The sequence below is a fragment of the Pongo pygmaeus genome, chromosome 15 (assembly GCF_028885625.2).
Source record: "Pongo pygmaeus isolate AG05252 chromosome 15, NHGRI_mPonPyg2-v2.0_pri, whole genome shotgun sequence".
NCBI lineage: Eukaryota > Metazoa > Chordata > Mammalia > Primates > Hominidae > Pongo > Pongo pygmaeus.
In genome coordinates this window covers 54,032,576-54,176,754 of record NC_072388.2, presented here as the reverse complement: position 1 = coordinate 54,176,754, position 144,179 = coordinate 54,032,576, and the positions used below count along the sequence as shown (strand labels likewise).

At 41.8% G+C, this 144,179-nt stretch overlaps 2 protein-coding genes across 2 annotated transcripts; both read left to right on the top strand.

The window, feature by feature from the left end:
* The first annotated feature begins 60,687 nt into the window (after window positions 1–60,687).
* Window positions 60,688–86,715, top strand: TBPL2 (TATA-box binding protein like 2). Its single transcript, XM_054447681.2, has 7 exons — window positions 60,688–60,908; window positions 63,958–64,415; window positions 65,048–65,135; window positions 66,952–67,043; window positions 71,699–71,866; window positions 76,639–76,733; window positions 86,417–86,715. Exons 1-7 carry the CDS (start codon window positions 60,759–60,761, stop codon window positions 86,491–86,493), a joined length of 1,128 nt encoding a protein of 375 aa, XP_054303656.1. The 5' UTR covers window positions 60,688–60,758; the 3' UTR covers window positions 86,494–86,715.
* Window positions 86,716–89,021: 2,306 nt separating this feature from the next.
* On the top strand, window positions 89,022–135,184 carry ATG14 (autophagy related 14). The gene is made up of 10 exons (XM_054447680.2): window positions 89,022–89,276; window positions 103,392–103,454; window positions 104,840–104,882; window positions 110,257–110,338; window positions 115,251–115,488; window positions 119,149–119,378; window positions 120,631–120,748; window positions 123,269–123,359; window positions 123,439–123,524; window positions 131,649–135,184. Exons 1-10 carry the CDS (start codon window positions 89,056–89,058, stop codon window positions 131,953–131,955), a joined length of 1,479 nt encoding a protein of 492 aa, XP_054303655.1. The 5' UTR covers window positions 89,022–89,055; the 3' UTR covers window positions 131,956–135,184.
* Window positions 135,185–144,179: the final 8,995 nt, after the last annotated feature.

Sequence of the window (144,179 nt, the reverse complement as noted above, 5' to 3'; positions counted from 1 at the left end):
ACCAAAGAGTATCTGAGACAAGTCTTAATCAATTTAGGAAGTTTATTTTGCCAAGGTTAAGGACATGCCCATGACACAGCTTCAGGAGGCCCTGATGACATGTGCCCAAGGTGGTCGGGGCACAACTTGGTTTTATACATTTTAGGGAGACATGAGACATCAATCAATATATGTAAGATGTACATTGGTTCAAACTGGAAAGGCAGAACAACTTGAAGTGGGGATGGGGCTTCCAGGTCATAGGTAGGTAAGAGACAAATGGTTGCATTATTTTGAGTTTCTGAATAGCCTTTCCAAAGGAGACAGTCAGATAGGCATTTATGTCAGTAAAGGAATGACTTTGAGTTCTGTCTGTCCTTTGCCCACAAGGAAATTCTTTATGAGGGAGGTATGTAGCTTTTAAATCTTAGTAGCTATCTTTTTTAAAAATAGAATGGAAGGCAGGTTTGCCCTAAGCAGTTCCCAAGTTGGCTTTTCCCTTTGGCTTAGTGATTTTGGGGTCCCAAGATTTATTTTCTTTTCACAGATGTCTCAGCCATGAACCTAGCAATGGAAAAGAGAGAGATTACTTTTCTCCCCTACATCCTCTAATGGGCAATTTTTATTTTGGAACTTTTGATGGACTGACAGACACTCGTCAGGAACATGATGGTTCCTCTAGCCAAGCCTTGCTTCCTTCCTGTGCCCTTTCACAGCTATTTTGCATTCCTAACTCCATCTCAGCATCTATAATACCTCCCAGGTAACCCAATTTGCAACAGATAACCACTTATTTAGTTCACAACTCTGTGGGTCATTGGTTTGGGCTGGGCTCAGCTGGGATGGCTGATCTCTGCCCCACATGGTGCCTCATCCTCCAGCAGGCCAGTTGGACTTGTTTTCTTGTTCACATGACCCCTAAAGAGAATTCCAAAAGAGAAAGTGGAATGGCTCTTAAAGTCCAGGCTCTGAACTGCCACATCACTTCTGCCACACTCTACTTACAAAAAAGAAATCTATGCCAGATTCTAAAGGAGAAGAAATAGACTCTACCTCCTTAGTAGGAGAAGCTGCAAAATCACATTGAAAAGGGCTTGGATACAGGGTCAAGTGAAGGATTGTGGCCAGTTTGCAAACTACCACTTTATGGGCAGTCATGTGATTAAGTTGTCAACAGTGAAACTGAAGCGGTGTCATTCTTCTGGGGTAATACCCAAGGTTTGTTGCCTCACGCCAAGGAAATCAAGGACACAAGACACACAAGGAATGAGTTTAAGAGCAGAGGTTTAATACGTGAGAGAAAGAGAAGGGCTGTGTCTCCTGTGGCGAGAGAGGGGCTCCCGAGTAGGTCTTCCGGTTTCATGGTGAAATGCATGGGGTTTTAATAAATGAGCTTGAGGAGGTGGTGTCTGATTTACATATGGCCCAAAGATTGGTTGGACCAGGTGTGTTATTTACATAGCACGGGAAGAAGCTGGCCACACCACCCTAATCTTTTATGATGCAGATGGATTCTCTATCTGGCTGGGCTTTGTTGCCTGTTCCTTTACCGTACACATGGTTGACTGAAGGGAAAATGGAGCCTCCATATTGACCATGCCTGGCCCCCAGGTAGCCTTTTCCTATTAGGGCAGCTGCTGGCATTCACCCATGCGAGCTTCCAGCTTCCTTATCTAGGTCTGCAGCTTGATTTTACAGGCTACTCTTTGCTAGAAAAGCAATGATTTGGAGGCTGCTTTTTGTTTAAAGGGAAGCCTTACTGAGGACTCTCTTATCCTCACTAACTGCCTAAATAATTTCTTTTTAGTTCCTATATCAAAATGTCAGCATGTTATAGATGTTTAAACTAGAGCAACTCCATCTTGAATAGGGGCTGGGTAAAATAAGGCTGATACCTACAGGGCTGCATTCCCAGACAGTTAGGCATTCTAAGTCACAGGAGGAAATAGGAGGTTGGCACGAGATACGCATAATAAAGACCTTGCTGATAATACAGGTGCAGTAAAGAAGCTGGCCAAAACTCACCAAAACCAAGGTGGTGAAGAGAGTGACCTTTGGTTGTTTTCACTGCTACACTCCGACCAGCACCATGACAGTTTACAAATGCCACAGCAATGTCAGGAAGCTACCCTATACAGTCTAACAAGGGGAGGAATGAATAATCGACCCCTTGTTTAGCATATCATCAAGAAATAACCATAAAATGGGCAACCAGCAGCCCTCAGGGCTGCTCTGCCTATGGAGTAGCCATTCTTTTTATTCTTTTACTTTCTTAATAAACTTGCTTTCACTTTACAGATGTGCCCTGAATTCTTTCTTGGGCGAGATCCACGAACCGTCTCTTGGGGTCTGGATTGGGACCCCTTTCCGGTAACAAGCAGAAGTGAAATGTGCACTTATGAGCCTGGATCTTCAGACAGAGAGCTGTGCCTCCTTCACACTCTCTTTTCCCTTCGCTCCGTCTAGAATCCATATACTTTTATCATATTATGCAGATAATGACAATGCAGAGCTACGGTTTAGAAATAACCTGGGTTGTTGAATAACAAGAGAATAGAGCTGCCCTGCTGGCCAGGATTATTTATATCTTAGCTGTTGTGAAAGGGGTGGGGAGAGAGAGAGAGAGAGAGACAGAGACAGAGAGCATCTTTTTCTTTTAAACCACTGCATTTTGGATTTTGGGACTCTGTTATACTAGCTAGGCATTACCCTAACTAATGCATATGGAAATGGATGTAGGTACTGAAATGGTGACGGAGGGGTGCGGTGGGTGGAAGTAAAAATGTTTAAAGAGGAGTTTTAGAGAAACTTGCTTATGTGATATATAATGCAATATTCTTATTTTTTCCTGAGTAACCTCCAGTCATAAGTCTTCATTACTTCTCAGTGCAGATTTTGGCTTTTATATTTTTCCCAAAAATGTCAATAGGCTGAGCTCAATCTTACATAAGTATATGGTAATTTAACAAGGTCTACTTGCATGTGGGTTACGGAATTATTACTCCATTTTTAGACAGGAAACTGAAGTTATATAGCAAATAACTGATGGAAACAGTATTTCAATCCTGACTTATCAGACTCCAAAGCCATTTCCCACCTAAATAGTTATTAGGTTTATTTTTCCCTTGAAACGTGAGTATAGTAGAGATTTTATTCTCTGTGTTGTCATCTTTAGAGTAGGGAAACCCCACTCCATCCAATGGCAGGTGATGGTCCACAGGGATGCAGTACAGAATGTGGCCAAGACTCTAAGACTAATGTTCTCTTTGGAGAAAGACAAGTGAGAAACTTCAGCCAAGTCATCGTCTTGCCAAAATTACTCCTTGGATGAAATTATGACTCATTTGGAATCTTTATTAATTAATTTGATGAGGGAACAGCCGGGCTGATACCATCTATGCAGAATGATAAAAGTGGCTCATACTTCATCCAGAAATCAAAGAAGGAATGAAAACAGGTTTAAAATTGGCAAAACACTGCAGCATTCTCGGACTGGCCCCAGGGGCTTCATTTCTGGCCAAAATTGTAACACAATTAACAGTATTTGCTTTTAATACCTTTGAAAAATATATATGCAAGCTCGGTGCAATGGCTCACACCTGTAATCCCAGCAGTTTGGGAGGCTGAGGTGGGCAGATCACCTGAGGTCAGGAGTTTGAGACCAGCCTGGCCAACATGGTGAAATACCATCTCTACTAAAAATACAAAAATTAGCTGGGTGTGGTGGTGCATGCTTCTAATCCCAGCTACACAGGAGGCTGAGACAGGAGAATCACTGACGGAGGTTGCAGTGAGCCGAGATCCTGCCACTGCACTGCAGCCTGGATAACAGAGCGAGACGCAGTCTAAACAAACAAACAAACAAACAAAAATATATATATATACACACACAAACACAAATGATTCTATTAAAAAAATAACATTTTATAACTGTATTACTTGGCTGAGATTTTAGTACTTTATAATTTTCTGCAACTGAGCAGAAAGGAGAAAAAATCTAATGCTTGGCACTACATTTTGCTTTCCAGTTCCAAATAACAGTTTTAAATCTCAGAGCTTAAACAGCAACAGATTAAAAAAGAAATTTATATACATAATCAACTGTATAACTGATTACACTTGCCTGAGTATACACTTAATTAATCTAGTATTCTTCAAGTATAAGTTTCCAAATAATAATACATTTGGCGAATTGAAAAAGAAATAATGATACGAAATTTACTGACAGCTGAATTAAAATAAGATTTTGCAAACAGCTTCATATAATTCAAATATATTCCCAGAAGCAATTTTTTTGTATATTTCATGCAAAATATTTCAAGTAATAATGCTGCCAGAATTATTTCTCATAGGCAAATACTGAAGTTAGTATTGACAAAAACTTGAAGCTGGGTGAAGCCTTGCACAGTATCTAGTCCATCTTTTCATATTAATGACAAAGAAACTGAAACCCAGGAAAAATTATTAATAAGTCTGTTAAAGCAAACTAAATATGGCCTGAGAAGAACTCCGTACTTTTATATTTGAGTCCTTGTAGACAAAGAGTAACCTACCTTAATAGGCAGACAAGATTGAAAACCCAACTTAGCAGTATATGCTTGTAACGATACCTGAGTCTTGGCCAATCCCAGCAGCTGTACTTCAACCACTCATACACTGCTGAGTGTTCAAACTGTGTTCAAATAAGGCAAACGCCAACCTGTAAACAATCCAGCTATTTCTGTACCTCACTTCCGATTTTTGTCAGTTTCCTTTTTTTATCTATAAATTTGTTCTGACCACGAGGCATCCCTGGTGTCTCTCTAAATCTGCTGTGATTCTGGAGGCTGCCTGATTCGCAAATTGTTGCTCAATCAAATTCCTTTAAATTTAATTCAACTGAAGTTTTCTTTTAACAAGTCCAAGATCATCATTATTTTTTGCCAACCCTTATAATTGATCCCTCTATCTTTAGTCCTTTTATTTATTTTCTTACTCAATTACTGAAATAAAGAGGAGAAATGAACTCTAGAGGCAGAAACAATCTCAGCATCATAAATAAAACCATTTCCCTTTTATAGCACTAAATGCCCACAAGAGAAAGCAGGAAAGATCTAAAATCGGCACCCTAACATCATAATTAAAAGAACTAGAGAAGCAAGAGCAAACAAATTCAAAAGCTAGCAAAAGGCAAGAAATAACTAAGATCAGAGCAGAACTGAAGGAGATAGAGACACAAAAAAACTCTTCAAAAAATCAATGAATCCAGGAGCTGGTTTTTTGAAAAGATCAACAAAATAGACCACTAGCAAGACTAATAAAGAAGAAAAGAGAGAAGAATCAAATAGATGCAATAAAAGATGATAAAGGAGATATCACCACTGATCCCACAGAAATACAAACTATCATCAGAGAATACTATAAACACCTCTATGCAAATAAACTAGAAAATCTAGAAGACATAGATAAATTCCTGGACACATACTCCCTCCCAAGACTAATCCAGGAAGAAGTTGAATCTCTGAATAGACCAATAACAGATTCTGAAATTGAGGCAATAATTAATAGCCTACCAACCAAAAACAGTCCAAGACCAGACGGATTCACAGCCAAATTCTACCAGAGGTACAAGGAGGAGCTGGTACCATTCCTTCTGAAACTATTCCAATCAATAGAAAAAGAGGGAATCCTCCCTAACTCATTTTATGAGGCCAGCATCATCCTGATACCAAAGCCTGGCAGAAACACAACAAAAAAAAGAGAATTTTAGGCCAATATCCCTGATGAACATCGATGCAAAAATCCTCAATAAAATGCCGGCAAACCGAATCCAGCAGCAGATCAAAAAGCTTATCCACCACAATCAAGTTGGCTTCATCCCTGGGATGCAAGGCTGGTTCAACATATGCAAATCAATAAACATAATCCACCACATAAACAGAACCAACAACGAAAACCACATGATTATCTCAATACGTGCAGAAAAGGCCTTCAACAAAATTAAACAGCCCTTCATGCTAAAAACTGTCAATAAACTAGGTATTGATGGAACATATCTCAAAATAATAAGAGCTATTTATGACAAACCTACAGCCAATATCATACTGAATGGGCAAAAACTGGAAGCATGCCCTTTGAAAACCAGCACAGCACGAGGATGCCCTCTCTCACCACCCCTATTCAACATAGTGTTGGAAGTTCTGGCTAGGGCAATCAGGCAAGAGAAAGAAAGAAAGGGTATTCAGCTAGGAAAAGAGGAAGTCAAATTGTCTATGTTTGCAGATGACACGATTGCATATTTAGAAAATCCCATCATCTCAGCCCAAAATCTCCTTAAGCTGATAAGCAACTTCAGCAAAGTCTCAGGATACAAAATCAACGTGCAAAAATCACAAGCATTCCTATACACCAATAACAGACAAAGAGAGCCAAATCATGACTGAACTCCCATTTACAATTACTACAAAGAGAATAAAATACCTAGGAATCCAACTTACAAGGGATGTGAAGGACCTCTTCAAGGAGAAATACAAACAACTGCTCAATGAAATAAAAGAGGACACAAACAAATATATCGGGGAACCTGCCCCGATATTCATGTAGGTTCTTTTCTATTTTCCTTAAGCATCGGCCAGCTTGAGAAGTAAAGGGACAGAGTACAAAAGAGAGAAATTTTAAAGCTGGGCGTCCAGGGGAGACATCACATGTCAGTAGGTTCCGTGATGCCCTACAAGCCGCAAAAACCAGCAAGTTTTTATTAGGGAGTTTCAAAAGCTGAGGGAGTGTGCGAATAGGTGTGGGTCACAGACATCAAGTACTTTACAAGGTAATATAATATCACAAGGCAAGTGGAGGCAGGGCGAGATCACAGGACCATAGCACCGAGGCGAAATTAAAATTGCTAATGAAGTTTCAGGCACCATTGTCATTGATAACATCTTATCAGGAGACACGGTTTTGAGATCAACCGGTCTGACCAAAGTTTATTAGGCGGGAATTTCCTCTTCCTAATAAGCCTGAGAGCGCTATGGGAGACTGGAGTCTATTTCACCTCTGCAGTCTCAACCATAAGAGACAACCACATCCAGTGGGGCCAGTTCAGAGACCCACCCCCAGGTGCACATTCTCTTTCTCAGGGATGTTCCATGCTGAGAAAAAGAATTCAGTGATATTTCTCCCATTTGCTTTTGAAAGAAGAGAAATATGGCTCTGTTCCACCCGGCTCACTGGTGGTCAGAGTTTAAGGTTATCTCCCTTATTCCCTGAACAATTGCTGTTATCCTGTTCTTTTTTCAAGGTGCCCACATTTCATATTGCTCAAACACACATGCTGTACAATTTGTGCAGTTAACGCAATTATCACATGGTCCTGAGGCGACATACATCCTCCTCAGCTGACAGGATTAAGAGACTAAAGTAAAGACAGGCATAGAAAATCACAAGGATATTGATTGGGGAAGTGATAAGTGTCCATGAAATCTTTACAATTTATGTTTAGAGATTGCAGTAAAGACAGGCATAAGAAATTACAAAAGTATTAATTTGGGGAACTAATAAATGTCCATGAAATCTTCATAATCCACATTCTTCTGCCATGGCTTCAGCCGGTCCCTCCGTTTGGGGGTCCCTGACTTCCCGCAACACAAATGGAAGAACATTCCAAGCTCATGGATAAGAAGAATCAATATTGTGAAATGGCCATACTGCCCAAGGTAATTTATAGATTCAATGCTATCCCCATCAAGCTACCACTGACTTTCTTCACAGAATTGGAAAAAACTACTTTAAAGTTCACGTGGAACCACAAAAGAGCCCACATAACCAAGACGATCCTAAGCCAAAAGAACAAAGCTGGAGGCATCATGCTACCTGACTTCAAACTAAACTACAAGTCTACAGTAACCAAAACAGCATGGTACTGGTACCAAAACAGATATATAGACCAATGGAACAGAACAGAGGCCTCAAAAATAACACCACACATCTACAACCATCTGATCTTTGACAAACCTGATAAAAACAAGCAAGAGGGAAAGGATTCCCTATTTAATAAATGGTGCTGGGAAAATTGGCTAACCATATGTAGAAAGCTGAAACTGGATCCCCTTCCTTACACCATATACAAAAATTAACTCAAGATGGATTAAAGACTTAAATGTTAGACCTAACACCATGAAAACCCTAGAAGAAAACCTAGGCAATACCATTCAGGACATAAGCATGGGGAAAGACTTCATGACTAAAACACCCAAAGCAATGGCAACAAGAGCCAAAATAGACAAATGAGATCTAATTAAACTAAAGAGCTTCTGCATAGCAAAAGAAACTGTCATCAGAGTGAGCAGGCAACCTACAGAATGGGAGAAAATTTTTGCAATCTACCCATCTGACAAAGGGCTAATATCCAGAATCTACAAAGAAATTAAACAAATTTACAAGAAAAAAAACCCATCAAAAGGTGGGTGAGGGATATGAACAGACACTTCTCAAAAGAAGACATTTATGCAGTCAACAGACATATGAAAAAATGCTCGTCATCACTGGTCATCAGAGAAACGCAAATCAAAACCACAATGAGATACCATCTCACGCCAGTTAGAATGGCAATCATTAAAAAGTCAGGAAACAACAGATGCTGGAGAAGATGTGGAGAAATAGGAACGCTTTTACACTGTTGGGGTGGGAGTGTAAATTAGTTCAACCATTGTGGAAGACAGTGTGGCGATTCCTTAAGGATCTAGAACTAGAAATACCATTTGACCCAGCCATCCCATTACTGGGTATATACCCAAAGGATTATAAATCATGCTACTATAAAAACACATGCACACGTATGTTTATTGTGGCACTATTCACAATAGCAAAGACTTGGAACCAACCCAAATGTCCATCAATGATAGACTGGATTAAGAAAATGTGGCACATATATACCATGGAATACTATGCAGCCATAAAAAGGATGAGTTCACGTCCTTTGTAGGGACATGGATGAAGCTGGAAACCATCATTCTAAGCAAACTGTCACAAGGACGGAAAACCAAACACCACATGTTCTCACTCATAGGTGGGAGTTGAACAATGAGAACACATGGACACAGGGCGGGGAACATCACACACTGGGGCCTGTCGGCAGGTGGGGGACTAGGGGAGGGACAGCATTAGGAGAAATACCTAATGTAAATGACGAGTTGATGGGTGCAGCAAACCAACATGGCACATGTATACCTATGTAACAAACCTGCACGTTGTGCACATGTACCCTAGAACTTAAAGTATAATTAAAAAAAAAAAAAACACTTCCCTATATCATTAAAGAGTATTTAGTACAGGCCTGCTGTGATGATTCATGCCTGTAATCCCAGCACTTTGGGAGGCCACGGCAGTAGGATCCCTTGAGGCTAAGGGTTCAAGATCAGCCTAGGCAACAAAGGAGACTCCATCTCTACAAAAAAAATTAAAATTAGCCAGGCATGGTGGTGTGTGCCTGTAGTCCCAGCTACCTAAGAAGCTGAGGCAGGAGGATCGCTTGAGCCTGGGAGGTCAAGGCTGCCATGAGCCATCATCACACCACTGCACTCCAGCCTGGGTGACACAGTGAGACCCTGTCTCAAAAAAATAAAAAAGTGATTAATACAAAATTATTTCCACATACAAGGTTTTATCTCTGCCTTGCATATAGTAGATTCTCAATATTATTAGAATGAGTAAATTCTTCCAGGCTAAAGAGAAAAGCAAACAGAGCCAAATCCACCCAGCATATGGGTTCATTCTAGAAAGCACTTCTCTTCACCTGCCCCAGTCAACTCTCCTTCTCCTTCAAGTCTCAGTCTAAAAGCCACGTCCAGGCCGGGGGCAGTGGCTCATGCCTGTAATCCTAGTACTGTTAGAGGCCAAGGCAGGTGGATCACCTGGGGTCAGGAGTTCAAGACCAGCCTGGCCAACATGGTGAAATCCTGTCTCTACTAAAAATATAAAAATTAGCTGGGCGTGGTGGCGGGCACCTGTAATCCCAGCTACTCAGGAGGCTGAGGCAAGAGAATCACTTGAACCCAGGAGGCGGAGGTTGCAGTAAGCCAAGATCGCGCCATTACACTTCAGCCTGGACAACAAAAGTGCAACTGTCACACAAAAAAATAAAAACTCAGGAGGTAGAGCTTCCAGTGAGCCTAGATCACGCCACTGCACTCTAACCTGGGTGACAGAGCGAGACTCCATCTCAAAATAAATAAACAAATAAATGAAAGCCATGTCCCGGCCAGGCGCTGTGGCTCACGCCTGAAATCCCAGCACTTCGGGAGGGCAAAGCAGACAGATGGCTTGAGCTCAGGAGTTCAAGTCTAGCCTGGGCAATGTGGCAAAATCCCATCTCTACAAAAGAAAACACAAAAATTTGCCAGGTGTGGTGGTGTGCACCCGTAGTCCCAGCTACTAAGGAAGCTGAGATGGGAGGTTCGCTTGAGCCTGAGAGGTTGAGGTTGCAGTGAGCCATAATCATGCTACTGCACTCCAGCCTGGAGCAAGACCCTGTCTCTAAATAAATAAATAAAATAATAATAAATAAACATCATGTCCTAAGGAAGCCTTTGCCTCTCCCCAATCCCTGATCCCAAAATTAAAGTAACTGTACTTGTACTAATTCCTTACAGCGTGGGTCACAATTTCATTTGTAATTATGTTTCTGCATATGTATTTAAGGTGTCTCTTTCCCATTAAACCAAAAGTTTCTTAAGCTCAAGGATCCTGTCTGTCTTCACTATTGTTTCTTTAATACCTAGCACCGGCATTGCCCCATAATAGGTTATCATTAAGCATTTGTTGAATTTGTGAATGAATGAGTAAGCAATTTGTGAATGAATGAGCAAATAAACAAGCAAATGACCTTGTGTCAAAATCACATTTGGCAGCTAGGCATGGTGGCTCACGCCTGTAATCCCAGTGCCTTGGGAGGCTGAGATGGGAAGATTGGGGCCAGGCGTTCAAGACCAGCCTGGGCAACACAGTGAGACCCCCCCCATCTCTACAAGAAATTAAAAAATTAGCGGGCCATGGTGGCATGCACCTGTAGTCCTTGGATAAAGCTACTTGGGAGGCTGAGGTGGGAGGACTGCTGGAGCCCAGAAGTTTGAGGCTGCAGTGAGCCCTCACCACACCACTGCACTCCAGCCTAGGTGACAGAGTGAGAACCCGTCTATTAACAAAAAAAAAGAATCACATCTGGTTAGGCCCACAGCAAGATAATATATGAGTTGTCTTTCCTTGAGGTGTTTAAAATGAAATAGAAAAAGAAATAAAGAAATTGATCATGACAGACTAAAGCCAGCAAGGAAATGGTTCTAAAGCAACATACTCAGAAAAAAAAAAATCTCTGGCAGGGCATTAAAAATATACCTGAGATTTGCACTTTGGGAGGCTGAGGCGGGCAAATCACAAGGTCAGGAGATCAAGACCATCCTGGTTAACACGGTGAAACCCCATCTGTACCAAAAATACAAAAAAATTAGCCAGGCACGGTGGCAGGCGCCTGTAGTCCCAGCTACTTGGGAGGCTGAGGCAGGAGAATGGCATGAACCCAGGGGGCGGAGCTTGCAGTGAGCAGAGATCGCACCACTGCACTCCAGCCTGGGCGACAAAGCAAGACTCCGTCTCATAAAAAATAAGTAAATAAAAATAAAAAATATATATATATACCTGAGATGGCCAGGCATGGTGGCTCACACCTGTAATCCCAGCACCTTGGGAGGGCAAGGCGGGTGGATCACGTGAAGTAAGGAGTTCAAGACTAGCCTGGGCAACATGGTGAAACACTATCTCTACTAAAAATACAAAAATTAGCTGGGCGTGATGGCGGGCACATGTAATCTCAGCTATTCAGGAGGCTGAGACAGGAGAACTGCTTGAACCCAGGAGGCAGAGGTTGCAGTGAGCCGAGATCACACCACTGCACTCCAGCCTGGGTAACAGAGTGAGACTCCATCTCAAATAAACAAAAAAACCCAAAAAACTATATATATTATATATATATATATTTTATATATATATTATATATATATATTTTATATATATATTATATATATTTTTATATATATATTATATATATATTTTATATATATATTATATATATAAAATATATATATATTATATATATATATTTTATATATATAATATATATATAAAATATATATATATTATATATATATTTTATATATATAATATATATATTTTATATATATATTATATATATATTTTATATATATATTATATATATATATTTTATATATATATTATATATATATATTTTATATATATATTATATATATATATTTTATATATATATTATATATATATTTTATATATATATTATATATATATTTTATATATATATTATATATATTTTATATATATATTATATATATATTTTTTATATATATATTATATATATATATTTTATATATATATTTTATATATATATTTTATATATATATTATATATATATATTTTATATATATATAGCTTTATATTTTTATATATTATATATATAATATATATAGCTTTGTATTTATATATATTATATATAATATATATATAGCTTTATATTTATATATATTTGAGACAGAGGAGTCTCAAAAAATATTTATATATATGTATAATTGCATTTCCATTAATAAACAAGAGCGAGTACCTTTTGAGCAAGCACAACAATGCAGAGGTAGCTGTATCTTGCACGTGAACATCACTGAATGAACAACAAAACAGTCTTAAGTGCACTTTTTGTCATTTTTCTGTGTTGGCAACTGTTATCTAGAGATCAAGGAGGGGTCGAGGACAGTCTTACTACAATTCAAAAATGAGATTTAAGGGCTGGGCACAGTGGCGCACGCCTGTAATCCCAGCAGTTTGGGAGGCTGAGGCAGGCAGATTATTTGAGATCAGGAGTTCGAGACCAGCCTGGCCATTATGGTGAAATCCCATCTCTACTAAAAGTATAAAAATTAGCCGAGCATGGTGGCACATGCCTGTAATCCCACCTATTTGGGAGGCTGAGGCACAAGAATCACTTGAACCCAGGAGGCAGAGGTTGCAGTGATTGCTCCACTGCACTCCAGCCTGGGCAACAGAGCAAGACTCTGTCTCAAAAAAAAAATAAATAAATGAGATTTAAAAGCCTTAAGGCAAACTATTGTTGGAAAGCCCTCACAGCTACTCGATAGTTGGTCATCATTTTTGGATGACCAACAAAAATGAAATCAAGCTCATGGCTGTGTCTATCATAATAAGTGAGGCAAGAATTTAGAACTCACTTTCCAAAATGAAGTCAAAAGCTTCTAAAGTAAAAAGGAAGTGTAAACCAAAAATTAAAGGCTATGACAGTAAACAAAGAATAAAATGGCTATACTTTAATGAGTTACAAAAATAAACCAAAGGAAGTGGCATACAACAGTTTGTATACACTATTTAACACTAACCTTGCAACTGGAAGAATCAAGTTCCAGAGAGGAAACACATACCATGTGAAGCTTTTATCATCAAAGCCCAAAGCAGCCTCTTTATAGCAAGGTTCCTGAATACAAGGATCAAAGAGAGACTCCCAAAATAAAGAAGGTTTTGGGGACTCCTTATATAATCAAAATGAGTACATTAGGGAAGACATTTTTTAAAAGAAGAAGATGACAGTGATGACCTACTGAGGAATATGAAATAATAAGAAAACTTTGACTCTCAATGCTCAAAGTATTTGCTATAGTGGAACTAAGAGAGAAAGAAAGAAAAATAAAAACACATGGCAACTAGGCAACACAAATCAGAATGCAGTAAGTCATCACTGTGGCTATGCTCTGGTTTCTATATTTCTAGAACTTGTGGCTTAAATTTTATTAAAGCCCCTTGGATAAAGATCTTGACTTATAAACAATACATTTTCTGTTTCCTTCATAGCTGGGAGTTTGTGTGCTCTTTCGAATGCTTTGTAAGATGTCAAGGATTTACTGCCACACTATAGGTAGCCAAAAAAGAGACTCTTTTAAAAAGGTAATTTACCTTTTCTTAAAGATTCAAATTTAGAAGCCCTATACCTAATATTTTAACTGAGAAGACAGAATTGTATTCAGAATAAACCAGAATAAATGATTTCGCTGGGAGAAACTGAGAATATGGATTACTAAGGCCGGAACAATAGTGGTTTAAAACAGTGCTTCTCAAACTATCTGTAGGAAGGAATGAGTTTTGTTTTATTTTTTCCTAATCTGTTGCAGACTGACACTTTTAGTAGATACAATGAAAATAGATGACTATACTAGAAAAATCAAATTAAAAAACAAAGCAGGCCGGGTGCAGTGGCTCACGCCTGTAATCCCAGCACTTTGGGAGGCTGAGGTGGGCAGATCACCTGAAGTCAGGAGTTCAAGACAAGCCTGGCCAACGTGGTGAAACCCCATCTCTACTAAAAATACAAAAAATAGCCGGGTGTGGTGGCGAGCACCTGTAATCCCAGCTACTCTGGAGGCTGAGGCAGGAGAAGCACTTGAACCCAGGAGGCGGAGGTTGCAGAGAGCTGAGATCGCACCATTGCACTCCAGCCTGGGAGACAGAGCAAGAATCCGTCTCAAAAAAAAAAAAAAAAAAAAAAAAAAGCATACTAATCATGAGAAAAATACCAGACAAATCTCAATTGAAGGACATTCTACAAAATATTTGACCAGTCCTCCTCAAAACTGTTAGGGCCATCAGAAACAAAGACAGTCTGAAAAACTGTCACAGCCAAGAGTGGCCTAAGGAAACATGACAACTAAATGTAACATAGTGTCCTGGATGGGATTCTGGAACAGAAATATGACATTAGATAAAAACAAAGGAAATCTGAATAAAGTATGGACTTCATTAATAATAACGTTTCAATATTGGTTCATTATGTGTAATAAATGTACCACACTAAAGTCAGATGTTAATAATAAGGGAAACTGGCTGTGGGGTGTTTGGAAACCCTCTGTACTACCTCATTGTTTTTCTGTAAGTCTTAAAGTGTTCTAAAATTAAAAGTTTATTTAAAATTAGGAAAAATAGGCTGGGCACGATGGCTCATGCCTGTAATCCCAACACTTTGGGAGGCCGAGATGGGCAGATCACCTGAGGTCAGCAGTTCAGGACCAGCTTGGTCAACATGGTAAAACCCCATCTCTACTAAAAATACAAAAATTAGATGGGTGCAGTAGTACATGCCTGTATAGCTATTCAGGAGGCTGAGGTAGGAGAATTGATTGAACCTGGAAGGTGGAGGTTTCAGTGAGCTGAGATTGCACCATTGCACTCCAGCCTGGGCGACAGAGCAAGACTCCATCTCAAAATAAATAAATAAAATAAAATTAGGAAAAAAATATATACAAAGCACAAGCCCCCCAATTTTTAATAATTATATTCAATAGATGTAAAATTACTCTGGCACATCTCCAAATGCTGCAAAAAATTTCTAAATTCTTCCTCTCCATTTCTGTGCTTGTCTCATGATAGGCTGGTAAGGAACAGTTGAGACTGAACCTAGCTCACGAACTACACTGTTGAGTATCTCTGGTCTAGACCAGTGCTTCCCAAATGCCATGGTAAACTTTTCCTTGGGTATACAGCCAATGAGAAAAGGTAGGACAATGAATTGAGTTTTTCACAAAGCAAATTAATTTGATGTAAAGGATCATCCTATATTCTGAGATTATCTCCTTTCCACATATTTAGGGTTATTTGTGTGTATGTGTGAATGTGTATGAAACAATGGAGAGAGTGCATGGTGGTAGTTTTTGTTTGGATGTCTTCGCCTACAAGTTATTGGAGAAAGGCTTAAACATTAATATATTTATCATTTCACCAAGAAGTCTGCACTTAGAAGGCTTCCAAGGTTGAGAAATTTAGGCACTCAGTGTTTCTAACAAGTTTCTTTTCCTCTTTGCCCTGTGCAGCCCTCAGCATCTTGGCTTGTCCTCTTAACCTGACTTTCCTCATGGTCCCAAGATGGCTGCCACAGTTCCAGTTGTCACATAAATACAATACCCAAAAACAGAAGGGCTGCCAGAGACTAATTTACCATGAAACTAAAGAAGCTTAAGCTTTAGAACCCTTCACTTACACAAGCTCCTTCCAAGACCCTAGCCTGGGGGAAGAAGGGGGATCCTACCAATACATTCATCTGGTCGTATATTTTTGTAAACTGTGAAAAAGCAGGACAATTTTAAACAATTTTTCTTAAAAAGGGCTCCAAAAGGCTAGGCGCAATGGCTCACGCCTGTAATCCCAGCACTTTGGGAGGCCAAGGTGGGCAGATCACCTGAGGTCAAGAGTTTGGGACTAGCCTGGCCAACATGGTGAAACCCTGTCTCTACTAAAAATACAAAAATTAGCTGGGCATGGTGGCAGGTGCCTGTAATCCCAGCAACTTGGGAGGCTGAGGCAGGAGAATCGCTTGAACCCGGGAGGCGGAGGTTGCAGTGAGCCGAGATCACGCCACTGCACTCCAGCCTGGAAACAGAGCAAGACTCCGTCTGAAAAAAAAAATTAAAAAAAAAATAAATAAATAAAAAGAGGGGAGGGCTCCAAAATTGTACCAGAAGCCCTCACTTAATGTCATTGATAGGTTCTTGGAAACTGACTTGAAGCAAAATGATGTATAACAAATCCAATTTTTCCTAGGCTAACTGATATTTCTGGAACAAAAACATCACCACAGGCTGGGCGTGGTGGCTCATTTCTGTAATCCCAACTTTGGGAGGCCTAAGCAGGCAGATCACCTGAGGTCAGGAGTTCAAGACCAGCCTGGCCAACAAGGTGAAACCCTATCTCTACTAAAAATACAAAAATTAGCTAGGCTTGGTGGCGTGCACCTGTAATCTCAGCTACTTGGGAGGGTGAGGCACAAGAATCGTTTGAACCCAGGAGGCAGAGGTTGCAGTGAGCCGAGATTGCGCCACTGCACTCTAGCCCGGGCAACCGAGCAAGACTCTGTCTCAAAAAAAAAAAAAAATCACCAAACTTCCAAATGAAGACCCAAAACACTTCTAATGTTGGACACTGGAATAAATGTGAGCTATACATACATTTAAGAAAAATTAATAAAAACAAGTAAGATCATTATTTACCCAAGTATTCCAGTTCAGGGTCACAGGTACATCACCAGAGTGGCTTTCTGGTGGTCTATTTCAGAGGAAAAAGTGATGAAACTTTTGTTCACATATATACCTAGAATACTGAACAAGCTGGACTCATGAGCCATAATCATGAAGCAATTTAATTTTGCCTTTCACTACCCCTTCAAATTTGTTAGATGGGGCAAGTTCTTCTTCCTCTGAATGAAACCCAGGCAGTCTTACGAATTTTCTGATTGCTTTTAGGAACTAAAAATCCATACCTTGACTTGAAATACCCAAACAGACTTTAGTCAGAAGTAGCATATGTGGGCTCAGATACTCCCTGTTGTCCTACTTACTAACCATGTCTGACCCCTTAGGCAAGGAGAGGAGTGGGTGGGAGGAAGAGACAAGGAAGACAGGGAATGTCCCCCTAATTGACCTAAGATGGCCTAGAAAACTTTGGTCTTGGCAAATGTTTAAAGCTGACCCTTGTTTGTGGGTAACTTTCATGGTCTCTTTAGAGACTTCCCAATCGGAGAACTTTTGCTTGCAGCTTCCTTGACCTGAGTAATCATACCTCAAATTTGTCTGGTCCCTTATTCCTTCTATGGCCTTCCTGGAAACCTGGTGATAGCTTCAGAGTTGCTCGGTTAGGTCCTAATCACCAGTCCAGGAAGTCCTATCATATAGTATCTGGGATAGGTACTCACACCTCCCTTTCCCTCTCTCTCTCACACACCACACCACACACACACACACACACACACACACACACACACACACCCCTAGGCCTTGGGAGACATTCAGGCTGCCTTGGTCCCAGTAAACTTTGATTTGCATGTCAGCAGATAGCCAGCCCCTCTCTCATCCTTTACATTTCTGAACAGAGCTCATTGCACCAGGCTTCAGTGAGGTGCATCCATGCACCAGCTCTACCCTTTGAAGGAAATCCAAAGAGTTGGGGAATCCATGTTACAGCTCTCTCCAATTCTTCCTTTCATGACCCGTCTACATTCTTGGTGTGGGTGAAGGGCTTCAGACCTATCCGACCCTGTGTGCTGTCCTCCACCATTTAAATTTACATTAATAAACAGTAAATAAAATTAAAACTTCACTCAAACTAGCCATATTTCAAGTGCTCAATAGCCACATGTGTCTAGTGGCTACTGCATAGGACAGTGTAGAAAAAAAGAACATTCACAGCACTGCAGAACAAGAATCTATTGATTCTTGAACACCTACTTTAAACTTTCTACATGAGGGTCTCAGAACCTTTGGCATCTGAAACTTATCATACTTTAAAGCTTCAAGCAAAACCTAATAAACTGTTAAACATTTTAAAATGTGACCGGTATTCATGTAATTAAATATGATGTCCCTATGAATCCCATTCCATGCATAATAATCATTACATCCTTGAAGTTGTAAATATGTTACAAGGACTACTACAATCCGTTTGCTTTAGCTTACATTCGGTTAATGTGATATATCAGAGAGTATGTTTTATCTCAGAGAGTGTGTTTTCATACCATTTAAATGGTATTTGTATGTATTGAGTATGCATATTTTGAAACTACTCTTTGTCTATTTATGTCCAAATCACAAAAGTGAAAGGGTAGCTTAAAAGTTGTTCATTGAAGTGTAAATGTAGTAATGAAAGTAGTAATAGACACACTATAATTGAGAACAACACAAACATAAAAAGTGAACAAGAATCCAAAACAAATATAGAATGTGAGTCTATTCATGTTGGGACAAGTAAATCTGTGGGTATTCTGATTTCCCACAAGCAACCAAAGATGAAAAGAGTGAAGAGGAAATACAATGAATCTTTGAAATTAAATGTTATTCATTTATCAATCTATTCTCTAGTTTCCAGTGTGCTGTCTGCTTCAAATGTTGTCAAATAGTGGTATGGTACCACTGAATCCTTTGTGTAATATTTAAATACTGCATAGCGACCACTGGCATGAAACAATTATCTATCCTATTCCAAAACAAACGAAAACTAATATTCTCCATTGTGAAAGAGATAACATTTGCTAGTCTGAAATAATGACTATTGCTTATTCATATGAGTCTTATTAAAAGTAGGTATATGTCATGGTATTGCTGAACAATAGTTGCAAAGGAAATAATATTCAGAGACAAGACAGGAAAAGCTATTCGTAAAATCTTTTAATTGATGATTTTGTTGTAGAAGATAATAACAGCACACAAGGTGGAAGAGCAGTTATTATCCATTATGCACGCTAGTACTTTACTGCAGGAGGAAATCACCGAGAAGTACAAAGGCATAAATCAGTCCTTAGTGGATTGTGATACAATTTGTGAGTGAGAAGTGCTGGATGACTTTGTTCTCCTTATGCCTGAAAATCCATGCTAATCATTTGCTTGGTTGCCCAAAGTTCCGTAAGTCATAACAGTAATAGGAAAAAATATGCTGAGATCAGCACTGACAAAGCATCAAATAGGTATGTTACAAGAATGGTATTCAAATAAAAGAGGCTCCAACTGAATGTCAGTGCGTGCTCTACTATATTCAAAGAGAACAGCAGGCAGTCCACAGTTCCATGTTAAAGGAAATTGTGGAAATTATGACTATGATCAAGTTTCACTATACATTTTTTATATTAAACTACTTTTAGAACAGATTCAATTTATAGAAAAATTGTAACAAGTACTACAGAGAGTTCTCATATTTCCTGGCAGAGTTCTCATTTCCCCTGTTATTAAGATCTTACATTAGTGTGGTACATCTGTTACAATTAATGAACTAATATTGATACATTATTATTAATAAAGTCCATACTTTATTCAGATTTCCTTAGTTTTTATCTAATGTCCCTTTTCTATTCCAGGATCCCATCCTGGAATGACTATTTAATTAATAACTATTTAATAGTCATGTCTCCTTAGGCGTGTCTTGGCTGTGACAATTTCACAGACCTTCTTTGTTTTTGGTAACCTTGACAGTTTTGAAGTAGACGGGTAGGATATTGCGTAGGTTGCCTCTTAAATGGGATTTGTGTGATGTTTTTCTCATGATTAGACTGGGGTTCTGGTTCTGGAGAGGAAGACCACAGAGGTGAAGTGCCATTTTTGTCATATCCATATCAGGGTACATACTACCATCGCAACTTACCACTGTTGATGAATCAGTGTAGACTCATGATATTTATTTTATCCTTTGAGTTAAAATGCAGTGCTTCTTTATTTTGTTGCTAAAATTGTTCCATCTTTGGCCATTGGGAGCTCTTTCAATTGACTCTTATATGATTTTCACATACCCATATCATCATGTGTGTGTGTGTTTAGCACTGTTGTACTGTACTTTCTTACACTACTAGAATCAGTCATTTCTCCAAAGAGCCCTGATTCCCTTTATTGGAGAATGATATTCGAAACCAAGATCTGGGTGCTAGATGTGCTCATTACTACTGGGATGTCATTGCTTCCAGGCCTACTCGACTGTCAGAGGAAGGAAATATATGTGTGTGTACCAACTTGTGTATTTACATGCATCTATATTTCTATATGTAATCATCTGTATATATATATTAAGCTAAATTATAAATTCACAGGTTTGTCTCCAGCTCTAATCCATTACTCCATAAATTATTCTAGCTTATTTCCTTTGCTTATCTATAAACACCCACTCCAACAGTGAAAAATCTATCTCCCACTGTTGCCATCAATTTAATTACTTGTTTAATAGCCATATATTTTTCAGCATGTTGTATAAAGAAATGTATAGTAACTCTAACTCCACTTTTCCATACTGAAGTACATAAGTTGTTGAAGGGAAAAATGCTCACTTGCGGTTTTATTTTACTATTTCAACTAGGTCATGCATAGTGGCCCACGCCTGTAATCCCAGCACTTTGGGAGGCCAAGGTGAGTGGATCATTTGAGGTCAGGAGTTCAAGACCAGCCTGGCCAACATGGTGAAATCTCACCTCTACTAAAAATACAAAAATTAGCTGGGTGTGGTGGTGCGTGCCTGTAGTCCCAGCTACTCAGGAGGCTGAGGCAGGAGAATTGCTTGAACCCAGGAGGCGGAGGTTGCAGTGAGCCGAGATCGCGGCACTGCACGCCAGCCTGGCAACAGAGTGAGACTCTGTCTCAAAACATATATATAGGCCAGGCGCAGTGGCTCACGCCTGCAATCCCAGCACTTTGGGAGGCCGAGACAGGTGGATCATGAGGTCAGGAGATCGAGATCATCCTGGGTAACACGGTGAAATCCCATCTCTACTAAAAATATTTTTTAAAAAGTTAACCGGGTGTGGTGGTGGGCACCTGTAGTCCCAGCTACTCCGGAGGCTGAGGCAGGAGAATGGCATGAACCTGGGAGGCAGAGCTTGCAGTGAGCCGAGATTGGGCCACTGCACTCCAGCCTGGGCAACAGAGTGAGGTTCTGTCTCAAAAAATATATATATATACACACACACACACATTATATACATTATATATAAATATATTATATATAATAACTACATTATATATTATATATTATATATAATGTATACATCATATATAATGTCTACATTATATATAATATATAATGTCTACATTATATATAATATATAGTATATATTTCAACTATTTCTAGTATACAGAATAACATAAATTTTTAAAATTATACTGGTAATGCCAAGAAAGACCAATTTTAAGATTGGAAGTGTTGGCCCGGAGCTGTAGATCATTCCTCTAATCCCAGCACTTTGGGAGGCCGAGGTGGGCAGATCACTTGAGGTCAGGAGTTCGAGACCAGCCTGGCCAACATGGTGAAACCCCATCTCTACTAAAAATACAAAGTTAGCCAGGCATGGTGTTGGGCGCCTGTAATCCCAGCTACTCGGGAGGCTGAGGCAGGAGAATCCCTTGAACCCAGAGGGCAGAGGTTGCAGTGAACTGAGATCTGGCCACTGCACTTCAGCTTGGGTGACAGAGCAAAACTCTGTCTAAAAAAAAAAAACAACAACAACAACAAAATTGAAAGTGTCTTGCTCAAATAGTGTATCTTGATGGTATTTTTTAAGAATATTGAAAGCCCTTCTCTTAGCCCAGATTCCCTACAAAACAGAGCCAAAGACAAGTATTTTTCTTAAGAAAAAAGCTAATGCTTTTTGAGAACTGAACATCTCTAGGAAAGGAATCAGGGAAGAACAGGGTCAGAGCAAGGAGATGCATGGCTGTGTTGGTGACTGCTTCATAATGAGCCATAAGAAATCCAGCAAGTCACTCCTCAGGTGCTTACACTCAGGTTTTTGGGGTGTCTCCAGACAGACCTCAGGAGATAGTCTATGGGAGGGGAGGGGAGAGGGACCTTCTCTGGTCCCTCTCTCCGGTTTCCTATTTTCCACTGGCCAAAGTGTGTCCTATAAATGGTTATGTCTCCTGCACTTGCAGGCTGCATTATTCAGCCCTGTGATGGTTAATTTTATGTGTCAACTTGGCTGGACCACTGTGCCCAGAATTTGGCCAAACATAATTCTATGAGGATTCTCATTTTTTGGATGAGATTAACACTTAAATTGCTGGACTTTGAGTAAAGCAGATTGCCCTTCATAATGTGAACAGGTCTCATTCAATCAGTTGAAGGCCTGAATAGAACAAATGACTGACCTCCTAAGAAAGAAAGAATTCTGTCCAGGCCTTTAGACTCAAACTGCAACTTTTCCCTGAGTCTTCAGCCTACCGGCTTACCCCACCAGATTTTGGACTCAGCAAGCCTCCATTGCATGAAATTGCATGAGCCAATTTCTTAAAATAAATCTCTCTTAGATAGATAGATGACAGATAGATAGATAAATAGATAGATAAATAGATGATAGATGATAGATAGATAGATAGATAGATAGATAGATAGATAGATAGATATTGATAGATATAGATACAGATATCTCCTGTTGGTTCTGTTTCTCTGGAGAACCCTGACTAATACCAGCACCTTAGTTGACCTCTTGGGAAGGCAGATCCCACACCCTGTGGTATATATGGCACTTGTCTAGGTCAGGAAGTGACAGGAGGAGCCAGAACTCCCAGGCACATGGGTAGTTGGCCTGGATGCAGGATAGCAGCAAGGGGAGTGACCCAGCACTCCCAGTGAGAGGCCAGTTAGACCCAGGTAACAGAACCATGTGGCCACACTGGCATTGGATGACCTTGTTGTGGCTAAGGTAGAATAAGTGGCTGAGGGTTCAGAGTGGCAAGTAAGGAAATCTCAGGAGGAACACAAGTATGTCTGAAGCCTAACTGAAGCTAACTTCAGGTGCCAACTATCTAGATTTTTAATGTTGAGCATAAAATATCAGGATTTCTGGCCGGGCACGGTGGCTCACACCTGTAATCCCAGCACTTTGGGAGGCTGAGGCGGGCGGATCACAAGCTCAGCAGATTGAGACCATCCTGGCCAACATGGTGAAACCCCGTCTCTACTAAATATAAAAAAAATTAGCCGGGCAGGGTAGCGGGCGCCTGTAGTCCCAGCTACTCGGGAGGCTGAGGCACAAGAATCGCTTGAACCCAGGAGGCAGACGTTGCAGTGAGCCAAGATCGTGCCACTGCACTCCAGCCTGGCAACAAAACAAGACTGCGTCTCAAAAAAAAAAAAAAAAGTCAGGATTTCTTCAGAAGACTGAGATGTGTACAATTGGCTCAGTCACTAAGACCTTAAATTTTCACTAACTCTTTGTGATTCTTCAGACACCTAGGATATAAATCAATAATATATTATTCGGTGTATTTTATTTATTTTACTTTTGGAGACAAGGTCTCACTCTGTCACCCAGGCTGGAGTGCAATGACGCAATCATGGCTGTGCAACTTCTGCTTCCTGGGCTCAAGCCATTCTCCAGCCTTACCCTCCCAGGCAGCTGGAACAACAGGCACATGCCACCACACCCGGCTAATTTTTGTATTTTTTGTAGATACGGGGTTTCACCATGTTGCCCAGGCTGGTCTCAAACTCCTGAGTTCAGGCAACCTGCCAGCCTCGGCCTCCCAATGTTACAGGTGTGAGCCACCGTGTCTGGTCTTGGCATACTTTAAATCACATTCAAAAACTCCAACAGTGAATCCACCTGTACAGGGATTACAGGTGTGAGCCACCGTGTCTGGTCTTGGCATACTTTAAATCACATTCAAAAACTCCAACAGTGAATCAGTCATTTCCAGAGTCCACTGTGAAGAAAGAATGAAATAATAATCCATTTACCCACACTCCTAACCAGCACATTCAAACCCCAATGTTTAAGTGTGATCTATTACAGTCTTAGCACCTGATAGAGCCCTAAAACTACTTGTATATTTATAAATTTCTGCATAACAAACAACCTTGAAACTTAGTGGCTTAAAACAACAACAATCATTTGTTTGCTTGCAATCCTGCGATTTGGACAGGGCTCAGCTGAAACAGCTTGTCTCTTCATGTTGATTAGGATGGCTTAACTGGGGCTGGACTATGGGAGAGTGGCCTTATTCACATGACTGGCAGTTGATTCTGGCTGTTGGCTGGGAGCACAGCTGGGGCTGTCCACGGGAACCCTGCGTCTCTTCCACATGACCAGCTTGAACTTTCTCAGAACATAGCATCTGGGTTCTAAGAAGGAGCATTTCAAAAAAGCAAAACAAGAGGCCGCAAGACTTCTTAAGGCCTAGGGCCACTTTCACATGACTTACAAAGCAAGTCAGAGACCAGTCCAGATTTAGCATAGTAGCAGAATTCTCAGATGGCTCCCATGATCTCTGGCACCTGGTATTACTCCTGTGATTATGTAACATGGCAAAAGAGATTTTGTATGTGTAATTAAGACCACTAATCTATGACCTCAAGACACAGTGGGTGGGCCTGACTTAATTCCATGAATCCTTTAAAAGCATAGTTTTCTCTGGCTGGTAGCAGAAGGGCAAGTCAGGGAGATTTGAAGTGTGAGTGGGATTCAGTGAGACAGAGGTTCTCCATCACTGAGATGGGGAGGGGGCATATGGCAAGGATCTGAGACTGGCCTCTGGCAGCTAAGAGTGTTCCATGGCCAACAGTTAGCAAAGCAATGGGGACCTCAGCCCTATAACCAGAAAGAAATGAATTCTACCAATAACCTAAGGGAGCTTGGAAATGGAGCTTTCCCTAGGAGAACCTCTAAATGAGGGTGCTGGATGGCACTTGAATTTCAACCTTGTGAGATCTTGAGCAGAAGACCCATATAAAATGTGCTGGCCTGTTGTCATATGGAAACTGTGAAATAATAAATTTATTTTAAGCTATGGTTTGTGCTAATTTCTGTGGTAATAGAAAACCTATACACAGGGGATAGAAGATGGAATAGACTTTGCCTCTTGAAGAGAGGAGTAGCAAAGCCTCACTGCAAATGACTGTGGGTTGGGGGATATTGTTTGAGAATATGGGGTCCATGTCAATCCAAATAATAACTAGAGTTATATGACAGAAAAACCAACACCTACTGCTATTCTCAGCAACCTATGATTGTGAGTTTGGGTTTTCTAATTAAGGAGTAATAAGAAATAAGAAACTAATGTGACCCACAGCTGAAGTTATCCATTGTCATTGCTGCCTTGACAAAAATTGCATATAATTATCTTCCCTCTTATAAGTGTGAAGTGATTATCATAATTTTTCATTATTATTTTTCATTAGCAAGCAACATTTTAGAAATTGCTGACTAAAATTTTTGGCCTACAAGTGTGCAAAACACTGATAAGAGGTCCAATAAGGGCTAAAGCATGACAAAAACTGTCTTGTGCACATCTGTGAAATAATCACAGAGAAAATGGTCTCATCTGGCATTACAATATTTAAATATAAACTCTTTTCTTTTTCTTTTGAGACAGAGTCTCACTCTGTCACTAGGCTGGAGTGCAGTGTCATGATCTCAGCTCACTGCAACCTCCGCCTCCCGGGTTCAAGCAATTCTCCTACCTCAGCCTCCTGAGTAGCTGAGACTACAGGCATGCACCACCATGCCCAGCTATTTTTTTTGTATTTTTAGTAGAGATAGGGTTTCACCATGTTGGCCAGGATGGCCTCAATCTCTTGATCTTGTGATCTGCCCCCTTCGGCCTCCCAAAGTGCTGGGATTACAGGCGTCAGCCACCACACCCGGCCAATATCAACTCGTTTTTAAGGGTTCTTGAAGCAAGAGGCATTGCTATGCTATAGCTAAGACATTTCACAAGGACTTGATGTCAGCTCAGAAGGAGGTTATGTGTACATTAAAGACAATCAGAGAAACAACCCATCACAGCCACACACGGTGGCTCACGCCTGTAATCCCAGCACTTTGGGAGGCCCAAGGCAGATAGATCACCTGAGGGTAGGAGTTCGAGACGATCCTGACCAACATGGTGAAACCCCATCACTACTGAAAATACAAAAAATTAGCCAGTGTGGTGGCAGGCACCTGTAATCACAGCTATTTGGGAGGCTGAGGCAAGAGAATTGCTTGAACCCGGGAGGCAGAGGTTGCAGTGAGCCAAGATTGCGCCATTGCACTCCAGCCTAGGCAACAAGAGCGAGACTCCATTTCAAAAAAAAAAGGAAGAAAGAAACAAGCCATCATCATTGTGTTCGCAATTTATGTTCCTCGAGGTCTCACAAAGGTATTTATATATCAAAATCTAAAAATGAGGCCAGGTGCAGTGGCCCATACCTGTAATCCCAGCACTTTGGGAGGCCAAGGAAAGTGGATCGCTTGAGCCCAGGAGCTGAAGGACAGCCTGAGCAACATAGTGAGACCCTGCCTCTAAAAAGTACATATTAAAAAAATTGAAAAAAGAAAACAAAAAAAGTGCCCTTCCTTCAAATGGATAAGGTCAATAGATAATTGATATAATAAAAAAATTTAAAGGTTGACTTACCCCTATAATACAAAGAAAACGGGCCTTGGGGATAGGGATTATGATACAAACGGTGGTCAACATGCATTGAGTGCTGTGTTCCAAGCATCATGCTGAGCTCTTAATTTCATTCTAACCTTATTACTGCTCTACAATATAGGAATCCTTGTTCCCAATTAACAGGTGGGAAAAATGAGCAGAAAAAACAGTTGAATAAATTGCCCAGGATACACAAGAGTTCTGTAGGCCCAAAATGAGTACACCTAACCCCAGAGCCATACCTTGAGCATAACATCATGCAGGAAAGACAGAGCAGTTCTGTTGGAAACAAAGGGCCTCCAGAAGAGGCTGGAAGTGATGCTTCCACTGGAAGTAAAAAGATAAATTTGGAGAAGAGAGAAAATAGACAAACCAGCCAGAAGTCTGCAACTGTGATTCATAAACATCTAGGGCAGAAATAATTTCTTTGATCACAAAAGAAAAGGAGAACCCCAGGGATTCCAGCAAGAGCATGAGGGGGCACAGGGAGAACTGATGAGAGGATTTTTCAGGCATCAGCAACTAATGGGAAGATTTTCACAAGACCCAAACTTTGGCAGGATGCAGAGCAGGGAGAGAAAAGGGCTGAATTTACATTTCATGTTAATTAAAGATATTGCTCTTAAACTGCATGGTAAAGACTGCGTTTCCAGATTCAGATTCTCTTTGGAATGCTGGGAGAAAAGGGATTGCACCAACTCAGTTATTTATATAAGATTATTTAAGTGGAAAAATTTGAGCAAATTTGAACGGATGTGGGTAATATGGGAAGAAGCCCTCCCTATCTGTAATTCCTAGGGAAGAGTTTACGGTCTCTGCTAACACTGAACTCTGCTTACGGATGTCTGCAACACCATACTCTCACAGATTGCTAGAAAGTTCAAAACCTAGCACAAGAGCTATGTTGTATTGGTACTCTAGATGAATAAGATAATTTAAAACAGGATTCTGTTGCACTTTTATCACCTGATGTAAGTTCAGTTATGTCAACTAAATCATAGATCATATAATAAAACCCAAATTCCTTTTTTTTTTTTTTTTTTGGAGACACGGTTCTGTTCTGTCACCCATGTTGGACTGCAGTGGCATGATCATAGCTCACTACAGCGTCAGCCACTCAGGATCACGCAATCCTCCTGCCTCAGCCTCCTGAGTACCTGGGATTACAGGTGCACACCACCATGCCCAGCTAATTTTTGTATTTTTTGTAAAGACAGGGTTTTGTCATGCTGCCCAAGCTGGCCTAGAACTCCTAGACGTAAGTGATCTATCTGCCTTGGCTTCCCAAAGTACTGAGATTACAGGCATGAGCCACCAGGCCCAGCCTCCCCAAATTACCTTAAAGTAGCTAAATATTTTATTGTTATTCTTATACTTTAAGTTCTGGGGTACATGTGCAGAACGTGCAGGTTTGTTACATACGTATACACGTGCTATGGTCGTTTGCTGCACCCATCAACCCGTCATCTACATTAGGTAGTGGCTAAATATTTAACCAATGAATTCACCAAATATTTTGCTGATTAATTCTAATAGTTACTACACTCTTCTGACATCATTAATTTAATAAATCCATAGAATAAATAAATGTTCTTATTTATTCAATTCTCTAGAAGAGTTTGCATTCAATGTTTATTAGAATTTGTCTTCACAATTATCTGGAACTGTTATTTTCTTTATGAGAATTCCATTTGAAATTATCAGTTCTGTGCATTTAAGGGAATACTCAGGGGTTTGGGGTTTTTTTAGTTAATTTTGGTAACATTTTTTTCTAGGCATTTGTTCATTTTTATTTGTTTTAAAATTTATCGTCATAAAATTTTCCTCTTAATTTCTTTCCAATCTCTGCTGCTCCTTAGGTTATGTTCCAGTTATCATTCCCAATACAGTATTTTTGTTTTTGTTTTTGTTTGTTTCCTAATACAGTGTTTTTGTGCCCTTTCTCTCTTCTTCTAACCAATCTACCAGACATAAGTTAATTTTATTAGTGATTTCCAAAAACCATTTTTCTGCTCTACTGAACTTTTTTTTACCTTTGTCTTCTATTTCGTTCACTTTTACTCTATTCTTTATTAATTTCATATTTCTCATACTCCTAGGTATATTCTGTTGCTACATTTATAAATTTTTTAACCAGCTGATTATCTCCAGCCTGGGTGACAGTGAGACCTTTGTCTTTAAAAAAAATAAAATTTTCAGCCTTTTGGCTTTTCTTAATGACCCATGCAAGACTATAAGCTTTTTTCTTTTTCTTTTTCTTTTTTTTTGTTTTGTTTTTTGTTTTTGAGACTGAGTCTTGCTCTGTTGCCCAGGCGGGAGTGCAGTGGCACAATCTTGGCTCATTGCAACCATCTCCTGGGTTCAGCCAATTCTCCTGCCTCAGCCTCCTGAGTAGCTGAGATTACAGGCACCCACCAACATGCCAGCTAATTTTTGTATTTTCAGTAGAGATGGGATTTCACCATGTTAGCCAGGTGGGTTTCGAACTCCTGATCTCAAGTGATCCGCTCATCTCAGCCTCCCAAAGCACTGGGATTACAGGCATGAGCCACCACGCAAGGCCATACAAGATTTTTCCTTTTGTATACATGTGGCTATAGTTAATAACAATGTATAATATTCTTTAAAATTGCTCAGAGTAGATTTTGTGTTCTTATCACAAAAAAAATATGTTTATGAGGTAATGCATATGTTAATTACCTTGATTTAGCTATTCCACAATGTATACATATTTCAAAACATAATGTTGTACACAATAAATATATACAATATTTGTTTCTCAATTAAAATAAATTAATTGGCCGGGCGCCGTGGCTCCCACCTGTAGTCCCAGCACTTTGGGAGGCCAAGGCAAGTGGATCACTTGAGTTCAACAGTTTGAGACCAGCGTGAGCAACATGGTGAAACTCTGCTTCTACAAAAAATATAAAAATTAGATGGGCATGTGGGCCTGCACCTGTGGTCCCAGCTACTCAGGAGCCTGAGATGGGGGGACCATCTGAGTCCAGAAGAGCGAGATGGTAGTGAGTTGTGATTGCACCACTGTACTCCAGCCTGGGCAACAGAGTGAGGCCCTGCCTTTAAAACAATAAAAAATAGCTGAGCACGGTGGCTCATGCCTGTAATCCCAGCACTTTGGGAGGCTGAGGTGGGCAGATCACCTGAGGTTGGGAGTTCGAGACCAGCCTGATCAACATGGAGAAACGCCGTCTCTACTAAAAAAAAAAAAAATACAAAATTAGCCGGGCGTGGTGGCACATATTTGTAATCCCAGCTACTTGGGAGGCTGAGGCAGGAGAATTGCTTGAACCTGGGAGGCAGAGGTTGTGGTGAGCCAAGATTACGCCATTGCACTCCAGCCTGGGCAACAAGAGGGAAACTCTGTCTCAAAAATATAAATAAAATAAAAAATAAAAAATTAATTCATTAACCAGAAAAAGATAATATGTTTCCCTTTATGCACTGCTGAAACCAAATCTCAAATTTTTTTTTTTTGAGATGGAATTTTACTCTTGTTGCCCAGGCTAGAGTGCAATGGCGCAATCTCAGCTCACTGCAACCTCTGCCTCCCAGGTTCAAGCAATTATCCTGCCTCAGCCGCCCGAGTAGCTGGGATTACAGGTGCACACCACCACACCCGGCTAATTTTTTGTATTTACTAGAGACGGGGTTTCACCATGTTGGTCAGGCTGGTCTTGAACTCCTGAACTCAGGTGATCCACCCGCCTCGGCCTCCCAAAGTGCTGGGATTACAGGTGTGAGCCACCACACCCGGCCTCAAATATTTTTATATGTAGCACTTTTTTTTATTTTTCAGTTCTACATATGTTTAAATTTCCATTATGATTTCTTCTTGACCTATGAATTATTTAAAAGTATTGCATGAATGTTTTTAAATTTCCTAGTATATTGGATTGTTATGGTCAATTTTCACAAATTAATTTGAACTTTAATTCCATCGTGGTCAGAAATTGTGGTTCCAATTCTTTAAAATATATTGACCCTTGCATTATAGACTATTTAGTTGAATTTCACATGATTCTGTGACAGTGAAAAGAATGTGCATTCTCCAATTGTTTTGCGGGGTCCTATATGTCCCTTAAATTGAGTTTATTACATGACTTAGTCAAAATTTATTTATTTTTATTGATTTTTAAAATATACTTGATTTATTGGGTGAGGTGAGTTAAAATCATTCACTATCATGAGATACTTTTCTATTTCTTTTTGTAATTCTATCAGTTTTCGATTCATATTTTGAAGCTATCTTACTAAGTGTATTCCAATTTAGAATTTTTATAAACATTATAATGTTATAACATTATAAACACAAATGGTGTGTATTGTGTAACATATTACACATATACACATATATATCCACACATATACATACACATGCACATACATACATATAACTCTGTGGTAGCTAGCCTTCAACATGGCCCCCTATGAGCCCTGCCTCCTGGAATTCACACTCCTGAGGAGTCCCCTCTGACATTGTACCAAGATTGGTCTGTGTGTCCAACAGAATACAGCAGAAGTGATAATGTTGTCACGTCTAAATCAGGTTATGAAAGAATGTGGTTTCCATTTTGGGTGCTCTCTTGTTCTCTTTCTCTCTCTCTCCCTCTCTCTGTCATCTTGTGGGGCAAGCTGCCATGTGTGAGCAGCCCTATGGAGAGGCCCAGGTGGTGTGGAACTGAAGTCTCTGGTCAACAGCCAGCAAGGGACTGAGACCTGTTAACAAACATGAGAGTGAGATTGACAGAGGATTCTCTAAGCCCACTCAATCCTTGAAGATGCAACTTCATGAGAGACCCTGATTTAAAACCACCCAGGTAAGTCACTCCTAGATTCTAATCCCATCTTCAGTGAACAAGGAAATGCTACAATTCTAAACATCGACCATGAGAAATGCTTGCCAAATACTTTCAAATTTGAACAGAAATGATGGTGAACACTGACAGCCTTGGCCCTCAAGCAGGGTATATACGTTTCTGAGAACAGGTGACAGTTCCAAAGAGTCTTTGATTAAAGCTCCAAGATCCAAGGACATGGGAGATGATGGGAGAAGCAGTACAGGCACCTAAGGAGACATTGATTCTGCATCGGACAGTGGCAGGGGAAAGGTACTGAAAGAGAGATCGTGATAGCGATAGTCTGTTTATCTATGACCTGGTCTCATAGTTGAGAAAGGTAGTTTAAGGGATTTCACGGGACACCACGCTTATCTCCAGAATGCTAAATATGATTATATGAAGCTTAGGAAAGAGGAAGTCACAGTTCTGGGAAGCTGAGGGACTGCTCAACTTCACTCCTCACCTCCTCCCACTAGGACCTCCCCCCTAGTGCCCCCCTAGTGTAAAGGAATATACTCTAGTGTAAAGGAATATAAGTCAAAATACAGATAAAGAATATATGCAAACAAAGGAATTATCCAAGGAATCAGAAGAAGAATTCCAAACACAATAGGGAATAAAGGAAAACCAGTAGAGCTCAGGGGGGAGATAGAACAGAAATATAAAACATTACCCCAAAACACTACATGATAAATAAAAATGGAAAAATACAATTAAAAGCATCATAAAGGATAGGTTTTTTTAGAGCCGCCAAAAGAGATGGAAAGAGCAATGAGAAAAAAAAATAGTGAAGATGACAGATGTGAAAGTAAAGAGAAATCTAATGTACACATAGCTGCTATTCCTTTATAGAATACCAGAGAAGACTAGAACAAAACAAGTGAATTTTTAAGAAATGCTTTCCAAAATATGATAGAAGAAAACTATTCCAAAACAAATACTTCAATTTTCTGGACAAAAGACCACAATGTCCCAGGAAAAAGTGAGGTAGAAAAAACAAAACCAAGATGTATCCTAAGGAAGGAAAAAGAACCAACCCAGACAGAGAAAAGCAAAAGTTACACACAAAGCAAAAAAGAAAAATTTACATACAAGAGAGAAGAATCAAGTGGCCCTCAGACTTCACCATGAAAATCATCTATTCTGGAAGACAATAGAGCACAGCACAGAAAGTTCTGTGGGAAAGTATAATCTAAGGATTTGTAAACAACAGATTTGTTTTTCATGTATAAAGGCAAAAGAAAGACTCTCTAGCATGGGGAAACTCAAACTAAACAGCACCTCTGAGCTCTCCTTGAAAAAATAAAAACAGCACAAATCCTCTTGATGATAAAATCCAGCCATGCAAGGGAGAGTGGGCTCCAGTAAAGGATTCATAAATTAAGGTACACTGGTAAAAATCACCACAGCGAGTATGAAGACTGGAGACAGACTACCTGGGCCTGAGCCATGTCTCTGTGCGACCTTGGGACCTGAGCTCTTTGTAGCTAAGTTTCCTCATTGTAAAATGGGGACCATAGTATAATTTAAATCTTAAGGTTTTCTAAGACTTAATTTGGCTCGTATACATAACATGCTTAGAACAGTGACTGGCACAGAAAAGGAGCTATGAGCTATATGTGTGTAAGCTAATATTTTATTTTATAAATCAGTATAAACATTAATAATATGGTATCATGCACTCCAAAATTTGTTAAGAGTGTAGGTCTCATGTGAAATGTTCCTACCATACACATACAAAAAAGGAGATGCAGGGAAATGTTGGTGGCAGATATATCTATTACCCTCATTGTGGTGATAGTTTTGTGGGTGTTTGTGATGGTGGCAGGAGGCAGACAGGTTCCCAGGTGGGAAGGGTTGAGTCCTTGGTGAAACCCCACCTTCAAGCCAGGGACAACCTGAAGTCTGGGGGCCGGGCTGCCAGTTCCAGGTGAAGTCCCTGACCTGGAGTGAGAACTTCCTTGATGCCTTTCAGCCAATCAAGTGGTGTTTTTCCAGGCCCACCCTAGACCAATCAACACACACTTCCTCCATTCTGAGCCCATGAAAACCCCCAGACTCAGCCAGACTCAGACACTCATGTGGACTACCTGCTGGTGGACAGCAGCTACCCACTTCGGGTATCCTCTCTGCTGAGAGCTGTTCAGTAGCCCAGTAAAGCTCTTCTCTGCCTTGCACACCCTCCAGTTTTCCGTGTATTCTCATTCTTCCTGGACATGGGATAAGAACTCAGCATCCACCAAATGGCGGGAGCGAAAGGAGCTATAACGCTTTCCTGGCTGGCTCACCAAGCTGTGGGTGGGAGGTAAGGAGCTATAACGTGTTCCTAGCTGGCTCGCTGAGCTGAGGGTGGTGACAAGCTCCCAGACTGTGGCAGTGAAGAATGGTGACCCTTCTGGGGACCCAGACCTAGGGATTCCCCAAGCCAGAGCTGTAACACTAGCCCTTGTGCCCTCTGGAGTGCCAGGTGGCCACTCAACATAATGGGAAGCAGCAGCAGGGCTGAGCCAGCCCAGGATCTGCAGGCCAGCAGGACTGACAGAGTTGTAACACAAACGGCTGAAACATACCCCCACAAAACATACCTCCCACTCACCAGGCTGTGGGCAATAAGAGGGAGAAAAAAGCCACCGCCCTTCTGGAAGCCCAGACCTCGGGGCTCCCCAAGCCAGAGCTGTGACATACTGTAACACCCTCTTTGGGTTCCTGGAGTCTCCAAACTTTCAGGTGCCACTGCATTCCCTTTGTCCAGATGCTGGTGCCTGCAGTGGAAGCCACTCATGGTACACCTGGTCAGGCTGCAGCCTTGCATGGAGCTGGTGCCTGTGCTGGCACCTGGAGCTACCAACCCCGCCACAGCAGCCGATGTGCCTGGCTGTGCACAGTGGCCAGACCCCATGCTCGCTCGCTTACATACCCCTCGCTGCGCCACACCTGGCTCACCCTTGGCAGCCATGGAATCTGGGCCAGTTGTGCGAGCTGAGTGCAGTCTGCCAGGCTGAGTGGGCGGAACGAGCCCAGCAGGCACAAGCAAAACTCAAGAAGAGGCACCACCAGCCACAGAGGTTTCCAGTTGGTGAAACGACACCTGAAGGATCCTATGACATTTTCATAAGTGCAAACTCATCATATTGTACACATTGAGTTGTACAGTTATTTGTATATCAATTGTACCTCAATAAAGAGCTGTTAAAAAAAAAAGAAAGAAAGCTAAACAATGATGAGAGCTGTTGCTACAAATCAGAATATTTGGGTACCTCGTAGAATAGCTGGGAAGGATAGGTAAATAACCTTAAAGGCTACAAAGCCAAGAACACCCAAAACAATGCTTCAAGACTGGTCTAGCAAGCTCAGGCCTATTGCCACTGCCAATCGCCAGAAGCTGCAGCTATAACCCCAACACTCCCAGCACTGGATGCTGGAAGCCACCATGGCCACTGCTGCAGCTGGTACTCCTGAAGCTTGATCTTGCTGCAGTGACGGCCAGAGTGTGTGCCTGATTGGTGGGCCTAAATTACAGGCCCACACCCAAGGTGCAAAGGAACCTGGGAAGTCAGTATCTTCACTTTCAGCTTTCATAGTGGCAGGTGGACCTTGTCTCCTACCCAAATCATGTGGAGGAGTTTTCAAACAAGAAGATTTAGATGTTAGGACACCTAAAAGAATAACTTATATCTTCTACAGTAAAAGAAGGCAATATAGCTTAGAGAGATTAAGAGCATGGGCCCTATACACTCATTGCCTCTGGGGAAATGCTCTGTAACTATGGCCATAGAAGCTTTAGTTTCATTGGGAAATGGAGATAATAGTACCACTTTCACAGTGCTCTCTTGAGGTTTAAATGAGTAAATTCACGTAAAGCACAGAGTAAGTGCTCAGTAAATAGTTACTAGGAGATATGAAAGTAATTATTACTATTATTCTTATATTCCACCCCTTCACTGCCCAGTATCAACCTTTCTGCACATAATTATAATCCCTGAAGTGCTCTCATCTAACAAAATTAAAGTGTCCTTATGCAAACAAAAATATACTCGCCCCTTCTTTAAAGTCTCAAAACCCTAAGAGTTTATACATCTGGCTTTAAGTCCAGGCTCTGGGAGATGTCATTTCTCTTTTGCTCTATCTCAGCTCTTATTGGTAGCCTGTAATATGTAGACTAAATTGTAAGGTTAACCACCTTCCACATGACCTGTATATAACTGCAGGAAGAAAAGCAGAGGAAAGAAGAGGGAAGTTAGGGTACATAAGCATATCCATGAAAAGCAGAGTAGAAAACATGTGTTGCTGAAATCATTCTTATATCAGCAATGTTGTACAAATACCATAGCTGGTATTCATGACTTATTCTTCTACCAGCTACTCCGTGTTCCCTTGCCTTCCACCAGCATCTCAGCTTGTTGGGATTCTACCTGATGAAGTGAACCACCTCACTCATGAGGGATCTGAGCCTATCGCGGTCCAGTTTCCACTGAGTTACTGCAGTGTCCTGCCTACTTTGATTGTTGGCAGCGGCAGTGGAGAGGCACCGGTGGCTTCATTGAGTCACGTGCATATCCCTTCTTCCCTCATGTGATCCATGTTGCAGATTGGGTTCTCTGGAAATGGATGCTGCCATGGGGCTTGGGGTGCGAGGTGTTTGTTGGGATCACCAATGGGAAGTTAAGGGAGAGGAATGGGGCTGAGGGAGATGCTAAACTGCCAGGCAAGCCCAACAAAGCCTTGGCCAACCTGGTGGGAGCTCCAGGGCCAGTGTGGCCATCACCATCTCCTGCACCAGGTGGAAATACCCACTCCTCGTGTGACTGTCATACTAGGAAGAGTGTGACCTGGTGAGGTGGCAGGCCCTGAAGGAGAAGAGAGCTGGAAGCTGCCTGCTGACTGCACTGCTCACAGCTGGGTGGCAAATCCTTGCCCGAAAGGTATCTGGGTGTTCATCATATTTCCTACAGGCAGCAATCCCATTTCCCCCTTAGGAGCCAGGCACAATCACCTCATCAACATTGTAAACCCCCTGTTTTTTTGTTTGTTTGTTTGTTCAGCCAATGGCATACGGAAACCTCAGCTTCCAACTTGGTGGAAACATAGTTGTATCCACTAGTGGAAGCAATCATTCTCCCATGGGCATCAAACAAAGCTTCAAAATCTTGAAAATGGGCAAAGAAAATTTTGCAAGTGGGTCATTGGGTATAGCAGTCAGAAGTGCCACTGCTTTGTCTACCCTGTTTATTAAATCTGGAGCAAACAGCTCAAACACTGTACTTTCAGGAAAACAAATACTGACATGTTTATTTCATAGATGTATGCCTAGAAAACAAATCTGTATGTAAGTCAAACCATGGCAAATTGAACTGTATTTTAAATGCATCTGGGGAGCTCATAATATAAAGGAAGTTGTTCCTCAAGAAGAAAATTATTTTTATTAATCAAGCAGTCACTTTTTCACTCTCCCACTTCCTTTTCCCAGCCTACTCTCTACCTCCAGCAAAATTAATATATTTTATCAATTAACCTGTTTGAGCTTTTAAAGTAGAACACATTTGCACTGTTAATCACAATTTAATATCCCATAATACTTCCGGGAAATAGTGGTTTCTTATTCTTAATGATATAACTAGGGTTTATGAAATTATCCCAACAGGAGGTAATAGAAATATGAATATAAAAATCTTTCCATTAAGGAATGAAAAAAGTTAAATAAATGTTCCCATGACAGGGCTCCAAGCACTTATTCTCATTAAGAAACATTCACAGCCTGAAGACTTAAGTGTGATACATGTGTGACTACAGTTCAGTACCATGGAAGATGTAATGTTTCAAGGCTTCTAGGATTAATGTCAGTAAAATGTTCTTAAGTTATTCTGAGTTTATTTTAATTGTAATATACTATGCTTCTTAGGAGACTTTTTATATGCCTCCTAATTTTACCTAGACTTTGCAAGTTTTGCTTGTGCACTGTTCTGTAGTACTGTTCATTAATTCAGCAAATAAAAATTGAGTACTTTCTGTGTCAGACCAAGGGGTTATAAAACATTGTCCTTCTCCAAAGGAGCTTACGATCTGATGGGCATACAGAAAAGTAAATTTAAAAATTATAGTGGTTCCCAGCCAGGCATGGTGGCTCAAGCCTGTGATCCCAGCACTTTGGGAGGCCGAGGTGGGCGGATCACGAGGTCAAGAGATCGAGACCATCCTGGCCAACATGATGAAACCCTGTCTCTACTAAAAATACAAAAATTAGCTGGGCATGGTGGGGCATGCCTGTAGTCCCAGCTACTCAGGAGGCTGAGGCAGGAGAATCGCTTGAACCTGGCGGGTGGAGATTGCAGTGAGCCGAGATCATACCACCGCACTCCAGCCTAGCGACAGAGCAAGACTCTGTCTCAAAAAAAAAAAAAAAAAAAAAAAATTATAGTCGTTCCCTTATAGAGGTATGCACAAGATTGCCAGAAAGAAGGCCACCATGCTCTGTTATGAGCATTCAGGAAAAATGACACAAGGACGTGCCATTCAAGCCAAGATGTAAGACTACGTAGGAAGTAGCTGAGAATGCGCTTCTATTGCTTTGGGGTTTTTTTTGTTTTTTTTGTTTGTTTGTTTGTTTGTTTTACTCTGTCACCCAGAGTGCAGTGCAGTGGTGTGATTTCAGCTCACTGCAACCTCTGCTTCCTGGTTTCAAGCAATCCTCGTGCCTCAGCCTCCAGAGCAGCTGGGATTACAGGTGTCTGCCACCACACCTGGCTAATTTTTGTATTATTAGTAGAGATGAGGTTTCATCATGATAGCCAGGCTAGTCTTGAACTCCTTGCCTCAAGTGATCTACCTGCCTCAACCTCCCAAAGTGCTGGGATTAAGGCGTGAGCCACCGCGCCCGGCCTATTGCTTCTTTTTCATCTTTCAGTTGTAAGTGCTGTCCTTCAGCTTCTCCTGTGGGGAGATAAGGATTTGGCCTCCTCTTGCTTCTTCCACATGCACCAGCCCTCCCGTTCAGCCACTCTTCTGAATCATATCACAATCTTGGTTAAATCAACTTCAATATTTACATTACAGTGACAATATGAGTCACCTAGCATATGATTATTTCTCCTTTCTTACTTTTTAAATTATCTTTTATTTTCATTTGCTTGGTTTTCAGCCACAAATTCTCTAAAGTTTCTGAATTTCCACTCAAAACTCTTGACACATCAAGCCTTGTGTTGATGTCATCCTTGTCCTCCAGGCTGGCGCTGTCAGCTTCAATTGCAGCGGGTCATCAGACCATGATCTCCCTTCACTTTCATGCTGAAGATTACCTCTCCTCCCTCCTGGGTTCACTATGCTGTTTTCTTCTTCTTTAATTTACACTCTCATGTTGGGAGGCATATCCCCTGATACCCTGAGAAAGGGTACAGGAAATCCAAAATTTGAGGGAAGTCTTACGTTTGGAGATGGGATGAGGGAAGGATGGATAGATGACAAAGGAGTATAAAGACACTTCCAGATGAGATGGATATACTCATTATCTTGACTGTAGTGATGGTTTCATGGTTATATACATATAGCAAAACTTACCAAATTGTGACATTATATTGTATGTCAATCATATCTCAATTAAGCTGCAAGAAAAGATAAATAAAGAGGTATGCATATAAAACTCAGAAGTTGGGCTGGGCGTGGGGGCTCATGCCTGTAATCCCAGCACTTTGGGAGGCCGAGGTGAGTGGATCAGGAGGTCAGGAGATCGAGACCATCCTGGCCAACATGATGAAACCCCGTCTCTACTAAAAATACAAAAATTAGCTGGGCATGGTGGCACATGCCTTTAATCCCAGCTACGCAGGAGGCTAAGGCAAGAGAGTCGCTTGAACCAGGGAGTCAGAGGTTGCAGTGAGCCGAGATAGTGCCACTGCACTCCAGCCTGGCAACAGAGCAAGACTCTGTCCCAAAAAAAAAAAAAAAAAAAAAAAACCTCAATAGTTTATCAACTTATGTTATTTGCAAGTCTATGGGGAAACAGGTACTCTCATACAATGCTGGTGGGAATGTAAAATGTTACAGCCTCTAGGGGAGAAATTTGACAATATCTAGCCAAATTACAAATGTGTTTTCTTTGGCCCAGTAATTCTATTTCTAAGAATCTGTACCAAACATACATGGGCAGAAATACAAAATGACATTTGCACAAAACTGTTCATTGAAGCACTAGTTGTAATAACAAAAGACTGGAATCAATCTAAACATACGTCAGCAGAATATTGATAAATGATGGTACAGCTATGTAATGAAGCACTGCACAGTTGAAAAGAAGTGAGAAAAGTCTCTATATACTGCTATGGAATGATCAAGATGTATCGTTAAGTGAAGATAACAAGTTCTGAAACATTGAGAATATTCTACCTTTTGTTCTTGGAAGTTCTCTATATCTTGATCTGGGTGATAGCTACATGAGGTGTATAAATATGTAAAACTTCATTGAGCTGTACATTTAAGATGAGTATACTTTACCATATATAACATCCTAATAAAATATTTTTTTAAACTAGATAGGAGCAAACTGAGGAGCGCATGGAAGAAGAAATGGAGAAAATGAGAATTTTGTCTATGAAAAGGCAGGACTAGCTAGAGAGAACGTAATGTCAGAGGAAGGTTTTTCTTTCCTTCCTTTTCTCCCTTTCTTCTTTCTTCCTTTTTAAAATGGGACTTAAGCATATCCCAAAGCTGATGGCTGACGAGAAAGAGCAGTTGAAAAGTAAGATTGAGTCTATATAAGAAAGAGAAGGTGGGCCAGGCACAGTGGCTCATGCCTATAATCCCAGCACTTTGGGAGTCCGGGGTGGGCAGATCACAAGGTCAAGAGTTCAAGACCAGCCTTGCCAACATAGTGAAACCCCATCTCTACTAGGAATACAAACATTAGCCAGGCGTGGTGGTGCGTGCCTGTAATCCCAGCTACTCGGAAGGCTGAGGCAGGAGAATCACTTGAACCTGCAAGGAGGAGGTTTCAGTGAGCCAAGATCGTGCCACTGCACTCCAGCCTGGGTGACAGAGCAAGATTCCGTCTCAAAAAAAAAAAAAAAAAAAAAAGAAAGAGAGAAGGTATAATCAATACTACAAGGTCTTTGGAAAGTTGGGAGGGTATGAGAGTCAAAATTCCCCAGAAAGGTATTGTTCTTAGATGGGGAGAAACATTTTTACTGTCCCAACAGGGGAGAAGGAGGCTAGAATGGGGATCGCTATAGGGAGTTTTCAGAATTAGAAACACCAGGCCCTAAAGGAGATAGGGCATGCAGAGGGAGTGGAGGGAGGTGGTTGTGAAATCCAGGAAGCAGAAAAGCCTTGGAATAGTTATTACAGTGAGTAGGAGAGTAAAAAGTAAGCTGAACAGGGAAATATAGAAGGATCATCAGCTATTAGTTGGGTTTCACCAAACCCAACTAAGAGATAGGACAGAAAGGGGTACAACTAAGAGATAGGATAGAAAGGGGCTTTAGATCATTGGCCAAGCATGTTACTAAAACGATGTATCATGCAGTCTAAGGTGATAAGCAGGAAATCAAGACAGCAGGAGACAGAATGATTAGAAGTAAACAGAAGTCCACAAGGATTGGAGTTCCAGTGAGGTTGATAAGTGGTTGTACTGGGACTGGTTGAAAGCAGGCTGGCAGGAAAAGATGCTGTGGCCAGAAAGGGAAAGCTTGAACTGGTGATTCCGGGCATGTTGGGTGATGGTAGACCCCAAAATGGCCATGGGTTTGGAAGGCTCATGTGAAATGGAGGCTGGGCATGGAGGTTCATGCCTGTAATCCAAGCACTTTGGGAAGATGAGGCAGGAGGTTCGTTTGAGTCCAAGAAGTTCCAGACCAGCCTTGGCAACATAACGAGGCCCTGTCTGTACTAAAAAATAAAACGTGAGCCAGGTGTAGTGGTACATGCCTGTAGTCCCAGCTGCTTGGGAGACCGAGGTGGGAGGATAGCTTGAGCCCAGGAGGTCGAGGCTGCAGTAAGCTGTGATTGCACCACTGAATCCAAGCCTGGGCAACAAACCCAGATCCCATCTCAAAAAAAAAAAGAAACAAAAAACTAAAATAAAAAAAAAATAAAAATGAAGTGAGGTGGAGATCCCCACCACACACAGATTAAAAGCTGAGCCAGCATTTCCCAAAGTGTTTTCTACAGAACATTGCTTGACAAAGGGCTTATGCACTAATGACACATTATTAAAGTTCTGATATATCTTGAATCAAAGAATCCTATTTACTGTGTTTAACCAAATATTCCCTGAACCTTTGAATTACTAAATTTTTTTTGGTTCAATATTTATCAGCAGTCTTCTAAACTAATGTTCTTCCAAACACACTTTAGCAACTTTCTGCTTTGCATGTAACCTGCTGAAACTCTAACATTAATGGAATGAAGTGAATAATTATCACAGCAAGTGATCATTTTTTAATATCTGGGTTTTTTTTTTTTTGGTTTGTTTTTGTTTTGTTTGAGACAGAGTCTTGCTCTTTCACCCAGGCTGGAGTGCAGTGGTGCAATCTTGGTTCACTGCAACCTCTGCCTCCCGAGTTCAAGCAATTCTCCTGTCTCAGCCCAGTAGCTGGGATTACAGGCATGCATTACCACACCCAGCTAATTTTTTTGTATTTTTAGTAGAGATGGGGTTTCACCATGTTGGTCAGGCTGGTCTCAAACTCCTGACATCAAGTGATCTGCCCTCCTAGGCCTCTCAGAGTGCTGGGATTGCAGGCATAAGCCACTGCACCTACCCTTTAATATCTGCCTTAATGTATTTCGATATGAAAATATTATTTGCCTAGCAAAAGCATGTAAAAAAGTACAACATATGTTTCATAGGATAATAATGTTAGGTTTACCATACTTTGCTATGAAGATAAATAACAACAGTGTTGTATTAGATCATTAGAGTTGGGATTTAACCATGATTATCTTAGTCCTTCATTAATACACCTATTTTGACCATTAAGTAGCCTTCTCTTAAAACTAGTTACGTTCCTGCTACAGAAAAGGCATTAAATAATAAACGTTCTGATGTCAATCCCATCAAATATGTATTTCTATTCTTTAAGCCTCATAAGAATTCTACCACATATAGTAAGAAGAGTAAAGAAGAGCCATTAAAATTAATAAATATAAAAGGTCTCCATTTTCTTTCACTTCATTTCTCGGACATTTAAGATCAATAACAAAAATTAGGTACCTGACGTAAACTGTTTTAATGCTGTTGCTGCCCCTCTCTGAGGAAGAATTAATACTTCCTCTCCTGATTGACATTTGGCTTAGCCAATGAAATGTGAGTGGAATTGACTTGGCTCACTTAAAAGCAGAAGCTTTAAAGAGCCAGCTTATTGTTCGCCCATGTCCTCTCTCCCTCTGCTACGAGAGCAGCAATATTCCAGGTAGAGGCTGCTCCGTCAGCCTGAGTCCCTGAATGAAGGGGATGTGGATCAGAACTTCAGGTGATCCTGAAAGGACACGTGTTATGAGCAAGAAATCAACCTTTATTCATGTTAGCTACCAAGATTTGGGTGTCATTTGTTAACATTGCATGACTCAGCCTATTCTGACTAATACAGAAATCACATTGTCCACCCTATATTCATTTCCAAACACTGGCAACTGTTAATGAACACAAATAGAAGTCATCACCAGAAGCATAAAATTCCCTCCACAGAATGTCTAGAACAGCGGTGGCAAATTGGCTTAATCTCTCGTATCAGCTCTAATGAACTCATAACGATGGCCTGAGTCAGCTCTATAGAGAAGGGTTCTGAAACCATGACCTTGCCTGGCAGGAAAGAGTTACCGTATTTATTAGTATGTTTCCAGTAGAAAGAGGGGTAATAAGCTGTCCATCCCTGGCCCATGAGGCACAACCTGTCCTCACTATCATTTCTGTTTATTTCTGATTTTGTACAGGAGGCATTGTTTTTTAAATGCACCCAGAAATAACAGAAACTAGTGCATCAAACATTTAGGCTAATACATAATTTCATTTAACTGATGAAAGGAAGAGAAAAAAAGTGTTACTATCAGAGCTGACCACAGAATTCCTTCTCAGCGAGAGAACTGTCTTTGTTAGAAACATCTCTAGTGGACTTTTTAGTTATTAAGATGGCTCTCTAGACCAGGCCTGGATGATTGGCCTGGGGAGGAAAATAGTGAAACTGTTTTATATCAGAAATGCACTGTGATTTTTGCAGTTGGAGCTGAATGAGCCATGAGGAAGCAGGGAAAAGCCCAAGAAGAGGGCCAGAAGGTGTCCCGCTGCATGGCAGGAGGCTGTGGGGAAGGCAGGACACAGGACGCGCCCTCAGAGGACAGAAAGGCTGAGGACTTTTGAGAACTGGGATGGTTGAGTATGCAGTTCAAAGTGTTTTACCCTTCTATTCTGTAATCTAACATCCCTAACCATGACCACACATGTGCATGCACACACACGCGCACACACACACACACACACACACACACACACACATACAATTATGGGTTGAATTGTGTCCCCTGAAAATTCATATGCTGAAGTCCTGACCCGCAGTGCCTCAGAATATGACCTTATTTGGAAATAGGGTCATTGCAGATATAGTTAATTAAGATGAGGTCATAGTGAAGTACGGTAGACCCCTAATCCAATGTGACTGTGGTTGTACAAGGAGGAAATCTGAACACAGACACTCACATGGGGACAGCCATATGAAGATGGGAGTGATGCTGCCACAAGCCAAGGAACTACCAGAAGCTGGAGGGGAGACCTGGAACAGATCCTTCCCTAGCACCTGTTAGAGAAAGCACAGCCCTGCAGACACCTTCATCTCAGGTGTCTAGCTTCCAGAACTGTGAGACAATGAGACAAGAAATTTCTATTGTTTAAGCCTCTCAGTTTGTGTTACTTTTTATGGCAGCTCTAGGAAATTAACACATATGCACATGCACATACGTGAATGCACACACACTCATGCACACACATGCATGCACACACATGCACACTCATGCACACACTCATGCGTGCACACACTCATGCACGCACACGCATGTACACACACATGCACACTTATGCACACACACTCATGTACACACATGCATGCACATACACACACCGTTGCCCAAATCTTCATTAAAGGTTGCACCACACGCACAGCCATGACTAGTGGCAGTCTGGAGACTGAGGGGTTTGTATGGGAGTTGAGTAAGCACATAGGCTATGCAAAAGGAACAAGACACGCAGAGGCAGAGCACAGAGTAGATGCCAGAAAGGCAGTGGAAGCAGAGACTCGTGGCAGAGGGAGCACAGGTTCCTTTCACATGCCACCCCCAGCAAGAATTCTCAGAGCTGTTGGGCAAGTATTGAGACGGAGCAGGGACCCCTCTTAAGGGCTTGCAGCACCCTCCTCCACCCCCAACCCCAAGCAGGGAAATAAAATAAAATCTTGAGTTCCTTCAAGGGAATTTACAGGCACCTACCTTGACAAGTAAATGAGCAATTTGATAAGCAAGACAGTAACAGTAGCTTAAAACAATAGCCAAGGAAGTTAGAGTCACACGAATATTTGGTTCCCAATAGAAACTAAAGATAACATCTTAGCATAGATTCTTGAGTTGTTTTTCAGAATTTGGACCTCCACTAAATGGGTACACTGGTACAGAGACCTTAGACAAGGGGGAACTGAGGACTGAACTCCGACCGCTGTTTCTACTTCTAAATTTCTTTCTGGGGGCCTGGAGGAGATCACACCCATGAGCCAAAACTAACATTATTTTCTGCCGATCCCAAATGTTTAGACAAAGCTCCACCTCCTTAACCAATCACAAATCAGCAAATCTTTGACTCCACCTACGACCTGTGGGTGCCTGCTTCAAGATGTCTCACCTTTTATACAGGTCAAACCAATGTATAGCCTGCATGTTTTTTGTTTTTGTTTTTGTTTTTGAGATGGAGTCTCACTCTTGCCCAAGCCGGAGTACAGTGTTGCGATCTTGGCTCACTGCAACCTCCGCCTCCCAGGTTCAAGCAATTCTCCCGCCTCAGCTTCCCAAATAGCTGGGATTACAGATGCATGCCACCATGCCCAGCTAATTTTGTATTTTTAGTAGAGATGGGGTTTCACCACATTGGCCAGGCTGGTCTCGAACTCCTGGCCTCAAGTGATCCACCTGTCTCGGCCTCTCAAAGTACTGGGATTACAGGCATGAGCCACTGTGCCCGGCCAGCCTTCATGTATTATGATTTTGCCTGTAACCTCTGCCTTCCTGCCTTTAAAAATCCTTACCTGTAAGCTCTTGGGGAGTTTGGGTCTTCAGCCTGACCTGCCTGATTCTCCTGGCTTGGTGCCCGCAATAAATGCCTCACTTTCTCTCGCTGCAATCCCGATGTCAGTGTTTGGCTTTTTTTGTGCCAGGCAAGTAGACCTAGTTGTTTGATAACAGTATCCGGGGTACCTAGTACATAATGTCAAGTGGGTGTCTCTGGTTCAGGCAGTGAGTAGTGTAAGTAAGGAGCGACTGAAGGCAAAATGGCTCTCTGCCTCTTTCCTTACAAAAGCAGCCTTACAACAATCCAGACTGATCTGTCCTTGGCCTATTCATTATTCTCTGCGCAGTGATAATGAGTTTACTGCATTGTGGGCTTTTAGGTAAGGGGAAGAGATGAGCTTGGCTTAATGCCTGCTGACTCATAAGACGCAGGGGCCCTGGCCTGCCTCTGATGTGATGCATGCACTTAAATCAGGAACAAGCTCCATTTCCTCTCCAGCAAATACGCTGCGAGGGGAGGCTAGTCAAGCACGCAGAGCTGGAGACCTAGGAACCCTATCTCTGCTGCTGGGGATTGGGGGTAGAAAGAAGGAAAGAGCAGGCACAGCCCTTCCTCAAACCTCCCCTTTAGCTGCTCTACAAACATGCTGCCGCTAAAAAGCATTAGAGCTGCTGCTGATTCCTATCAGGAAGGAATTATACTAAGCACGCCCAGCATTTATGAAAGGCTGCCTATCTTTTGTTAGGCATTATCTGGATGCAAAAGTGAATCAACAACCTTCCACTCCTCAAGGAGTGTGCAATCCAGAAGGGAGTGTAAACAATGAAATGTAGGACAAGGTTAAATGAAACACAGGCCAAATTGGTATGGGCATTCAGAAGAAACACTGTGTCTCAGCTTTGTCTTGGGAGATCAAGGAGGGCTCCACACAGAAGGTGGCATCTGAAGGCTAGGAAGGATTTCCGAAGACAGAGAATCGAAAAATAACATTCTCAGCTGAGGGAACTATAGGAACAATGATACTCAGAGCTTTTTCAGAGCCTGGAAGTGTCGTTTGGGAACTGAAGATGGGAAGGTTTATGTTTGTTGGCCCAGGCTCAGGAATTTGTATTTTATTCTAAACTCAGTGTGGAAAACAATGCAGATTTGCGGAAGCATGGAGTGAGGTAAACTTTACATTTTAGCAAGGTGATCTGGGTTCTAGAAATGTACCTGAGATTTACTGAGCCCTTGAGCATGGCTAGGCACTATACTAAAACTTTTAGACATTGTCTCTTTAGGCAATTGCTTTTAATGTCCTCATTTTGTGGATGGGAAGACTGAGGCTGAGTGAGATTAAACATCTTGGCTAAAGTTAACTTCTGTTAGCAGGCCCTAACATCACAGGTTTTGCAGCCAGTACCACTTACAGTTACTGTATCGAAGTCATTTTTTTTCCCAAGACCAATGTAAAGATCAAGGCTATATAAGAGGACGCTTTTTTTTTTTCTTGAGACAGAGTCCCCCTCCATCACCCAGGCTGGAATGCAGTGGCACAATCTCAGCCCCCTGCAACCTCCACCTCCTGGGTTCAAGTGATTCTCCTGCCTCGGCCTCCTGAGTAGCTGGGATTATGGGTGCCCACCACCACACCCAGTTAATTTTGCATTTTTAGTAGAGACAGAGTTTCACCATCTTGGCCAGGCTAGTCTGGAATTCCTGACCTCAGGTGATCCTCCCACCTCAGCCTCCCAAAGTGCTGGGATTATAGGCATGAGCCACCGCACCTGGCCCCATTTTATTCACTCCTTCCAATACAAGCAAACCTAGGGACACAACCAGAAAACTGCCACGTGAGGCTAAAACATGCTCTTGCTCCTTCAGAAAACAGCACAAGTTCATCAGCCCAGAAAGTTCTCAAACATTCTCAGGACAAGGGACACTGAGTCCAAAGCCTTTGCTTTTAGTCACAGCGCTATTCTGCCTCCCAGTACACAGTCCTAGTATGGTACTTTTCAGCAGAAATCCCATATATCTTCCAATATTCTTTAAGACAGTACTTTTGAGGCTAAAAAATTCTAAACAAAGAGCTGAGTTTCCAACAAAAAGTGCTTTAGAAAACTGAGTTGCACAGAGAATGGGGTGCATAGAAATCTGAGGCATGCACAGCCAAATAACTTGGGTCTATAAACATTTACCAGATTATTTTAAAGTGATTTTGCAACATTGCCTCATCAAATGCCTTACAGTTCTGGAAAAGGGCAGATATGAGAATTCCTTTACCACTTGGTCGGGTTTACAGATGGAGACACCAAAGCAATGAGAGTTTTAAGAGGTGCTCAGCAAGTCAGTAATCTCAGCACTTTGGGAGGCTAAGGTGGGAGATCATTGAGCCCAGAGTTTGAAACCAGCCTGGGCAGCAAAATGAGACCCTATCTCTACAAAAAATTAAAAAATTAAAAATTAAAAAGTCAATAGCAGGGCTAATGAGAAATCTAGATTCCTGATCTTGAAGCACAGGTTAAATCAAAAAATCATATCTCTATGGGCATCAAGGAGATAGAAATGGGGATGGAAAAAAGGCACTGTCCTTTCTCTTAAAAGTAATATGCACTTTTATAAAATACTCTTTTTGTAGGAAGTAAAATATAAATGTTCATTGTAGAAAATTTGGACAATACCAAAAGTTCAAAGAAGAAATGAAACCCACCAATAATCTCGGTACCCAGAAATATCCCCTGTGAATGTTGGTATATTTCCATCCAGGAGTTTATGTGCTGTTATCATTTACAGACAGACAGCCCTTCCATTCTACTCCCTTTTCTGAGAGCAGGAATCTGAAAGGTAGACCTCAATCAATAATTGATGCCCCCATTGCATGCCCAGCACTATGCCAGGCACCATGGGGTCAGAAGGAAGACTGCACTCCTCACTCTAAGAGGCTACAGTCAGTTAAAGAGATAATACACAGACCCAGAATCAGGGAGCTGGCAAGAGCATCATATGAGCAAACTGGCTGCAGGAATTCAGAAAAGGAAAGCTGGTTGGGAGGCTTAATGGAGGAAATGAGCTGGAGCGGAGGCATGAACAACGTTTAGACTCAGGATTGCAGAAAGAAGGGAGAAATGCACTCTGGGGTTGAGCAGGTGGAAGATGGGACAAAAACAGCATGGACCAAGGACAGTTGGCTTGGTTCCTAAGGATATTGGCCTGGGTTTAGAGATTAGAGGGTGTGAACAGAGGCCCTAACATCGCAGGTTTTGCAGGCAGTGCTACCCACAGTTACTGTACCAAAGTCATTTCTTTTCCAAGACCAATGTAGAGATCAAGGCTGTATACGAGGATCCATTTTATTCACTCTTTCCAATTCAACCCAACCTAGGCATGCAACCAGAAAACTTCCACGTAAGGCTAAAACATGCTCTTGTTCCTTCAGAAAACAGCACAAATTCATCAGCCTGGAAAGTTCTCAAACATTCTCGAAGATGATGTCCAGGAAGTGCTAGGTCAGGGCATGTGCTATAGGAGGGACCACAGGGGAAGTGATTGTACAAAATCATGGCACAAAGTCAAAATCCAGCATGCACCAGCCAAATCCTGCACATATGCCAAAAACTGAATTCTGCCACCCTAGTAACACTGAAAAAAAAAATATCCTGGGTAAGAAGTGGTGTGATATCTGAGAAAATCCCAAGGTTGTATCTTGGCAGCTCTACTCCCAGTGTGACCTTGTGCAGTGACTTAATTGCTTTGCCCTTCAATTTCCTCATCTGTAAAATGAGGATAATAGCACCTGCCTCATGCTTCTGATGTAAAGATTAAATGAAGTCATATATACAAAGCACCTCACACAGTATCTGGCCATTGAGTAAGCCCTGGGTAAACACTGGTTCCTCTTCTTTTCTTCCCACTAGTCTAATATTAAAGAGCCAGATCAAAAGGGTCAGTGTGATTTGGGGAAACTAAAAAACAGAATATGAGGCTAATAAGGCTTGAAGCCTCGGATCACGTTCAAGGTCTCCGGGGCATTGGTAATGTCCAACTTCTTTACATGGCTCGAAGGTTCACATCTGTCTGAGATGTCACAGCTTGATCAAGGCCTCCTCTATACCATACTCAGCATAAAGTGTTTTGAGACAGGATCTATAATAGGATGCTGGAGTGAGGCCAGCATAGCTGCCCTGAAACCCTGCCTCCTGCCCCCAGCTCAGGTACCAAGGGAAGGAGACATGGGGTATTGAAACATTTTCCAAAGGTTTAGCTCACATAAGAGGAATAGAGACAGAGAAGGGAAAGTCCTCAACCTAGAACACAGATTAATTACCAGGGAGCCAGAAAAAGCTAATAATCCTAGTTGACAGGCAGCCAAATGACTTGGGGTAGCTCATTTAGAGTGTGGGTGTTATGCAGCCCGGAAGACAAACACATGTAAACAACAGCAGGTAAAACATGAACCAAGCTACTTAGCAAGTTAGATCAAGAATCTATTGATTGCCAAGTCTCTTTGATTCCTGCAAGACACTTCCTCTCTGTCCCTTCTGTTAAAGCAAACTAAATATGGCCCAAGAAGGACCCCATGCTTCTATATTTGAGTCCCTGTGGACGAACTGTAACCTAGCTTAATAGGCAGACAAGATTGAGAACCTAATTTAGGAGTGTGTGCCTGTAACAATAGCTGAGTCTTGGCCAATCCCAGCGGCCATGCTTCAGCCACTCATAGACTGCTGAGTGTTCAAACTGTGTTCAAAGAAGGCAAATGCCAACCTGTAACTAATCCAACTGTTTCTGTACCTCACTTCAGATTTCTGCATGTCACTTCCCTTTTTTGTGTCTTATAAATTTGTTCTGACCACCAGACATCCCTGGAGTCTCTCTGAATCTGCTGATTCTGGAGGCTGCCCAATTCACGAATGGTTCATTGCTCAATTAAACTCCTTTAAATTCAATTCAGCTGAAGTTTTTCTTTTAGCACTTCTCTTCATTCCACTGTCCCTGCCCTAATTCAGGCCCATATTACCTCCTGTTAGCTCAGGGACATCTTCATTTTCTGAATACACAACTCAACAAGTTCATCACTGATCATCAAATAAAATCTACATTTCCTAACCTGACATTCAAAGCCCTCCATAATATGATCCACATCTTAAACAACACATTCCATTTCAGGATCCTTATGCTTCAGACAAACCAAAGCCAACAAACCTAAGCCTTTGTATTTTTCCACCTCAGTGTCTTAGCTCGAGCTGTTGTTTCACAGCCATTCTCACGTATTCTTTGTGTTAGTTACCTAGGGCTGCTGTAATAAATTAGCACACCCCGGGTGGCTTAAAACAACAGAAATGCATTCTTACAAGTCCAAGATCAAGATGTCAGCAGGGCTAGTTCCATCTGGCAGCTCTGAGGGGCAATCCACTCCATACCTCTCTCTTACTGCTGCTGGCTGCTGGCAGCCCTTGTCATTCCTTGGCTTGGGGCTGCCAATCTCTGCCTGTCTTCACATGTGTGGCCTTCTTGTCTCTGTGCCTCAGTGTCTCAAATCTCCCTCTGCCTTTGTCATATAAGGACACCTGTCATTGGATTTAGGGCCCATCCTAAATCCTGGGTGGTCTCATCTTGAGAGCCTTAATTACATCTACAAAGTCCCTTTCTTAAGGTCACATCCATAGGTTCTGAGTGGATATGTCTTTTGGGAGGCCACAGTTTAACCCGTATACCCTTTAAGACCTTGGTGTCTTGCTGCATCCTTTATGAAATATGCCTTGATGTGTAGCCCCAGGAAGGAATCTCTCCCTCCTATGAACTGCCAAGAAACTCAACTGAATTTGATTTTGTGATATTGTGTTTGTCTGAATAGCTTATCTTTGAGTGAGTTGCCTAACTTCTGTAGGCCTCAATTCCTCATCTTTGAAACAGAGATGATTATTACATTTATTTTTAGCATTATTTTAGGTTTTGGTTTTTTTTGTTTTTGTTTTTCGAGATGGGGTCTCTCTCTCTGTTGCCCAGGCTAGGAGTGCAGTGGCGTGATCTCAGCTCACTGCAACCTCCACCTCCTGAGTTCAAGTAATTCTCCTGCCTCAGCCTCCCAAGTAGCTGGGATTATGGGCATGTACGACCATGCCTGGTTAATGTTTGTATTTTTAGTAGACACAGGGTTTCACGATGTTGGCCAAGCTGGTCTTGAACTCCTGACCTCAGGTCATCGGCCCACCTCGGCCTCTCAATGTTCTGGGATTACAGGCGTGAGCCACTACCCAGCCTATAGCATTATTTTGATAAAAAGAAGTTTTAAGGGACTTAGAACACTGGCCAGACATAGCAAATCATCCATATGTGCTATTATTATCCTTATCTTTATTATCATATATCATCCCTATTATATTGTAAGTTCCTTAAAGATAGTCATCTTTGCAGCCTCCATGGATTCTAAAAAGTATCTTGCACAGAATCATGGATGAGTGAACATATCAAGGAGAAGGAGGGAATGACAGCTAAGTCATCTTGAGATAGTCAATACAGGGACATGTTTGGAAATGTCGTGAAGAGTGACTCCTCTATCCAACACTCAACCAGCAGGAAAGTACTCAGGTCTTCCCCGAAGTGGAAAGTCTTGGTCAAAACTCCCTGCCAACAGTTTTCCCTTTGATTTACAAGCAGCACAACTTGGAGAGTTGCCAGTCTGGTGTTTCCAAGTACAGCATATCCAAAGGAGAATTCCTTTCATAAACAGCATCATTTGCTGATTTGTCATCATGGTAATTATATTTTATTATTCCCATTGTACACTGTACCTCTTAGTACTGATGTGGTTCTGAAATAGAAGTGAAAAAAAGGGGATGGGGAGGGGCTGACTCCCAGGCTTAAGGGAAGAGTGACTCAGTGGCCCTAGGGAGCCTCTTCTCAGGAACTGGGTAGGTGTGCTGACTCACTTCTGCCTCCGGCCTCCTCCCAAAGGTTGCTGCTTCTCCAGGACCTCACAGGAGTTGTGGAAGACTTTAGTGGTGGCACTGCTAATTCTCTACACACACCATAATCTTCCCCTACATAATCCCATGAGCTATTTTGTAAAGCTGCCTTCTAGAGGGCCAGTGCTCTAGAGACATGGTTCAGACTGAAGTCTTCTAGAAGATTTTTAATTTTTATGGGTACCTAGTAGATGTATATAGAAGATTTTCATTGTTAGTACAAGTACAAACACATACAAAAATCCATTCCTAGTCAGGTGCATACAAAGTGGAGTTCAGGCCGGGCATGGCACTTTGGGAGGCCGAGGCAGGCAGATCACCTGAGTTCAGGCATTCGAGACCAGCCTGACGAAAGCGGTGAAACCCTGTCTCTACTAAAAATACAAACAAATTAGCTCGGTGTGGTGGTGTGCGCCTATAATCCCAGCTACTCAGGAGGCTGAGGCAGGAGAATTGCTTGAACCCAGGAGGCAAAGGTTGCAGTGAGCCAAGATCGCGCCACTCCACTCCAGCCTGAGCAACAGAGTGAGACCCTGTATCAAAAAAAAAAAAAAAAAAAAAAAAATGTGGAGTTCAGAGCAGACAGAAGCTGAAATCTCCATCCATACTTTCCCAAGCAAATACTGTAAAACCTAATCTCCCTGTTTTGCTGTGAGTGGCAGGAGGCAGGTAGCTACTGTTTGGGATCAGACATCCCTGATGTGCTCAGCATGGAAAATGGTAAAGCAACTCTCTCTCGCCCAGAATCAGTGCTGATTGATTGGTTCTGTTTCCATGAAACAACTGCCAAAACGATGCTTATAAATAACACTTCCCAGTTATAATATGCTTTCAAAAAAATGCATTATTTATTGCAGAAACGCTCTGATGGAATATGTTCACACAGAAAGAAAATAATAGGGATCAGTCAAGGGAGAAAAAGGAACTTGTGAAATTTTAATTCTTGTCTTTAATATTACGTGAAATTAAGCCATTTTCCTGAGAAACTTTAAACACAGCAAGTCTTCTTTATGGCCAGTGTACAGCACTGCCTGAGAAGGAAAGCTGCACCACTATGATTCAAGATTTTCAGTGGACTGGGGTTGGTGAGCCAAGACTATAGAGATCAAGGTTATCTGTGCTGTGCTTCAGCACCTCCCGACTAAGCCATTACACAGGCTCCTTCCCAGATGCTGACGTTCATGCTCCACCTCCACCAAAAAGGGGGAGGAAGAATTACTGTGGGTTTTTATTTCAAACGATTACTGAAAGGACAAGAATTCATTGAATTTTGATCTAGAAAAGGCCTCTGTGCAGTGCTCAAACCCACCTCCCTATTCTTGTGTATAAAATCACTGTCTGGAAACTGACAGCTCCATGTAGGGATTAATCACACCCAATGTCCGTGGCTTCTAAAAGAAAGAGAAGGCTACATTTAGCAAATATTGCCACCATTAAAAAAATGTTCTCTCTCAACATGGCTTCTAGAAACCTAATCTCATGTATGCAAATTCTTTTCTGTTTTTTCCTGGGCAGCGAAATTGCCCCTCACATTTAACAGCCATCAAGATAGTGCGAATGTGGATTACTCTACAAGCACTTTTCGTTTAGCTCCTATAAATAGGACCTCCTTGTATAAAATGTACACATATATTCACATTGACTGATACAGTAACTAATCTTATTTATTTTTGGAAGTACCCTCTGGTCTTCTGCCATGGAGAAGTAGCTACCGTTTTTTTCTTCAACATTTACGGAGTGCATGCTCCCCCTTTTTTTTTTCCTCTCTCACCTCAAAGCTGTTTGTTTGCTCCCCAGACCAGAAGGTATTCCCCTCATGGAGGTGAAAGTGCGCCCCCTAGTGAACAATGTTTCTCAACATCCCTCCAACACTGAATTTCCACCTTCATTATTCTTGCCAGACAATCTCAGGCCCCAGTGGTGAGGCGACTGCATTTGAGAGGTTGAGGTTCAGTGCCCAGGGCTTAGAAGCTTTTCAAGGGACAATAAAATTGTTCGAGAGCTAAGAAAATCTATTGACTCCAAACATTTTTTTAATTCCAAAACTGAAATTAGTGAATTTGATTAAATGTCTATAAAATATCAACTAATCATAAGCAATTCAACTCTTAAATTGTTACATATAAATTATATTTAATGTAGAATGTAGGTTCATTTTAATATTGTCTATGAGGAGGCCAGGCATTGTGGCTCACGCCTATAATCCCAGCACTTTGGGAGGCCAAGGTTGCGGGAGGATTGCTTGAGCCCAGAAGTTCAAGACTAGCCAGGGCAACACAGCAAGACCCTCAGCTCTACAAAAATTTTTGTTTTAATTTCCAGCTAATTTTTTAAAATTTTGTGTAGATATGGGAGTTTTCACCTTTAGACAGGTGTGTGGTACACACCTGCAGTCATAACTAATACTTAGGAGGCTGAGGTGGGAGGATTACTTGAGGCTGGGAGGTTGAGGCTGCAGTGAGCCATGATCACACCACTGCACTCCAGCCTGGAGTGTCTCAAATATATATTATATGTATATATGTATGTGTGTGTGTATATATATATATGTATGTGTGTATATATATGTATGTGTGTATATATATGTATGTGTGTATATATATATATACGTGTGTGTGTGTGTATATATATATATATTTATAGTTTTTTTTCTGTGAGGAGGGACAGGTCCTCTTAAAATAAGAGTAAAAGGCATATTTTCCATAGAGTTGACCTCTGTTCAAGACTCTTCATGACCATGAATATGCACTCCTGTCTTAACATTATTCTTTTAAAGATTCTAATAACAATACTTCATACTTGCAAAGTGCTTAGTAAAAGTTTACATATGGCCAGGCACAGTGACTCACGTCTATAATCCCAGCACTTTAGGAGGCCAAGGCAGGTGGATTGCTTGAGCCCTGAAATTCAAGACCAGTCTGAGCAACAAGGCAAAACCCCATCTCTACAAAAAATACAAAAAAGTTGCTGGGTGTGGTGGCACAAGCCTAGAAGCCCAGCTACTTGGGAGGCTGAGGGGGGAGGATCACCTGAGCCTTGGATGTCGAAGCTGCAGTGAACTGTGATTGTGCCACTGCACTCCAGCATGAGCAACAGAGTGAGACCTTATATCAAAAAAAAAAAAGTTAACATATACTCCTATTTAAATCATTTAATCTTTACAACAGTAAATTGAGAAAGGAAAGAATGAATTGGATAAAGTAGTTTTTTGGTTTTCTTCTTTTTTTTTGCCAAAGTATAAAATATTATAAATTCTAAAGCAAAAAAAAAAAAAAAAAAAAGTCAGAATCAAAACAGATAACCACCACAGTTCAAAAGAAAACAAACTACTAATTTGAAATGGTCTATGTAAGCCTTTGGTAAGCGACAGTACATAGCAAATGACTCCATAGTCAGACACCCTGGGATGAGTTACTCAACCTCTCTGTGCCTCAGTATCCTCAATTGTAACATGGGGACAAAAGAGTATTTATCTCACCAGGTTGTTAAGACATTTAAATGAGTTCATATATGTGAAACACTTAGAATAGCGTGTGGTACATAGTAAGAGCTGAATAAATGCTAGCAATTAACTGTTAGTCAATCAAACCACAGCAATCTTTGATTCCCAGAAATAGAATAACTTAAGATTTTGGGCCAGGTGCGGTGGCTCACGCCTGTAATCCCAACACTTTGGGAGGCCGAGGCAGGCAGATCACCTGAGGTCAGGAGTTCGAGACCACCCTGGCCAGCATGGTGAAACCTCATCTATACTTAAAAAAAAAACAAAACGCAAAAGTTAGCTGGGTGAGGTAGTGCATGCCTGTAATCCCAGCTATTCGGGAGGCTAAGGTGGGAAAATTGCTTGAATCCAGGAGGGAGAGAGTGCAGTGAGCTGAGATCGCACCACTGCACTCCCAGCCTGAGTGAAAGAGCAAGACCCTATCTCAAAAAATAATTAAAAAAAAAAAGATCTTGTATAAATCTCAAACAACTAAAACGCTCACAAAACAATCACTAATATTATATTTTGAAACATTTTACCTGGAAACAATCTCAAACTTACAAAAAGTTACAGGAATAAAAATAATGTAAGGAACATTGGTACACCTTTTACCCAAATGAGCTTATTAACATTTTATTCCTCTATCATTTGCATGGCACATCACTGCAAATTTGTGTCTCTACTTATAATTTTGATGTATTTGTTTTCTCTTGTAAAGTAACAAATTACCACAAATTTAGCAATTAAACGCCAACTTATAAGCTTGCAGTTCTAAGACATCTGAGTATAGCATAGCCAGCTTCTTTGCTCAGGGTCTTTACAAAGCTAAAACCAACATATTAGCCACGCTAAGCTCCTTTCTGGAAGCTCTGGGAAGAATCCACTTTCAAGCTAATTCATGACTGATGTCAGTCATAGGACGGAGGTCCCCATTTCCTTGCTGGCTGTCAAATGTGGGCCACTCTAAGCTCCTTGAGGCACCCACATTCCTTCCAATATGATTTTTATTTTTTTAATTATTACTTTAAATATTATTATTATTTTTTTTTGAGACAAAGTCTCACTCTGTTGCGCAGGCTGGAGTGCAGTGGTGCAAACACGGTTCACTGCAGCCTTAACCTCCTGGGTTCGAGTGATCCTCCCACCTCAGCCTCCCAAGTAGCTAGGACTACAGGTGCATGCCACCACACCTGGCTAATTTTTTAAAAATTTTTTGTACAGATGAGGTCTCGCTATGTTGCCTATGCTGCTCTCAAACTCCTGGACTCAAGCAATCCTACTGCCTTGGCCTCCCAAAGTGCTGGGATTACAGGAGTGAGCCACCATGCTCTGCCCACATTCTTTCCAATATGGCCCCATTTATCTCCAAAGCCAGCAATGAAAAATCTCCCTCATGGCAAATCCTTTTCAGATTTTGACCCTCTCTCCCAAACAAGAGCCAGTTCCTTCTAAAGGCTCACCTGATTAGGTCAGGCTTACCCAAGAAAAGCCTAGATACTCTTTCTCAAAGTCAAATGATTTGGGACCTTAATTACATCTGTAAAGTACGTGCATAGCAGCACTTACATTGGTATTTGAATAACTGGGAGAAGGTGTGTATATACTAGGGATAGGAATTTAGGGGGCATCTCAGCATTCTGCCTACCACATATGATGACAGACTTTATAAGTCTATGTGTAAGTCTGGTAGGGCTGCCACAACAAAATACTACAGGCTGTGGTGGCTTAAACAACAGAAATTTATTTTCTCACAGTTCTGGAGGCTGGAAGTCCAAGATCAAGGTGTCAGCAGGGCTGGTTTCTCTTGAGGCCGCTCTCTTTCATTTGCAGATGGCCGCCTTCTCACTGCATCCTCACCTGGCCTTTTTCTCTGTGTGAACATCCCTGGTGTCTCTGTGTGTCCAAATTTCATCTTTTTGTGAGGACAACAGTCAGATCAAATCACGGCTTCAACATATAAATTTTGGGGGGACACAATTCAGTCTATAATGGTCTAATAACAAAATTAAGAGCTAATATTTGAGCTACTAGGCAGGTACTATGCTAAAAAAAATGTGTAGGTTATCTCAACACAAACCTTTAGATTAAATTAAATACCATTGTGAGCAATTATATGAAATTCCAATCTCATCAAAATGTTTCCTTTATTCTTAATTAGAAATTCTGTAAGACTTGTTGTGATTTGATTCTTAGAATGAGCTGTCTCTACTATAATGTGCTTCCTATGCTACGTTCTAAAGTCAATTTCCTTCATCCATCCAGTTTTACTGAGCAGATAAGCTTGGTACAGAGACATTAAAACTAGTTATCAAAATTCTTGCTCTCAGAGAGCAAAGTCTAGCAAAAAAAGATGTTTTTTATGTCTGCCTCTGTACTTTTTTTTTTTTTTTTTTTTGAGACAGAGTCTCATTCTGTTGCCCAGGGTGGAGTGCAGTGACATGATCTGGGCTCACAGCAACCTCAGCCTCCCAGGTTCAAGCAATTCTCCTGCCTCGGCCTCCTGAGTAGGTGGGATTACAGGTGCATGCTACCATGCCCAGCTAATTGTTGTATTTTAGGTATAGATGGGGTTTCACCATGTTGGCCAGGCTGGTCTTGAACTCCTGACCTCAGGTGATCCACCTGCCTCAGCCTCCCAAAGTGCTGGGATTACAGACATGAGCCACCACACCCAGCCATCTGTACGTTTTTACATATCTTACATAAAAAGTGTCAATTATAGGCCAGGCACGGTAGCTCGTGCCTGTCATTCCAGCACTTTGGGAGGCCAAGGCAGGTGGATCACCTGAGGCCAGGAGATCGAGACCAGCCTGGCCAACAAGGTGAAAACCCGTCTCTACTAAAAATACAAAAATTAGCTGGGCATGGTGGCAGGCACCTGTAATCCCACCTACGTGGGAGGCCGAGGCAGGAGAATTGCTGGAACCTGGGAGGCGGAGGTTGCAGTGAGCCAAGATCTCACCACTGCACTCCAGTCTGGGTGACAGAGCAGACTCTGTCTCAAAAAAAAAAAAAGAAAGAAAAGAAAAAAGGTATCAATTATGTTTATAAAATCATTCTACACAGTTAAGCTCTTATGCAGGCACTGAAAATTAAAATAATGATTTCAGGAAAGAGAAACCCTCTCTGAATGTTTTGTGTTATTTTTGTGAGATTTCCTCAACCCTAACTGTGCAGCAACACACTGTTTTTTATGTGGCTTTAGACTGAACGCTCAGTGATTGGAGAAAAACCACGTGGGATTTGATGGTGATAAGTAACCATAATGTAAAAATACTACACCTGACTAGGTAAGGCAACTCATTCCACTCACTCTGCTCAAGAGGAAAAAAAAGATCCCTGGTGGAATGTGATGGCTCATGCCTGTAATCCCAGCATTTTGGGAGTCTGAGGCAAGAGGGTGGCTTGAGACCAAGAGTTCAGGACCAGCCTAGGTAACATACGGAGACCTTGTTGCTACTAAAAATAAAAATTATAAAAATAAAATTAGCCAGGGGTGGTGGCACCTGCCTGTAATTCCAACTGCTAGGGAGGCTGAGGCAGGAGCTTGAGTCCAGAAGGTCGAGGCTGCAGTGAGCTATGGTCGCCTGTCACTGCACTCCAGCCTTGGTGACAGAGTGGAAACCTAGTATTTAAGTTTCTTTAAAAAACGGCTGGGTGCAGTGGCTCACGTCTGTAATCCCAGCACTTTGGGAGGCCGAGGCGGATGGATCACCTGAGGTCAGGAGTTTGAGACCAGCCTGACCAACAAGGTGAAACCCCGTCTCTACTAAAAATACAAAAATTAGCAGGTCATGGTGGTGCACACCTGTAATCATAGCTACTTGGGAGGCTGAGGCAGGAGAACAGCTTGAACCCGGGAGGCGGAGGTTGCAGTGAGCCAAGATGGCACTGGGCAAAAGAGTGGAATTCCATCTCAAAAAAAAAAAAAAAAAAAAAAAAATCCCTTTTTTCCTCACTTTTCATGCACTTGCACCGAGAATTTCTCTCCTGGAAGCAAAGACCACATTGCAAGTATCGAAGAAAATCAAATCTGCAGGCCCAGGCGCTTCCCAGCTGCGGGCAGAGTGGGGTGACTGCCTCCAGGCGAGACGTCCCTCTCCGGCCCACCCCTAGCCCATCTCCGCTTCCCAGCGCGCATGGGCCGGTAGCTGAGTTCCGCATCCCGCTCCAGGCCCATCGCCCAACGCTTCTCTCGCGCCCTCTGCAGGAACCTGAGCCGAGGGCCGCCCCGCCTCGCTGCCCCCAGGCTCATAAATGGCCTCTGCGCCCTGGCCGGAGCGGGTTCCGAGGCTGCTCGCTCGGCGGTTACCCCCTTACCCGCCCCCACCCCCAACAGTGGGATTACCGTCCATGGAGCAGGAGGAGACCTACCTGGAGCTCTACCTGGACCAGTGCGCCGCTCAGGTGAGGCTGCCGCCACTGTCCCAGAGTCAGGACCCAAGTCCCGCCCGGTCCTGTGCCAAGGGCTTTGCCTTCTTTCCTCTTAAATCTCATAGCGACCATAAGAGGCGGGCTTGGTTTCCCACGTCTTTCAGTTGAAGGTTAGAAGCTTCGAAAAGTGAAATAATTTGACCAAGGTTGCCAAACAGAGCTCGAACTTCATCTAGCGCGAATCCAGAACCGTTTACTCAGTCAACAGATTACATGGCCCATCCTGCGTTGTTTTGGTTTTTGATTGATTGATTGATTGATTTTTTTTCTGAGATGGAGTCTCACCCAGGCTGGAGTGCACTGGCGCGATCTCAGCTCACTGCATCCTCCGCCTCCTGGGTTCAAGCGATTCTGGTGCCTCGGCCTCCCGCGTAGCTGGGATTACAGGCACACGCACCACACCTGGCTAATTTTTGTATTTTTTAGTAGAGGCGGGGGTTTTGCTTTTCTCCCCAGGCTGGTCTTGAACTCTAGACCTCAAGTCATCCACCCACCTTGGCCTCCTGAAATTTTGGGATTTCAGGCGTGAGCCACCATTCCTGGCCCCCCGCCCGGTTCTAAAGGACACGCACAGAGAGCGCGTCGTGCTAGCTGTAGCGACTTCAGGTTCCCACGGGTTTCCGCTTTGACAGGGGAAACAGAGATCCCCTGTCCCCTGCAGCATGGATGCCAGTACTAGGCCTCCCTCGAGAAGTCAAGTCTCTGGTGGAGCTGGTGGTTGCAGGGTTTGCCAAATGTTAACTAGAAACACCTGTGGCTTCTTTTAGTTAATTACTCTTAAGACTTTTAAAAATCCTTAGCATTGGGCAGGGTGAGGTGGCTTACGCCTGTAATCCCAGCACTTTGGGAGTCCGAGGCACGTGGATCATTTGAGGTCAGGAGTTCAAGACCAGGCTGACCAACATGGCGAAACTTCGCCTCTGCTAAAAATACAAAAATTAGCTGGGCGTGGTGGCAGGAGCCTGTAGTCCCAGCTACTCGGGAGGCTGAGGCAGGAGAATTGCTTGCATCCAGGAGGCAGAGGTTGCAGTGAGCCGAGATGGCGCCACTGCACTCCAGCCTGGGTGACAGAGTGAGACTCCGTCTCCAAAAAAAAAAAAAAAAAAAAAGGCAAGAGAGTAACTTTTTTTTTTTTTTGGCGGGAGAATTTTTTTATAAAGACAATGATCAGCACTGAGGTAGAAATGGTGACTTTCCCTAGCATTTAACACAGCAAAGAAGAGCCCAGGCAGGAAAGGTTCCGAGAAAGGTAAGTGGATACAGTTTAACAAAAAATGACTAAAGATCCTGAGGCCAAAGATGCAGTGAACGTGCTACACAGACATGTTTTGAGGCGTGTCCCTACAGGCAGACCCTGCAGAGAGCCCGTCAAGTTTCCATTACCATAAAACAACCCCCTCAACTCCTCACCATTGCCTTACATTCTTGTGTACGTTTAGCTTTGTTCCCTGATAAAATGCCATGATGGGGAAGGGGAAGGGAGACACTGACTGTTGCAGCTTTGGTGCTTTAGCGTAAATTGCCCGAGGAGACCCTTTACATCTGGGACAGGTGAGGCCAAGGAAACCCTGCAGTGGAATTGGGGCTCATTGTCCCCACCTCACTTTTCTTAAGGCCACTCTGTGGGTTGAGGGTGGGGAAAGATGGGAGCCTATCATGTATTCAAAATGAAATAGAGGTCAAAAATCTTACTTCAAGAGAATAGCTTGATTTTGTTTTTTAATTCTAAGTGCTTTCTTTAAACAATTAGTCACCCCTGCCACCTGCTGGACTTGTAGTAACAGAACACTCCAATAGGCTCCAGTCAGATGTACATTAGCAGAGGTAGCATTGTCACTGAGAAGATGCAACACGGGGCATTCCTGACCCTTCAGTGGTCAGAAAAGAAATAAGATCTTGTTGAGTTTCTCCTGCAAGCAGTGCTCAAAATCTGGAGTTCAGGCCCGTAACTTGGGTGAAGCAGGTGGTAATGCATTTCTCAAGGTAATCGATTTTTTCCCGTAATAAAGCCCATGAATTTTACATTAGTTGCTTTCCTCAGGTGCACACGTCATTCTCTCCGTTGCTGGATAATGGTAGTTGAGCAGCCTTCCCTGGACTGAAAATACATTGATTTACAGTATTCTTACCATTTAAGTTTCAATAACTTTTTTCCTAGTGTAAATTCTTGTAACTAGAACATTACAAGAATTATTATGCCTTTGCCTAGAAGGAATAACCATGGGTCTTTAGTGAGTCTTGATTAGTGTTCAACTATATCTTAAACTTCCTTCATTTATTCTATTTAAATTTAAAACTCAAAATTATTTCAAAGTTAAGTCAACTAAAGTTTATAATTAACTTAAATAATACAGTATATCTGTTATCTTCAAAGTATACAACAATCTAGAGCATGGTTGCTCAATTGCCTCTGTTGCAAAATTGGACTTAGAGAGTGGCAACTTACTAGAGATCTAACCAAAGTAGCTAAGATAGTTTATGAAGAATGCTTTTTCTGCATTTTAAAATATTCTTTCCTGTTTCCATTAAGTGTGCTGTAACTGTAATAGAATCTTTTTTTAGATGGAGTCTCACTCTGATACCCAGGCTGGAGTGCAGTAGCATGATCTCGACTCACTGCAATCTCTGCCTCCTGGGTTCAAGAGATTCTCATGCCTCATCCTCCCCAGTAGCTGGGATTACAGGCAGGCACTACTATGCTCTGCTAATTTTTGCATTTTTAGTAGAGACGTGGTTTTACCTCATTGGCCAGGCTAGTCTCAAAACTCCTAGCCTCCAGCCATCCGCCTGCCTCAGCCTTCCAAAGTGCTGGGATTACAGGCGTGAGCTACCACACCTGGCCTGTAGTAGAATCTTAATGGCATTTTCTAGAAAAAAGCAGTGCACGAATACAAGCAATCTTGAACTGCCTCTTACACTGGATACATTGCCTGCCTGCCTGCCTGCCATAGTGACATCCCTTTTGTGTAACATGCTGTTCTGTCTGTTGTGTTTTTGTCTGTCTGTTTTGGGAACTGCCTAGGATGGCCTTGCCCCACCCAGGTCTCCCCTGTTCAGCCCAGTTGTACCTTATGATATGTACATACTGAATGCATCCAATCCGGATACTGCATTTAATTCGAACCCTGAAGTCAAAGAAACATCTGGTGATTTCTCATCTGTGGATCTTAGCTTCCTACCAGATGAAGTTACCCAAGAAAATAAAGACCAGCCTGTCATTAACAAACACGAAACTGAAGAAAATTCTGAAAGCCAAAGTCCACAAAGTAGGTTGCCATCACCCAGCGAACAGGACGTTGGGCTGGGCTTAAACAGCAGCAGTTTGTCAAATTCCCATTCACAGCTGCACCCTGGTGATACTGACTCAGTCCAGCCCTCTCCTGAGAAACCAAACTCCGACTCCTTGTCTCTGGCATCCATAACTCCCATGACACCAATGACCCCTATTTCAGAATGTTGTGGAATTGTACCTCAACTACAGTAAGTTTTTATTTTTGTTTTAACTGAGCACATTGGGTACACATTTTATATTCCTGAATGCGATGACAACTAATTTCAGGATAATAGTAGGGAAGACAATTTCAGATTTCATAATTCTTTGTTTTATCAGTTCTAAATGGATTGTGGCTTTAGACAGTTTGATTATCCGTAAGGGGAAGCACTAATTCTTGATCCTCTATGGTGGGTGGAGGGGACTTAAAGATTAATAGATGCATTCTTGAAGGATTGTATTGTTTATACTACAGCACTGAAGTTGCTGACAATTGTGGGTAGGGTTGGATAAACACCAAGGATATAAAGATGTAAAATTGAGTTTGATTTGCAAATTGATTCAGAATTGTAATTTCTATTTGAGGCCTTGTTTTGAAAAAAGATCTAAAATTTAATTTTAGCAGCTAGTCATGAAATTTTAGGAAAGGCTCTTTTAGCACTTCACTTTGGGATTTTACACTTTACTAGGAATAATGTTGTCATGTATTTCACATTTGGAATAATTCTCCCCCTAGGAAATTGCTAAGGTATAACCTAAGAAATGAGAAAATAAGTTGTCGTGTCTTTTTTTTTTACCCTTTATATCTGATATAAGTTTCTAAACTGACTTATTTCTTCAGGAATATAGTTTCCACTGTAAACCTGGCCTGTAAGTTGGATCTGAAGAAAATAGCTTTGCATGCAAAAAATGCAGAATATAACCCAAAGGTAACATTTCTCAGTATTCCTTTCAATAATTAGCTTCTCTTTAGATTTACTTTTCTTAATATGATCATGATATTGACTAATTCCTCTGTTTTTTCTTAAAAAATTGTTACTGAAAAAGCTATTGGCAACTCAAGGTTAATATCTGTTTTGAGTTATAAAAAATAATCTCATTCTTTATGCTGAATAAAGCAGTAATTGAGCAGTTCCTTAAAGATAAGCTCTCTCCCTTGTCATTCAAAAATATTTTTTAGTATGACTATAATTTTTCATCTGACTATTGGGATGCTAACTTTCTTAAAATGCCATCATATTTCTGGAAATAATTTTTGCCAAATGTTGTCTCAGCTACCTGGCACGTATCTTTCCATTACAATTCCTCTTATTTGAGAAGGCTAAATTGCTTAAAGTATAAAGTTCAAGCTCCTATTTACTAATGTAAGATTCAGGGATTTTTTTTTTCCTCCTCCTCAAAGTTTAATAAAATCTATTCTTTCTTGTATCCTGCCAAGGCCAGGCATCCTGTTGTCAATGGCTTGTTTACCTAGGGTAATTGGATTTGTCGATCCTATCAACTTTTAACGATTTGCCAGGCTCTGTACTTAGGAGTACAAAGATGAGTAAGACCTGCTTCCTATGGGAGAAAGTTCACTGGCTTAGGTGGTGGAGGATTTATGGAATTAGATGAAAAAAGGTCACATTCGTAGGAACCCAGAGACCTTGCAGGCATCAACTATTATTTGTTTTTGCTGTTGTGGTAAGTATTGTTGCTGACATCTGAATTTAAATGTTACCTCAATGTTACCCGAATACAATAAAGCTTTCCTTTTGATATTTCACACAGCTGACAATGGTGAGGACAGACACAAAGATGAGCTAAGATCCTCACAGCTGCAGCTGTGATCACATTATTGAACAATCAGCGTTTTAAGCAACTTTTATTGTCCACCATCCTCAGCACACCCCTCATTTTGGACGAGGGGTAGGGGAGAGCGGGGCTGGGGATGAGTGTATAGGATCTCTCTGAACTTGTGCTTGACACCCAGAGAAATTCTGGCTTGGCCTTTAAGCTAGCCCCACCCCAGTTTCCTTCCTAGCTTAACCGGGGAGAGGAGCTGGGGTGAAGAGACTATCTGTGTAGGAGCAGGCCATTTGATGACACATCCATGTGGCAGGCCAGAGGTTCCCTACCCTCACGTGTGTCAGCCTCACCTGCAGGGCTTGCTGATGCTGCTGGTCTTGAATGACACTTTGAGAACTATAAGAGGCAAGAACCTTGACATCAGCTTCCTGTCATTCATCTTTAGCATGCCTATCATACAGACTCTTCTGCATTTTGGTCGCTTTTCAGTACATTCTAAAGTCTTGGTGAGCCTTTAACATACTTGCTTTTTCTTTTGAAGCATCTTTTGGGAAAAAAATAAGAAGTGTGTCAAAGTAAAAAGCAGAGAATCTGATTAGTTTGGGTTTTGAATCTTAACTTTACCATTTCCTGTGTAATGTTGGAGGTTATATTGCTACTTGTTTTCCCTGAGCACTAAATGAGGATGATAACACAAGTTCATCCTATCATGAGAATAAATAGGAACTGAAACATAACAGGCATTCAAGTTTAAGTTACTGATACTATTTTTACCTGTTAATAAGTACATTTTAGAATCATCATTATTTTTGTTAACCTTAACGTAGGGAGAAAAGACCCAGACATTTAGTTTTCCCATCCAATCTGTTTGAGATTTTCATATCCAGCTTGGCTTTTTCAACTGGGATAATGTTAACTCCTAGCAGAGGCTAATTCTCTTTTGGTTTCTGGGTACAGAGGTTTGCTGCTGTCATAATGAGGATCCGAGAGCCCAGGACAACAGCCCTTATATTTAGCTCTGGGAAGATGGTCTGCACGGGAGCCAAAAGGTATGAGGAATCATCCCTCCACCCTTACCAGAGAAACAATTTAGTATGTAAAACAAGGAAGCATAGAATTAATGTGCTAAAGCACATAGTAGAAGCAAAATGCCTTTCTTTGCTGAAGACTTTATTCAATGAAATGCCACATTTTAGGTTAAAAACACTCCTATAATACTGACTTGGGCCAGGCACAGTGGCTCACATCTGTAATCCTAGCACTTTGGGAGGCCTAAGCAGGAGGATCACTTGAGCCCAGGAGTTTGAGACCAGCCTGGGCAACATAGGGGGAGACTCCATCTCTGTTTAAAAAAAAAAAAAAAAAAAAAAAAAAGAAATCTAAAAAGTAGCTGGATGTGGTGGTGCATGCCTGTAGTCCTAGCTACTTGGGAAGCTGAGGTGGGAGGATCACTTGAGCCCAGGAATTTGAGGCTGCAATGAGCTATGATCATACCACTGCACTCCAGTCTGAGTTACAGAGCAAGACCCTGTCTCTATTAAAAAAATAATAAAATACTGACATATCCCCCATTTTACAGTTTCCCCTGTTAAACAGGGGGGACTTAACTGTGCTGTTACAACTTGTTTCTAAGGTGAATTTTTTTTAAAGTTACAGTAATGATGAAGTGTGTTATAAGTCTGGGGAAGTAGTTATTGTGGATTTTCCTCATTGCAGATAAATGGATAGAACTTTCTAAAGGAGCTCAATTAGACATTCCTTGACCATTAGCTTGCGTTAGCTCAGGAGGCATCCCTTAAAAATCTCGTCTCTCCTGGATCTCACGCAGAGGAAGCCCTGTGTTGAAGGGTATTCTTTCACCATAACTCTGTATTTGGCAGAGCCTGTTTTCCCCTGTAGGTGTTAAAAGATGAGAAGCAAATTCTCCTCCTGAAAGGTTGTGCCAATTTCTTGCTCTATAAATTTACTGCGTGTTCATTTTATCCTATGGACACTGGGTGTCGATATTCGTTTTATATTTGCTAGATTGATTGGCAGAAAGTTATATTGTTTTACATTTCTTTGATTTACTAGTGAGATTAAATAACTTTTTAAAAGCACAGAAATCCCTATGTCGTTTTTTTCAATTATCTATGGATTTCTTTTGTTTTTGTTTTGTTAACTATTTTCACCACTTTATACTGTAAATATTTTTTCTTAAATTACTGTTTATGGTATTTTATGGTGCGTGTGTTTTTTTTGTTTGTTTGTTTGTTTTTCCAAGACAAGGTCTCACTGTGTTGTCCAGGATGGAGTGCAGTGGCGCGATCTGGGCTCACTGCAACCTCCACCTCCTGGGCTGAAGCCATCCTTCCAGCTCAGCCTCTCAAGTAGCTGGGACCACAGGCATGTACCACCAGGCCTGGCTAATTTTTTTTTTTTTTTTGGTAGAGACAGATGTTTCCCCATATTGCCCAGGCTGGTCTCGAGCTCCTGGGCTCAAGTAGTCCTCCCACCTTGGTCTCCCAAAGTGCTGGGATTACAGGCGTGAGCTACTACATCTGGCCTATACTGGGTTTTTTTAAAAACACAAATTTTGAAGGATATACTCATTTTATCCCATTTTTTCTTTGTTTTCTACATTTGGCTTTGCCTTTAAGGCGTTTGTGCACGATATTATACAAATATTAACTTTCATATATTTTTCTGGTCTTTTTCAGGTCCTGCTTTGTGATAGTAAAAGGATAGCTGGTATTTTGATTCACCTAGAGCTTTCTCTAGATGGAAATGTTCTATATCTGCACTGTTTAATGCAATGATGTAGCCACTAGTCATATGGGGCTATTGAGCACTTGAAATACAGCTAATACAACTGAGGGACTGAATTTAATTTATATTAATTGGACAGAGCAGATCTAGAATTTTATTTCTATGTAAGACAATTATTTTTCCCAAATGATCAGTCGGTACTCAGATACATTTATTGAAGAATCCATTGTTACCACGTTTCCCCCGACTTGTTTTTACATATTAAGTTCTTCACATGTGTCTGAGTACATTTCCTGACTTTCTCTTATGTTGATCCCAGGAATCTCCATTTTAAAGTGATTATTGGACAGTTGTGCAAGATGTCTGTAACAATGTTCATTTCAGCATTAAAACAGGGAAAACCTAATTAATAATAGGATTTCAATTTGAAGTCATAAAGTAAAATTGTATTAGCCATATACGCACACATACTGAGCTGAAAGGATGGTCACATTGTACTAAGTTGGATTGCGGAGGGAGAAGTAAGCAACTAAATGGTGTTTGTTATCCAACTTTCATTGTAAAATATGCTCATGTTACACATATTACACACATTCATGAGTGTCTTTTCTTATCTGAATTTATTCCTAAAATCTGATAGTGAAAGTTTGGATAATGAGTTCAGATAATAAGAGATACTTGTTATCCAGATATATTTGGTTTTGAAGTTTTGGATAGTGAGTTGTGAGAATTTACTTAATAAGAGGTGCCAGTATTATCTCCACGTTTTATCCAAACCTATTCTCTTTCGTTATAATAGCAAGAGTATGAGGGATACCTGTGTTTGCGTCGGAAAAGTGCAGAAGATCAAATTTAGGTAGTTAACACCAGTATGGGTGAGATTTTAAGATTTTTAAACTACTTTCTAATGTTTGTACAATGAACATGTATGTAGACTTTCAACTATTAGTTGTTTCAATAGAAACTTCTGTGTCCTTAGAATATCACAGCTGATATCCCAAGAAACTACAGGACTATGCAAACTTAAAATTTGAACTTATTTACATTATGGGAAATGTAATAGATTAGTTAGGCAAAATGTAGTTCAAAATGGAAACAGTTTATTTCACTGCTAACCTGGAGACATGGCCTTGCTAAGGACATTTCAAGAGTGAGAAGTGGGTGAAGAGAGCCAAGGGCAGTGCTGTGCAGCTGTAGTCAATCTAGTGAGTAGATACCAGATCAACAGATGGCCATGTGCAGTGGCTCACACCTGTAACCTCAGTACTTTGGGAGGCTGAGGTGGGTGGGGAGGGTCACTTGAGTCCTGGAGTTTGAGCCCAGCCTGGGCAAGACAGCAAGACCCTGTCTCTATAAAAATTTAGGCGGGTGTGGTGGTGCATGCTCCTGCAGGCTACTTAGGAGGCTGAGGCAGGAGGATCACTTGAGCCCAGAAGTTCAAGGCTGCAGTGAGCTATGATCATGCCACTGCACTCCAGCCTGGGTAACAGAGCAAAAACCCAATCTCTTTTAAAAAAAAAAAAAAAAAAAAAAAAAAAGGGGGGGGTGAGGAGAATCAACATTAAATGAGGTGACACATATATGAAGTAATGAATACCCAAGAGGGGGCAGTGTTGGTGAAGGATCTGGATAAGAGAATCAAACACTTGCTTTGGTCCAGGCAAACAAGTTCAAACTGGCTTTTCTTTCAAGTGTTTCTGATTTACAGCTTAAACATAGGGCCAAACCCATGAGGGGGACGGAATTCACCTGATTCACCCTCCAGGTGTTGCTACCTACTGTTTTGTTTTGTCACATGTGAAAAATACCTAAGGAGAAATGAAGCCTCACCTCTCAGGACTCCACAGGCTCTGCTATGAATTTAGGGGTGCAGCAGGACAGACACTTAAAGGACATAGCCACAGAGTAGGACAAATTCCTGTCCTTCTTGTGTTGAGTTTGAATTGAATTGAAGATTGGGTGAGAAAGCCGAGCAAAACAAGGGGGGTTTTGAGGTATCTTCATGTGGTTGTTTTGGACAGTGTGTCCAATAAAGACTCAAGAACTGATACCTTGTCTGTGCCACTCAATCAGCACATATCTTACCTCCTTATATGCGATTTTTTTTGTATGCCATGTGTCCTTATTTTTTCTTGTTTTCTTTTTTTTCTTTTCTTTTTTGAGATGGAGTTTCACTCTTGTTGCCCAGGCTGGAGTGCAATGATGCGATCTCGGCTCACTGCAACCTCTGCCTCCCAGGTTCAAGTGATTCTCCTGCCTCAGCCTCCTGAGTAGCTGGGATTACAGGTGCCCGCCATCACGTCCAGCTATTTTTTTTGTATTTTTAGTAGAGACAGCGTTTCATCATGTTGGCCAGGCTGGTCTCAAGCTACTGTCCTCAGGTGATCTGCCCGCCTCAGCCTCCCAAAGCACTGGGATTACAGGCGTGAGCCACTGTGCCCAGCCATTCTTCTCTTCTAAATGGGACATACTTTGAGACTGGATGAATGGTTCCCAAACTGCAGTGAGCAGCACAGTTACCTAGAGGGCTTGTTAAAAGACAGATTGCTCGGCCCCGCCCCCAGAGTTTCTGCATGTCTGAGGTGGAATCTGGGACTTTGCATTTCTAACAAGTTCCCAGGTGAAGCTGCTGGTCTGGGGACACACTTTGCGAATCCTTGGAATAGTTTTAGCAAATAACACCCAAGTAAAAGTAAAAGTACCTCATATATGAAAGGTGACAAATGAAGACAAAAATTTGTTTATGATTCTGTTCAATAGCTGTACAATTTTACAAGACCTTTTATAAGGTGCTAGGGACCAAAGTATGGGAAGTAAGTCCTCCTCACAAAGCCTACAGCTTCATAGTATACGTTGAAAGATAAACATGGTACAAATGGTAACAATCCAATACAACACCAGTAGTTTAGAGGATGTAGTGATTAAGACATCTTTAAACATATTTGCCCCTCCCCAGTGAAGAGCAGTCTCGACTTGCAGCAAGAAAATATGCTCGTGTGGTGCAGAAGCTTGGGTTCCCTGCCAGATTCCTCGATTTTAAAATTCAGAACATGGTTGGAAGCTGTGATGTGAGATTTTCCATCAGGCTGGAAGGTTTGGTGCTAACCCATCAGCAGTTCAGTAGGTATGACGATTATATAGTTTGAACTTTGAATTTACCAAGATATTTAAGTTACATTATGGGTTGCTTACATAAAGTATCTTTCAGAGAAATTGTGATTTAAAAAAAAAAAAGGTAGGGGACACAATAGTGAAAAGATTAAGATGCTATGCCTGAGTCCTTATAGGTTACCACATGTGCCCAGTCTTTTGAAACCGTGGTTCTTAAACTTATATTGCTTAGCAATCACTTAGCTTTTAAAGCACACATCTCTGGCTGGGCTTCTTCACCAGAGATTTTGCTAGAATCTGTGCTTCTAAAAAGCTCAAAGGTGATGCCAGTGCTGCTGGTCAGAGGCCCACACATTGAGATCCACTGATCTACAGATTTATAAGCATACAAACGTAGCTTGGCAATGACACTGGCAAGATAAGGCATGTGTTGGGAGGCCGAGGCGGGCAGATCATGAGGTCAGCAGATTGAGACCATCCTGGCTAACACGGTGAAACCCCGTCTCTACTAAAAATACAAAAAATTAGCCGGGCGTGGCGGCGGGTGCCTGTAGTCCCAGCTACTCGGGAGGCTGAGGTAGGAGAATGGCCAGAACCCTGGAGGCGGAGCTTGCAGTGAGCCGACATCGCGCCACTGCACTCCAGCCTGGGCGACAGAGCAAGACTCTGCCTCAAAAAAAAAAGATAAGGCATGTGAAATGGACTAGGCCAGTAGGAAGGGGCTTGACAGCTGGTGAGGGGAGAATGGATTGGAGAGAAGATGAAAAAAGAATGGCTGTAACACGTTCTATGAAAGCAATCCTAGGAGGCTGAGGCAGGAGAATGGCGTGAACCCGGGAGGCGGAGCTTGCAGTGAGCCGAGATCGCGCCACTGCACTCCAGCCTGAGCCGCAGCAAGACTCCGTCGCAAAAAAAAAAAAAAAAAAAAAAAAAAAAAAATCCTAACTAGTTTGTCCCCTATTTGAGTGTGTGTGTGTGTAGCTGCAGCCCCCATCACAATGTTGCCTGTAGTATATTCCTTTCCCTAGAGAATATCTCTAGCCTTCCTGACTTCAAACTTCCCGTCTCAACAGCTAGTGCTCCTCCCCCGGCCCCAGCTGTTTTGATGGCTCTCCCATCCAGCCCAGGCCCTCAGAGAGCAAGGATGGAGGGTGACTCATCGACACCAAACCCCTTGACTCACCAAGATATACACCTGGGCTAGGGCACTTGGCCTGGGTTAATCACAGATGCTCTTAAATTCTCTTGGCCAAGCTGAAACTGAAGTTCTTTCATTCTAACGCCTTATCCTCTCGGCCATGGAATCATTATTCCGTCAATAGAGTAAATAGGGATCATATTGCTGTGCTTTCCCTAACATTTGTTAGCTTTCCTTTCAGATATGATCTGAATGGAAGTTAAAAATTCCTTTTTCTTCTAAAATATTTTCATTCATTCTGAGATTCAGCTTTTATGATATGCTTATTTTTCTTTTGACATGTTTATTTTTCTCTTGATTATGTTTTCTTTTTCTTCAGTTTTTTCACTGTATGCTATTGAATGCCTAAAATGTACCCGATTTTTTAAAAAATCTGAGCTCCCTATAAAGTCCTCCCATTCCCCCACGTAAGACATGTTGCCTCTTTAGGTATCTTTCTTCCTTCAATCTTGGCATAATTTGCAGATTTCCTAATAAAGCCTGTTTCTAAGAGTTTCCCAGTGTTTAAGTTGTCTTATCTTCTAGACTCTCAAGTCATGAGCCTCCAACCTATCTTTCTCTGAATCGGCTTAGTGTACATCTGCAAGAGCTCTGCCCGAACTCTAAGGTTGTGCCTACATTAGACTTAGCGTTCCCTTCTGGCCATTCAGGGCTGGAAAATGATGTGTATAGTTCTTCCCAAGTTTCCATTCATTTCTTTTTCACCAACATCTTCCTTGCAGAGCAGATCTAAGTCTAGAATTGGTGCCCCTTGTTATTACTACCAGCTTCTAGAAGGGTTGCCAGTAGGGCGCAGTGAGAATACATCAGATGGAGTGGGCCCATCCCTGTTCTGTCGTCCTCCTGGGACAGTTTTATGATCTCAGTCATCTTTTCTTTTTCTTTTTTTTTTTTTTAATCTGGCCAGGAAGCTTGCTTTGTATTCCCACAGCTTTCTATTTCTAGTCTCATTCTTGCCTTCCCCTCATCCTCTCCATTCGGCTGTCAGCCTCAGGTTATGGATTACAACTCCAGAGTGTGTATTCTTGACACTGGGAACATTAAAAACACCTCTTAGGAAGTTTGAATTTTTAACATGAGGCCTCTCTAATTGTCTGTAGCTCTGTGGGGAACCATGCCACATAATCTGTTATAATTATCAGGCCAAATTTGCCTTGTGTTAAACCCCTAAGGTCATTCAGTTCCCCAGGTTCTGCAAATTTGTATGTCAACATTTAATAATACAAGTATCTCCTTTTGTTACCAGGCACTTTTCTCTGGCAATCTTTCTATGACATAATCATTTCCACAGTTGTAAATGAGAATTTTTCCTTCTTTAATTTTTTTTTTTTTTTTTTTGAGATGGAGTTTCGCTCTTTTGCCCAGGCTGGAGTGAAGTGGCATGATTTCAGCTCACTGCAACCTCCACCCCCTGGGATTCAAGCGATTCTCCTGCCTCAGCCTCCTGAGTAGCTGGTATTATAAGCGCCCACCACCACACTTGGCTAATTTTTGTATTTTTAGTAGAGATGAGGTTTTACCATGTTGGCCAGGCTGGTCTCGAACTCCTGATCTCAGGCGATCCACCCACCTCGACTTCCCAAAGTACTAGGATTACAGGCGTGAGCCACCGTACCCAGCCCCCTCTTTAATTTTTAATTCAAAGGTATCCTGATATAAATACTTGCTATATGAATAAGATCTAGGTGACTACCAATGCTAGGATGATAATGGCAAGCAATATAGCTATAGTCCCTTGTGCACATAGAGATCCCTGTCTAAAAGAAAAGATGGACAAGTCAATGATGAATAAGATGTAGGTGACTACCAGGCAGCAAATGCTAGGGTGATAATGGCAAGCGATATAGCTATAGTCCCTTGCCCACATAGAGATCCCTGCCTAAAAGAAAAGATGGACAAGTCAATGATGAATAAGATGTAGGTGACTACCAGGTAGCAAATGCTAGGGTGATAATGGCAAGCGATATAGCTATAGTCCCTTGCGCACGTAGAGATCCCTGTCTAAAAGAAAAGATGGAGAAGTCAGTGACAGCAATGAAACATGGTGACTGTGAAGGCAAGGCCCTTCAGGGGCTGTGACACCATAAAGCAGGGTCTTTAATGTAAGTGGGGGTGGGTGCAGATCAAGGAAGATTTTCTTGGGGAAGTAACATTTAAAGTGAGACTCGAAGGATGGGTCAAAGTTGGGTTGGCCAAGAAATTGGCAGGTGTTCGATATTCTCAATCTTTGTGAAATGTTCTCCATCCCTAACCAAAACCACTCTCTTTCTCTGTCTCAGCCTTCTTTTGGAATGAGGCAGAGAATAAATAAAATGAAGTATATTCCTAATTGGGAGCTCATTATACTGGTAATCTTAAAACGATGGTTCTAAAAGCTAAATGCAGTTCAATACCATTTACATACCAAAGTTTTTGTTTTCTCTAAGTCTTAAAATTCAGCTGGAAGATCAAATGGAAATCTTCCTTTTGTGTCTCCAGCCTTCATTTTCTTGGCCTGGATCTCATAGTCCTGGAAGGGTTTTCGGGGCTCCCTCTAGTATCATGATCTCCTCAGTGTCGGGAAGTGGTGAGTGGGAGAAAGTCTTGACAGGCTCCCTGCAGTAAGACAGAGTGATGTTCCAGGAAGACAGTTCCACCCACAGTGACCTCCTATACTTGAGATGGGCAAGACTCACTTCAAGATGTGCCTTTCTGGAGCCAGTAAAAGGTTCCACATCTGCTGTCGTTTTGGGTCTTGTTCATTGCTGAACTGAATGGAGCTTTTCCATGCAGTCTGGATTCACCCTTTTAAGTGCAAAGATGCTAGTGTTCCATTGCTTGGATGTCTTTTTTTCTTATATTTCTTGTCCATTAGCCACTGCTTTGAGAATAGTTTTATTCACCTCCTCTCACCTCCTGACTTCTTTTTGGTAGGTTCCTCAAGCCTTTCTAAGAATCTGCCCTCCTCTCCAGGCTGGAGTGTGGAGAAGAAGCTCTTAAGTGCTATCATCTTTTGCTCCATGGAGTGGCCAGCTTACATTTAGTAGTAAATACGAGTTACTATTTATAGCAACAAATCCTGAATTTTAAAAACTTGGGATAATTGGATTTTCTTTATTTATATAGCACCTGTTCAAATACAAATAGCAGTGGCCTAGAAATATTTTTAGGTTCTATCTGCTAAAAATGTTAACTTCAGCAGTTTATAAAAGCATACAAAATATGTTTATCATTGGAGAATTTGGAAATCCAGAAAAACATGATTATGTATTCTTATTAACAGACTTTTTTGAAAAGATACAGGATGTTTAACCAACAAGATCTTAATACACTAAATCAGATGCCCTAAGTTACCTTAATTTCTAATATCCATCCAGGATAGCTTGCACTTGTGTTATGACCAAAAATTAATTATGTTCCTAACTTCCGTAAGATATTACCTAGGACACTCAAGACTCTTTTCATCAAGATAGTTAAAAGGTTTTTGATAAAATAGCTAACTTACTTACAACTGCTTTAATATGCACTTTAATATACTGGGCCTTACATGTTATGGGAAAGGAGCTGAATAGTGCTATTTTTAACATTTTCCTTTTACATCTTAACAGTTACGAGCCTGAACTGTTTCCTGGTCTTATTTATAGAATGGTAAAACCACGAATTGTGTTGCTTATCTTTGTATCTGGAAAAGTTGTGTTGACAGGTAAGTGCTAAGATTATTTTCTGACTCAAAATGTAATTGCTATGCATGTGCTTTGCTTATTCTTTTAAATACCTTTGTTCACTATGGTAAAGTAATTCTTGTTATACAGAATACCTGGAATGAAAAATAAGAAAAGAATAACATCACCCATAGGTCCCAGTACCTAAAACAATATTTTTTTATGTTTTTATGTCATTTTATTAAGTATTTCATCTTTACATCCTGATTTTTTTACAAAATTTTCCATGATAACATATATGGCTTAAACTTACTGTTACAAACTCTTCATAAAGTCTTTTAATGGCCACACAAGCTCCTAACACAGGGGTTAACAAACCCTTTTCTGGAAAGGGCCAAATACTAAGTATTTTAGGCTTTGTGAGCCACAGGGTCTGTCACAATTACTGAGCACTGCCATCGTAGTGTGAAAGCAGCTCTGAATGTTACATTATATAAAGGAATGTGCTCTGAAATGTGAATTTCTTATCATGACATAATTTGTGTCATGTAATATTTTTTCCCCAACTGCTGAAAAAGATAAAAACCATTCTTAGCTCATAGGCTAACAAAATCAGGCAGCAGGATGGCTCTAGCCAGCAGACCTACCTTTCCTGAACCCGTTCTAACATGTTATTGAATCAAACGTATTGTCCCATTGTTAGATAGGTAAATGTTCCTTCTTTGTTTGCTACTTATGAAGGGCAGACATTGGGCTGTTTTTACCTGTAGACAATTATGTTATTAGTGTGGACACTCAGAAATGGGACTTTCGTTTAAGGCTATGTCCATTTTGTTCTTAGAACAAATCACCCAATTGTTTTAAAGGGATATATGACATAGTTCTGTATCACACGGTCTTACATGCAATGTATCTAAATATCTTTTACCAAATGCTTGGCAGCATTCCAAACAAAATGGTACCAAAGAAAACTTTAACTGTATATGTAAAAATTATCTCACTACTTTAACCCCACTGGTAATCAGAGACAGAAATCGACCACTTTTCAACACATCCAATAAATAGCATTTTGTCTCTTTTAAATAATATGTACATAACTTATCCTTTTGTCTACTTAGCTTGTATTTTCTCAGGATTTATGAGTTTACTATAATACTATTAAAGATAAATTACTCTTTGCTATATTTGTTATTTTTTCCTGTTGGCTTTTTTTAAAAATAATTTTTGCATAAGTAGCACTTTTTAAAACTACTTGAGGGAATGGTTCAGACTCTTTTCTATGTCATTCTACAGAAGGTTGCGATATATATTGTTTGTTTGTTTTTGTTTTTGAGACAAAGTCTCACTCTGTTGCCCAGGCTGGACTACAGCGGCGTGATCTCAGCTCACTGCAACCTCCACCTCCCGCGTTCAAGTGATTCTCCTGCCTCGGCCTCCTGAGTAGCTGAGACTACAGGCACATGCCAGCATGCCTAGTTAATGTTTTGTATTTTTAGTAGAGATGGGGTTTTGCCATGTTGGCTAGGCTGGTCTGGAACTCCTGGCCTCAAGTGATCTACCTGCTTTGGCCTCCCAAAGTGCTGGGACTACAGGTGTGAGCCACTGTGCCCAGCCTACAGGATGTTGCTAGTTTATGATCGGGCGTGGTGGCTCACGCCTGTAATCCTAGCACTTTGGGAGGCCGAGGCAGGCGAATCATGAGGTCAGCAGTTCAAGACGAGCCTGGCCAACATGGTGAAACCCCGTCTCTACTAAAAATACAAAAAAAAATTAGCTGGGCATAGTGACAAGCGCCTGTAATCCCAGCTACTCAGGAGGCTGAGGCAGGAGAATCGTTTGAACCTGGGAGGTGGAGGTTGCAGTGAGCTGAGCTCATGTAGTCTAGTTTTGTCTTTTTATACATTTCACTGTCCTCTACCATAATGAATGCCAAGTTTATGTGGCCTGAGCCAAACTGATCTCCATGCGCCAGTCCCAAATAGCTAGCCAACCAACTTAATGCTACGTATCTTCTCATTAATTTTGGATGACTCCTTTTGACCTTTCTTTTACATATGTGGCTGTCCTTCAGTTCTGCCTTTGCTCTAGGTTTATCCTATTATAATCCTATTGCCTTTATCTTATTGTAGCTTTAATACTCATGGTATATCTAATAGGGCCAATTTTCCCTCATTACTTTAATTTTTATATTTCTTAGCTTCTCTTAAATATATATTCCTCCAAATTAGAATTTTATAAAATCTTGCCTCATCTAAAAAAATTGAGACTTTTATATTACCTGAATTCAGAAAAGTTGATTAAGTCATAACTCAGCATCCAGCAGAATGACATGTCTGTTTTAAGTGTTCTTTTATAACTCTGAGTTTCGTAGTTTGCTTTTCTCTAAGAAATAATTAATGCGTCTTCAAAGAGGGGAAAGTTGCTGGGTATGGTGCCTCATGCCTGTAATCCCAGCACTTTGGGAAATTGAGGCAAGCAGATCACATGAGGCCAGGAATTCAAGACCAGCCTGGCCAACATGGTGAAACCCCATATCTACTAAAAATACAAAATTAGCTGGGCATGGTGGCAGGCACCTGTGACCCCAGCTACTTGGCAGGCTGAGGCAGGAGAATCACTTGAACCTGGGAGGCAGAGGCTGCAGTGAGCCAAGTTTGCGCCACTGCACTCCAGCCTGGGTGACAGAGCGAGACTTCATCTTAATTAAAAAATTAAACATGAAGTGGGGAAAGCTTGTTTGGAATCCAAGAACCTTTTGAATGCAGCAAAATTACAATTCCTCAGATGCCACTAATTTAGAGTCTGGCGTAATTAAGATCCCCTAGTGACTGACATAAAGTTTACCTCTGTATGTCCTAGAGGAAGTGAGAAAAGCCTGCCAATAAAATTGAATAGTATAGATATCAGAGGCAAATACATACCCTACTTTAAGGAAACACACTTTCAAGTCCTTTGGAAGGAAATTTTCATAAGTGCCATGTATCATTACAAATAAATCTTATTAAAAGTGCAAATTGCCAAGTACAGGCAAAGTTCCTATTATAGATTTCTTTAAATGCCCTGAATTCAGATCGGCTTTCCCACTTACCCCAAATTTCTTTCTTTCTTTTTTTTTTTTGAGACAGTCTCTCTCTTTTGCCCAGGCTGGAGTGCAGAGGCTCGACCTCAGCTCACTGCAACCTCCGCCTCCCGGGTTCACGCCATTCTCTTGCCTCAGCCTCCAGAGTAGCTGGGACTACAGGCGCCTGCCACTATACCCGGCTAATTTTTTTTTTGTATTTTTAGTAGAGACGGGTTTTCACCATGTTGGCCAGGATGGTCTCCATCTCCTGACCTCGTGATCCACCCGCCTCAGCCTCCCAAAGTGCTGGGATTACAGGCTTGAGCCACTGCACCTGGCCCCCAAATTTCTTTTAAAAAGCTTTCATTTACACATTTGCTAGAAGTTTCAAATCACAGAAGTAAAGGATTGTTACTAAATACTGAAGACTATACAGTACACTTCCCTTAAAATTTCTAAGTATACAGAATAGGCAAATTTAAATTTCTCGCAAGACATGGACTTTTCTGAAGGTGAGGATTAAATATATTAACTGAAATCCAAATTTTGCTTATATTGTGAAGTAAAAGTTAATCCCTGACTTACTACTGAAATGATAAATAATTATCATCTGTTGGCGTTTTACCTGTTTATGCTATACTGTCTTAAACTATTTTGCCTAGAGCTACATGGTTTAGGTTATTTTTGCCTCAGCCTTAGAGACAAATGTTCTTTATTACTTAATCCTGTGTCTCTAGACTCTTTTCACCTGCAAATGGATTAAAAACTTAAGGGCCTGGCTAGGCGCTGTGCTCACGCCTGTAATCCCAGCACTTTGGGAGGCTGAGCTCGAGACCAGCCTGGCCAACATGGCGAGACCCTGTCTCTACTTAAAATAGAAAAATTAGCCGGGCATTGTGGTGCATGCCTGTAATCCCAGCTACTCAGGAGGTTGAGGCAGGAGAATCGCCTGAACCTGGGAGGTGAAGGTTGCAGTGAGCCGACATCGTGCCACTGCACTCTAGCCTGGGTAACAGAGCAAGAGTCTTGTCTCAAAAAAACAAACAAACAAAAAACCTTAAGGGCCTAATTTCAGGTGAACACCTCAGGAAAGGAACCAAGGCGGTCTCCTTAAACTGAAGCTTGGGGAAGCTCATGTGTGGCCTAGTGCAGCATGGCACAACTGGGTACTCTACAGAGATGTTCTGAAAGCAGTATCTCAATAATGGTAAATAACTTGCCTAGAAAATGTAAAGTGTTGCAATTACAAATGAACTTTGAGTCTGACTGTAGAAAATAATGAATTCCAGCTCTTGCCTAGTTAGGAACTGTAGAATGCCAATGCCCATAGTACAGATGTGTGGCAATTTGAAACCATTGTATCATGCCATTTGCAGGTCTTTGAAAATAATTTATCCATATAAAATGGTCTTATTCCCCTGAGTTGCCAAAGCTACAGCCACCATGTCTAAGGTTACTTCTGAATGTCCTAATTATAGTCAAGTAAGCTGAAAACAAAGAGGCCCTGCTGTTCTACTGTCATGGTCCTGAGCAGAAAGCAACAGGACCTGGGCCCAGCTTACACTGTTCTGGATCTGTGCTTGTTTTCTGTGGCTGGTGTGACATTTAGGACCCATGTTTTTTCTCAAACCACAGTAAAATTAATAGCATAGCTAGGTTCTGCTGGAATAATGTACAACAAACAGCAAATATGTCAACTTCCACTTCTAAGATCAGGCATAATCGTCAAAGCTAACATATTGGGCACTCATATGACAGACACTGCTACATAAGGACTTTCACATGGGGTCTGGTTAGCTCTGTGAGTTGTACTTTATACCTAAGTTTCCTCACCTGTAAAATGGAACGGCTCAGTAAACTTAATGATATCAAGCAGCTGTGTGTGCCACAGGGCAACAGGCATGTGAGGAGCCTGGCTCCAGAGCCCACTGGGCTCACCCTGTCCCACAGCAATTTGCAAGTCTACAATAACACCTGTGTGGTCTCCTGGGCAACTTCTTAATTCTCCTTGTCAGCTGAAAGAATGATTAATATTCTCTTAGCAGTGAGGGTCAGCAGGTGTGGTGGCTAAAAGGATGGACTGGAGAGTTGTCCAGTTTTAATCATGATCTGCCATTTATTGACTGTGTGGCCTTGGTGAGTTTAAGTTCTCCGACTTGGTTTCCATATATGCAAAATGCAAGTGACCATAGAATCTACCTCCTAAGCGTTGTAAGGAAGCAGAAAACCAATGCCTGGCACTGCTGAGCTATTATTATCTTAGTGAAAACACACTCTCCTGGTTTTTTCTCTATCATTGACAAAGACTGGAATTTTGCTGTGATGCCTTGCCCTGATGATAGGAATATGAAGACAAAGAGGCTTCAAGAAAACACTTATTTACTTATTTCCCTCTAGCATAAAGAACTAAGAAGTTGTGTCGTTGTTGCTGAGGGTCACCCTTAATCAGCTTAACATCCGTACTTCTCAGAAATGAGTAGGTCAGAGGGCAGCAGAAAAATGCCAAGACTTATTAGTGAGTGGGCCAGAGACACGACAGGATGTCCCTCCCAATTGTTAACAGTAACCCCCAACTAACAGTAAATTGATATATGTCATAAAATGAATAACTTGAGCAGTGCAATGCTATTTTTACAAACTTGTAGGGTTTTGACTTATACACACACGACTGTGGCATCACTCGGTAAAATAAGATGTGCAGTTATGACTTGATGTAAGAACAGAACTGGAAAATCCACGTAGTATTGGAGGTTGATATTTGGAGCTGACTAAGGGGTAGGGATGAACTTACAAACCTTATCGACAAATTACAGATATTTAATAAATTTTGGGTGCGTACCAAGTACTTGTAATGTGCTGGGGGCTGGGGACAAAGGTGAATCTAACATATTCCCCATCTGGCAGGAATCCAGCCCTGCTGAAGGAGACAGACATAAACAAATTACATGTTGCTGGCTTATCAGAATGAAATGATAAGCCATGTGTACTTGGACGAGCCATGCCAATGTCCCTAAGCTGGAAGTATATTCCTCTAGGGCAATAAAATGGCTTAGATTTTATAAAATGTCCCAACTTTCTACAAACGTTAGCTCACATGCTTTATCACAACTCTACAAGAAGGTTTATTGTCCTTATTTTACAAGTAAGAAAACTGAAAGTGGTTAAGTAATTTATTTTCCTGTTATTTTAAAGCTAGTTAGTGGTAGAGCTGGCACTTAAGCCCATATTGTTTGATCTCAAAGCCAGTCCTTTCTCTAGTGCACCAGGCCACACAATTTTCACCTTAGTCACCAAGGTTAGGAATGGTATTTATTCCCCAGTCATTACAGCCTGAAGAAAAGGAATGGTAAGTTTTGCTTAAAAGGCAAGTTTCATATCCCAGCACTTTGGGAGGCCAAGGTGGGCAGATCACTTGAGTCCAAGAGTTTGAGACCAGCCTGGGCAACAGAGCGAGACCCCATCTCTACTAAAAATACAAAAAATGAGCCAGGCATGGTGGTGCTTGCCTGTAATCCCAGCTACTTGGGAGGCTGAGGCATGAGAATCACTTGAACCCAAACCCAGGAGGCAGAGGTTACAGTGAGCTGAGATGGTGCCACAGCACTCCAGCCTGGGTGACCGAGTGAGACTTTTTTTTTTTTTTTTTTTTTTTTAAAGGCAAGAGTCATCTAATTGGAGCCTGGTATTAAAAATTGGGGGTTTTGATTATTGATTGATTATTAATAGGACTATGGAGCCAATTTAGGTTCCCTTAAACTTTTGATGGCGATATTTTAGTGAGGAAATGTTTGACTAAATTGACCAAATCCCCTCATTTTAACACCCGGTTACAAATACTGGCAATGTTGATTTGTTGACTTTTGGTGTAAAGGAAGGAACACCGGATACACGCACTCTTCTCCCACAGCTGCTGCTGTATGGTTCAGGTAACATCTGTTTCTTATGCTTCTATGAAATGAAGAAATTGTACTAATTTCCCTAAAGTCCTCTTATGTCTAAAATCGTTTCTCTATGATATAATGATCCCTCAAATGTCCATTCCCTCTTGGGAAAGGGTGCCCCCCAGGGGCCTCCAGATGGTATACTCCTTGTGCTTGAATGCAGTGCTCTTAGTTATGATTTTTGGTCTGAAGTCCAATGCTCTACTCCTGAGCTATACCACCTCCTACTTAGGATTTTTTAATATAAAAGTGTTATGGAAAATAAGTGAAGTTCATGGCTGTCCAAAATACTGGACCTGGACACTGTTCCTCAATTAAATATGAAAAAAAGAACCTTGGTTTTGGGGATTTTGGGAGAGGGGCATGTGTGTGTTTGCTGTACCTATTATGCTTCATTGTCTGCTAACAAGGTTGTTAAAGATGAATGCAGCTAGAAGCCCAAAAAGTCCATCAAACCAGAGGCAGAGGTTCTTGCTTCTTCACCAACTCACTGTTTAGTTTCTAAAGAGATTGGTTTTGTAGAAACCAAAATTTTAGAGCTGGACCTAAAAATCTGCTGAAACTTGTGGCTTTTTCTACCCCAAAGAACCAGTGTCTCTTATGTGTGTCAGGAACTCACTCTCCTCCCCACCCCAAATCTTTGAAGGTGAAGACCTACAGATAGTAAACTTTTTGGCAATGAATAAATAACTTACCTTTTCTTCTCTTTATTTTTTCTCTTTTTATTTTTTTCCTTTTTTATTTTTATGGAGACAGGGTCTCCCTATGTTACCCGGGCTGGTCTCAAACTCCTGGGCTCAAGGGATCCTCCCACCTTGGCCTCCCAAAGTGCTGGGATTACAGGTGTGAGCCACCATGCCTGCCCTTATTTCTCAAAAAATTAAGCTTATAAGGACTTCATCCCTGATTATTTAATATTTAAGGTGAATGCACATAACAAATTTAACCATTTTAAAGTGAACAGTTCAGTGGCATTTAGAAGCTGGTTGTGTATTGTGAATATACCACCAGCTCTACCTAGTCCTAAAACATTTCCATTGCTCAAAAATAAAACCTGATATCATTAAACCATTCCCCCCATTCCCCTCTCTCCACTTCCCCTGGCAACTACCAATCTGAATTCTGTCTCCATGGATTTAACTCTTCTGGATACTTCTTACACACAGAATCTTATAACATGTGACTTTGTGTGTCTGGCTTTTCACTTAGATGAGCCTAAGAAACATGCTATATGTTGTAGCACGTGTACTTCATTTCTGATTATGGCTGAGTAATATTCTATTGTATATATACACCATACATTTTTTTTCATTTTGAGACAGAGTCTCGCTCTGTTGCCCAGGCTGGAGTGGAATGGTGCGAACTCTGCTCATTGCAACCCCCGCCTCCCAAGTTCAAGCAATTCTCCGGCCTCAGCCTCCCAAATAGCTAGGATTACAGACGCCCGCTGCCACGCCTAATTTTCTTTTGTATTTTTAGTAGAGACGGGGGTTTCGCCATGTTGGCCAGGCTGGTCTTGAACTCCTGACCTCAGGTGCTCCACCTGCTTGAGCCTCCCAAAGTGCTGGGATTACAGGTGTGAGCCACCACGCCCCGCCTACACTATAAATTGTTATCCATCCATTGATGGGCATTTAAGCTGTTTCCACCTTTTGGCAATTGTGAATAGTGCTGCAATGAAAGTGCGTAGTATTTTTTTGAGTACCTGTTTTCAATTTGGGGAGTATTTACCAAGGCGTGAAATTGTTGGGTCATGTAGTAATTCTTTAACTTAAAGAACCACTGAACTACTTTCCACAGTAGCTGAGCCATTTTATGTTCCTATCAGCAATGTACTTTACAGTTCTTAAGAGTCTTTATCAACTAAAGCTATTTTCCATTTCTCTTCATGCTAACAGTTGTTATAGTCTTCATTACCCTCCTCTCTTCCTTCCTTGCCTCCAGCCCACAAAATATCAGATTAACTGATTAGTGTCCTGATTAGCTGAAGCTCCATATAAACATAAGTAGTACCAGTACATGACCCTTAGCACAATGTGCCTGCATAATTTGGAAGGTGGAGGTAGTGGTAGTGTTTGGTTGTTGGTGGTGAGAGATGAGTAGGGACTAATACGTCTCAAGGGTGGAGACTGTGTTTGATTCACGTTTTTATCCCTGTAATTCCTAGAGCAGTTATGATTTACAATTTCTTGAAACCTAAGACTTTACAAGTCACAGTAGTACAATTTTCCCCTCTAATAATCCCTTCCCATGCACTAAAATTTAAAACTCATTTAAATTTTTAAACTAAAATTTAAAACATTTAAAGCTCATTTGTCTCTGTTAGTCAATATTAGGGAATCAAGATGTTAACTAGAGAGGAGGTGGATCAAAGGAAGTCCCTTTTGCTGGTAGCTAAGTGCCTGCAGGTGCTGATGAAATTACTCTGAGGCCATATTCATGGCACATGTAGACATAACATTCCACATTTCATACTGAGCACTGTGTGAGCAAAGATGACACCCACAGAGAAGTTCTAGAAAACTCTGCTCTAAGGTTTCTGTCTTGTGGAAATACGACTGTAGTTGCCAAATTATTTACCTGGAATAAATGCCATTTCTCAGGTACAGCTAAAGAGATGTCATATTAAAAGTAATTGGAGACAATACAATGAAATTTTAGTGTTTAAGTAAATTTTGGTATTTTTATATTAAAAATTATATAAACCTGGATTTCTTTATAGGTGCCAAAGAACGTTCTGAGATCTATGAAGCATTTGAAAACATCTATCCTATTCTAAAAGGTTTTAAAAAAGCCTGAGCATATCATTCAACATCTCACATTATTCTGGTTTGAATATGTACATAAGCCCAGCACAGTAACAGCTGGATTCTTCTACCTTTAATTGTAGATGTTCCAAGTACGTTACTTATTAAAGGGTGACTCTGTGTAAGTAACCTAAGAAACGAAGAAAAATTCTTATTCAAAATGACTCCTTCTGTGTTATTTTAAAAACTGAACAAGTAAACACTTCAAAATTTGAGAGATTTAGGGTCTCACTAGAACGACATCGTAGCATCATTAAGACTCAACGCATTTCCTTTTAGCCGGAAGGGCCATCTTCCAGTAATTTGCCAAAATGATGAACACAAAGGGAAAGAGGGGAGGCACCTGATACATGTTCTCTAGGCCTTTTAGAAAAGACGGAGTTGTTCCTTTGGCCACATACACGCGAATCTACGAAAAAGGTGATATCGTAGACATCAAGGGAATGGGTGCTTTTCAAAAAGGAGTGCTCCGCAAATGTTACCACAGCAAAGCTGGAAGAGTCTACAGTGTTACCCAGCATGCTGTTGGCATTGTTGTAAACAAGGGCAAGATTTTTGCCAAGAGAATGAGTCTACTGAACCAGGCTGGTCTTGAACTCCTGACTTCAGGTGATCAACCTGTCTGGGCCTTGGCACTCTAAGAGCCAAGTAAGTTTCCTGAAACACGTGAAGGTAAATGATCAGAAAAATACGTCAAAGGGAGAGGTGTCTGAGTTCAACTGAAGCGCCAGCCTGCTCCACCCAGAGAAGCACTTAGTGAGAACCAATGGAGGGAGCCTGGGCTGCTGGAACCTATTCCCTATGAGTTCATGGCATAATAGGTGTCAAAAAAAAAATTCTGAACTGTACAAATGTTTCTCTTCATTGAGAAGTGTGGCGCCGCCCCCTCCCCTTAAAGAAATATTTAAACTACATTTTGTATCCAAAAACCTTGGTGCTCTGCTGTTAAGTAATACATTAATATGCGTTCTCTGAAAATATATAGCAATATATAGGAGTTTCAAATAACTGCATAAGCTAGATACTATCTGTGATATCATCTAGCACGATAGGAATTAATGTGTATTTTTTGCCTTTTAAAATATTGAACAGTTGATCCTGATCATTAGGTATTAAGCACTGCGAAGGATCCTGTCTGAATACAAATAAAACATAAGCCCGAGACCTTAAAAAATAATCCTTTTGTTTGAAATGATCAGAGAGAAAGACTTCACTTAAAAATAAATCTTAAACTTTCAGGAACCATTCAAGTTTAGTGTAAACTCTATTCTGAATATACAGAATTTTTGCTTTTGCTTGTTTTTGTAATCCTACGTGATTTGTATTTAAAAAGACTGGGTAAGATTAAGAAGACGGAGGAGCAAAGGGCTCAGATTCAAGACCTAATCAGCTTGTAGAATCACCAGCCTTTGATGGTGATGTGGAGATTAACAGGGAGGGACGGGCTAATATGAATCATGGCTCTTGGCTGTAAATCATCCATGATTACGTCCTTCACCAAAGTAAGAAAACAGGTTTGTAGGGAGGTAGAAGTCAGTTTCCAACAATTTGAGTTTGTGGTGTCCTGGAATGTCACCTGATACCTTGTAAGTAGTTCTGGATCTTTGGGTATGGAACTTGAGAAAGGAATCCTGGCTAGAGAGAGAATTCAGGGCAGTTTATCAGTGGATAGCCTAGTAAAATCATCCTTGAGAATCACTGGTCTATTTAATCTGACCTATAAACTCACTTTTCTCTGTAGTTTAGAGGCATATTCAAACACTAATTACTCTGATATGATCCTCCCAACACATCACCTTATATATCCCCTATCCCCCAAAAGAAACTTGAAGGGAAGTCCTAACCATCTACCTAGTTCAAATTCTCTTAGAGCATGGCCCAGGGTAGGGAAGGTACGTTAGCCACGTGATTAACATTTCAGAAAGATACAATTCTGATTTTGCACGTTCACTTTGGTTGTTTTCACTATTGGTAAAGTACAATACTATTAACCATATTAATCCTCACGGCATTAGATAGGTACTATAATTCTATCCATTTAACACGAGAGAACAGGCGCAGACAGATTAAGGAACTTGCCCCAAGTCACACAGCTATTAACCAGGTGAGTGAGCCAAATTCAACCTAGTTCCAAGACCCAACCCCTTCACCCTACTTTGTTTGCTGTAGTTTTAGCCAGATTTTAAAGCATCCACAGCAAGTTAAATTCCCTTATTCCGCTCCCATTCCGTTTTCCCAGAATCCTTAGGGTATGGTATTACAATTTTCTGTACAAGTTTGAGGCTTTAACTCGTAGTCTTGGCCTGAGCCAGCAGATGATGACATTTTGTTTGGCAGACTAGACCCTCTAATATAACTCTACCCCTGCTTCGGGACCTGTTGCCCCTCAGCAGACCGGAAAAACAACAGTGCCCCGGACAGGAACACACGGCGGCAGAGGGGTCCGGGGGCTCGTGGGGATCCCAGCCCGCCTTCCCCAGGCCCCTCCTCCTGGCCCAGAATGCACCCGGTTGAAAACAAAATCCCACGTGACTGGCTCTCCTCTCAGGCCATCATGGCGTCTCCCAGTGGGAAGGGAGCCCGGGCGCCGGAGGTTCCTGGCTGCGGGCCCCGGCCGCTCGCCCGGGACCTGGTGGACTCCGTGGACGATGCGGAGGGGCTGTACGTGGCTGTGGAGCGCTGCCCGCTGTGCAACACTACCCGCCGGCGGCTGACCTGCGCCAAATGCGTTCAGAGCGGCGATTTCGTCTACTTCGACGGCCGCGACCGGGAGAGGTACGGCGGCCGCCACGGCCCTATTGTTTCTTCTGCTGTGTGTTTTCCAGCCAGGCGGCCGAAGGCTGGAACCTGGGGCTCCCCGTCCGGGCACCAAATACCAGCGAGAGGAGCGAGAGAGAGGGAGTGTAGCTAGCTGCTCTGCACCGGAGCTTTGCTACCAGAGGACAGCGTAGGGGCCAGATGAGGGAAGGTCGCCGTTTCCCCATCACCCACCCAAGAGGAGTTTGACCCCACGGTGCTCTTGGTCACTGGGGAAAAAAAGGAATAAGTGGTGACTCTCTGGAGAAGTTTTCCCGTTGCTGCCATTGAGTTAGAGTCCCAGCTCTTTGCTGTATGTACTCCCATTCAAAAGCTTGGCTTTCTATTTCCGAAAGCATATTTATACTCATTCTCTAGAGGAGAGAGTAGAAGAGAATCAAATATCTGTTTTAGAGGAATTTGGGCCCTGTAGTCTGTCACAGATGGACTTTGTTATCAGACATGCTTACTCTAATGTGTGAATTGGGGCTTGCTATTAACGCCCCTTTCCCCTCCCTGCCTCTAAAGATTATTTTGGATTCTTAGGAATTTGGGAACGTGTTTTGGCCTTGTTTTAAAATTCAGATTGGGAGCTGCATGCTTTTAGTTAAGAGAATTGCCTTTAGGAAAATGTTTTGGTTTCATTTCGAAATCTAAACAGAGTGCTACAAGTTCTTGGTTAAGAAAACTGCAAAATTAGTGTGATTAGCTGCAGGATCTCCCACTCTCAACTTACGTTTCAACAATTTAGTGTCAATGATAGTCAATGATAGTAAGATAGCTAGCATTCTGAGCACAAAAATTCAGGTATTAATTCCTTCGCAACAACCCAATGACTTATCCCCAACTTATTAGGAAGCTGCACAGTAAGTGCTTTGCCCCAGGTCACACAAATAGTTAAGCGTAGGAACAAGAATTAAAGTTCAGACAGCTTGGACCTGTGTACCCGCACTTAACCACTAGACTTTATATCCTCTATATTTGGGAATGTTTTGAGTTCTTAGTATTTCTGTGATCGTGGATGGAGTTCTTTTCTTTCTCTTTTGAGGAGATTTGAATGACAAACTCTTTTTTAGTTTTGTTGCTGTGTCTCATTGGTGCTCTTGATGACTTTAGAAACTGCTTATGTAGTAAGTGATAGCTTTAAAAATTAAACCAGTTACAAGAATACGGGGTATGAGATGGAAATGTCTAACTGATGGAGTTAATCGAGGATTTAGTTCTGGACCTTCTTGTCTATCTACACGTTTTACTATGTCTATTCACATAATTTAAATACCATCTATATGCTTAAGACTGCCAGACTTGTATCTCCAACCTAGACTTCTCTAAAGTCCAGAAAACAGCTGCTTATTCAACATCAATATTTTTAGATTTGTAATAGATGTCTTCATTTTAATATGGCAAACTGAACTCCTTATTTTCCATCATAAATCTGTTTTCCCATGCTCATCCCAACCCAGTAAATGTCAATCTCATTGTTCCTTTGGTTCAGGCTAAAAAACCTTTCAATTCTCCTTGACTCCTCTCTTAACCCGACTCTGTTTAGTCTCATCAACAAATCCCATCTACTCTTCAAAACTTATCTTACAACAAATCCCATGTACTCTTCAAAACTTATCTTAAATCTGACCCTTTCACCATCACCTGGCCCAATCTACCAGAGACATGAAGTTATTTCCTCTTATGTCTCTGCTTCCGTCCTTGCTCCCCTTTTATACAATTTCCATATTGCAGCCAGAGTTATGCTACTTCTCCATTTCTGTTCACATCTTCCAGTGGTTTTTCGCTTTACCCAAAGTAAAAGCTGGAGTCCTTAACCAAAGTTCTATATTATCTGTTCCTCTGATTTAATCTCCTATTATTTTCTCCCTTACCTAATCTGCTGTACCACTGTGGCCTCCTTGTCTGTCCTCAAACATACCAAGAACACTCCTTCCTCAGGACCTTCGCAGTGGCATTTAGACAGCCAGGAACTCTTTTTCTCTCAGAAATCTTCAGGGCTGCCTCCTTTGTTTTTTTTTTTTTAGGTGCCTGCTCATACGTTAGACTCTTTCTGATCCTTCTATTAAAATGCTAACCTCTTGCCTATTTAACCAGCTTTATTATCTTTTCTTTTCCATAACACTTATCACCATGTGATGGTTGTACATATTAATTTGTCTGACTGCCCCCCACCCCAGTGATATAAACTCTATGAGGGCCAGAGTTTTTCTCTTTTATACACTGTTGTATTCTCACATAGTAGAAGCTCAATAAAGATTTATGGAATGATTGAACTGACTCTATCCCTCTTTCCCAAACTCAGTTTCTAGACCATTTCAGTATTATTCATCATGATCCATTTGTTACTAAAGCCAGAAACCTGGGAGTTATCCTAGACTTTTCTTTTTCTCTTACTCTCTGCATCCAAAAATCAGCAAGTGTAATTCACTTTGATGTCAAAATATATCTTGAATCTTTCCGACTTTTAGTTCAGACCACCATCATTTCTCTCCTGACTACTTAGTGATCTGCCTTCTTTTACTCAGACAGCTCTTCCTTACCTTCTTCCTTACCTTGCCTCTGGTCCCCAACAGCACAGCCACAATAGAAATGTAAACAAGATAATGTCACCGTTTTGCTTAAACCTTTCATTGGCTCCCATTGCATTGAAAATAAAATCCAAGCTCCTTACTATGGCATAAGAAGCCTCATGTGATTTGGCTACTGTTTGCCTCTCTAATTTAGACTCTAAGGTTGAGTTTAAAATGTGGGCTTTTGACTCATGCTCCCTTGAATTGAGTCCAAGCTCTACCACTTGCTGTGTGATTTATTTTATTTTATTTTATTTTGAGACAGGATCTTGCTCTGTCACCCAGGCTGGAGTGCACTGGCACAATCATGGCATGCTGCAGCCTCAGACTCCTGGGCTCAAGCAGTCCTCCCATCTTAACCTTTTGAGTAGGTGGGACTACAGGCATGCACCACCACACCGTGCTAATTTTTAAATTTTTTGTAGAGACAGGGTCTCCGGGTGTTGTCCAGGCTGATCTCGAACCTGTGGGCTGAGCAGTCCTCCTGCCTCAGCCTCCCAAAGTGTTAGGATTACAGATATGAGCCACCACGCCTGGCTGCTGTGTGAGTTTGAAGAAGTTTTTTTGAGGGGGGAGGGGACAGGGTCTCACCCTGTCCCCCAGGCAGTGCAGTGGCAAGATCACAGCTCACTGCAGCTTTGACCTCCCTGGGCTCAAGTGATTCTCCTGTCTCAGCCTCCCTGGTGTCTGGGACTACAGGCGCACATCAACACGCCTAACTAGTTTTTTTGTATTTTTTGTAGAGACAGGGTTTTGCCATGTTGCCCAGGCCGGTCTTGGACTCCGGAGCTCAAGCCATCCGCCAGCCTCAGCCTCCCCGAGTGCGGGGATTACAGGTGTGAGCCACCATGCCTTGCCCTGAGCAAGTTTCTTAACTTCATGTTTATTTCATTTTGAAAATGGCAGGGTATCTAACTTCATAGGTTTCTAGTAGTGATTACATAAGAGCATGCATTTAAAGTGGTTAGCAGGATGCCTAGAATGTATTACGCACTGAAATAAGTTCATCCTTGTTCTCCCTCTTTTTCACTGCTCCACAGAAATAGGCCTTCTCTCAAATCCTCAGTCACATGAAACTTCCACCAGTGGGTCGTTTTCCTTGCCGTTTCTTTTGCCTGGAACACTTTTCCTCCTGATTGATACCTTGTCTTTCACCATTCAACTTAAAGGCCACTTCTTCAGTGAGGCCTTTCCTGACCTCCCTCACTAAGATAGGTTCCCACCTCCATCTTTTCCGCCATTCATTATTTGCTATCACAGTACCCTGTTTCTTTCATGGTACCACACACAATGTGTAACATTATTTATTTGAGGAAGATAGCCACATCCAGAATGTAGTTTCATGAAGGCATGAATTCTGGTCTTGTTCTTTCAGATCACCAGCCCAGCAGCAGCAGGTAGCAGAACTTAGGCATGTTGTTGAAGGAATGTCAAAAGCAATACAACTTTTAAAACTCAACATAGGGGTTGGGTGCAGTGGCTCATGCCTGTAATCCCAGCACTTTGGGAGGCTGAGGCAGGCGGATCACTTGAGGCCAGGAGAGCGAGATTAGCCTGGCCAACATGGTGAAACCGTATCTCTACTAAAAATGCAAAAATGAGGCCGGGGGCAGTGGCTCACGCCTGTAATCCCAGCACTTTGGGAGGCCGAGGCGGGCAGATCACGAGGTCAAGAGACCGAGACCGTCCTGGCCAACATGGTGAAACCTCGTCTCTACTCAAAATACAAAAATTAGCTGGGCGTGGTGGTACGCATGCCTGTGGTCTCAGCTACTCAGGAGGCTGAGGCAGGAGACTCACCTGAACCCGGGAGGCGGAGGTTGCAGTGAGCCGAGATCACACCACTGCACTCCAGCCTGGCGAGAGAGCGAGACTCTGTCTCAAAAAAGCAAAAACAAAAATTAGCTGGGTGTTGTGTTGCAGGCCTGTAATCCCAGCTACTCGGGAAGCTGAGTCACGAGAATTGCTTGAACCTGGGAGGCAGAGGCTGCAGTGAACTGAGATCACACCACTGTACTTCAGCCTGGGTGACAGAGCTAGACTCCATCTCAAAAAAAAAAAAAAAAAAAAAAAAAAAAGATAGACAATCTCAAAAATTCTTGGCTAAACGTGAGCATTAGATTTTCAGAAGAGAGGTATGTTGTAGTGGATTTCTTTTCTTGACCAAGCAGAAAAATATAAAGCAAATAACCATTCAAAATTTAGAATAAAAAAGAAATTTTAGGGTTCAGGGATAACAGGACTGTCAACAGTGGTCTGCTTAGGTCAGCTTCACCTAACTCTCCATCTTTCTCTTTTCCAGACTATGTGTTTTAAGAAGAATGGTTTGTTAGTTTTTCTTTCTTTCCAGAATAGTGCACAGTATCTAGTAAGGTGAAAGAATCTCTTGAGACCCAGGACCATTGTTCTAATAGCCAAATATTTTTTAATGAGCTCTCATTGGGCACTGTTATGTGCACAAAATTTTCTGGCAATATAGAGGAGAGAGACAGGTCTCTGCTCTCAAGGATTTTTACCGACTGTCAATAGGCCTTGAACTGTGTGGGCCACAGGTTGATTGTGAGATATTCTATCTTCATTATTTTTGAAAATTTTGTATTCTCTGATTGCCTTTAGACTCTTTCCCCTTAACTTCATGAAAAGCCCCTCACTAACTATAGAAAACCACTTGTTAATAAAATCTGGAACCTTACAGCACAGTTTTAAAACCCTTGTTTAACCTCTGATTTTCAGTAAATTAGCCAAACCATCTGTGCCTGCATGGATCTTGAATGTGATAATGCATATCAAAGTTCTTGTAAAGGTAAATGTATTTTTTTCAGGTTTCATTAACAGACTAGCTGAATATCTAGGTTTTAGTGGTGTAGCAGCTCAAGGAAAATTAAGTATTAAAGAAATAAATTGATCTCACATTAATTAGTTCCTTTGACTCTTAAGAAGGGAACCATGTGTCTTTAAATACTTTTGGGGACAATATGAGTTTGGCAGACAGATTAGTTGAGAAATACCTAAACTCATTATTTTGTTGTTGTTGTTCGATGGGAAGACTCCCCTACAACTTTGGTATCCTCACCCACATCATCCTTTCCTCATCTCCCACCTTGCCCCCAGTCCTGAACAATACCTCCTCTGCTTTCACATCTGCGTTTTCTTCCCCTGCCCCCTGCCGCCACCCCACCCCCAGGGGAGACCCAGCCTTCAGTGTAAACTGAAGGCATGTTCCCTGTCATCTGCCTTTTAAACTGTATGCTTCCTTAAGGGATGAAGAAGAATGAGATTAGGCAGTACCTCCAACACAGTCTTCTTTGGATCTGTACTGCTGGACATATTAAAATTACAGGAACAGAACTGTATGGATTATGTATTTGTCTGACACCAGAAATAGCACTGCTACCCAGTAGATACCTGATAGGTCGAAGTAATCTTTCCACTCACAACAGGAAAGAAATTGGTTACCAGTTCGTGTTAGGTGGGGGAATGGGACTGAAAATTAATCTAAGGGTACCTGGGGAAATGTATCTGCTGGTTTAGGAGCCATTGATTTTCACATGTGGATTAAAAAGAGAGACAAATTGTATGAACATATAGATACTACTTTATAATTATGTTTTCAGGAATGATGCCACATTGCCTTCACTGACAAGTTTTAGAATATATGATTATACTTTTGCCAGGAAACAGAAATGCATGCCCTAAACAAATCGAGAAATGGGATAAAGGATGAGGAAGAAATTTAAATGTTACTGCAGATTTCAAGGGGAAGGCACAACCAACATCCAAAAAATATCCTTTAGATACTTCTGTTCTCCCTCCAGTATATTTTTGGTTGTCAGCCACTGTGGCCCATAAAAATCTATTGTCTTGAGAATTCAATTCTGTATACTGAACAAAAGCTCTACAGGTAGACAAGAGTTCATCAGCCTTACGACTGTTTCACTGTGTCCTTCAGAGGGTCTCAATTCCTGTCCCATGGAGTTTGTTTATGGTATTTCCACCAGAAAATGTGGATCTGCTAAGAAAATATAACTTGTTTTCAGCCAGTATCACTGGCTACTCTTATGATTATACCTTTTAGAACTTATAAAAGGTTTTTGCATTTACTATCTCATTTCTTCCCTACCCTCACCCCATGAGTTATTAATGTATTTAAAGCAGAGGAAACTGAGTCTCAGGGGTGTTGTGGCTGACTTACTCCTGGGTTATGCTAATTCTTAAGTTCACATTTAGATCTGAACTATATTTTTATACTCTGCATGTGTGTGTATAACAGTATCGGAAAAGAAAAACATTCCATTTTGTTATACAGATTGTGCTATATCTTGGAAGGTCATGTGTGCTGTAGTGAATCAAGGGCTGGGATTAACCCTGGAGAGGCAGCACCCCCCACCTGTACACACTGCCACTGTGTGAAAATTCCTGGAATGCCCAATTTCTGTCCCCTCTAGATATTTTCAAGGCCTGTCATAATGCAAAAGAGTTTTCATAATCTCAAGTGTCTTTTGAACACCAAAAGACATACTTCATGGAAAATAAAACGTGATTATATAAAAATAATCCTGAGATTTGCCACCTCCTGTTGCTAGGGAAGGTACTGAATTGACGTGATGATGGAAATTGAGTGCTTACTTGTGCATGGCAGAGCAGTGATGGCACATCCCAGAGGGCTGTGTAAGGATTCAGAGAGAGCATGTGTTTTGTTTTAGAAGGGAACAGGGTGCTTTAGGGATCAGGGTTGTGGTTAAGGTGTCATTGTGAGATTTCAATGAGTGTCTTTTTAGTAAAATTGAACTGCTTTCAGCCAGAGCCAAGTGAAAGTCTCCAGCCCTAGTTTAATCCTTTAAAATATTTTTCAGATGAATTTGTGGTCATGTCTTAAAATGGAAAACTTAGTACACTTAATAATCAGAGCCCGTTTGGGACAGATATTTGTGAACTCCTCTTGAGCTGACCTACCTCAAGTAAATGATATAATCCAGGCTCCCAGAAGGTCAGTTCCATGGGTCTCCTCCTTGGTAAAGAATAACTCTCAGTGACCATTTCCATCCCATCAAATTTTAAAAACATTTTTATTTTTATTTAAAAACATCTTCAAACAAGATGTAGTTTAATTTGAGTATTTTGAATTTTAAATTTACATTTTAAATCTAAAATGCATGTTTTTAAAGAGAGCTAAATGTTGTAAATATGACATTTGAAATTTTGAAATGTTTATCTCAAACATTGTAGAAATAGGAAAATTCTCTCACAATCCCACCACATAAAGGTGCCTGTAATATAGATGAGGCACAGTCCTCAATATCCTATGCGTATTCTCTGCCGAAGTGGGATCACACAATACGTACTATTTTGCTGGTTCGTTGTTGTTGTTGTTTTTGTCATTTAACATACCTAAACATCTTTTCATGCCGGTACATGATATTATTCCTTTTACAGCTGTAAACTTTTATCTTTTTAAAACCCAAAGTTAGAATCATTCAGTCACTTCATGAAAAAAAAAAAAAGATTATACATGACTATCCCTTTTATTTTTCTGTTTATTTACTATTTTACAAACAAAAACGAATTTTTCTATTTTTGTTTCTAAAGGCTGTCCCAGTTTAGAGTAAGCTGAATGAAGGAACTGTAGTATACATTTTCTCTGTGTGCAGAAGAAGCGAGTGTAGTTAGGACTGCCTTATCCTGGTTTCATAATCCCTCAGCCTCTTTTCATGGTCTGATTGTATAGTTGAGTTTAATGCATGGTAAGATTAAGTGCAGAATCACTCGTTGCAGTGAAGAAACGGAAAGCTGGCATATGTGTGTGCTAAGCATCTGTACCCACTGCTTTCACATTTATTTAATCCCTTTACCAAGGAGTATGTAAGCATTATTCCCATTTTACAAATGAGGAAACTAAACAACACTTTGTTTCTGTTTTATGTTTTGAGAGACAGGTTCTCACTCTGCCATCCAGGCCAAAGTATAGTGTAGGATCATAGCTCACTGCAGCCTCTAATTCATGGGCTCAAAGGATCCTCCTACCTGAGCCTCCAGAGAAGTTAGGACTATAGCCATGCACCACCATGTCCAGCTATTTTTTAATATATGTATATATTTTTTTTGTAGAGGTGGAGTCTTACTATGTTGCCAGGATGGTCTTGAACTCCTTGATTCAAATAATCTTCTTGCCTCAGACTCCTAAAATGTTGAGATTACAGTTGTGAGCCACCACACCTGGCCTGTTTCTAATTTCTGTAAATGGTTTTTAACCTTTATTCCTGACAGTGGGATATATTTATACTATGCTTTGTCATATCCTAAATATTCTAACATAAGGTTAAAAAATCCTGATAAGGACCAGGTTTTTAAATCTTATTTGCCTATGAAAATCATACTCTTATATGATTAAAGAATAAAAGCATACTCATATCTTTGCTGATAAAAATATTTTAATATCTTTTGTGGCAATATACTATCATTTAGTCTTTCTCCCATTGAACACTAGTTTCCAGTTTCTTGCTATTAGGACTGATTTTGTGATTGGTGCCTTCAAACATGAATCTTTCCTCATCTCTGTTATTTTCTTAGGATAGATTCTTTGAAATGCAATAACCGAATCAAAGGGTCGAAAATTTTTTTTTAGGCCCTCAATTGCTTATTTAAAATCTATTTTTTGCCTTTCTTAAAATACATTAGTAGTGTTTCTGAGACTTTTCATTGCCATAACCTTAGGCACCAAGTAAATGTGTAGCCCTAGGATGAAGGAAAGGACTAGACAGGCAGGTAGAGGGGTGAGAGTTATGTTATGAAAGGTGCTGTGCTTGGGACATAGTAAGTGCTTAGTAAATTGTGGGTGTTACGGTGAGGCTAGTTATTCCTAGCACAGAATTAATAGTCTGCATCCCTAATAGAGTGCATGCCCTGGTGTTGTTTTTCTGGTAATATAGGGCAGATTTATGTGAATAGTCTGACCTGTGGTTAGGTCCACTCAGTTGTCCATGTAGTCGGGGAACAGAGTAGAAGCGACTCGCATTCATAACCACTACCTCATTAGTAGCATACTCCCGTCATTGTTTTCCCACTTGGCGTGTTGAAATGCTTTGGTGCAGTTACATAGAATTTTCTCTGCCTCCATGCCCTTCCTTCCCTTGACAGGATCAACTCTGGCTCACCCTCAGGTCTCAGCTTGGACAGGCAGCGCTCCTGAAGCCCGAGCTGGGTTGTGTGCTTTCTCTGGTGCCACTGGGGCTGTGTGTGAGCACCCCTCTCCTTGTTCCCATCAATCTGTATCACAGAGGGACTGCTGGAAAGTCAGTTTAAGGGAGTACCTTTTTTTAACAGAAAAAAAAATCGTAAATCATAAAAGTATGGAAGAATTTATGAAACAACAAAGTTCATTTGAGAGAATACTTTTTAGGGGGGAACAGCCCAAATCATATAAGTATGGAATAATTTAGTAAATAATATAGAAGACATTTTTTAATTGGGAGAGAAAATACGGGAAATAGTGTTGTAAGACCCAGGCATGGAACAGGTTCACTGGCAGATTTCTTTCAGAAAACAGCACAAAAACTAGTGTCATTAAACAACAACAAAAAAAAGATGTGTGCCTACATAAAAGTTCAGAAAATTCTGTAGAGCAGAAACATAACTAACATGAAAATAGAAAAAATAATTTGTATGAAAGAAAAATGGCCAATTTCCCTGCTAAATAATCCTCAAAGGAAAAAAAAAACTATAAAAAATTGGATGAAGGACATAGGGAAATAACAAGAAAAATCAGTAGCCAGTAAAATATGAAAAGTTGTTCAAACTTTCTAATAATGAAATAAATGCAAATAAGTGAATTATGAACCATCTCTTGAAGGGATGGGAGGCCAATCAGATTAGCAAAGAATAAAAAGAAATGTCCAGTGTTTGGGGAGAGTGTGAGAAAACAGGTTCTGTTGGTGGGGTTGTAAACTGTATAAAGTGTTTTAGAGGAAATTTGAGGATTGCCCACAATTTTGCATGTAAATATTCTTTGACTAAGCAGTTTATTTTATTTTATTTTATTTTATTTATTTATTTGAGACAGTCTCACTCTGTCACCCAGGCTGGAGTGCAATGACGTGATCTCGGCTCACTGCAACCTCCGCCTCCCGGGTTCAAGCAATTCTCCTGCCTCAGCCTCCCAAGTAGCTGGGATTACAGGTGCCCGCCACCACGCCCGGCTAATTTTTTGTATTTTTAGTAGAGATGGAGTTTCGCCATGTTGGCCAGGCTGGTCTCGAACTCCTGACCTCAGGTGATCCACCCGCCTCGGCCTCCCAAAGTGTTGGGATTACAGGTGTGAGCCACCGCACCCGGCCCAGTTTATTTTATTTGTAGGAATTTCTTATAGAGAAACTTAAAAGCCTATAAAGGTGCACTAGGCTATTCACTTGTATCATTACTGATCATAGTGAAAATTTGGAAGGAAGAATGGTGTTCACCTGTAGAGGTTTATATAAATAAATTATATGGTGTCCATCCAGTTCAATGCTGTGTACCTATTAGTGAATTAGATCAATATGTTCTGGCATGGAAAAAGAGACCAAGATACTTTATGTGACAGCCGCAATTTGGAAGACAATCTGTGAAATATGGATCCCCCTACACACACTTTTAAAAACTATATATATAAAATATGTATCATTAAATTTGGTTTGAATATAGTGATACTCTATTTTTCACCTCTTGGAAGCTGTATTGAGAAAGCACAGACTTGTGGAATGAATTTTTTATCTCCTTCTGTGAGTGGTGGGATGGAGACTGCAGAGCCTGGATGAGTGACTGAGTGAGCATTTGCAGCCCTGACCCACCCATGTGGCTTGGTATCATTTGCTCTTTAGCTTTACTGACACCACCTATTTTTGATTTCTTTCATGAAGGAGGACGTGACTCATGAAGTATTAGGTTGGTGCAAAAGTAATTGCTGTTTTTGCCATTCCTTTCAATATTTGATACACTAGGACTTATCTTTTGTTTATTATTCCTGCTGCCATCTGTATATTTGTAAGAGTTTGTTTCTTTCGTGTTTTTAACAAAGTCCAAGAAAATCACCCAGCTCACTATTAAGCTAGACACAGTTGTCTGTCTTCCCAGTTTGTTTTAGAGCAAAGTGGCATTTTTACAACAGACCTCAAAGGAGAACTTTTATGGCCTCTGAAGTCAAGATTTTATTTTCCCTGTCAGTCCTTTGCATGGTTTGAGATTGCTAACTAGTGAGTTTGTTATTTTCTACATTATCAGAACATAAATCACCATGTTGTCTCAGTGATGTAAAAGTAAATACTATATTAGTCTCTCCTTTTTGATACAAGGAAACAGAAGCATATAACAAGTGATAGGTCCAAGAATTCACAGTCAGCTGCAGGAGAATTTATAATTAGATTTCTTAGTATTCTGGAGGATGCCTTGTTCTGTGTTCCAGGTACATAGTAAATGCCTGATAGACTGATTGATGAATCTATGGGTTCATCCACATTCCACATTGGTTTCTGAGTTTTCTAATACTGTTTCACGCCGTTGCCACCTTACTGGACATTACAGTGATATTCAGTAGAACTTTCCACAATAATGGGAATGTTCTGTATGCACACCATCCAGTAAGTCATATGTGGCTGTTGAAATGTGGGTGGCAGTACAACTGAGGAACTGAACTTTTAATATAATTTTAATTAATTTAAATTTAAATAGTCACAATATAAGTATATAATTCTGTCACATATAATATTGCCTATTGCTTTTTCTGTTTATGTATATTGTGCATTTTCAGTGACTATTAAATTTGTTAGGGTCATGATTAGACCATTTTATTTCTTCCTCTTAGAAGTAGATATCTTGGGGTATGTTTCAAACATGGGGTTACAGAAATAGTATTTTAGAAAGACTTCTTTGTCCAGAATATTTTTAGGTCTGTTATGGCCTGTTGAATTGTTTTCTTTTTGCTGGGAGATAGCCAAAAGCCTATTCTTGAACACCACATCATGTTACTGCAGCACGAGTCATTATCCCTGCTCCCTTGAAAATGGTCAGTGGGTCACGTTCACTCCACAGTCAGTTGTATGATGTTAGTCATACAATTTTTTTTTTTTTTTTGTCCATGCCCTTATTAAGCAGCAAGCCACATCTTAGGCACTCAGTAGCCATATGTGGCTGGTGGCTACCACATCGAACAGCACAGATCTAGAAGACATTTATAGAACACTGCCCAACAGCTGTAGAATACACGTTATTTCAAGTACGCATGGAACTTTCTCCATGGCATTCCATATGCAAAGCCATGAGACAGTCTCAAGTTACAAGATCAAAATCACGCAATATATTTTGTAACTACATCAGAATGAATTAAATTAGAAACAGTAACAGTAAGCTACCTAGAAAAGCCTGTATATCTGAAAATTAAACAATATGCTTCTAAATAATGGATGGGTCAAAGAAGGATTCTTATGGAAGATTAAAAGTTTCAAACTAAATGGTAATGAAAATACACCATATCAAATCTTAGGATATAGCTAGAACAGTGCATAGAAGGAAATTCAAAACTTCATGTGATTATATTTAAAAGGAATAGAAGTTTAAAATTCACCTGAGTTATCACCTTAAACTGCAAAAAAAAAAAACAAAAACAAAAAACAAAAAGCCCAAGTAAGTTAGCAAGAAGAAAATAAGGATAGAAAACTGGCAAATAGAAAATAATAACTGCGGCCGGGCGCGGTGGCTCACGCCTGTAAGCCCAGCACATTGGGAGGCAGAGGTGGACGGATCACCAGATCAGGAGATCGAGACCATCCTGGCTAACACAGTGAAACCCCGTCTCTACTAAAAATACAAAAACAAAATTAGCTGGCGTGGTGGCGGGCGCCTGTAGTCCCAGCTGCTCGGGAGGCTGAGGCGGGAGAATTGCGTGAGCCCATGAGGCGGAGCTTGCAGTGAGCCGAGATCGCACCACTGCACCCCAGCCTGGGCAACAGAGTGAGACTCTGTCTCAAAAAAAAAATAATAATAATAATAACTGCATTGTGATACCTCTTCTTTTTGATAACTTTTACAAGTAATTTTTAGCCTATGATAACTAGCAATAAAATTAGTGAAAAAAGTGTACAATTTTAAAAAATTTATTATAAGGAATCAGTTTATAGGAGAGAGCAGGATTGAATCCAGATTAGTAATTAAAATTTGTTTTCTAGTGACAGCATCAATTTCCTTGAATTCAAATTCACTTTAGTGTTCTGATGTACCTGTTTTGACAAATAATTTAACCTGGGAGGAAGATATCTGTAGACATATTTTATAAACACAGGAAATAATTTTAAAGTTGAGGATTTGAGCTTAGTTTTAAAAGAACCAAATGGTTAGCAGTTGTGTGCACCCCGTTGAGAAGCCGTGTATTTACTATCAGGACAATGACATTTTCACATGACTCTGCAAAATGACTGGTTCTTGGGAATTCGCATAGTCTCATTGAACTGAAAAAATGAACATTTAAATAAGACATTGAATTTTTTTGTTACAGGTTTGTTGACAAGAAGGAAAGGTTAAGCCGACTTAAGAGCAAGCAAGAAGAATTTCAGAAAGAGTGAGTGTTTTGTTTTGCCTTTTAATTTGTGGAGGTGATCTAGTCACCATTTGGTTGAATTCATTGCTGTGGTATGCACATATACGGATTGCTAACTTACTGAATTTAGGATACAACCTCTTAAAGTGTAGGAAAGGAGTGCATCTGGGAGAGGTAAAGCAGGAGAAGTTAACAAGTTTCTAGAAAATACTGGCCTCAGATGCGGTGCGTGGTACACAGTAGATACTCAATGAATCACATCCCTGGCACTGATAATTGATGTGTGGGTCCAGGACAGTCAGCATGATTAGTAGACTTAAATTAGTGCTGGTGGCTCCCATAGGATGTTACTGCTTCCGTTTACCTTTCTTCTTTTGTCCATGTCAGTACTTTACAACATATGGTCTGCACATTACCTGTATCAGAATTCATTAGCTGAGATAATGGCTAAAAATTCAGATCCTTGGAATCCTATCCTCAGAGATTCTGATTCAGTAGATCTGGGGAGAGGCCTAGGAGTCTGAGGTTTGTTTTTTTTGGGGGGGAGTGGTGGGAATCTGAGTTATTAACAGGTACCCCTGATGAATCTCTGACCCCCTAGGATTGAGAATTGTCCTATAGAAACATCTGGTATAGAACCTGCTCTCTAGATGCACCCTAGAGGTTTGCATCTCTGTGCCTTCATTCAGTTTCTCTCTACCTCAGTGCTTTTCCTCTTCTCTGAGCACGCCCTGCCCAACTCTCAAGGTTCTAAAAGGGTTGTCTCTTTTGTGGCACCTCCCCAAACCATGCCAACATGGATGTCTCACACCCCCAATGAAAACAGTTAATGCTCAGGCCAGTGATTCCCAAAGTGTGACCCAAGCTTCTCTAGAGTCTGCAGTGGTCTGATAAACACATTCATGAGCAGTTTAAATCTACCAGGATATTCTGTATTACAGAAACTTGCTTGAATTTATTTAATTCTGCAATTTCCCTAACTTACTCAAACACAAAAACTTTATTTTTCCCATAGAACATTTTATTCCATAGAACCAATATTTGGAGATAGTGGCATGTATCATTTCTTTGGGAACTATTAGATCATTAATTCTCTTGTAGCTATTGCTGTGAATTATGATGGATGGCAGTTACTGATGATGACTGAGGACAAAGGCTAAGACTGTTAGATTTATTGTGGACATTTGTAGAAAGGCTCTTAGCAATATTCAGAACTACAAAAGGAAGGAGATGAAAAAAAATGCAGAGAACAGGGAATTTGGAAAACACTTTAAATGCTAAGTCCCATTTTGATATTTCTAGCCATTTCTAAGAACTTAATTTTAAAAGTGTTTGATTTTACGTTTTTGAACTTCACAGAATTTTATTATTTTTAAGAGCTTATTTTCTGTCTCTTTTCCTTACAGAGTGTTAAAAGCTATGGAAGGAAAATGGATAACAGATCAGTTGGTAAGTTGTAATACATGTTCTTTTTACTTGAGGCTACATGTTTTTAAGTTGGTAGAGCTTATAAAATTATTTTTAATTAAAATTTTTAAAAATCGTATTCAGCAGTCCTCTACTTAATCCACTTGTAGCGTGGCCTTCTCAAATATTTCATCTAGATACCAAAACTGGGGTATCGGCAATTAATTATGGAGCCATTGTAAAGGATAATTATGAAACCTGAGGTGTTGACATAGAAAAACAAAAATAATGGGCTATTATTCTTTTTTGCAAAAATTATTTATCATACACACTCCAAATGGATTAATGATTAAATGTGTCAAAGAAAATATGGGTGGCTATTTACATAATCTTGGAGTGGGGAGAACCTTTATAAACCATAGAGGAAAGCATTTTGACAGATTATATAACAGTTTAAAACTTCTGGCCAGGTGCAAGGGCTCATGCCTGTAATCCCAGCTACTTGGGAGGCTAAGGCAGGAGAATCAGTTGAACCCGGGAGGCAGAGGCTATGGTGAGCCAAGATCGCGCCACAGCACTCCAGCCTGGGCAATAAAGTGAGACTCCCTCAAAAAAAAAAAAAAAAAAATTTAACAATTAAAGAGTTTGGGAGAGGCATGGCAGCGGCCAGGCAGCCTGGCTTTGCTGAGGCTCTAGATGCGCTATGCCTCGCAGGCACTCGGCACATGCCTTCCCTGCAGCCGGGATGCCCAAGAGGAAGGTCGGCTCCACTGAAGGGGCCACAGAGGAAGAGCCCAAGAGGAGATCGGCACGGTTATCAGCTGAACCTGCTCCTGCAAAAGTGGAAACGAAGCTGAGAAAGCAGCAGGAAAGGATAAATCTTCAGACAAAAAAGTGCAAACGAAAGGGAAAAGGGGAGCAAAGGGGGAAAAGTCAGAAGTGGCTAACCAAGAAACTGAAGATTTACCTGCAGAAAACAAGAAACTAAAACTGAGGACAGCCCCTTTGAAGTGTCAGTGCCTTTTTTTAGGAGGTGAAATCATTCTCTGGTTGTTTACTTTTTGGTACAACCAGAAGACAGTGTGGGATATTGAGTGATGGGAGGCTTTGACTGTCTTGGGTGTCAGCTTAGCATTCCGTAGTTGGGGGGTTAGTTTTTATATCCTATAATACCAGGCATACTAAATGGCACTATGGAGTCACAGTCCTGCATTTAATGTATTGAACATTTTTAATTACTTCTGTTCCCATGTTGTTTTTTAGTAGAACTGTTTCCTAAAGAAAACCGCTCCTTGATGATGGCTCTCCCTGTCAGAATTTCGTGCACTCTGTGAGCTCTTTGGTCGTGGTAGTCCTGTTTTCCTAATAACTTTGATACTGTGCTGTGAAAGATTGAAAATTTGAATATGTAGTGTACATGCTATTCAGTTGTGAATTGGTGGGACATACGTAACAGCTTATCAATGTGTGAAGATACTGGTACTTGATGACCTCATAAGGAAAATTTGCTTCCAGATTTTAAGCTGGAAAGTCACTGGAATAACTTTAAAAAAGAATTAAAATACATGGCTTTTAGATTTTGGGTATGTATATTAAGAATTGGGTACAAATTGAAATGTCCATGTACTGATCTTCAGCACAACCAGTGAAATCTCAATTATGAAGGAAAAAAAGGGCCAGGCGCGGTGGTTCACACCTGTAACCCTAGCACTTTGGGAGGCTGAGGCAGGTGGATCACAAGGTCAGGAGTTCGAGACCAGCCTGACCAACATGGTGAAACCCCGTCTCTACTAAAAATACAAAAATTAGCCAGGCCTGGTGGTAGGCGCCTGTAATCCCAGCTACTCGGGAGGCTGAGGCAGGAGAATCGCTTGAACCTGAGAGGCAGAGGTTGCAGTGAGGCGAAATCGCACCATGGCACTCCAGCCCGGGCGACAGAGTGAGACTCTCAAAAAAAAAAAAAGAGCAAGGAAATGCTCATGAATATAGAAATTTATGGGTAAAAAAAGCTGATTATAGCATAATGGTAAAGCTAATACATAAATAAATGTTCATCAATCAGGATGAGATAAAAAATTATACAGAGCTGGGCGCGGTGGCTCACGCCTGTAATCCCAGCACTTTGGGAGGCTGAGGCAGGTGGATCACAAGGTCAGGAGTTCGAGACCAGCCTGACCAACTGGTGAAACCCCATCTATACTAAAAATAGAAAAATTAGCTGGGCGTGGTGGCGCACGCCTGTAATCCCAGCTACTCGGGAGGCTGTGGCGGGAGAATCACTTGAACCCGGGAGACAGAGGTCACAGTGAGCCGAGATCGTGCCACTGTACTCCAGCCTGGGCGACAGAGCGACACTCCATCTCAAAAAAAAAAAAAAATATATGATACTGTGTAGTTGTTAAAAAGAATGTGGTCAGTCTACGTGCTGTGGAATGATGTCCAAGTTGTATTTATTAATGGAAAAAAAAAGTAAACTAGGATAAAGTATGATTTCATTTATGTGAGTATTTTAAATATAAATATACTCATAAAATCTGCGCTGGGTGTGGTGGTGCATGCCTGTAATCCCAGCACTTTGGGAATCCGAGGTGGATTGCTCAAGCCCAGGAATTGAAAACCAGCCTGGGAAACATGGCAAAACCCCATATCTACAAAAACAAACAAAAACCAAAAATTAGCCAGGCATGGTAGTGTATACCTGTAGTCCCAGCTACTTGGGAGGTTGAGGTGGGAGGATCACTTGAGCCAGGGAGGTCAGGCTGAAGTGAGCTGTAATCACGCCACCATACTCTAACCTGGGCAACAGAGTGAGACCCTGACTCAAAAAAAAAAAAAAAAAAATCTGAAAAGATACACATTAAACTTTAATTTTAAAGGATTACCCCTGAGAAATGGGATGGAGTCAGGCTAACAGTCACATTTTCTGTTTTTCTTCTGTAATGTGTAATTTTTTTTCACAACAGTAAACATTATTCATATATTTCTTTTTTCTTTTTTTTTTTTTGAGGCAGAGTCTTGCTGTGTCGCCCAGGCTGGAATGCAGTGGCGCGATCTCGGCTCACTGCAACCTCCGCCTCCCGGGTTCACGCCATTCTTCTGCCTCAGCCTCCCGAGTAGCTGGGACTACAGGCACCCGTCACCACGCCCGGCTAAGTTTTTTTGTGTTTTTTAGTAGAGACGGGGTTTCACCTTGTTGGCCAGGATGGTCTCAATCTCCTGACCTCGTGATGAGGAGATCACGAGGCCACCCACCTCAGCCTCCCAAAGTGCTGGGATTACAGGCGTGAGCCACCACGCCTGGTCATATATTTCATTATACTTAAAATTTGTGATAGAAGTGAATTTTGCTTATTCTCTGAATGTTTTAGTAAACAAAACATGTTCTGTGGAAGATTTTCCTGAGTTCTCTGTAATGTTTCTAGTTTTTCTATCTAAGACTTCACTATTCATTTCTAAAGACTCTGTTACCTTTTAAAATTGAGGATAGGTCATATCTGATATATTTCTGAACCCCTCAGTCCCTGTGGATCTGTTTTTGAATGTCTGACTCTATTCGAGATGTTAGAGTTTCGCTCACCATAACATCCCTGTAATCTGTTCCGTATCTCTTAACCATCAGACTACTTAGATAATTGTAACACTATGAACATTTGAGCATTGTTTTAAGCTTTTAATTATTCACTTTTACAGAGGCATTAGAGAATAATCATTCTTTTTAACTAACTAGTAGAGCCCTCTTTTTTTTTTTTTTGATATGGAGTCTTGCTCTATCTCCCAGGCTGGAGTGCCATGGCACAATCTTGGCTCACTGCAACCTCTGCCTCCTGGGCTCAAGCGATTCTCCCACCTCAGCCTCGCTGGTAGCTGGGACTATAGGTGCATGTCACTACACCTGGCTAATTTTTTGTATTTTTGGTAGAGATGGGGTTTCGCCATGTTGCCCAGGCTGACCTCGAACTCCTGAGCTCAAGTGATGTGCCTGCCTCAGCTTCCCAAAGTCTAGGATTACAGGTGTTAGTCACTGCACCCAGCCATAGATCCTATTTTTATTGATCCTTTGTTCACTTTAAGGCAGGGGTCCGCAACCCCCAGGCCACGTATACCTGTATACCTACTGGGCTGTGGCCTGTTAGGAACCAGGCCATACAGTAGGAGGTGAGTAGGGCAAGAGCATTACCGCCTGGCTCCACCTCCTGTCAGATCAGTGGTGGCATTAGTTTCCATAGGAGTGCGAACTCTATTATGGACTGCACATGCGAGGGATCTAGGTTGTGCACTCCTTATGAGAATCTAAAGCCTGATGATCTGAGGTGGGACAGATTCATCCCTGTAAATCATCTGCCACCCTGTGCGTGGAAAAATTGTCTTCCACAAAACTGGTCCCTGGTGCCAAGAAAGTTGGGGACCGCTGCTTTAGGGGGTGCTGAACCTAACTCCTGGTAATATAAAGAGTCAATTTCAGTTTCATATAATTTTCTGAGGCTTTTCAGGAAATCTTACTTGAGTTATGCACTGAAAAAATAATGTTTTTTGCCATTTTTATTAACTTGCAAGTACTGTTTGCTTATTGGGTGAGATGACTTGGTTACGTTAACCGTCTCCTCAGTAACCAGAACTAGAGGTTTGGAGCCGCACGTCAGTAGGACTCTGCGTGATGATGCTTGAGTTCTGTATCTGCACTGTCCAGTCCATTAGCCACTAGCCATATGTGATGTCAAACATTTGACATGAGGGTGGTGTGAGTAAGGAACTGAATTTTTGATTTTGTATGATTTAAATTGAGTTTTAAGTAACCACATGTGGCTAGTAGCTATATAGATAGAGCGGGTTTAGAGAATGTCCTTCAACTTTTTTCTCTTTGCTTACTGATACATACAAAACTATGTGAATTTCTTTCTCGTAATTTCCCTTTCCCTTTTTTTTTTTTTTTTTTTTTGATGGAGTCTCACTCAGTTGCCAGGCTGGACTGCAGTGGCATGATCTCGGCTCACTGCAAACTCCGCCTCCCTGGTTCAAGTGATTCTCCTGCCGCAGCCTCCCGAGTAGCTGGGATTACAGGCACACACCACCATGCCCAGCTAATTTTTGTATTTTTTTTAGTAGAGATGGGTTTTCACCATGTTGACCAGGATGGTCTTGATCTCCTAACCTCGTGATCCGCCCACCTCGGCCTCCCAAAGTGCTGGGATTACAGGCGTGAGCCACCACGCTGGCCTAATTTCTCTTTTCTCTGCATTGAACTAGAAAAACATCGTTCTCTTTTTCGTATGTTCCATAGTTACAAAAGCTGTAACATAAGGTCTTTTTCATCATTATGTTTTCTGACATATCTGAAAATAAGCAGTGATCCCAGGTAGATAATCATATTAATCATAAGAGACTAACGTTTGTGATATTTATTACATGCTTTTTTCAGAGATGGAAAATAATGTCCTGCAAGATGAGGATTGAACAGTTAAAACAAACAATATGTAAAGGAAATGAAGAAATGGAGAAAAGTAAGTAATTCGTGTCCTTCCTTCCAGCCCTAGAAAGCGCCTATGTGGAATTTCATGGGATTAATAAACTAGAGGGACACAGAAAGGAAGGGAGGGGTGAGGCAGTGGCAACTTGGAGAATTTTACTACTCGCCTTCATCTTTCCTTGTAAAACATTTGTATAGGAATTTTTAAAAATTAAATACACAATTATAGAGGTCTTAAATAACCAGATTCTTCTCTCAATTAAAAAAATTGGCCAGGCGCCGGGCGTGGTGGCTCACGCCTGTAATCCCAGCACTTTGGGAGGCCGAGGCAGGCAGATCACAAGGTCAGGAGATCAAGACCATCCTGGCTAACACGGTGAAACCCTGTCTCTACTAAATACAAAAAGTTAGCTGGGTGTGGTGGTGGGTACCTGTAGTCCCAGCTACTCGGGAGGCTGAGGCAGGAGAATGGTGTGAACCCAGGAGGCGGAGCTTGCAGTGAGCCAAGATTGCGCTACTGCACTCCAGCCTGAGCGACAGAGCCAGACTCTGTCTCAAAAGAAAAAAATAAAAAAGTTGGCCAGGCACGGTGGCTTATGCCTGTAATCCCAGCACTTTGGGAGGCCAAGGCGGATGGATCACCTGAGGTCAGGAATTTGAGACCAGCCTGGCCAACATGGTGAGACCCCGTCTCTACTAAAAATACAAAAATTAGCCGTGCGTGGTGGCAGGCGCCTATAATCCCAGCTACTCAGGAGACTGAGGCAGACTTGCTTGAACCTGGGAGGCAGAGATTGTGGTGAGCTGAGATCGTGCCATTGCACTCCAGCCTAGGCAACAAGAGCAAAACTGTGTCTCAAAAAAAAAGTTAAGGAATGTATGTTCCCATTTGCCTTGGCTAGCAGGAAGCTCAGAGTCTTAACTTGGTACTCACTTGTAATAATTATTGGCTCATGCCAGAAGCACAGAATATTGTTTTTTTTTCCCCTTAGTGAGTCTCTACATTGTAATCTGTATTAATTTTACATCATATTTGTACACTTTATACTTTATCATAGGTCGTTGTCAAAATGAATTCTCTTAGAAGTCCTACATCCTTAACCCATTTCCCATTTGCCCCAAGAATACTCGTATTTCTAATCCTAATGTAACATCATATACATTTCTGTTACATTAGGATTAGAGACAAGTTCTGTTTAGAAATAACTCCAAGAACAGTTTTTATATTTTATTTTCACATTGAAAATCAGATTTACTTCAGACTCAAAGAGCATGTTTATGTAACATTAAATGAGTGCTGGCAGCAAGCTGCAGTCCATGAATTTCTGAAGATCACTGTTTAAAGTTTAGAATGAGTCACCATCAGACCTCGTGAATCCCTTTTCTTGTCTACTCATTGCTTCCAGAAGCAAGTCTTTTACAGTGGCATGTAATGGTGTAAAGCTTCCGTTGAAAACATTTGTCCTAATAAAGTGCTCACGTGGAGTTTCACGGGATTACTAAACTAGAGAATTAGGGCAGCACAGTGAACAGTGCCCAGAACTATACAGAACCTACTGTCCACCCAGTCTTGCATGCATTCTCCAAAGGCTCTGGTTCAGTAGCAACATCAAAACCCATGCCTTAACATTAGTTCATGCTCTCCCCATCTTACCATGATATTCAGGGCTTTGCCACCGGGCATCTGGGAACCTCCTGAAAATTGCTGAATTTACTGATCCTGCGTGTTTCTCTGATGAGCATGTTAAAAGCTCTGATCAGCTCTTTTTAACACATTCCTAACTCCCAAAAACAAAAACAACCACCACAAAGAATTAGACATAGATCTAAAGGAGTGGACCCTATAACAGTGGTTTCCATCCCTAGCAAATCATCAGTCACCTGGTGACCCTTTTAAAATCTAAAGAGAGAACCCTAGGATCTATCCTGGACTTAGGAAAATGATCACATGCTTCAATGTGATGGCAATGTCAAATCGCCGTGTTGAAGAAAAAAGCTTCAACGTGCTTACTCTGTATTTCTGTCCTCCTCTCCTTAGGACTGGTAACAGTTTACAGATGGGCCCAGATCTAGACGCCACACTTTGAATAGCACTACTCCAGGTGGTTCTGATGACTTGCCAGGGTTGGGAACTGCTGCTCTTTTAGAATGTACGTGTCTCCTTCCCACCCTCTAGACCAGACTTAGAAAATTTGCAAACAATTTTAAAGGTGTTAATGGATTCCAGAAACTATGCTTGGACTCATGCTTAAGAGCTTGTTGTTGTTGAATTATGACATGTAGTCACAAAAGGGCACAAATTATAAATTGTAGAGACTGATGAATTATTTCTCTAGAATCTTTTGACTTAAGGTTTCATGATATACATTATATGGTATAATACAGATATAGGGCATAGATAGGGAATTTAGGTTATATGCAATTGCAGTGTTGAGTTGATCTGTGCTGTAGTCAGAGTAACTTATCTGAAGAAGCAAGAGTAGATTACAGATACAGCACCAAACATTTTGATGTTTATGGGGAGATGGTAGGGAGAGAGGAGGATGACTGCCTGCTGAGTCTGCACTGGGTGCAGATGAGGTGACTGATGATTTCCTGCCACCTGCGAGTGGTCATGATAATACATTTGAAATGGATCCTCCCCCAAAAATCTGACCACTGTATGACTCAGGATCGTGGCTGGATAGATTCATTTCAGCACTTGTAAAGAGCTTGGTAAAGATAATGAAAATAAGTTAGCATGTGATGGAACCAAGAGACTGAACCTTTAGGACATTCACATTAAGCAGGATGGCAAAGAGATGTTGTTGTTGTTGGTTTTGAGATGGAGTCTCGCTCTGTTGCCCAGGCTGGAGTGCAGTGGCACGATCTCGGCTCACTGCAACCTTCACCTCCCCGGTTCAAGCAATTCTCCTGACTCAGCCTCCCAAGTAGCTGGGATTATAAGCACCCATCACCACACCTGGCTGATTGTTGTTTCAAAACTGTAAGAAATCGGCCAGGTGCAGTGGCTCACACCTATAATCCCAGCACTTTGGGAGGCCGAGGCGGACGGATCACATTGAGGTCAGGAGTTCGAGATCAGTCATGGTCAAACTCCATCTCTACTAAAAATACAGAAATTAGCTGGGTGTGGTGGTGAGTGCCTGTAATCCTAGCACAAGATCAGTCATGGTCAGACTCCATCTCTACTAAAAATACAGAAATTAGCTGGGTGTGGTGGTGTGTGCCTGTAATCCTAGCTACTGGGGATGCTGGGTCAGGAGAATCAATTGAACCCGGGAGGCGGAGGTTGCAGTGAGCCGAGATGGCGCCACTGCACTCCAGCCTGGGCAACAAGAGCGAAACTCCATCTCAAAACAGAAAAACTGTCAGACATCTAATGCGTGCAACCAAATACCTAAGTTCAGCGGTGCTCAGTGAAAGAGGGTGGGAGGGTGGTTTGGACCCACAGACATTTATCAGGTACGTTTTATACCCTAGTTAGGAGACAGCAAGGCTTTGGTGGGACCTCATATGAGGAACCAAAGAGCTATGCGCCATCAGAAGAGTCCGAACACATTACCATAGGGTTCCGAAGAGCAAAAGGTCTGGGGAGTGTTTATGGAGGGGGGCCTTCCTGAATGAGTAAAATTCAAACATTTAGAAAACAGGAGCAAATAGATAGCCTGAGTGTTAGGGAGTGATAACTGATTCAGCATTCATCCTTCCATGCATTCAAGTGGTTCCGCCTTGCAGAAAGGATTTGAAATATGTTGCAATTGAGTACAGCTAGAGCGAAGGGTGTGCAGAGGGGAACTGTGGGATATGTACCAATTTGGAGGAGGCCTTGAGCTGAGGGGTTTGCTCTGTATTTGATGGGCAGTGGAGAACCACTGAGCATGGACTATAATTTGTAAAGATTGAGCAAGTGAAAGCGGGTATGAAGGCGTGGAGTCGAGCCGTGTTGGAGATAGGCAGAGTGTTGGTGAGCGTTAACTAGGATTGTGATAGTAGGAATGAAAAGAAAGGCCTAGATAGAAAGACTTGGACTGGGAATGGAATTGACCATCAAGGGGTTGATTAGGCAGTGGACACGTCAAAAATAATCTTGAAGTAGGGAAACTGGAGAAGATTTTCCTGGAAAAATAATGAACTTGATTTTGAACTTGGGTTTAAGTTGCCTAAGCAACTCCTAGATATCTGTCTGAGAGTTTACAGCTTGTTTTTGTCATTCAAGTGAAGTTTAGCTACAGCCCAACAGCCCTAGCAGGTGTAGGATCCAGAATTAGAAAGGACTCCACAAAAAGGACCTAAATCTGACAGGACGAGTGTATGTCTCCTCATGATTGTGTGGCCAGGCTTTTGTTTCCCTCGCAGCACTTAAAAGGCTGGGCATGTGTGTCTAGATACCTCACCAGATGTGTTCCCACCCACCCTGCTGGTTGCTGCCACATTCCACTGTGACTTTTCAGAGTTCTTGGGCTGTTTCTGTTGCCCTTCTCCTCTACTGGATGACCACCTGCTGTGAGATTATCCCTGGGTTCTCTGATTATAGCCCAAGGCACACCTAAGAAGTTTCTAGGGAAATCAGATAGCCAGTAAGTTTTTCAAACTTGAATTAGATCTCTTTTCTGCCCATTGTGACTATTCTTTGGTGCACACTGTAGGAAAATCAGGTCCTTCCTGTGCTAAACTTAAACTCGATAGTTGTTGAGTGACTCCTTTTACTAGTGATGATTACAAATGGAGATCCAGAGTCATTTTAATCATGGTTCTCTTTGCTTTATGTGTAATATCTACTTGAACTAAACTCTCAAATTTTCCACTTAGTGAACATTATATTATTCCGGTTTTGCTTTCAGTTTAGATTGCAAGGGAAAACACGCGTGTTTGTGGGGTGGAGCTCTGCAGTACACAGGAACTATTTGCAGAGATAATTGTTGGGTGTGATTTATTTACTTTAGATTCTGAAGGCCTTCTCAAAACCAAGGAAAAGAATCAGAAGCTTTACAGTCGAGCACAACGGCACCAAGAGAAAAAGGAGAAGATTCAGAGGCATAACCGCAAACTTGGTGACCTGGTAGAAAAAAAGACCATTGACTTAAGAAGTCATTATGAGCGTCTGGCAAATCTTCGACGATCCCATATATTAGAGCTCACCTCTGTCATTTTTCCAATCGAGGAAGTAAAGACTGGTGTGAGGTACATTAAGCAAGTCTTTTGACTCCAGGAATAGATCAAGTTCCAAATACTTTTTAAAGTATGTCATTACCTCATTTATTGGGTCTTATTCTAGGGTCATTGGTTTTCCTGGTGATGGAACATAAGTCTTATCTGTTTCAACAAACAGTACGCACCGTAGAAAGCTGGGGAGGCAGACAGGTGAGGGGTGGGACCCAGGCTTGTGTACTGTCCTGGAGCTTCTAGATGAGGTGCTGACTCACACTCCTGATTAAGAACCATCTGATGGCTGGGAGTGGTGGCTCATGCCTGTAATCCCAGCACTTTGGGAGGCCGAGGCAGGCAAATCACCTGAGGTCAGTAGTTTGAGACCAACCTGGCCAACATGGCAAAACACTGTCTCTACTAAAAATACAAAAATTACCCAGGCGTGGTGGCGCGTGCCTATAGTCCCAGCTACTCAGGTGGCTGAGGCAAGAGAATCGCTTGAACCCAGGAGGCTGAGGTCGCAGTGAGCCAAGATTGTGTCACTGCACCCCAGCCTGGGTGACAGAGCGAGACTCTGTCTCAAAAAAAAAAACAAAAAAAAACCAGAGAACCATCTGATGGGCGGTATTGGGCCATTTATTAGTTGTGTGTTGTGAGGCATGTTCTTGGACCTCAAAATCTTGATTTCCTTGTCTGATAAATGGGGATTTAAAAATGCCTTTTTCACAGAGAAGTCATGACAAATACATAAGAAAACATCTAGAGCTTGGGGTCTCTTAGATGGTGGGCACTACGTGTTGACTTAGCCTTTTCCTGGTGACTGCTGCTTATTATGTTAACTGTTATCGAGCACTGAATACTGTGACTTTAGTCTTAGGTGATAGTGCATGGATAACCCCTGGTGGGATGGACAGGACAGTGGTTCCCCCATCTGCCTGTTCATCTGAGAAATAGAGGTTCCAGAGGGCACCCCTCCAACCTCCCAGTCCATCTTGTAATACTTCTATATCTTTAAACTTCCCTGATGCTGCTGCTGATCAGCAGATTTGGAAACTACTACCGAAGGCTTCCATTTATTCCCACAAGCCACCAGGCTGCTCTAATTGAGGATTTTCCTGTCTTCTGGCTGCTCTCACTCTCCAGCACCTTTTCCTGGAAACTGACGCTCACTGGACTATTGCTAGTTTCATAACTATTCTCTTCAGTCTGTCCTTTAGTCTGTTGCCAGAGTTGGCTTCCTAAAAACCAAAAAGACTGATTGCTACTTCCAGCTTGAGAAGCTGCTCTCTTGACTCTAAGTATTTTGTCATTAGTAAGAGTTGGCAAATAGAAAAATAAAAAGGCAGATTCAAAATAGAGCAAAATAGAAAGTTTTTAGGAGACTGACAGCTGAGTGCAATGTGTGATCTTGAGTCCTGAACCCCAAAAGAGATATTAGCAGGACAGTTGGAGAGAGTTGAATAAGGTCTGTAAATTAGTTAATAGTGTTGTAGCAGTGCTAATTATCTGGTTGTGATTATTGTATAATATTTTCCTGAATTGATACTTTGGGGAAGTTGAGTGAAGTGTATACAGGGAAACTTTAAAATTCTTGCAACTTTTCTGTAAGGCTGACTTTTTTCAAAAAGAAAATACACACACACACGAAGAGAAAACATGAAGAAAAACTATTTCTGTGCTGCTTTAATCTTTTATTTAGTGTATGTTATTATATGCCATTAATTTTTTTTAAAGAAGCTGGTGGTTTTAAAGTTACCCTTCTAATAAGATTTCTTGTTTGCATTTCTCTCAACTTCTTGTGGGAGAAGGGAGACGTAGCAGTACAGCTCAGAACTGGCCACAGTCTTATCTGTGACAGGCGGTAGCAGCTATCTTACACGTATGTTGTGGCAGAAGGAAAGATATGAAGAACCACTGGCCAAGAGGACAGAATCTAAACTTGGTGCAGCACAGAAGGCCCTTCCCAGACTGCCTGCTTCCTACCTGCTTTCCCAGTACCGTCTCCTGGCACTTCCCTTGTGCATCCCACACACCAGCCACACCGAGCATCTCTGTTCCCCAAGCACACTATGTTCTTCCCCCTCACTGCATTTGTACCTGCTGTGACTTCTCATGGTGGGTTTTTTTTGTTTTTTGATTTGAGAGGGAGTCTCATTCTGTTGCCCAGGCTGGAGTGCAATGGTGTGATCATAGCATCATTCGTGGGCTCAAGCAGGCCACCTGCCTTGACCTTCCAAAGTGCTGGAATTACAGGCATGAGTCATCATGGCGGGCTTGTTGTTATTTTTTGTTGTTCTTGGTTTGTTGTTGTTGTTGTTGTTTGTTTGTTTTTTTGAGATGGAGTCTCACTCTGTCACCCAGGCTGGAGTGTAGTGGCATGATCTCGGCTCACTGCAACTTCTGCAGTGAGGTTCAAGCAATTCTCCTGACTTAGCCTTCTGAGTAGCTGGGATTACAGGCACCCGCCACCACGCCCAGCTTATTTTTGTATTTTTAGTAGCGATGGGGTTTCACCATGTTGGCCAGGCTGATCTCGAATTCCTGACCTCAAGTGATCTGCCTGCCTCAGCCTCCCAAAGTGCTGGGATTACAGGCATGAGTCACTGCACCTAGCCCTGTTGTTTATTTTCTTTTTTTTTTTTTTTCCCCGAATATTTTCAGTCCTCGGTTAGTTCAAGACATGGAACCTGTGAATACAGGGCTGGCTGTGGCATGTGATGGCATGGGAAACATGCGTAAGGCCCTTGTGCTGCACACTGAAGTACCATTGCTGGCTCAAGGAAAAGCACTTGAGAGACTGAGCTGCACGCTAAACTAGCTGCTCTTTTTGTGGGACGCTATTTTTACTTGAAAGAACAACAGACAGACTTGAGTATTAAAGAGAGTTTAAAAAATGTAAAACAGTGTCACTCTTTACTAATTTTTTGTTTTGAAAGATTTTTTTCATAAAAATATATAATAGGTTTATTGGTATTTTTGAATGAATTATTTATATTTTTCTCAGTATTTCTAATTCAGTATCAGTAATCTAACCCATATAAACAAAAGTTCTTTGGGATTCCAAAGTGTTTTAAACATGTAGAGAGGTGTTGGGACCAAGTAGTTTGAGAACCTAATATGTTCAGCCCTAGCTCATGGTTCCGTCTTCCTCACATTGTGTGGGCTTCTGTGCCACAGCTGGTTTGATCTTCCTCTGTGATAGCAAGCTCTTATCTACATATATTCCAGTTAAATTCCTGGCCAGGCATGGTGGCTCACAACTGAAATATTTGCACTTTGGCTGGTCACGGTAGCTCATTGATTATAATCTCAGCACTTTCAGAGGATTGCTTGAGGCCAGGAGTTCGAGACCAGCCTGGGCAACAAAGTGAGACCCCATCTCTACAAAAAAAATTTTTTTAAGTTAACCAGATGTGGTGGTAGGTACCTATAGTCCTAGCTACTTAGGAGGCTGAGGCAGGAGGATTTCTGGAGTCTAGGAGTCAAGGCTTCAGTGAGCTATGATTACATCTGTCACTGCGCTCCATGTTGGGTAACAGAGTGACACCCGTCTTTAAAATAAAAAATAAAAATTTAACGTAAAATTCCTGTGCTCATAGGCAGCTTTTCGATGTTCTAGCATGTCTTGCAGGTATATTGCATGCCCTTAAAAACCCTCTCTCTTGAAATCCATGTGTGTCTTCCTACTTGTAGAGACCCCGCAGATGTGTCTTCAGAGAGTGACAGTGCCATGACCTCCAGCACTGTGAGCAAGCTTGCTGAAGCCCGGAGGACAACTTACCTCTCAGGACGATGGGTCTGTGACGATCACAACGGAGACACCAGCATTAGCATTACAGGGCCTTGGATTAGCCTCCCTAACAATGGGGACTACTCTGCCTACTACAGCTGGGTGGAGGAGAAGAAAACAACCCAGGGGCCTGGTGAGAAGCAGCATATCCTTTGAAATCTATGTATAGAGAGAGTTATAGGTAAAATTGACATAATGAAATGAACAACTTTCAAGTGAACAATTCAGGGGCATTTAGTACATTCACAGCATTGTGCTCCCATCACCTCTGTGTCATTTCAGAACATTTCGATCACCCCAGACAGAAACCCCATGGCATGAAAGTGTCACATTCCCCCACTCCCCCTTCCCCTCAGCTCCTGGCAACCACACATTGCTTTCTGTGTCTATAGATTTGCCTGTTCTGGGCAACTTATATAAATGGAATCACAGAATATATAGCTTTTTGTGTCAGACTTCTTTCACTTAGCATAATGTTTTCAAGATTCATCCACATGATAGCATATATTAGTGTTTCATTCGCTTTTATGGTTGAGTAATATTCCATCGTATGGATAAGCCACGTTTGTGTATTCGTTCATCACCTGATGGACTGAAAACATGTTTTAGATGTCTCACCTTTTGGGGGTTAATATTGCCTTGTTTATATAAGAGGACATTATTTAAAGAAGTATATTTAACCTGTTGAGACCCATATTTATAGTGTATAATTTTGTAATGTGTTTTAGTAGTCCTCAATGGAGATTGAAAGGCCCCAATGGAAAAACCCTTTAAAACCCCTGCAGTTTCTCTTTGGTGGAAAAAGATTGTTCATTTAGTCACTCAGTAAATATTTAGTGAGCTCATGCTTTGTGTCATGCACATTGCTGGGTGCTGGAGATACAAAGGTGACCAAGACAGAGGTGGCCCTTTGCCCTTCTCAGGGGAGAAAGGTAGGAAGCAAGTAAATGATCAAGATACTGTACATGGAGTGAGTGCCATGGAAGGACCTAGGGGAGCATCCTGGGGCAGGATGGGGTACAGAGGAAGGGATGACTCTTCCGTAGGGTTGTCAGGAGAGGCCTCTCTGGGGAGGTGACATTCAAGTTGGACATTTATTGTTTTGATATTACGTTATCAGGTTCACGCAGGTCAGACTTTAATTTCATTTATGTTGGGTCTATTTAGGCCATTTGCTCTGTTACGTTGCTCTCAGCAAAAGCAAAATATATATATATATACACACAAATAATGGACCATTTATGTCTGGTCATGGAGCGTCTATTAAGTAAGCACTAAAACGTAACAGTGCTATCATGATAAAATCATAAATGATAAACTCGTAGATCATTAGTAGTTTTGTTGGAATGAAGGTTTTGTACACGGTGGTTGTTTTCTTACTGCAGACATGGAGCAGAGTAACCCTGCCTACACCATCAGTGCTGCGCTGTGCTATGCAACTCAGCTGGTCAACATTCTGTCTCATATACTTGATGTAAATCTTCCCAAAAAGCTCTGCAACAGGCAAGTAATTGAAGGTGGTAATGTCGTCTTTATCATGGCTCTTTCAGGTTTCTATTTTGTCCTTATTTATTCCAATAAACCAAAAATAGGAATGTAAGTATTATCAAGACGGAGATGGTCGGATTGAAATGTTGAGATTAATTTCAAAAGCCTTATGTGCAGATTTGTTTCATTATCTTAAAATTGTACATGAAGTCGTCCAGAAGACCACAGAGGATATAAAGGGGAGTATCAGATGTTCAGACGGTTTGCTGCAGATCCTCATATGTTAAATTGTAGCCGTTGAATTCTTTGGTTTGTTGTTGTTGTTGTTGTTTTGAGACAGAGTCTCGCTCTGTCGCCCAGGCCAGAGTGCAGTGGCGCAATCTCTGCTCACTGCAACCTCCACCTCACAGTTTCAGGCAATCCTCCCACCTCAGCCTCCTGTGTAGGTGGGATCACAGGCACCCACCACCACGCCTGGCTAATTTTTGTATTTCTAGGAGTAAGGGGGGTTTTGCCATGTTGGCCAGGCTGCTCTTGAACTCCTGACCTCAAGTGATCCACCTGCCTCAGTCTCCCAAAGTGCTGGGATTACAGGTGAGCCACTGTGCCCTGCCCTGAATTCTTTTTGTTTGTTGTTGTTTTTTAATAAAAAGCTCCTATGGTTTAAAATTCAAAACATTTATACAAAAACTAGCTGGGTGTGGTGGCCTGTGCCTGTATCCCAGCTATTTGGAGGCTGAGGCAGAAGAATCACTTGAACCCGGGAGCTGGAGGTTGCAATGAGGTAAGATCACATCACTGCACTCCAGCCTGAGTGACAGAGTGAGACTTCGTCTCAAAAATAAATAAATAAAATTCAGAAAATTTAAAGATATACAGCCTACCCAGTTTGCACTACAACCTTCCTGCTACCCTCCAACTATCATTGCATTTCAAGCATATATAAACATATTATTACCATCTTCTCCCACTTAAAAAAATTCTTATTCTCTTTAATTTTTTTAAAAAATTAAAAGTTTGCTTTCTTCTTTTTTCTTGAGACAGGGTCTCACTCTGTCGCCCAGGCTGGAGTGCAGTGGCACGATTTTAGCTCATTGCAACCTCCATCCCTCCCCAGGCCCAAACGATCCTCCCACCTCAGCCTCCCAAGTACCTGGGACTACAGGTTCATGTTACCACACCTGGCTAATTTTTTTTTGTATTTTTTTTTGTATGAGACAGGGTCTCCCTATGTTGCCTAGGCTGGTCTTGAACTCCTGGGCTCAAGCAATCCGCCCTCCTCTGCCTCCCACAGTGCTGGGATTACAGGCATTAGCCACTGCACCCGGCCATCATCTTCCCCCTTTAAATAAACACAGATGGTAGTATGCTATACTATGGTGTTTTACACTTTGCTTTTAAAATTTTTAGTTATGTAACACATATTTATGAAGTACCTACTGTGTGCCAACACTGGAGGGTACATTGGTGACAAAAAAATAATCCCTGCCCTCTTGGAGCTCACATTTTCATGGAGGGCCCAGAATAAATAGTAAACAAATCAACAGCACGTTACATGGCAGTAAGTGCTGTGGAGAACATTAAAACAGGATGAGACGGCCAGGTATGGTGGCTCATGCCTGCCTGTAATCCCAGCACTTTGGGAAGCTGAGGCAGGAGGATCACTTGAGCTCAGGAGTTCAAGACCAGCCTGGGAAACATAGTGAGACCTTGTCGCTACTAAAAATAAAAAAATAGCTGGATGTGGTGACACACACCTATAGTCCCAGCTACTTGGGAGGCTGAGGTGGGAGGATCGCTTGAGCCCAGGAGATTGAGGCTGCAGGCTGTAGTGAGCTATGATCATGCCAGTGCACCCCAGCCTGGGTGACAGAGTGAGACCATGCCTAAAAAACAAACAAAAAAGGTAAGAGAAAGGGAATGTGGTGAGAGAGGGGCTTGCTGTGTTTGAGTGGGCATTTGTGTGATCATAGGGGAACTGAGGGAGGGAGGGAGGAAGGGAGGGAGGCAGCAAGCAAGCTGTGTGGACCCCTAAGGAAAGAGGCTGTGGGTAAAAAGAATAGCAGTTGCAAAGTCCTGGATAGAATAACGAGGGCAGAGAGGAAGATGGGGTGCAAATCTTGTGGGCCTCATAGGGCCGTTGTAAGCCTTTGACTGCCATTCTGCATAAAGCAGATGACAGTTGTATAGTTTGCCTTTCTGTAAAGGTGTCAAGATCTTACCAGTCTGCTGTTGATGCTTCAAGAAATAATCTTGTACATTTTTCATTTCATTAGTGTGCAGATATTTGTGTAGAATAAATGTCCTGAAGTGGAATTGCTTGGTCAAAGGGTATGTGCGTTTGTAATTTGTATAGATGCAGTATAATTGTTCTCTGAGGGGAATGGTGTATTCTTAGAAAGTCTTTAAGTGCAATTTACTAAGGAGTAAAAGGGCACAGAGTATGTGTTATACCTAATTGTACTGTAAATGGAAATTTTAACATAGAATTTCCTCAAAAAATGCAACTTTATAAATTGTATGTTTGTTTTACAGTGAATTTTGTGGCGAAAATCTAAGCAAGCAGAAATTTACTCGAGCAGTGAAGAAACTGAATGCAAATATTCTTTACCTTTGTTTTTCTCAGGTATGAAAAATAGGTTGTGAACTAATTTTTACTTTGTTAAATAATTGAAAATATTAACCAATTCTTTAATTTTTTTTAGCATGTAAATTTAGATCAATTACAACCACTGCATACCCTCAGGAATCTAATGTACCTGGTCAGTCCGAGCTCTGAACACCTAGGCAGGTAAGAAGATATTTGTTGCTTTTCTCTAAGTGTTTTTGTGAATCCTGTTAGAGGAGTTGTATGTTGGCATAGTAGAGTCGTGTTCCCTAATCCCAAACTCCTCAAACCGGACAAAAATAGTGGAGTCCCATACAGAAAGAAACAAAGGTAATCATGTCTTAGAAAAAATTACTATCAATCATTTTTAATACCTAAAGCGCAGTTGAAGAACCCACATGTTCCTGGAATAGTGCCTTTTTGTGCTCTCCCTGAAGTCCAAAGGCCATGTCTTTGGATCTGCGTCTATTTCTTCTCCAGCCCTCCCTGGACACAGACCCCTTTATAAAAAGCTGTGAACTCTCTAGCCCTACCTAGTGCCCTGTTTCCTGCGCATTTTCTTTTGCTCCTCCTCACTCCTTGTCCGTCGTAACAATTCACAATTTCCTTTTTTTTTTTTTTGAGATGGGGTTTCACCCTTGTCACCCAGGCTAGAGTGCAGTGGTGCAATCTCAGCTCACTGCAACCTCCACCTCCCGGGTTCAAGCGATTCTTCTGCCTCAGCCTCCCGAGTAGCTGGAATTACAAGTGTGCGCCACCATGCCTGGCTAATTTTTGTATTTTTAGTAGAGACAGGGTTTCACCATGTTGGCCAGGCTGGTCTCAAACTCCTGACCTCTGGTGATCCACCCGCTTCGGCCTCCCAAAGTGCTGGGATTACAGGCTTGAGCCACCATGCCTGGCCACACAATTTTCTTATCACTGAGTCAATCTGATCACCATTTGTTGGAGATAAAAGGTATTAGAGGTGTAGGGGATGAACTGGTTTGAAATCAGTTAGCTTAAAAACAGTTAAACAAAAAATACCAACCAGGGCTGGTGTGTGAGATCTTTTTATTCTTTCAGCCCATGAAAGCACGTACTGTACGAGACTTAGCTTTCGTTCCATCCAGGCACCCCTGTGCTGGGCGTTTGCCCTTTTTTCCTTGCTCTTAGCAGTCTGTCCATACATTTCTGCAGAGATGTGATATGGTTATATATTTACACTTTTGAAAGAGAACGCAAGAAAAGACAAATGGCGGGAAAGTTCTTTTAGGATTCCCTTCTGCATCATCCATCTACTGAAACCCAAGGCATTAGGGAGGCCTCGTCCACTAACGCGTGTGCCTGGCTTCCCCCATGCAGCAGTTAACTTTCGGTGATAATCTGCTTTTAACCATTGTCTTATGCTTCCTCCCCCTCCCCACCTCAGATAGTTAACATTTCCGGGACATAGACTCCTTTATAAAAAGCTGTGAACTCGCCAGGAAACTGCACATATACTTACAGTGTTGTGCCATTTTACAGGGAGTTCATGCCTCTCACCCCTGATCCATTCATTGGTTCATGAGCCATGGAAACGTGAACATTAGAAATCCATCCCAGTTTTGATGGTTGGTTTCTGTGAGTTTACTCACCATCCTCTCTGTACCTTACCTGTAAAGGGCTCAAATTAGGAAATTTATCCTAACTAATAAGAGCTAATATTTATTGGGCCGCTATCTATTGACACAGGGCCAACCACTTTACTTGCCTTGGATATTATTCCTACTTTACAGACAGGAGAAACTGAAGCTTAGTATGGTCAAGCAACGCATGGCCATGGTCACAGAGCCAGTACAAGTGGTGGAGCTGGGGTCTCAGTGCACACCTGGCTGACTGCACAGTAGTAGACACTCAGGCAGTTAACCAGTATTTATTATTTCATCACGTTAACAGATTAAAGAAGAAAAAACATAAGAGCAACCTGATAGATACCGAAGAGAATTAAATAAAATGCAGTTCCCATTAATAATTAGGGGGAAAAATTACTAGCAAGTTAAAAGTAGATTATTACTAGCGGATATCTATCATAAACCTACAAGGAAAGTTATACTTAATGGCACGTTACTTACATAGATATTGATGTAATTTATGTAATAGATTACATAGGAAAAATCAAGGATGCCTACTATCAGTGCTGTGTTAACAGCTCTGAAGGCCTTGCCAAGGCAAAGCATTTTTAAAAAGAAGTGAAGTGTATTTATATTGGAAAGAAAGAAACTAAGTTGGGAGTATTGTAGATGGTATAATTATTGAACTGGATATCCAAGAGAACTAAGAAACTGTTTGAAATGACAGTTCAAACCAGGCATGGTGGCTCACGCCTATAATCCCAGCTACTTGGAAGGCTGACGTGGGAGGATCACTTGAGCCCAGGAGTTCAAGACCAGCCTGGGTAACATAGTGAGACTCTATGTCTACAAAAAGTGAAAAAAAAAAAAAAAATTTAGCCCGGCATGGTAATGCATGCCTGTAGTCCCAGCTGCTGTGGATGCTGAGGTGGGAGGGTCGCCTGAGTTGAGGAGCTCCAGGCTGCGGGAGTTTGTGCCACTGCACTCCAACCTGGATAACAGAATGAAGCCCTGTCTCTTCACAAAGAAAAAGATAAACATACAAAAAACAGTTGCTGTCTTGTGTGCCAACAACAACCAGTTTGGAAATTTAATGGAAAAAGTATTCCTTTTATTGTAGCAGCAAAAACTATAAATTCTATAGCAGTGATCTTAATAAAATGTATGTAAAATGATTATAAAAATTATGATGCTTATTTTTATTCCACATGTATTTTTTGAATGGCTCTACACTGTATGAGGAGTGGAGCTGAAAGAAAGCCACAGGCAGGGAAAACCCTTATGATTTTCCAGGATGAGAAGGCTCAGTGTTGCAAAAGGGCTACTTCTCAAAAGGAAGACTGATTGTATTTCATGGAGCTTTGACAAGCTGATTCTAAAGTTCAACTAGAAGTATAGTCTGCAAGGAAGTTTTGAAAACAATAATGAGGGATGGGGTTGGTCCATTTAAAACATAGCATAAAGGTAATTAAAACAGAGTGCTGTTAGCATGCAAATAGGTACAGTGATTAGAGGAAGAGAATAGTCCCAAAACAGACTCTTGTATATGTGGAAATATAATCTTATGATAGAGGAGGCGTTGAATCAGATAATGGTTCAATAGTGTTGGGCCAGTTGGGTATTCATATGGGGGGAAAGTTTGAGTTCATACCACATTCTATATACAAAAATAAAATCCAGATGATATAAAAAACCTTATTTTAAAAAAATACAGCTATAAAATAAGCAAAAGGACAGTGTTTTATAATGATAGGGTGGTGAGGGAATTCCCAAGTAAGCCACAAAACCCAAAAACCATAAAGGAAAGGAGTTAGACATCTTCCTGTGTCAAAACTCTGAGTGTGTCTAGTGAAAGCTGCCATAAACAAAGTTAAAAGACATGTCATAGATAGGTTCCACAACCTCTATAACAGACAACAGATTAAAATCTAGACAACTGAAATCTTTCAGATCAGTACAGGAAAGACCAACAACCTATTAGAAAAATAGACAAAAGATTAAAACATGCGGCTCACACAAGAGATGTAAGTAGTCAGATCACTTGAGCTCAGGAGTTGGAGGCTGCAGTGAACTGTGATAACTTTTGTGAATAGCCACTGTACTTCAGCCTGGGCAACACAGTGAGACCCCCATCTCTTTAAAAAAATAATAATAATAATTAAAATAATTAAAAATTTAAAATGCAATTCAAAACAAGTTTCCATTTGCAACCATCAGTTTGACAAAAATAGGAAGGATCGATGAATCCAGCATTGCTGGTAGTTGAGGGAAAAAGGCACTCATACTGGAGGTGAATTTTTGTAGCAAGTCTGCAGTTTTCTGTAGGCTTACTCTTGAGTCAGGTTTTCCATTGAGAATTGCACACACAATTAGGCTGTGAGTCACATCTAAGTTTATGGCCAGAGGACAGGAAGTAGAACTTCAAAAGTCCCCTTTTCACACCTGCTTCATCAGAATCAAAGTGTAGAGAAGATTGTTAATGGAACCTGGGTGGGATTTCCTGTTTCTATTCAGACCGGCACAACTGAGGATTCTATTCTGAAAAGATAAACTTTTTTTTTTTTTAAACAAATTTAAACTTACAGAAAAATTACAAAAAAATAAAAATAGGGCCAGGCATGGTGGCTCACACCTGTAATCCCAGCACTTTGGAGGCTCACACCTGTAATCCCAGCACTTTGGAGGCTCACACCTGTAATCCCAGCACTTTGGAGGCTCACACCTGTAATCCCAGCACTTTGGAGGCTCACACCTGTAATCCCAGCACTTTGGAGGCTCACACCTGTAATCCCAGCACTTTGGAGGCTGAGGTGGGCAGATCACTTGAGTTCAGGAGTTTGGGACCAGCCTGGCCAACATGGGAAACTGCGTCTCTACTAAAAGTACTGAAATTATCTGAGCGTGATGGCAGGTGCCTGTAATCACAGCTACTTGGGAGGCTGAAGCAGAAGAATCGCTTGAACCCAGGAGGCGGAGGTTGCAGTGAGCTGAGATCATGCCACTACACTCTGGCCTGGGAAACGGAGTGAGACTCCATCTCAAAATAAAAAAATAAGTAATAAAAATAAAAATAGTACAGTCATATACACCCTTACCCAGATTCACCTATTAATATTAATATTTTGCCCATTGCTTATCCTTTGTGCAGTCTCTGTATCCATAAATGCACACACTCCCACATATTTGAAATAGGATATATTGTAAAAGTGACTTTTGCAAAGCTAGAAAGATCCTTTTGTTGCCTTAATTGGTAGAATACCTCCCTGCAGCACCATGAGAAAATGAGTATTCCTGGTTCAGGGTCTTGAATAGAAAGGTATCCATTATTCAGCTAAACTAAAAATTAGGAAACTATTTTATAATCTTTATTCCCCAAAGACATTAAGCAAAATAGGATGAATTATTTTGCTAGTTAGTTGTGTGTGCGGTGTCTCTAGCTTGGGGTCTGGCAGGCAGGTGATGTATCTCTAATCTAGAAGTGGTGGGAGAGAGGCATTGGGTGGAGAAACATCGCAGGGGCCTCTGCCAGGACCCTCCTCCTGCTCTGTGGCTTCTCAGAAATGTAGGTTGATCATTGGAACCAAAATTGTTCCATACTGGCCCCTTGAGGAGTCTTCCATTCAGTCGCTTGTCGTTGTACTTAGCTGAGTGCCTGCTCCATGCCAGGTGGGTTTCTCCACGCAGAGAACCGGAGTCCACCGGGAAATGACATTTCCTCCTCTCTGTCCCTTCTGCCTGTCTCCTGGGAAAACTAAGACCCCAGGATTAGAGAAGGCAGCATCAAAGAAGAAAACAGGCTGAGCCTTGGAGGGAGGGAGGAAAGAAGGAAGGAGCTGTGGTAAAAAGGAAGGAAGGAAGGAAGGAAGGGAGGGAGCAGGGAGGAGCGAAGGAAGGAGCGAGCTGTGGAAAAAGCTGACTGGGGAAGAAAGGAAGGGAGGGAGGGAGAAAGGGAAAGAAGGGACGGAGGGAAGGAGGAAGGGAGGGAGTGAGGAAGAAAGGATGGAAAGAAGGGAGGGAGAGAGAAAGGGAAAGAAGGAAGGGAGGGAGTGAGGAAGAAAGGATGGAAAGAAGGGAGGGAGAGAGAAAGGGAAAGAAGGAAGGGAGGAAGGGAGGAGCGAGCTGTGGTAAAAAGCTGACTGGGACCTTTGGGGGATCCTGGGGAAGATGAGAGACTTAGCCTGGGAGTCAGTTGTGAGGTCCCCTGGACTGCACAGCTCAACAGAACAGAATCAGAGCATCTTGGGTTTGGTAAAGGAGGGAGCCCAGGGAAGGAATTTAAATTGTGAACATTTTTAGTGGGTGTGTGCCAGGAGGAGAGAGGCAGCTCTCCAGCAAGAGGAGGCAGGTGGGAAGTGGTGGTGATATGGTGAGGACCTGGGCCAGGGTGACAAGTTGAGAATAGAAAGGGGGCTTATTTAATGATAACAGGTAGCCCTGGTGACCCCAGACACAGAGCGGGAGGTGGGAAGGGAGGAGTCCCAGCCAGCTAAAGTTTTGAGACTGGTTCAGATATCTGAGATGAGCCTGAGGGTTTAGTAACCAGAGGATATTTGGGAGTGGCGCTAGGAGAGGAATCTGAAAAGATGGCTCTAGAGTAGAACTGTTTGCCAAGGAAAAGAAAAAGGGGAGAAAAGAAATGAAGTGCAAGGAGAAACTTGAGGATACAGAAAAGGGTGCTCAGAGCTAAAAACTGCAGTGGCCATTAGTTTGCTGGCAGAGAAATTCAAGGGGCAGTAGGAAGTCCTACTCCTTTCACCCTTGCAAAATACTGACTTCTGGGCAGGGTGGGGCCTAGTAAACTTGGGAGCACCCCTAGTCTGAGGGGCTCTTTGTTTTTTTGTTTTTTGAGACAGAGTCTCGCTCTGTCGCCCAGGCTGGAGTGCACTGGCGTGATCTCGGCTCACTGCAAGCTCCGCCTCTGGGGTTCATACCGTTCTCCTGCCTCAGCCTCTCGAGTAGCCGGGACTACAGGCGCCCACCACCATACCCTGCTAATTTTTTGTATTTTTAGTAGAGACAGAGTTTCACCGTGTTAGCCAATGGTCTCGATCTCCTGATCTGCCTGCCTCAGCCTCCCAAAGTGCTGGGATTACAGGTGTGAGCCACCGTGCCCGGCCTGAGGGGCTCTTTGAAAATGTAAATTGCTCACTGGAGACCAAGTGGGAAACCCCATGGCATATCTTCCAATTTAATAAAGCCCTAAAAACAGTCCCTAGAGCATAAATGTTAGCTATTATTATTGCTTTATCCAGCTGGGAAGCACAGGTGTCTGGGAGGAATGAGGGCTGCTTGCTTCTGTAAAAAGTGAGTCAAAGGTGCAGACCTGGTGAGGTGCGTTGGAGGCCAGTGCTAGCCATTCATCATTGTGAAGGCTGTGGAGAATTTGGGACCATAGGCTGAAATGGCAGGCTGTACAATTCTAGGCTCTCATTTCTGCCTGCTATTTATTTCGACCTCTCTTATTTTCCCCAAAGTCGTTATCAGTGAAACCCTTAAATGAACCAAGGCATCGTGTGCTTATCTTGGGGGCAGCAGCAGGGAGAGAGCGGCACCTTGGTCCCACCCTGTAGCTGGTTGCAGGGCAGTTCCCTGGAAGGCAGTGGGTGTGGGTGGCTGCCTACAGGGAGGACATGCAGCCTGGCTGCCCTGGAGCAGGAGCTGAGGGGCATTTGAAAGGGAGGGAAAAAAAGAAGCAGAAAGGCGACCGGGCATGGTGGCTCACGACTGTAATCCCAGCATTTTGAGAGGCGGAGGTGGGTGGATCACTTGAGGTCAGGAGTTCAAGACCAGCCTGGCCAACATGGTGAAACCCCGTCTCTACTAAAAATACAAAAATTAGCCGGTCGTGGTGGCAGGTGCCTGTAATCCCAGCTACTCAGGAGGTTGAGGCAGGAGAATCGCTTGCACCTGGGAGGTGGAGGTTGCAGGAGCCAAGATGGCGCCACTGCACTCCAGCCTGGGCAACAGAACGAGACTTTGTCTAAATAAAAAAAAAAAGAAATGCAGAAAGGCTTCTGAGGTTTGCCGACTCGGTTCCCTGTGCTGAGGTGCAAGCAAAGAGGATGAGGCCTAAGAAAGGGTTATTGGACTTGGCAGTGAGGGTTGTTATTAGGGACCTTTGGGGAATAAAAATTGTTTTCTCCTGAAATACAGTGCAGAAATATACAACATTGCCTCTGAATATATTCTAAACAGTTGTGCCTCATTCTATGCTAGAAATGTGTCCTAGAAAATTGTGATATTTTTAAACATGTACAGGAACCCACTGAGTTTTCTTTGTATACCATTTATTACTTGTTACACTAAATAATATCCAGAGTATACATCAAGTGGCTTTTTGTTAGAATTGTCTCATTAGAGTGCCGTGTATTTACTTCGTACACACTGCAGTTCTTTACAACAGGAAGTCAGACTTAGGACCAGCATGGGCCATCTCAGTGAATAGGTTTTTTTCCTATGCACGGTCATCACCAATTAAGTAGGCAGACTTGTGGGGAAGTGTGGTATCATGATTTTATTTATAACTTGGGTGGAGATTATTTGGGTAAAGGAAAACGCAATCACATGTCAACACGGAGTGCTGCACAGACTTGGGGAATGAATGGGGTGTGCGGCGTTCCTCATCCCCTCAGGTGAGGGCCTTCAGGAAGATGGCATATTTTCTGGTGTTGAGAATGGTTGTTATCCTGAAGAGACCCTCATTGTCTGCACACAGGTCAGGGCCCTTTGAAGTACGAGCAGACCTTGAGGAGTCCATGGAATTTGTGGATCCCGGAGTTGCTGGAGAATCAGATGAGAGCGGAGATGAGCGTATCAGCGATGAAGAAACCGACCTGGGCACAGACTGGGAGAACTTGCCTAGTCCCCGGTTTTGTGATATCCCTTCCCAGTCCGTGGAAGTCTCCCAGAGTCAGAGCACCCAGGCGTCCCCACCCATCGCGAGCAGCAGTGCAGGTGGGATGATCTCCTCTGCAGCAGCCTCGGTGACCTCCTGGTTTAAAGCTTACACTGGACACCGTTAACGAGCATGGACCAAAACATGCCAAATCTGCATCAAGAAAGTTCTTCTCCCACTACACTCTAGTAAACATTTTCTGTTTAAGTTAAGATAGTGCCTAGAACAAAGAGGTTAAAGTGTTGTTTTGTTTTTTTTTTTTTAAGCAGGGAGACAAACATTTCTGTTTGTCAAGTGGCCTGTGATGGTGACCAACATGCTTATGATAATTAATAGAACAGGGGTCAAAGGTCTTTCTACCCAGACCAGTGTTGGTGGAAGGAGGACCTGTGTGTGTGGCCAGTTCTGCCAAGGAAGCCGTTGATTTGGGTTCCCTCTGGGCCCGGGCCACCGGGCCCACAGATAGTGGTCAGTGTGCTGGTCCTTGCGGTGCTGAGATCCTGACACTTTAAGTTTTAGAGGTTGGTTGAATCACAAGAGGTGATTCTTGATTATTAGGACATGAAAGATAAAAGCTCTTTAATAAGAGTTTTTCTGCCGTTGTTTTTTGTATGAGAACCAGCAGGCAATTTGAAATTTCTTTCTAATTTGGTCCTTTGATTTTGTTTGGGAGGGGTGAGTTACACGTATTTTATTCATGCTGCTCTGTCGTAGTTTGTCAGACATTCCTGTTTTTCGTTCCCCCACACACCAAAGAAAATGAAAGTCTTTTTCTTTAGTACCCACATCCATAAATGGAAGAAATCCTGGCTGCAATAATGTCTAGAGAGTTTTTAACTATTTTCTTGTATTCTGAGGGGAATTAAGCTTATTCTTACCTAGTTGATTGAATTCCTGCCATCCATACTATGAGCATTTTGAAATTGAACTTATCTTTTCTGGGTGAAAATAAGTCATGGAGGTCATTCCCTTATGTAAGCTCAATGCCTTCCTGGGCACAGGGGAAAAGCCACTTAGTTAAGTGGCCTCTGGTCATTCTTGTGATGTCCACTTTCTTTCTATGGGATTGAGTAGGTGGCAGGTGTTTTCAGGGGAAACCATCTTACTTGTTTCTCCGAACTCTTTGTGGCTCTGAGGACACAGCTTTGCTCAGAAATGCAGTGCAGATCCTTATGGCTGATGCTGCTCTGCTCTGTTCTGGGGAAAGCACAATATAAAGAATTTCCCAGCTGGGCACGGTGGCTCATGCCTGTAATCCCAGCACTTTGGGAGGCCGAGGCGGGCAGATCGCTTGAGGTCAGGAGTTCAAGAGCAGCCTGGCTAACATGGTGAAACCCTGTTTCTTCTAAAAATACAAAAAATTACCGGGCGTGGTGGCACACGCCTGTAATCCCAGCTACTCGGGAGGCTGCGGCAGGAGAATCGCTTGAACCGGGAGGCAGAGGTTGCAGTGAGCCGAGATTGTGCCATTGCACTCCAGCCTGGGCAACAAGAGCGAAACTCCGTCACAAAAAAAAAAAAAAAAAGAATTTCCCTCACCAGGAGATCATTTTCAGCTCATGTGTCTTGTCATTCTTTTAGTGACAATCTTACAAGAAAACTATAATGAGAGAGGCATTATGTACAAATATGTAAGTAGTTTATTTTTAGTAACTGCAAAAAAAATCCTATGTAACAACTACCAAAAGAAATCCTATGAAAGAGTCCTAACAGGCATTATTACCATATCTTATGTGATTGGCATGATAGTACCTCTGATAAATCATTTAGAGGTTTGCCATGCCCCAGCTTCTTTTCTCATCATAATAATTGTAGTTGATACTTTGCCTCCAAGTCCGAAGTGCTATATAGCTTTTGCTAATGGTATATTTGGTGTTTGGTATAGTTTTGGGTAGAGTTGCAGAAGGGAGTTTATTTCTATCTGGTAGTCACAAATTCCATGAATTTTCCATGAAAGGAGGAAGTAGGCTTTTCTCGTTGTGGGTGGTCTTTTTTTTTTTTTTGGAGACGGAGTCTCACTCAGCTGCCCAGGCTGGAGTGCAGTGGCACCATCTCGGCTCACTGCAGCCACCATCTCCTGGGTTCAAGCGATTCTCCCGTCTCAACCTCCCGAGTAGCTGGGATTATAGGCACCCGCTATCATGCCCAGCTAATTTTTGTATTTTAGTAAAGATGGGGTTTTCACCATGTTGGCCAGCTGGTCTTGAACTCCTGACTTCAGGTGATCTGCTTGCCTTGGCCTCCTAAAGTGCTAGGATTACAGGCATGAGCCACCACACCTGGCCCCTTGTGGGTTCTTCTACACTGCTGGGATCTCTGTTTTAAGTGCTCAGCTTCATGATTGATTGCTGGGCTTCCATTTTCCCATCCAATTCTGGAGTTCATAGAGAGTGAAGATGGTAGACTTGAACAGATACCAAATAAACTTACGATCTTGTAAGAGTTGTCTAGCTACTTAAAACTCTCAGAAGTAAGAGCTTAGTCTCACGAGTTGTAAGAGTGGGATTTGGAGCTTGGTGGTGGAGATTGACTTCAGCTGAGAGATGCACAACAGTCATGGTTTTCTTAAGCCTCTTATGAAACCATGAATGTGAGATGAAGCTAAAGAATAGAATCCAGAGATCACAAACTCATCTAGAGTACTTCCACAAAATTTACAAAGATCTGGGAACTTTAGGGATAGGATATATTTTGTTGTTAACCAACTAGAGGCACTTTACGTAGGGTTAAGTGATCAAACCCTTTTGTGGTTTTGAACACCAACATACTGGCTTACACTGCTGAAATATTTTGGGTTTCATTATTTTGCACTGGATCCACCCTGTAAATACTCTTAAGTATACATTTCAACCACTGTTTTTTCTACTCTTTTTGCTGCTCATTAAAATCTTTCATGTAGGTGCCAGAACCATATGTAAACAGCTTTTTAAAAAATTGAAGCTGGTATTTTGTTTAAACAAAAAGCCATAGAACTTGGTCATGTTTTCCATTTTAAAATGATTTATTGAAACAAGGTAATACTAATAAAAACCCACAGGCACCAAACAGGCTGCTTAAAATGGTCTGTTAAAGACATTTTTTGGTTATGGAATATAACTAAGAAAAGTTTTGCACATCTGTAAGGGGGAAAAACAGTATATCACCATTGGGTAGAGTGGACAGGACTCATGTAAGGACTCACTTAATTTGGGGAAGAGCATTCAGTGGCATGCTGTTAGAGGACTAGTGTCCGAGAATCTCCTCACAGTATCATGTTGCAGGAATTCCCCATTGCTCTGCAACTTCCAAACCAGTTTGAGTCATACAAATGTTTTCTAAACTTTTATTGTATTACTGCAATAAATCTTTTAACAATTCTTTGCTAATGTGTATGCCTTTTTCAAACTGTTCGTTTGCACTGCTACATCGAGGTTAGCAAGAATGAGATTGAACCCTGGAGTACTTTATACAAATTATAGAAGTTTGTGGAAGTTTTTTGCCAGGTAAGAAAAAATGTTAATATATTTTTAAAATTATGGATCATGGTGGTATTAACAATGATCTTTCCCAAGCTGAGAAGCTGGTTGCATACTTTCGCTAAAGACGTGTTTTTCTTTGGTAGCCATCATTTGATGCATGTGACCTACAATGACCTGGTTTTGTTCAACAGACCCCTGGGGCAGAGGGCCTCTAGGATGCCCACGTGGAACCTGCCCAGACTTTCTTGAGGACGAGAGGAAAAGGGAAATGTTAGAGGGAACCACTCAGATGCCTGAGTAGCTTTGGAGAATCCCTCCCCAACCCAACACCCTTTTTTTTTATAACTAATTTCTCCCAGGTGGGTAGTCGGCGGTACCCTTCAGATTAGATTATTGTAGAGAAGGACCACCTGCAGGTGGTGGAGAAGATACCAAGAGTGACTACTGTGGAAGAGCCAGGCCAGCCAGGATACCCCCAGGAGCTATTGCCATGGTCATAGTGCCCCTTTATCCGGAGCAGAAGGCTGGCAGGCAACAGGAGGAAATAATAGGCAAGGAAATGGAAGGGTTCTCAAACAGGGTGTGTGCTTTGGTGGCACTGTCCTTCAGTCTTTCCAGGCAGCAGTTTAAAGCATGCTCCCATCTGGTGTTTAAAGGGAGATTTCTGCATCCTGAGTTACATCATGATTGATGCAGGAAACAGATTGAAACAGATTGGGAGGAATTAAGGATAACTTTGTCATTGGTAGTGGGGAGATTATTTAAAAGTTGCATCAATAAACTGTACCAGAAAACTTGAAACTGGACTCTTGGGCAAGCCATCTGCACCTCAGCCTTGAAACTCAATGAGGAAAACTACCACCAGCCGACCTGGTAAGAAAATACACTGGAAAGAGTTCACAATCTGCTTAGATAGTTGAAGTGAATTTTTTTTAGGGCTGGGCACAGTGGTTCATGCCTGTAATCCCAGCACTTTAGGAGGCCAAAGGCAGGAGGATTGTTTGAACTCAGGAGTTCAAGGCCAACCTGTGCAACATAGTGAGACCCCATTTTTGTTTTTTTCTTTTGAGACAGAGTCTCACTCTGTTGCCCAGGCTGGAGTGCAGTGGCACGATCCCGGCTCACTGCAAGCTCCGCCTCCCAGGTTCACACCATTCTGCCTCAGCCTCCCGAGTAGCTGGGACTACAGGTGTCCGCCACCATGCCTGGCTAATTTTTTTTTTTTTTTTTTTTTTTAAGTAGAGATGGGGTTTCACCACGTTAGCCAGGATGGTCTCAATCTCCTGACCTCGTGATCTGCCCGCCTCGGCCTCCCAAAGTGCTGAGATTACAGGCGTTAGCCACTGCGCCCAGCCGGTGAGACCTCATTTCTACAAAAATTTAAAAATGAGCCAGGCATGGTGTTGTGCATCTGTGGTCCCAGCTACTCAGGAGGTTGAGCTGGGAGGATCACATGAGCCTGGGATGTTGAGGCTACAGTGAGCCGTGATTGCACCACTGTACTCCAGCCTGGGTGACAGAGTGAGACCTTGTCTCAAAAAAAAAAAGTTGGGCGCTGTGGTTCACATCTGTAATCCCAGCACTTTGGGAAGCAGAGATAGGCAGATCACCTGAGGTCAGGAGTTCAAAACCAGCCTGGCCAACATGGCAAAACCCCATCTCTACTAAAAATACAAAAAAAAATTAGCCAGGTGTGGTGGTGCATGCCTGTAATCCCAGCTATTCAAGAGGCTGAGGCGGGAGAATCACATGAAACTAGGAGGCGGAGGTTGCAGTGATCCAAGATTGCACCACTGCATGCCAGCCTGGGCGACAGAGAAACAAACACTCCATCTCAAAACAACAACAACAACAAAAACAACAAAACCAGAAACCACCAGTGGGATAATCTTTCCTCCAAGAAAGAGGATAGTAAACTAAAGAGTTACATCAATGACTTTTTTGTTGTGCCTTTTGTAGGGAGGAGTCAGAGATACTCTGGTGGTGGGAGGGATCTAAAGGAGCCTTTGAATGAATGCTGCCCTTTAAAAAGAAAATTAGCTGGGCATGGTGGCTCACACCTGTAATCCCAGCACTTTGGGAGGCCAAGGCAGGTGGATCACCTGAGGTCGGGAGTTCAAGACCAGCCTGACCAACATGGAGAAACCCGGTCTCTACTAAAATACAAAATTAGCCAGGTGTGGTGGCACATGCCTGTTATCCCAGCTACTCAGGAGGCAGAGGTTGCAATGAGCCGAGATCAAGATCACACCATTGCACTCTAGCCTGGGCAACAAGAGCGAAACTCCGTCTCAAAAAAAAAAGTGAGAAAATTGGCAGAAGGTATTTGATGACACTAGTTAAGTGTTGAAAATGGGCTAGAGCCAGTTGAGTAAAAACAAACTCAGAGGTATTAAGCAGGAGTGTCCAGTCTTTTGGCTTCTGTGGGCCACATTGGAAGAATTGTCTTGGGCCACACATAAAATACATTAACAATAGCTGCTGAGCTATTTAAAAAATATAGCAAAAAATCTCATGATGTTCTAAGAAGTTTACAAATTTGTGTTGGACCACATTCAAAGCCATCCTGGGCCGCATGCAGCTCATGGGCTACCGGGTTGAACAAGCTTGCATTAAAGAGTCTTGTGGGCAGGGCGTGGTGGCTCACAGCTGTGATCCCAGCACTTCGGGAGACGAAGGTGGGTGGATCACCTGAAGTCAGGAGTTCGAGACCAGCCTGACCAACATGGTGAAACCATATCTCTACTAAAAATACAAAAATTAGTTGGTTGTGGTGGTGGGCACCTGTAATCCCAGCTACTCGGGAAGCTGAGGTGGGAAGATGATGTAAACCTGCGAGGCTGAGGTTGCAGTGAGCCAAAATCATGCCACTGCACTCCAGCCTGGACGAAAGAGCAGACTCTATCTCAAAAAAAGAAAAGGCCAGGTTTGGTGGCTCATGCCTATAATCCCAGCACTTTGGGAGGCCAAGGTGGGTGGATCACCTGAGCTCAGGACTTCGAGACCAGCCTGGCCAACATGATGAAACCCCATCTCTACTAGAAATAAAAATAAAAAAAAAAAATTAGCCAGGCATGGTGGTGTGTGCCTGTAATCCCAACTACTCAGGAGTCTGAGGCAGGAGAATCGCTTGAAACCAGAAGGCAGAAGTTGCAGTGAGCCGAGATTGTGCCATTACACTCCAGCTTGGGCAACAAGAGCGAAACTCTGTCTCAAAAAAAAAAAAAAAAAAAAAAGGGTCCTGTGGCATTGATACCTCCAGATCCATATCAGATTGTTCCTGACCTCACCTTTGGGTGTGGCATTTTAGCATTTACTGTATGGCTTCAGAAGACACCTGGATTTTGAGGAAAGAACTTTCTTACCCTTTCTAGCAGCTAATTTCCCTAATTTAAAAAAAAAAAATTGTCAAGACAACATTTCTGGAGTGTAAGTATGTTGCTCTCAATTTGGGAATGAAAGTGCCAAGTGGTTTGATGGTAGATGGAATAGAAAGACCTCCCAGCCCAAGGCTGATGGAAGAATGATAGGAGCAGAGAGTATCTTCTGTGATCAGCAATTTCACAGTTGCATTCAAAATAAAGAGGACTAAGTCTAGTATCCACAGGAGGAAATAACTGTTTTCTGGTTCAGGGGCCACTGGTACTGGCTTAAGGGAGTTCTGCTACTCCTTTGAGACATTTAACATTCTTTTTTTTCCTTTATACAAGCATACCTTGTTTTTTTGCGCTTTGCTTTGTCACACCTCTCTGGGTTTTTTACGAATTGAAGGTTTGTGATAACCCTGCGTTGAGCAAGTCATCAGTGCCATTTTTCCAACGGTATGTGCCCACTTCATCATGTCTGACATTTTGATAATTCTCACAATATTTCAAATCTTCATTATATCTGTTATGGTGATCAGTGATCTTTGATGTTACTATTGTAATTGTTTTGGAGGCCCATGAACTGTCTATATAAGAGAGCAAACTTAATAAATGTGTGTATTCTGACTGCTTCACCAACCTTCTGTTCCCTCATTTCCCTCTCTTCAGGCCTCCTTATTCCCTGAGACACAACAATACTGAAATTGGGCCAATTAATAGCCCTACAGAGGCTTCTAAGTGTTCAAATGAAAGAGTCCCATGTCTCTCACTTTAAATCAGAAGCTAGAAATGATTAAGCTTAGTAAGGAAGGCATGTCAAAAGCCAAGACAGGCTGAAAGCTGGATCTCTTGTGCCAAACAGCCAAGTTGTGAATGCAAAGGAAAGTAATTAAAAATGCTACTCCAGTGAACACACAAATGATTTAAAAAGCAAAACAGCCTTATTGCTGATATGGAGAAAGCTTTAGTAGTCTAGATAGATGAAACCAGCCACATTACCTTAAGTCAAAGCCTTACCCAGAACAAGGCCCTATCTCTTTAATTCTCTGACAGTTGACAGAAGTGAGGAAGCTGCAGAAGGAAAGTCGAAAGCTAGCAGAGGTTGGCTCATGAGGTGTAAGAAGCTGTCTCTGTAACATAAAAGTGTAAGAGAAAGCAGCAAGTTATCCAGAAGATCTAGCTAAGGTAATTGATGAAGATGGTTACACTAAACAACAGATTTCCAATAGAGATGAAACAGCATCCTATTGGAAGAAGATGCCATCTAGGATTTTCACAACTAGAGAGAAGCCAGTGCCTGGCTTCCAAGCTTGGGAAGGACAGGCTGACTCTCTCATTAGGGGCTGATACAGCTGGTGACTTTCAGTTGAAGCCAGTGTTCATTTACCATTCCAAAAATCCTAGGCCTGCTAAGAATTATGCTAAATCTACTCTTCCCGTGCTCTGTAAATGGAACAACAAAGCCTGCATAGCAACACATCTGTTCACAGCATGGTTTACAGATTGTTTTAAGCCCACAATTGAGACCTACTGCTCAGAAAACCAGATTCCTTTCAAATTATTACTGCCCATTGACATTGTACCTGGTCATCCAAGAGCTCTGATGGAGATATACAAGGAGATTAATGTTTTCATGCACAATAACACAACATCCATTCTGCAGCCAATAGCTCAAGGAGTAATTTTGACTTTCAAGTCTCATTTAAGAAATACATTTTGTAAGGCTACAGCTGCTATGGATAGTGATTCCTCTGATGGATTTGGGCAAAGTCAACTGAAAACTGGGATGGATTCGCCATTCTAGATGCCATTAAAAACATCTGTGATTCATGGAAAGAGGAAAAATACCAACTTTTTTTTTTTTTCTTTTTGAGACAGGATCTCACTCTATCACCCAGGCTGGAGTACAGTGGCGTGATCTCGGCTCACTGCAACCTCCACCTCATGGGTTCAAGCAATTCTCCTGCCTCAGCCTCCCGAATAGCTGGGATTACAGGTGTGCACCACCATGCCCAGCTAATTTTTGTATTTTTAGTAGAGACAGTTTCACCATGTTGGCCAGGCTGGTCTCAAACTCCTGACCTCAGGTGATCCACCCGCCTAGGCCTCCCAAAGTGCTGGGATTACAGATGTGAGCCACCATGCCCGGCCAAAATATCAACATTAACAGGAGTTTGGCTTAGAATCCTTTCTACTTTCACCTTCAAGTCTAGCCTCTCATTGTTTAAAATAAACATCTTGTGTACAATAGAAAAGATAAAATAAAAATAGAGTGAAAAAACAAAAAAAATCCCAGGGTTTATGAGTTGATTCCAATCCTCATGGATGACTTTGAGGGATTCAAGACCCGTGGAGGAAGTAGCTAAAGATGTGGTGAAAAATAGCAAGAGAACTAAAAGTGGAACCTGAAGATGTGACTGAAATGCTGCAATCTCATAATAAAACTTGAATGGATAAGGAGTTGCTTCTTATGGATAAGCAAAAGAAAGTGTTTCTTTTGGCTGGGCGCTCATGCCTGTAATCCCAGCACTTTGGGAGGCCAAGGTGGGCAGATCACCTGAGGTCAGGAGTTCAAGACCAGCCTGGCCAACATGGTGAAACCCCGTCTCTACTAAAAATACAAAAATTAGCCAGGCGTGGTGTTGCGCACCTGTAGTCCCAGCTACTTGGGAGACTGAGGCAAGAGAATCTCTTGAACCCAGGAGGTGGAGGTTGCAGTGAGCTGAGATCGCACCACTGCACTCCAGCCTGGGAGACAGAGCGAGACTCCATCTCAAAAAAAAAAAAAAAAAAAAAAATTATTTTTTTCCTCATTCTCATCCAGGCCGTAGTGCAGTAGCATGATCATGGCTCACTGCAGCCTTGACATCCTGGGCCCAAGTGATCCTCTCACCTCAGCGCCTCAAGTAGCTGGGACTATTGGCATACACTACCACACCTTTTTTTTTTTTTTTTTTTAATAGGGACAAGGTCTCCCTATGTTGCCCAGCCTGGTCTTGAACTCCTGGGCTCAAGCAGCCTTCTCACCCTGGCCTCCCAAAGTGTTGACATAACTGGCAGAAACTGAAATGAAATCTACTCCTGATAAAGATGCTACGAACATGATTGAAATGACAACAGAGAGGTTTGAGATTTTGAAGTAAGTTATAATGGGGGTAAAATGCCATCAAACAGCATCACATGCTACAGAGAAATCTTTCGTGAAAGGAAGAGTCAATTGATACAGCAAACTTCATTGTTGTCTTAAAGAGATTTCCATAGCCACCCAACCTTCTGCAGCCACCAACTCTGCTCAGTCGTCAGCTATCAATATTGAGGCAAACCATACACCAGCAAAGATTGACTCACAGCTGATTGTTAGCATGTTTTAAGCAATAAAGCATTCCTTAAAGTATGTACATTTTTAGACATAATGCTATTGCACACTTAGTACAGTATCACATAAACATAACTTGTATATGCACCAGAAAATTCATGACTTTATTGCAGTGGTCTGGAACTGTTGGATGGAATGAATTTTATCTAGAGCCTGGTGAACAGCTTCCCAGGTGTGCATTTAGGGCCTCCTAGGGATCATCAAGTTTTAGGAAACAGGTTTCCTTCTTCCAAAGGCATGGAGAAGGAAGGAAATTTTGCACTGGCCTTTGGGGAGCTGAAGAAGAGCTGGGGGGAGGCTTGTTCTGACATAAAATAGTGACTCTCTCCCTGCTTGAGATGTCCCACAGAAGGCTGTTTCTGGTTCACATTTGCCCCTCTAGGTCCCCTCCCTCCCCTTCATCCTGCTCACTGCCAGAGACTATGCTGGGAGTGGTGCATCGGCGATCTCCAGGCCCTTTGAGGCTCAAGGTGTTCATTCCCTAGCTCCTTCCCTGCCATGTCTGTGTTCCTTCCTCCCTCCTTCCCATCCCAGCAACCACCCTCCTCCTTCCACCAGACCTGGGAACCATCATCCCAACCACAATCGCCCTGTGGTTCTATTACACGTATCAGTAGTTCTCAACCCCACCTGCAACTGGAATCACCTGGGAGCTCCAGCCCCCAATGGTTGATTTAATAGGTCTAGGGTGTGCCCTGAGCATTGAGAATTTTCAAAGCTCCACAGTTGATTCTAATGTGCAGCCACTACCCTGCCCACTACGACCCCCAACCAGGCAGCTGGGGCCTCTGCACCAGCTCCTGCACATGAGTAGGACCAATCCTTTGGCCTTCCTGCCCTGTGCCTCTTCATGGGCAAGGAGTTTGAAGGATCAAGGGGGCAGGCACTGTTCCAGAACCTTTGTTCCCCTTACAAACCATTACCTAGATTCCCAGAACCTCAGGACCTCCAGCCCTTCCCCAGCTCTGTCCTCCAGACAGATCCCTTCATCCTGAGAAGTGGCCGAGGCGTGGCTCAGTACAGAGGGTGGGAGGATGCTGGAGGGGATGTGCTGCAGGAGGGCTCTCTGTGTTCCTGCCATGGGCCCTGCAAATACTGGGGAGGGCTTGTCCCTATATCTACACCCTTATAATAAATCCTTGAATTTACTCATTTCAAGTGTGCAGCAGTTTCAAGACCCTGCACGGAGCACAGACTTAGAAATCTGAGGGGCCTAAAGCCAAGACCACTGGTCATGGAAAAGGAAAAGTTCACATGAGAGGTCCCAGCTTAGGCACTGGGGCAGCCAAGTCATCTCTGCTTAGGAGAGAAAATAAGGGCTGGTAGAGAAAGGGAATTGCTCAAGACAGGCCACACACCCTGCAGCAGAATCATGCTGGGTTGTCTGTATAGGGGAGGGTTGGTGAGGAAGGGCAGAGTGAAGGCCAACAGTTCGGTCCCAGAATAGGGAAGGCTGGGTGGACCAGGCCTGCCTCCAACTCTACCCTTGAACCAGACTGCAAACACTCAAGTTATGCAAATAGATTATCCAGCCTCACAATGGAGAGGGAACAGATACAATTAAATACAACCTTGCTTTCCATTTTACTCATGTTTGGCAACTAATTGATTTTTTATTTAACTAATTGATTTTTAGTTTTTTAACAACTTTATCAACATCTTCATATTTTTTGAGACAGGGTCACCCAAGCTGCAGTGCAGTGATGCGATCATGGCTCACTGCAGCCAACTTCCTAGGCTCAAGCTGTCCTCCTGCATCAGTCTCCTGAATAGCAGGGGCTACAGGTGTGTGCCACCACGCCTCGCTAATTTATTTTTTGTACAAAGACAGGGTCTCACTTTCCTACCCAGCCTGGTCTCAAACTCCTGAGCTTAATGATTTTTCCACCTTGGCCTCCTGAAGTGCTCGGATTACAGGCATGAGCCACCATGCCCAGCCCTTCATACTTCTTAATAAACAGATCTAAGACTTCAGTACCAGTATGTAAAGGAAAAGTCCACCTTAATTCAAAAAGAATGAGAGGGGGTCCCAAAAGGAGTTTGTTCTGAGGCCTGTTCTCTGCTCACTGAAGGACGCTTGGCTCAGGGGGCCTCTGGGAGAAAGAGTAGAAGGTTTTGTTCTGCTTTGCAGATAGAGGAACATCACCTCTTA

What these genes read in the sequence shown, in the direction of transcription:
- TBPL2 (XM_054447681.2), top strand. Translation starts at nt 60,759, where the DNA reads ATGGCCTCTGCGCCCTGGCCGGAGCGGGTTCCGAGGCTGCTCGCTCGG. An exon ending in GGAATTGTACCTCAACTACA is followed by an intron (nt 64,416 to 65,047) that starts GTAAGTTTTTAT and finishes TTATTTCTTCAG; the next exon opens with GAATATAGTTTCCACTGTAA. An exon ending in ATGCAGAATATAACCCAAAG is followed by an intron (nt 65,136 to 66,951) that starts GTAACATTTCTC and finishes TTCTGGGTACAG; the next exon opens with AGGTTTGCTGCTGTCATAAT.
- ATG14 (XM_054447680.2), top strand. Translation starts at nt 89,056, where the DNA reads ATGGCGTCTCCCAGTGGGAAGGGAGCCCGGGCGCCGGAGGTTCCTGGC. An exon ending in GAAGTAAAGACTGGTGTGAG is followed by an intron (nt 115,489 to 119,148) that starts GTACATTAAGCA and finishes TCCTACTTGTAG; the next exon opens with AGACCCCGCAGATGTGTCTT. An exon ending in CCCAAAAAGCTCTGCAACAG is followed by an intron (nt 120,749 to 123,268) that starts GCAAGTAATTGA and finishes TTTGTTTTACAG; the next exon opens with TGAATTTTGTGGCGAAAATC.